This window comes from Ixodes scapularis, unplaced genomic scaffold (genome assembly GCF_016920785.2).
Source record: "Ixodes scapularis isolate PalLabHiFi unplaced genomic scaffold, ASM1692078v2 ptg000720l_1___fragment_3__unscaffolded, whole genome shotgun sequence".
Taxonomy (NCBI): Eukaryota; Metazoa; Arthropoda; class Arachnida; order Ixodida; family Ixodidae; genus Ixodes; species Ixodes scapularis.
Window position 1 is genome coordinate 82,693 of NW_024610028.1, and position 106,038 is coordinate 188,730.

The 106,038-nt window shown below is 45.1% G+C and overlaps 3 protein-coding genes across 3 annotated transcripts; all 3 read left to right on the top strand.

Annotated features, from left to right (window-relative positions):
• The first annotated feature begins 5,305 nt into the window (after positions 1-5,305).
• On the top strand, positions 5,306-28,372 carry LOC120841903. The gene is made up of 5 exons (XM_040212905.2): positions 5,306-5,454; positions 6,545-6,560; positions 15,126-15,267; positions 21,178-21,565; positions 28,043-28,372. Exons 1-5 carry the CDS (start codon positions 5,413-5,415, stop codon positions 28,310-28,312), a joined length of 858 nt encoding a protein of 285 aa, XP_040068839.1. The 5' UTR covers positions 5,306-5,412; the 3' UTR covers positions 28,313-28,372.
• Positions 28,373-38,532: 10,160 nt separating this feature from the next.
• Positions 38,533-54,941, top strand: LOC120841904. Its single transcript, XM_042287972.1, has 5 exons — positions 38,533-38,637; positions 43,205-43,220; positions 51,315-51,456; positions 53,243-53,624; positions 54,397-54,941. The coding sequence occupies exons 1-5, from the start codon at positions 38,587-38,589 to the stop codon at positions 54,673-54,675; spliced, it is 870 nt and encodes a 289-aa protein (XP_042143906.1). The 5' UTR covers positions 38,533-38,586; the 3' UTR covers positions 54,676-54,941.
• A 31,013-nt stretch (positions 54,942-85,954) lies between these two features.
• Positions 85,955-100,618, top strand: LOC120841905. The gene is made up of 5 exons (XM_040212907.1): positions 85,955-86,005; positions 87,932-87,947; positions 89,982-90,123; positions 93,100-93,481; positions 100,340-100,618. The coding sequence occupies exons 1-5, from the start codon at positions 85,955-85,957 to the stop codon at positions 100,616-100,618; spliced, it is 870 nt and encodes a 289-aa protein (XP_040068841.1).
• The last annotated feature ends 5,420 nt before the right edge of the window (positions 100,619-106,038 follow it).

Here is a 106,038-nt window from a genome sequence, read left to right on the forward strand (position 1 = left end):
CGAGATACGGTCGGTACAGGTGAGATCGGCTGTAATATGAATACCAAGGTATTTGTAGTGTTGCGATCGGCCTTGGCCGGGCCGCGTCTCTTCCTCCGGCCTCTCTTTGAGCCCGCCCGACCGTCTTGTTTAAATCGGAAACCATCCGTCTGAGCCGTTCTCGGTGCTGCTATGACCCGTCTCGATCTCCCTGTGTTTGTGAAAATCGACCTTGCATTCCGGTGCGGACGACGACCAAGCGAACGTCGAGACGGTTGGCGTGCGATCCGAACCCTTTTCGAGCGTTCGACCGAAACCGGAGAAGCGTTTCTCTTGGGCTCAAGGGCATCAGAACCGACGTTCCTGTCGGTGTGCTTTCTCTACGGCGCCTGCCTTGCGTATGCCTTCCCCGAGAACGTTGCCGTCGGTGTGTTCTGTCTACGGCGTCTGCATTCCACGGAGGCGTCTGCATTCTACGAGAACGCCAGGCAGAATCCGACCCTGAACAGATGGACAGTCTGTTGTGTCTACCATACGCGAGACCCTCCTAGTCGCCCTCAATTCGGAGAACAACGACCGAGCATCGGGGCCGAGAGGAGGAGGCTGACGTCGAGGCCAACTTTGGAATGCGGCACGAACCAAAAAATGGCACGGCAGCTCCAGAACACCAATTTAATTATATAAGGACCTGTTCGGCTGCCCATTCTGTGCTCTTCGACGATGTAGAAACTTCTGTATATATGTAATTAAACAGAGTTAATCGTGAGAGACCCTCCCGTCTCCTGCTGATGTTCCTGCCTGGAGTCAGTTTGCGATCCGTGTCTTCGCCTGGCCCTGCCTGAGGCTGCCCCGGGAACTCCTCGGTCGCAACAGTAAGAAGTGACGGAATCAAGGGCACGGTGATTTAGAAAGTAGGTGGGAAAACTATTCGCTTTTACTAGTGTACGTTGTTGGGCTACTTGGTTCATCTCAGTAGAACATATAAAATAGCGCAACAGAAAGAGAAGGACAAGAAGTATACAGCGCCTGTCCTGTATACTTCTTGTCCTTGTCTTTCTGTTGCGCTATTTTATGTTTTACTATTTGCTTTTCTAGATACCCGCATATATTTGCATTCATTAACGTTTAGATCCATATATCACGGTTTGCACCATTCAGAGATGGCATTAATGTCCGACTAAAGGTTAGTTATATCATCTTCGCAAGCTATTTCACGAAAAACCACGCAGTCATCGGCAAAGAAGAGAATCTTAGAAGAAACGCAAGAAGGTAGATCGTTTATGTAGATAAGGAAAAAGGACCAAGAACAGAATCCTGTGGCACACCGGAGGGAACACCAGTTGGCTGCGAGTTAGAGTTGTTAACTGAAACAAACTGTGAACGGTTCAGAAGAAAACATTCGATTCATGCGAGATGTTCGTGATCAAGGTTAAGTTGGTGTAGTTTATATAGTAAATGTTTGCGGCATACCTTGTCAAATGCTTTAGAGAAATCTAAAAAAATGCAATCGGCAAATGAGGAATGCTCAAGAATTAGGTTTAGTTTATGCCTAAAGGATACCAACTGAGTTTCAGAGGAGTAAGTTTTGCGGAAGCCATGCTGTGAAGGTGTGCAAAAGCAGTTTGATTCAAGAAATGTAACGAGATGCGAAAACAGAATGTGTTCAAGAAGTTTACAAGGAATGCTGGTTAGTAAAATGGGTCGGTAATTGGAAGGAGAAGACTTGCTACCTGATTTATGGAATGGAATCACCGTCCGACCTTCCATTCACCAAGAAGATAACCGTTGTCAAGCGACTGCTGAAAAATCTTAGAACATATAATAGAAGAATAGACACTTGCACTTTTCAAAAACATGGGATTAATTGAATCGCATCAAGGAGACGAAGAAGGTTTAAGTGACCTAATGAGGCTCTCTACACCAGTAGGTTCAATGAGTATGGGAGACATGACAAGGCAGTCAAAGCCATGAGTATCGGGTATCGGGACACCTGAAAGGGGCACTGACACATCAAAATCATATTTTTTTTATTATCGGAAGCGATTGAAAACGATGCCGGGACATTACCCTCAAAGTCTGAAATTTGGGAATTCAGTATTTGTGAAGTAAAAATCAATTTCCAAATGCCGAATTCAAAGTTCCCGCGCGATCCGCGCCGGTGCGTTGACGTCAAATATTGCGGACTCCTGAGAGTCCACTTTTTTTCACGACTCCCTGCTGTTGCCATGGCGACCCAAAGAAAGGAGGAAAGGAGCGAGCGCTGGCGTTGCGGCGGACCGGTTTTGAGCGGTGTCGCCTGTTTTCCGTGGGGGGATACAAATCCAGGAGATGGCACCACAACGAACTCCCGATTTTTGGTATTTCAAAAAGAAGGGCCGTAGTGCGTTCGCAATTGCGTTAAAAAACATGTTTTAGGATTGCCGTTATTAAATGTTATAGAGATGTCGCCTACAAAGCTTCTAAATTTCTTGATTTTTGACGTCACCGATCAAAAGAAGCGAGGAGGCGAGAGGCGGGAAAATCAAACGCCAAAAATAAAAAGGCGCGCGCGCGCGCGCGGGAAAATTTCTTTTCGCGATGCGGGTTTTTTTTTTGCGTGTCTATGACTGCAACTTGCATCGTTTTAGACAATAAAAAAAAATACGACCTTTGGGGTGTCTGTGCCTTTTGAAGTTACAGAAAAGTTGCATGAAAACATTTCATTCAGCACCACTGCACACTGGCTAGAAGGAACTACGTTTCCAGTGCTGTCAACTAAATTGATCGTATCCTCATCTGTTGGTTGTTTAACACACCAAATTTTTCTGATGCCGTTTATTAACATTGATCGCAAAGTGCTTTGGAAGAAATTCTTCCCTAGCATTTTTAGTGCAGCTACATATTCGTCGGAGGCATGCTTGTAAGGAGTCCAGTGGGCACCGTTACCAGATAGTTTAGCTTATCTATATAAGCGCTTCTTTTTGTTTGATAAACGTTTTAGGTTACGGCTATACCACGGAACATCACTATTAGATATGATGGTGAAAATGGGAATGTATTTATTCGTTAAATCATTCACTTTAGCCTCAAAAAATGGCCCAATTTCTTCGTACAGTGCGATTATCAAAACCATTCAAACGTTATCAAGAAAAATGGACAGTTCATAATTAATTGCTTCGAAATTTGCTTTTGTATAGTACAAATATTTTTTTAAGGTTCTTTGGTCGCGACAAGCAAATCTGGAAAGTAAGCAAACAGTGATCGCTTAAGCCAGGCCAGTAACTAGTCTCGGATGTCAAAACAAGATCAAGGGTGTTCGCGACAGATTGTGTTGTCCTTGTAGGTTGCTTAATAAGTTGTGTACAGGAAAATACAGAGCACAAGTTCAAGAATTTATTGGCTAAAGAGGAGACGGGGCCGTATACTGGGCGGTTCAGTGTTCCATGATATACGTGTTCGGAATGTTAAAATCGCCAAGCAGAGATAAAGGAAGCGTGGGGTATTGAGATGAAACTATATTAATTACATCATGAAGTTCATCTACAAAAATTGTTAGACTAATAGGACTAAAACAGAGTTGATCAAAACAAAAAATAGTAAAAATTAAACAAATGCAATGAATTTCAACTATATACGATTATATGTTTAAGAGATTGAAAAAACCTCTAAACCGTGAAAGACGAAAATAAGATTGAAACAATTATGTGATCGCCCATAGGTCGCCGATCAGTGCCTCGTACAGCCTATTGGCGACCTGAGTGATCGAGAGTGTCGCAGTGGTCGGCCTTCCACGATTGGCCGAATGCTGACTCTGACCTGGGCAAAGGATTTCTCATCGACAGAAATAAGAGCAATGTAAGAACTTCGATTTTCGACGGTGTTGTTTGTGTTGGTTTAAAGCGCATTGATTTCCAGCTTCCACCATGCTAATTACAAACACCACCAAACTTGTTGTTCAGAAGGTAATGACGTCACGAGAGGTAACCATGGGAGGGCAACACCCAAACATCTCGCCGCTAATAATCCATTTTACACCAAACAGGCACCACAGCGAAAGTCATAACGGCGCGAGCGCAAGGACCCACCCAGTGCCCCCCCCCCCCCCCCCCCCGCCACCTCACGCGCTCTCGTGCACACGTAATTGCGAAGATCGTCATGTATACTGATTCAGACTGAACGCTGCATAAATACGCGCACGTGACGTGCACTGCACTCGTCACGTGCGTTTCTTCTTCGTCCTCGTCTTTTTTTCGCGCCAACTCGCCCAGCTATCCATTCTTCTATGATAACTGGAAAGTTTGTCGCCATCTGTGAGCGCGTCGGCGTGACGCGTCGGCGTCGCCGTCGGCGTAACCTCATGGTGCATGATGGGAAACGTCCCATAACGCACCGCGGTCACGCGCCCGTTGCATTATGGGACGTTTCGCGTAATGCACCGCGCGGGAAGGGGGGGGGGGGGATAGGGGAGGAGTAGGATGGAGGAGTAAGTGAAATAGGGAGGAGGGGAGGACTAGCAGGGAGGATGAGGAGGGAGGAAGGGTATACCCTCCCCTCAGTACCCTTCTTTCCTCCTCCTCAAGAGCCGCGCTCTAATGCCGTGTTACAGAGTGTTGTAAACGTCTTTCATTTTTTCCTTTCATCTTTTGGTACCTGCTCTCCCCCTCTATAATGACTTCGGGCCCTGACGGTGTGTTCAATAAATAAATAAATAAATAAATAAGGGGTAATCACAGGCGGCCATAACTGAGCCGGTGGCTGCCAATCCCGAGTTGGCGGCGAGTTTTTCCTCTGATTTCGCAACGTGTATTCCACCCCGTCAAGATTGCCGGGCTTAGCAGCCTGTAAGTGTGACTTCTTTTGAAAGTGTGGTGTGAAGAGAATACTCAGTAGACCTCTCCAGAGAATCCCAGCAGACCTCGCGGCAAGGGGAATCGTAGGGCTGTTCCGATGCATGCATGTGCCTAGTGACACACGTCGTATTTCCTGGAAGCGGCAGGTTTTATTATCACTTGTCTTTAAAACCTCATAACCTACACAAGAAATAAAAAAATAAAGCGAACAGAAATGGCAATTATATACTCTGTCTTGCTTTCCTACTGCCTTCTCTGCGTTATAAAATCACGAAGGGTTAAACCAACGTCAACTTCGTCTTCGATTCCGGATAATCTTGCGTGCCGTACATCGGAATTTCACAATGTCTTAAGCAGACGGCGAGTGCGCCAGATGTTTTTTAAAGAAATGTATTGTGGCGTCTAGTTTAACATCTTCGTGTCGGAAGGAAGCTACAACCTTTTCTTATATAATACATTTCTTTGACGCCCTGTATCTTTTTTTATGTTCGCTGTTGTATATTTCAAAGCTTTTCCCGGCATAAAAGGTAGTTACATCGAAGCATGTAAGGTACCCAAAGGGAAGAAAGCACCCTCGAAGTCCATAATTTTGTGAACAAGCAACATGGCGCATAGCCTTCAGCTTCACCTCCTTCTTCTCGCGTTGGTGAGTGCAAAACTTAGTAAATAGTGTTCACCAGCTGCTGAAAAAAACGATTCTGCCACCTTTTGTGGAGAGTATCTTTTAACTGTCTTTGTTAAGAGGTTACGCGGCTTGACCATTTCTATACAGTGAGATTGCAGTTCTGAACAATCTGTTCTCGTTACAACGAACAGGATAATGGGGTAACAAAATGTACGAAATGCCGCCACAGCTATAACAGGAATTTGATATTTGTCTGACGCTTCCGGTAGCAAAGTGTGCTGCATGCCGCACACAACTGATGGTCATCACAGACATAGTCGTACCTATCAACTTTACAATTAAACAGTACTTACCAACTTCAAAATCGCAAGTGTTCATGCTCATGAAAAAACTAGTATCAGCTAAATTTTAGTGGTGTATTTTATGGTTTTAATTATAGATAATATTCTTCAAATACCTCTGAACAGAGAACCCTCGTTTCATAATCATGCGCGCTTCCCCGCCGCCAGATTTGAGGGTTCTGCACGAGTGGTGTAACTTTGGTGCATTTCCGAGTTTGCCACGCGCTTCGAGTCGTTCTAAAGTAAACTCATTTATTGGTTTTCGATGACGCCCATTGATATTTTAATTGTAACCATATGCTTAGTTACACTATCTTAAAATGGTAATTAACACATTTTAGGTCATCATCCGACTTGCATGGAAAATTAGAAGCCTAAATAATGCCTCCCCCCTGGCCGTGTAACACACCTGCACAAAGCCCCTTTGTGTTTATTTTACAATTTGATCTAATTAATCTGTTCGAAATAAATAAAACACCCTGTTTATCGAATAAAGCTAATATTCTGGCATGAAAGTGCGTCATGGAGTAACGCTAAAGCTCTGCGCCAGTTTACTATTTGATCTAAAAGCGTAGTGTTCAACATAAAAAAAACACTGCGCTCATTCTACCAAACCCACAGAGACACACAAATGTGACGATATATTTCTACTTCCGGCTTGAACTGCAAAAGTGATTAGCATATAGAATATGCTGTTTTGTTCTAAAATCAAGCGATGTCCCTGTCTGGCGTTCAAATTTTCACCTCAGCGTGCTTCCTCTTTTATACAGATCCCCATCCAACAATGTAAGTACACACTATTCAGACACGCACTTTACAGATATGTTATCATTCATTACTGCCACGAAACTGGTTTTCGAACTACCAATGTTTGTGAAGAGCTCTAACAAGAAATTTTTTGAAAGAGAAAAAGCTTACTGTGAATTGTTTTATGTTTATTTTTCTATATTTTAGTATTGTTCGCAGCTATTAAAAAACTTGATACATTACCTCCCCCATTCACTTGAGGATTTTGTTTTCGAGGTAAAATTCTATCAGTTGCTGATGATGAAGATTACTAAAACATATGACAACGAACAATTTAAGGCATCTGGATGAAGTAACAGAATATATCAGATCGTTGATGTATATTACAATTTTATAAAAAAGTAAGGTACCTAAAACACTTCCGTGTGGGACTCATAATTAAACTGGCAGAGGTAGAAAATCAGCATTGTTAATACTAAGAGATTTCTGACGATTCATTAGTAATGAAGGTATCCAGTCGATTATACTGTCTTCAATATTAAGTTGGGAAAGTTTCAGTAGTAAACGCTGATGAGGTACAGTGTCGAAAGCCTTGGAAACATCTATGAAAGTGGCACGGGTAGCAAGTGACTTGTTGAAAGTTTTATGGAGGTCAGATGCAAAAAAAAAAGTTGAAAGTTGCCTCAGGTTTTTTCGGAAACCATGCTGACTTGGATGGAGCAGGTTATTTTGAACTAGGCAGTTTATTACGGGAGAGTAAATAATATGTGCTTTACAATTTTACAAGGTATGCTGGTAAGGGATATATGTATGAAGTTCGATAGAAGATCTCGGCAAACATATTTTAGCAAATGTATGGCGTTCCCATGTTTCCAGTCAGAAGGAATATCAGAGGTTAAAGGAGATGCCTGGTATAAGCGAGCTAAAATTACGAAAACTATAGCAATTTCTTTGGTTACAGACAAAACCCTTGGTGATGATATGCCATCAAAGCAAGGGGCAGAGTTAAGGTTCAACATTTCAATAGATTTGTCGGGTATATATATATATATTTATACGCTAGCGGTTGCGGTAAGGCGCCCGCGCAATATTTCCGTCTTTTATCTAGCCCCAGCCTTGTACCTGCTCCACCAGTGGTAACTTTAGTGCACTACTACGCTTCTCACGTGCTCGAAGTCTTTCTGAAAATGACTGATTTAGTGGTTTTCGATGACGCTGAGAAAATTTCTAATTTGAACTATATGTATATTTTAACTAATTAAAAAGTTAATTAACGAATTTTAATTAATTAGCCGACTGATCGTTACGATTAGCCCCCTATACGTATTATGACCCCTGGCCATATAACTCTACTCCACAAGCGGCTATTTTTAAACAATTGTGTTAAGCATAAAAAAACACCCTATATACCGGGTGTTTCACGAAAAGTGGACAAACTCGATATTGCGAAAACTACGCGTCGCAACAAAAAAAGCTTATGTCGTTTTTGGTCGTGGGCCAGGTGCCTATTTAGGAAAATTATTGAAGTCCGGGATAATTAGATTGTTAAATATTTTCGCGTATTAAGGCTGCGGTCCCACGGCAGCCATCTTGAACAAGGCTTTAGTTCAACCAATAGATGGCGACACGCACCTGTGGGGTGGCCGAAACATTGGTTCACAGTGGGATGGCTCGAGCACCATCACGTTCCCCTCGTGGCCTTGCTCGCGCCGCTGCCAGCTGTGCTCAGCTAGCTCAAGTAGCGTGGCCCTGCAAACGGATGTATGCGGAGATGCGGTTCGGCGGTTGTAACGGGCTTTCGCAACAAATCTTACCAAGAAGGAATCAAATGTTGATTGACGTGTTAATATTGTATCAATGAAAATTTCTTCTGTAGGAATGCACGCTCAGTAGACCCAATCTTCCAAGACACCAGTGGAAGCGGACGTCAAGTCGCGATTTACGGTGCTTACCTCAGCATTTTAATGACGACCAAAAATAACGTCCCGAAATATTGTGTTTCACGGGGTACGGCAGATGTTGTAAAGGTTGTTACATTATAGGTTCCCAGAAAACAAACGCCGTTGCAATATTTTCGGAAGTACCGACACACATAATGTTGTAAGTACAGCTTAGGAGGAATATGATGAAAACCATCAGAAGAAATAGGAAGACGTTTATTTGCAATGATGACGCTATGAATGAACGGCGTTTAGCGACGGCAAGTTATGAGCGTTCGGGAATTTATAAGTTCACGTCATTGCTAACTATGGACATGCGTTTTTGTCGGGAGATGGTGTTGCGGTGATGGCCTGATATCGGACGACTCGTGGCAGACGAGCATGCAAGTTTCTTCTCAGCGAATGGTAAGTGTCCAGTGTCAAGCACAACACGTGGCTACCGACGTTGTCGACGTTTCGAACACTTACCGCTTTCGACAAAAGTCCTGGCACCTGGGCTAACTTTCTGGAAAGACTCGAAGTCTTCCTTGAGTCCAACGCCATCATGAACAGTAACTGAGAACTATCCACTATTCAGTCGGTGGGCGGCGAAACGTATCCGCATCTGCGGAGTCATGGACGATGCGTACTCTATGTGGTTGGAAGTTTACACGATGCCTTTCACGACGTCCAAACGCGTCATTGACGTTCTACGGTCTCTTTTACCTACTTTTGCCCTAACGAAAATACTTTTCTCTGATAACGCGCCAAATCTTGCTTCAAACAAAATAAACAAGTTTTTGAAGAAAAAAGAAAAACGGCATCAGGCATCACATTAGTGCGCCATACCATCCTGCAACTAACGGGCAAGCAGAACATATGGTGTGCGAAAAAAAAAAAGCCCTTCTGAAGCTTACGGAAGAAGCAGTTCAGTGAAGAATCGCCAGGTTCTTGTTCCGGCAGCACGCGACGGTCTCATCTTACACGGAAAAAAACCCGGCGAAGCGATATTCGGCGGACGAAGAGCCACACCCCTCCATCTCATGATACTATGGCCTACGAACAAAGAGCGAAAGATTCCCAGATCGGAAGTAATGGCAGTTTATTCGGTCGGACAACTCGTCTACGAGAGGAATTTCAGCGGAAGTCGGGCTTTCCATGTAAAACTTAAGTAGAAAAGGCTCTATGTTGGTTGACCAGGAGGTGTCATCTCTCTGAATACGTTGGATATCAATGCCCTTGAGTGTAAATATAACTAAATCACAAAACTCTCTTTGTGTATTGTGTAACTGCCCATGTATTTCATAGTAGAAGCTATGGTGGTGATTTGTACCTTTCGCACCAGGCTCCATTTTCTTATTTTTCGCCTCATACTCCTTTGCGGTTTAAGTATGCTTCAAGAATCTTTTGGAACGGGGACACTTTACGTCAACGAGGCCATTTGTTCCGAGTAGTCAATCAGGGAATTCTCCTAGAAATTCGTCCCTCCTTTTAACGAATAAGCAGCACTTCTGCACAGTGCAGTTGTAAAGCAGCATCCTCATTGATTCTACCATATTCTGTTGCGGGTGAAGAAAGTCTTTGGGTACACGATACTTGAAACAAGTCTGGCACTGTACGTTGTGGTTCGACACCCACTAATGTCGTCGTCCCCATAGAGCCTCATCATTTAATCATTACCTCATCGCCTCATATTGCTCTTCATCAACAGTAAGTACAATAGGCTATCGCCATATTACAATCCAAGAATTGAAAAATTGAGTTGTTCAGTCCTTCAACAAGTTTATTATTTGTATAATGTTCTTACGTTACATTACCTCGAGACGATCGACGTCCATCGTCGATCTTCAAAGGCTTATACCTGTATATAAATTAGACGCACCAGGCGGGGGGGGGGGTCGGTGGCTGAGTGCATGGTCTAGCGCACACCAGCTCGGAGCACTTGGAGCGAAAGCTCGCGCTGCAGAAGCCACCCCGCCCCTGCCCGTTTCGATCTGGGGTTCTAAACTCGTCAAACACAAAGTTGGGGCCGAAGTTGACGGAGCGCATTGATTGGATAATCGCGACAATGACTTAGCACTTTTGTCGCCGACGTCCAATCAGCGCGCTCCGCGAACTTTCGGCTCCAACTTTGTGTTTGACGAGTTTAGGGCCCCTGGAAGAGCAGCGTACCGGCGTGCGGTCGTGTGTATCAGTACTGCGTGGTGCACGTTAAAGACGCCAGGTTTGCGGTTGTACCGCACTGGCTAAACTGCTCATCTACAGCTGAGAGTCAGACACCCACTAAGGCGGACTAACCTCCGGCTGTGTAAACATACACACAACAATTTCCAATTAGACGCATAATAACAAAGAGCACAGCGTGCCGCCTCTTTCTTTGGATGCCTCTTTTTAAACCAGCGCAAGCTCGCGGGTTCTCTCTTTTGAGACGGTTAGTACGGTCGCACATAAAACCCACGTTTCACCTACCCGGCAGCTTCCTCCTCTCATTATGTGTAGTTGGTTATAACTAAATAAGCTACAATATTAGTGTATTATTCATATTTACTTTCAGTTTCAGTCAGAGAGAAGGAGTTTTGCGGGAACTAGAGCAAATAAATGAGCTGCGCTTGGAGTATCGGCACTCTCTTCCCCGTCAGTGTTGTGAACGCCGCCATTCTGGTGCTTGTGCAGTGCAGGCGCAACTGCCGATCGTCAAGATTTAAAAGTGCGACATCCTCAGCATTATATTTGGTGTTAGGAAGCTCACGTAATGTTGCTTTGCTTTGTCGCACACTGTTTAAAGTTGAGAACGGAAAAGCGCTTCTTGTGATTTCAGATAAAGCTTCAAATAACTGGCAAACATGATTTTAAGCCACAATATGGCCCAGTGTCGCTACTCTGACGCGTAGCTTATTTAATGACACTATTCATACTCTTGTTCAAGAGGCTTGTAATACCTGGAGGGGCCATGACGTAAGCCCCGTGGATTCCACAAGCCACTACCTTTTGACACCTGCCTCTTCCTCATTGTTCCCACTTGTGCCAGTAATACCCTTGTTATACGGGCGCACCTGACTGCAGTTACGCTAAGCCACAGTTAGCGCACAATACTGGCCGACAACATTCTTTGGTTATGCAGTCATAGCTATGGGCGAACGTGCGCTTGAGCATCTTGAGCACACATCGAATCTGTGCACGAGCGCTCTCCACTTCTTCTAAAATAGCTGTCCGAGAGTATAGTTAACTGCTGTTACGCGGCACCACAGTTACCGCACTATACTCTCGGACAGCTATTTCAGAAGGAGTGAAGAACGCGTGTGCACTGTTTTGATGGTTTCTCAGGATGCTCAAGCGCACGTTCTCACATAGCATTGACTGCATAGCCGCAGAATGTTGTCCGCAAATATTGTGCGCTAACTGTGGCTCTGTGTAACCGCAGTTAAGAGCGCCCGTGTAACAAGGGTATTTAACCACGGTTAAGGATGCTCGTGTAACGGGTATAAATTAGCCACGGTTCAGAGTAACGACACTTGGCTATATTGTGGCTTAAAATCATGGTTGCCAGTTACCTGAAGCTTTATCTAAAATCACAGGAAACGCTTTTCTGTACCCCACAAATGTTTAAACAACCCGCGAGAGAGCATTGCAATATTGCATCAGCTTCCTGGCACCGCAACTAATGCTGAGGAAGTCGTACTTTTGGATCATGACGATCGGCAGTTGCGTTTGCTCTGAACAAGACCCAAAATGGCGGCGCCCAAAACAATTTTGGGGAACGGAATGCCGATACTTTAAAGCTCATTTAGTGACTCTAGACATAAAGTGAACTCGGGTGCATTATATTCCTCTTCGTCTTTATTGTTTATTGATTTCAATCATATCGAATAATGAACACATTATATCACGCTACACTTGTGTAATTATTTTCTTAGATTTATTAATCGGACCCAGTACTTAAACCATTCATCTATCGATAGTAAATCTTCCAATATATTTTTTAAATGTAAAGGTAAAAAGACACGGAGATCGATGATGATACAAACGCCAACGCCGCCCTCGGAAATTTTTTGAACACTAGATATCAGCAGTTTGTCTGCCATCCGCCAGGTAGCGCGACAAAACACCCAAACAGTTTTTAATTGTTTTTAAAATTAGCTAAGCTCTACACCTATTAAGAAACCAAAGCAAGATCATTGTGCAAATTGAATACATCGCAATGTATATCTATTCCAAGCAATAAATGTTATTAGATGCCAATAAATCTGTTTGATGTCCAAAAAAGATATGCATCAAAAACAGGTAAGTTTGAAGGGCTCCTGGAGCGTTATGACTTTGAAAATGAAAAAAAGCCATCGTCCACCTCTTGGGCAACCATTGTAGCTCTAAATTTTATAAAAGATTTTGTCATAGCTAAATTATTTCCTCAGCGGCATTTGAAGTACCATGACTCGAAGCACTAAAAAGTGCTACGTTTGATATAAAATATCTAAACAAAAATATTTTACACAACATTAATCTTTTTTTTTTGCATATTGCCAATTATAAGCACTACATCTGTAGCTAATTTCATTGCCCTAGCGCTTGTCATTAAAAATATATTAGTGCTGAAAAATGTCAATTTTAGGGCAATATTTGGAGGGATGAAAAAAACAAAGTAGTGCAAATACCAAAAAAGTGTATCGTTAGATTCTGCTCCGACATCATCTTAACAAAACTGCTATATTGGAACCGTGCTATCTTTAATGGATCGTTCATGAAACATGAACTAGCGGAGCAAGTGAGGGTCCGCGCCATCATATTCTCAACGCTACAAACACGCATGAACAGTAAAAACCAAGACATACATAATATCAAATGAAAGAGGATTGCATTGCCTTTCGAATGACATTAATCGCAAAAAACAGTATTTAAAAGGAGATGAGTAATGACCTGCCAAAAAGTACCTAAACTGCCACATTCAGTGGGACCGTGGCCTTAAGGGCATGGTTTCAATTAGAAAATTGCTCAGCACCATCGAAAAACACTATATCAACAAATTGCAGAGCGATAGAAGGCACGCGAAGCATTTTACGGCTTTCTGAAGAACCGCACAAATTCGACGGGTTTTTAGGTTTCGGTTTGCAATCGCTTGTCAGCCCCGACGGCACCGCGCCCGGCAGAGAAATTGTGCAACCAAGCTCTGCTGTGCTTTTCTCGCGCAACGCGGCAGAGGCTGGTTGCATAGATATGAATATATGCAACCAGCAGATATATATATATATATATATATATATATATATATATATATATATATATATATATACAGAATTTCCTGGTATATATAGTGAAGATTGACAAGTGCAGCCGTAGTAATGTTGTTAACGCAGAGGGGAAAGAGTGATGATTTAATTTATTGCATTAATTTTAGGGGAAGCAAAGGGGAAAGAGAGCTGGCAAAAAATTGGGCCAGCAGTGGGGATAGAACCCGCAACCTCCGCCTATGCGGGGCGATGCGTTAACCAATTAGACCGTCCCGGCCACTGGCTTCGGCGGATGATTAGATCATTATCGCGTTCCGCCACTGCTAGCTTGGTACCCGCTTGACGAGTAGAAACTGTGGCGCGCCCCTGAGTTCCCCACGAGCCTCAAGTCGATCTAAAAAGAGCTGATATAGTGGTTTTCGATGACGCTCAGTAAGTTACCAATTGGAACCATATGTCTAGGCCATGGGCACTGAAGAAATCAATAGTAGGAGGCTAGTTGCGGAGAACTGCATGTTAAGGGGAAAGTTTTCAATTACCTTGACTTAAGAAGTAATAGAAGAAATTGTTATGTCTGATGTCCCTGTGCAGTCGCTGCTTATCTACGCAGCAAACTCAAACTTCGGTTTTTCGTGGCATCCTAAATTTTGCTGAAGCCAAATTTTTAACTTTTAAAAAAACCTTCTATGTTTGTTGTTTTTCAATTGCCGCTTTGAGGACTACGGGGCTTCTTTTCAGGTTCTAAAAAAATGGAAGACGTTTACAATCTCATGTAATGCCGAATTAGAGCGCAGCTCTTGAGGAGGAGGAGGGAAAGATACAAAGAGGGTATGCCCCTCCTCCTTACCTCCCATTTAGGGGAAAAGTATCCGCTAAATTTAGCGGGGAAAATCTTCCGCTAAGTTTGACGGGGAACATTTTCCACTAAATTTGGCGGGGAAATTTTTCACTAAATTTATCGGGGAATTTTGTCCGCTAAATTTGGCGGGGAATTGTGTCCCCTAAATTTGGCGGGTAATTTTTTCCGCTAATTTTAGCGGGGAATTTTGTTTGCTAAATTTAGCGGGGAATTTTTTCCGCTAGTTTTAGCGGGGAAATTTTTTCCGCTAAACTTCGCTGGAAAGTGTTTTCGCTTAATTTAGCGGAAAGACTTTCCCGTTAAATTTAGTGGTGAAAGTTTTTTTGCTAAATTTGGCAAGGAAAGTTTTCCGCTAAATTTAGCGGGAAATTTGTCAGCTATATTGAACGAGCAAATTTACCCATAATCCAGCGCGCGGTTACGCCGACGCCGACGGCGAAGGCGACGCCACTCAAGTTGGAAACGGGCGCCTAAGATTTGTACTCTAAAAAATTTATTGACCTTTTTACTTTGTTTTAAAAGTCGAACTTTCCGCACATTTAGCACCCTTCCCACTCTTGGGCCCTGGAAGTCTAAACGTGCAATATACTTCTTTTCTTTCTAGGCGGCGGCCGTCTCATTGATCTCGAAGATATCGTTTACAAATTCCTCCTGCTAAATTGCACTAACAATGAAAGGCTGGTAACTTATGATGTCTTTGGTGATAACAAAACACGAGGCCCCCATCCCGAACAAGACCTTTTTAAGTATGTTATATACTACATTTCTGGCTCGAATAACGAACGTCCAGTCATTAAATAATAAAATTATTGGCGTAACAAGATTCAACGGCAACCGCTTTTTATTACTGCTAAAAGAGAACAGCCGTGCAGAATTTCCCGGTATCAAAAATTTAATCGGCCCACGCAGTGACTGCATTCCCAGTTTATTTCGTCCAAGGCAATAGGCGTAAGCCACGAAACCCTGCAATTAATATTTGATTTCGCAAGTAAAAATACTTTGATCGAATAAAGTCAAGCGCAGTGTAAATCGCTCACCGCTAGCCGGAGGTCTTGGAGATACGACGTTGAAACCCACAAACAAACATTAACTTCCCAAATTCCTTCTAAGAAAGACTGCATCGGTTCTTCGCCGTTATTCAATTGACCGGTCGATTTGTGTCGTATTTTGGTGTCAAATTTTACATTATTCATTACTGATTGAATCTTGCAGTACACCACACTATTGCCTTGCTACCTAGCAGCTAATGTTTGTGTTTGCTTATAACTGAAGTCTACTTTTAAATTGTGGCTCTAATGTGTGTACTAGTCGAGGACACTGAGTTTGAGAGTAGCGCAAAGACCCTTACGTTCGCATTGAGTACGAGCACGCAAGCCCTCAGCGAAACGCTGCGGAGCGCGTCAAACCAGCGCTTTTAGTACAACGGAATGCAAACGCATAGGATGGATGGATGGATGAATACGCCTGAGCCCATTGGGTCGGGCGGTAGCTTACGCCACCTAGCCATTTTGTTTTACCATTGCATGCGGTGCATACGCAAGCACACGCAGCGCCATCTAGATGTTTCCATGCAAACTGCTGCAAGCAATCTGAAACCAGTATTTGGTCCAGCCAATCTAAGTCCCGCGCCGTCCCGCGTGCGATGATGCCAACGAGACGGGAACGCAAAGAATTGCTGCAAGCAACCATGGATAGTGAGCGTACGTATGTAAAGCTCGTGGCGTTGCGTGAGTATAAAGCAGGGGTGGCCAGAGTGGAATTAGGTTAAAACCGCGGATAAAACTACAAAAGTTTAGAGCCGACAAGAAAAAAACAAAAGGAGGGGTGTGTGTGTGTGTGGAGGGGCGGGGGGGGGGGGGGAAGGGGGCTTACTTTTAACAAGGAACAATATGGAGAGAGCAGTCCTTTTCAAAGAAGACAAGTATAATCGTCGACTACAACAAATAACACCAGGCATGCATAATGTTTCTCAACCGCTAGGCAAAAATAAATGTATGGTTCGTTATCCAGCCACTGTCTCCTGATGTCCGTTATGCGTATACGGTTCGAAATTCTTTCTCGAACAATAAAGGAAACATGGCCACCGGACACATCGGTGTGTCAAAAAGTTTGTGCAGCTGTATGTGCGTAGTGTAGTACAAAGCTGCAAAGACTGAGTTTTTCTTTCTATTTTAGAACTTTGTTTGCCCTAGGGACACAGGAAGGGAAGAAGGGCACTCTTACCAGGGAGCCGCGAGCCGCACTTAGTCCCACAAAGAGCCAGAGGCGGCTTACGAGCGACTGTTTGGCCACCCCTGGTATATAGTATGGGCAGTGTGGATCTTGCGACCCTAACGCAAACGCACAGCACTTGCTTTTTCTCATATACGCAGTGTAACAGCTCCGGGGTCGTCCTTGCTGTCGGGCTCCGCTGGAGCCAGGCGCCGACCAGGACATCAGGCAGAAGGAGCTCGGAAGCAGGGCCTCTTTTGACAACGGGTTTACTCTACATTTGTACAGGGTCGAAAAGCAGCATCAGAAGACAGGAGTCCCGAAGAAGTCCGCTTCTTTTAACGGGACGCGCTTCCCTACATTCCCCACGTAGGGATTTCAGCTAGCTATGTCAGCTCCTCCCCCACACACAGCGACACACCCTCGTGTCCGCCCACAGACGCCATCAACACCATGCAGATTAGCTGTCCCAAAGACGTGTCCGCTTGTCCCCCGAGGGGTCGGCGGGGTCGGCGCGGCGCGCATCCATGATTGCTGCTGCAGCGGCTTCCTCTTCCGAAGGGAAGGTAATTGGGTGCGGGGCGCCCGACGGGTGGGGTCCACCTGGGAAGGTCGGGAAAGGATGCATTGACCTCGTGGGCCATTGTGGGATTCCTGGAAGGCCGAGTGGCTGGTCTTCTTCCCACGTCGGCGGGCCTCTTGAAAGGACGCTGTCCAGCACCCCCGTCTCGCCGCCGCCGCTTGTCCTTGGGCTTTCGGGAGCCCAATGGGTTCTTGGAACGTAGTAATGCCTGGACGTTTTCCCACGTCTGCTGGCTTCTTGGAAGGTCGCTTGGACGCCTGTCGGTCTCCAAGACGGCGTTCGTTACAGCTCCTCCACGGACGGGAAGATCTCTGAAGGGGAGGAGTTTCCGCTGCTCTCCTGAAGAGATCAGCTTTGAGGTCGTCGAGAATGGCCAACACCCCAAAGAAACACAGACCGCAACACACAAATCCAGTAAGCGACGCCACCCTCTCCGCAATCACCAGGCCCGCAATCACAAAAATTAACTTGGCAAAGTACAGCACGTCCTCGTGGACAGGAAAGGTGACGTTTTTTCGCGCCACGCCATCCTTGCAAGTTTCCCAAAGCTTGGTCAGACTGGGATCGGCCCTCTGCTCTTCGATGAGCACTACCTTTGTTTCGGAGACGAGCTGTTCGAAGCCTTTTGAGGTAGGGGCTAATAGCACCCCATCTGTCTGCGTCAGCTGCTCGTCGGGGGTTTCCCTGTCTAACGCGGAGCTTTTCTCGCTTTCTAACCCTTTCCTCGTCTCTTTAGGGCTACTCTGCTCTAAAACCCTTACTGGAGAGTCTTTTAGATTTCCCGGGCTAGAATCGTCATAAGCAAGCCGCGTGGACACCTCGTGAGCTTTAGCTCTTATGACTGCCTGAACGAGACCCTCCCCGAGGCTTTTGCCCTGCTCTCTTAGAATCTTCTCTGTTCGGTTAGAAAACAGGTAACGGTACTGCGGCGGCAGTTTGTCCGAAACCGCCGCCTCAGTGCGAACCTCTCCGAACGGACCAGAAACGAGGACATCCGCCACGGGAAGACACACGCTCCCTTTGTCTAACACCGACTTGATCCAACTACACTTTCCATTGTAGTTGGCTTCGGTGACATAAGTAGGGTGAACAAGGTCAATGGTGGCTCCACTGTCGCGCAACACGCGGCATGCCCTCCCGTTTACCGTCATGTCGAACAGGTACGGGCTCAGGAGCTCATTATTCTCCGCGCACTGACTAGCGTAGGCGAAAACCACCCTTGGTTTAGTGCATCTTGCAGCCATGTGCCCCGTCTCATGGCAGTTGAAGCACGTTATAGGCTTCCTTGCCTCGAATGCTTTCTTCTTTTGCCTATCGTCCGCGTCACTGCCCTGGGATGCTTTCGTTTCCTCATCCCCCCGATTTTCCTCAGTATTCCTTCCCGTAGGCTCTCGCCCTTTCCATCCCTTTCCGCGTCGCTCGTCCCAGTTTGTCTTTTCGAAGGTTTTCCCCGTTCCTTCTTTGTTGTTTCTGCGCGAGCTATACTCGTCCGCGAAATCCGCGGCCTTGTAGACGGAGTCTACATCTGTTTTGTCTTGAATCCAAGTCCGCATGGGTTCACTTAGGGTCTTATAAAACTGTTCCAGCGCGACCACCTCCAGAATCCTTTCTTTGTCGTCATACGACTTGGCTACCTTCATCCATTCGATAAGATACGACCTCAGTTCGTACGCGAACTCCGCGTAGCTAGCCTCCGGCTTTTTGCTCACGCTTCGGAACTTCTGTCGGAACGCTTCCGCCGACAGGCGGTACTTTTTGAGCAAACAGCCCTTCACACACTCGTAATCGTCCGCCTCTTCCGCAGTTAGCCTGGCGATTACCCCGGCTGCCTCGCAGGGCAGTACACCCAGCAACCTTCTCGGCCAAGAGTCCCGGTTAAAACGGGCCCTTTCACATGCCCTCTCGAAGTTTACAAGGTAGAGACCCATGTCCTGTCCTACCTTAAAAGGTTGTATCAGCTTCGACATGTCATAGAGATTTCGGCTGCCTGCTACCTCCATCTCTGGTCCTCCGTTCGTCTTCCTCAGTTCCACCTCTAGACGAAGTTTTTCAAGTTCCAATTCTTTAAATTTTGCATCGTCTTCGTTTCGGTTTCTGATTCGTTTCCACATTACCTCAATTTCATCGTTGTCAAGACCCTCTTCCTGAATAGCCTTAACGAGCTCCATTTTTTTCATTGATGTGCCCGCCTCAACCCCAAGCTCTTCACACAAATCGAGCAACTCCGATTTCAGCAAGCGCTGCAGCTCCATGTCCGCGACCTATCTGGGCGGCAAACTCTGCTCCACTACCAAGAAGTACCAACTTCAAAACTTCCAAACTTTAAGGTAGTCCCCACGCCCCTGCAAAAATTCTCAACTCTATTTTACAGGCCTGGCGAAAGAGAAAGGATGCCGTCACTCACCGGACTCGGATCACGGTCCATGAAATCTTTCGGCGCCGCCGCTCACTGGTCGTTGAACTCGATCCCACCGGCTGCCATCCAGTTGTAACAGCTCCGGGGTCGTCCTTGCTGTCGGGCTCCGCTGGAGCCAGGCGCCGACCAGGACATCAGGCAGAAGGAGCTCGGAAGCAGGGCCTCTTTTGACAACGGGTTTACTCTACATTTGTACAGGGTCGAAAAGCAGCATCAGAAGACAGGAGTCCCGAAGAAGTCCGCTTCTTTTAACGGGACGCGCTTCCCTACATTCCCCACGTAGGGATTTCAGCTAGCTATGTCAGCTCCTCCCCCACACACAGCGACACACCCTCGTGTCCGCCCACAGACGCCATCAACACCATGCAGATTAGCTGTCCCAAAGACGTGTCCGCTTGTCCCCCGAGGGGTCGGCGGGGTCGGCGCGGCGCGCATCCATGATTGCTGCTGCAGCGGCTTCCTCTTCCGAAGGGAAGGTAATTGGGTGCGGGGCGCCCGACGGGTGGGGTCCACCTGGGAAGGTCGGGAAAGGATGCATTGACCTCGTGGGCCATTGTGGGATTCCTGGAAGGCCGAGTGGCTGGTCTTCTTCCCACGTCGGCGGGCCTCTTGAAAGGACGCTGTCCAGCACCCCCGTCTCGCCGCCGCCGCTTGTCCTTGGGCTTTCGGGAGCCCAATGGGTTCTTGGAACGTAGTAATGCCTGGACGTTTTCCCACGTCTGCTGGCTTCTTGGAAGGTCGCTTGGACGCCTGTCGGTCTCCAAGACGGCGTTCGTTACAGCAGTAATAAAACTTTCTACTGTCAGCTCATGTGTACGGTGCTTGCAACGCGTTCAAGCAAAGTCACAGGAAGCAGTATTGTAACTGACAGTATAAGAAACGCTGAGCGTAACGAGTTCGCAGCATCCCAATATCGCGCTACAGCCAATGAGATTTCAGCATTAGCCGATAAGAACGCCGAAGGGCCAATCACGAAGCAAGAATCGTGATCATAAACCACGGCCCGCGCTTCTCAAGCTGACAGTGAATGTAGGCTTTCACTGCATCGCTATGAGCTACAAACTAAAATTGTATGTCGGTATTAATCATCCCAAGATCTCAACCGCGATCACAATTGTGCTCTAAACAATATTTGGCTTCAGTTTTTGTAGCGCAGGCTGCGTGGCGATGAAAGCTTTAGGCGACAGCAGCAGAATAAACTGAAGGACGCAGTTTTTACCATGTAATCTGCATCGTAATGCGGGTGTTCTTTTCTGTTGCTTGAAAAAAATGTATGAATCCTTTTACGTCATAAAGGATAATATAGTCAATGCTAAATAATTTGGAATAATACTTAATATCTTTGACTTTGCTATAGAGATCAACCTTCACTAGAATAATAAAAAACTATAACCATGTCCCTAAAGGGATCAAGCTGCCGAGAAATGCGCCTATTCTTCAATGCAGGAACCCACCTGTGACGATTGAAGTCGGACCGGTGACTTACGGCAAGGCTCAAGTACAGTCGCTACAGATTTCTGCTGTTTATGTACAGATTTTTCACAACAACCAGACTGGTGAGGTAGGTAAGGCTCAGATATCAGAGCAAGTAGAGCACGAAGACGAGTACATCTGGACCGTAGACAAGGGACTAGAGTTCACTGCTAAACTCACGTTCAGTGTAAACGTTCCACTGGTATATCAATTCAGCTCAGAATTTTCAACATCAGTGAAGTCGAGTACTGGATCCACAACGGTCGAAACACGCACAACGAAGCAATGGATTAAACAAGAGGTAGAAATACCCCCTTTATCCACCATTGAAGCCAAGTGGTATGTCAACGAAGCAAAAGTGGTGCGTACAATTCGACATCTATAATGAACCAACCGTTTAAATGTTACAATGCGAACACGCTATAGGTCTAGCTGCATTGTTGGTTGGACCACCCTTCTAAGAAGTGATCGCTATAAAATTTGCACAACGGCATTTTTTCCGAATAAAAGCAAAGGAAAAAAAAAATGAGTTTTGGGGTAATTATGTCATAAGACGCCACGTTCGAACTTAATCCTCCTGGATGTATTATCGTATTTTACGTTACTGACCGGTTAATATTTTGTTTGTTTACGAAGCGTGTACAAGGGGCGAACTATATTGATTAACAATTTATAATTTGCTTTGCTGCAGATACCGGTCACTTACTGGTATGTGCCCAATAATATGTCCATCCTCTCGACAGACTTCCCCGTCTAGCCGCGATTTCTCTGGCTCCACCTCTGTGGCAGCCTTTCCACGCCCTGCCGGAGCCACGTTTTGGGAGCACCTGACACCCAGGCTCGAACAGCTGCTTCCATTTTATTAATGGCCAAAAATAGTGTCCTCGTAGGTAATTTTCTTTTATTACACCCAACAGATGATAGGCACTGGAGGCCCGATCAAGCCATATCTATGCGCGACCAAACGTTTGACTGGTCGTACAGCCTGCCAAGAAGACAGCGGAGTCCGATGAGACGCTGGCGGATCACGCCTTCACGCGAATGCGCACGACGCTGTGATTGACCGGCACCTGGTCGGGTTTGGCCGTCTTTGTCACACGTCGTGCGACCAGTCAGACCTTCGATCAGGCATGGGTATGGCCTGACCTGGCTCCCAGTGGTTATCACTTGTTGGGTGTCATTACAAATCCCATTCTAGGATGTTATTTTGCGGTCACTGATAAGCAGGAAGCAGCTGTCTAGGCGTGGGAATTAAACACTCCCAAAAAGTGGTTCCAGCAGACCATGAAGAGGCTGCCACACATGTCGTGCAAGGGCACTCGACTCCAAGAGGAGTCCGCCGAGAAGGATGACAGATATGCACAGATTTCTAAGTTACCGGTGTCTGCAGAAAAAAAAAATGTAAATAAATAGTTTACTTTCCTCTTACTATGGTTATCAAATACACAGCCAATCAGAGCACAAATGATTAACCTACGTGCAGAAAGCTTAAGAAAATTTGGAGAGATACAGTTTAACCATACTGGGTAGCTAAACTCAAGCATCGCACAACTCTCAACGTAAAAAAAAAAAAAGAAACGTTAGTCCAAAATTAGCATTATAAAAAAAAAAAAAGAAAAATTCGACTGAATGCGAATGCGCAGTGGGAATGCATTCAACGTGGATAATCTGTGGGTCCTATTCGCGTCACTAATATTTCCCGACATAATTGCTGGTTCTCGAGTGCAGAGGGACCACTGCCATGTTTCGGTGTGAAGTTACAGGTACGGGTGCAGAGCTAATGACTTAAGAACTGCATTTTAATTTGCTAAAGCCATGACTATCTGAAGGACGTGACTATTTCCGTGGCAATCATTATTCCCCGGGAATTGTGTTAACGTTCTCAGTGCGTCTTTTACTTCGCCAACATATTTCAGTTAATCGGAACTGAACTCAATCAGCCGTATTCACCATCGTGACTAACTAGCGCTGTTTAAAAGTTAATAGCGCATCTACGTAATCGCAAGCTAAGTGAAAAATCAGCCACTACGGAGCTACTAGACCCTGCGGTAGTCACGAGCAGGAAGCAGGCGAGTCATCCTTTTCGGAGGTACATTGGGGGATGGAGAAGGAGCCACCAAGATGGAGATCATAACTGGGATATATAAACAGAGAGTAGTGGCCCATAGTATGGTGCGGCAGCTTGAGAGACCGAGCCTAATTTGTCGTATCTTGGTACCTCTTATTAGTTTGATTTTTTGCTTCTTTTTGAGGTACAGCGCATTTGCATAAATCTCATTTTAAAAGAATTTATCTTCAAATCAAATACTTGCATCGGTCAAATTAAAAAGAGCCAGAGATTTCATATTACTCCTGGGGCTTTACTTCTCCTGTATGGTTCCATGCGTAATAGCACAGCCCGAAGGCTTCGTTTTGTGTGAGCGACTTTTGACGTAACAAGAGCAATGAGCGCTCACTGAAGCAAGGCAGCATTAAAAAAAAAAATGTTGATGCTTCTGAGGAGGAGCTCCTACGTCAAGGATCTGAAAAGGCAAGGTCTTAAAGGTTTTGTTTTTTCTGATTGCTTTCTTTTTGCATTTTAGATGGTCAAAAAGGCGTCGGGCTGTGTCCAGTTTTATTACGGAAAATAAATTATCATTCTACCAGCCGCTAAAGTTGTCAAATTTAAATATAAGGCCGAACTCTCTGAGCTTAATTTAAAAAAAAAAAATTCTTAGGGTTGGAAACTTTTTCCCCAAAATGAGCTATATGCGTGTACATTCCCTTTTTTATATGTTCATTATTTATTTATATTTTCTTCACGGTCACCGCGACAGTTAAATCCGCTAGTTCCAGATATCAACCAACATACCTTAACGCCTCTGCGGTTCTGGCTTGCGCACGCAACGAGGGAAATCATTTTGTGTAAGCCCCTAAGTTAGTCAGCCTATGTGGGCGTAGGTGTCTTAGTTGTAAAGAGAAATTTAGCTAGTACAGTACAACCGCTCGCCTCGAATTTTTAACATGCATCACGTAGTAGTGATTCACGACGGCTGCACAACATTACAGAGCACGACGCAAGAGCGCCGACATTAGAGCGCCACGACCTTAGCGAACGCGACACGAGAACGCAGCGAAATTATCTCGCGTGTCATTAGAGCGCCCGTCACGAGAGCGCACAACCAGCCCAGCGCGAGTGGCCCGACCCGACCGACCTCTTGTTCGGACATCGCGTGTTTTATGTGAAATTGGCGCGGATTTTCGCCGCGGCATTCAGGAAAGACATTGCGAAATGAGTCGACGAAATTTTTGCTTGTGGCAAACCAAGAAGTGTTGCAAAAAGCTGACAGCAGAAAAAAAAGAAGAAAACATGAATATTTGTTTTGCCCATGTCAGCAGAAAAAAAAAGCATTGCAGCCATCTAGCTTCATTAGTTCTTTGGTTTTAATTGATAAAGTTCACCACCGACCTCACGAATTTCATTTTAAATTATTTTAAAACGTTCAAAAGGAAAGAAGCATCGTAAATACTGCCAAGAATATACCAAATATATGCTTCCCCGTATTCTGGGGTTTTTAAGATCAATTTTGGGAAAGGAGCTCTCGTGCCAAGTGTCATATGTCAACCATTCATATTGTCACAAATGACAATATTAAGGTTTCTCTGTATCCGTCAAAAGCCTGGAAAGCTCGGCATCCAATAAAATTGCCCTCAATTTTCCTTCGATGTGTTTTTTGCTGAGTTTTTTAGCGGTGAGCTTTCTTCATTACAATCATGGACGTCACAATAGTATTTACAATTATGTAAGAGACGTCTAAATAGCCACCTAATAGATCGGAGCTTAAATACTGCCAAGAATAAACCAAATATAGCAAAAAGTAAACTATTTCTAGTATATTCGAGAGGCGCACCGCAGCACCGCGAAGAAATCTTAGACTCGCTGCTCCACCCAACTGGAGACATTCCCTGTACCCGTGTACGCCACCCCCACTCCTCGGCCCCTTCCTCTCTTCGATGTGAGTGAAGAATTGGTAAGAAAAAGTCGTACCTGATTTTTTTTTTTTTTTTATTAAAGACATATTTAATCCATCGATAATCCAAATCCTCCGATCCGAAAAGTCGCACAATTTTCTTCTGTCTGCATGTGCCACACATTTGTGCGGTGTTCGCTCAACTGGTTGTGCGCTCTCGTGTCGCGCGCTCAACTCATCGTGCGTTCTCGTGTCGCGCGCTCAACTGGCCGTGCGCTCCCATACACGACCTATCCAGATCAGAACTGGCAGGGCTGCGTTTGTGCCCAAAATACCCGAGTTTCGCAGCGCAAGCGTTAGTAAAATGGGGTTCAAATACCTGCTTGTTCAACTACAACAGCTAGAACTTCTACTACTACTACTACTACCACCATAACTACTAAGGATAGTATTACTACTAATAATAATAGTAATAATACAATACACATTTATTTTCGAGAGCTATATTCATCACGAAGCAGTCTGGTTCATCAAAGCCGAGAAAAGCTTGTGTGACTAAACCCATTTAGGTAGAATTCAGGCACCTAGCCAGCGGATTTTGTTTCGCGGGGGGGGGGGGGGGGGGGGGGGGGTGTTCGCCCATGACAAAATGCTGTATGAGGGGAAGGGGGGGGAGAGGAGGTCCCAGCAAAATGGAAGATTTCGGGGGGGGGGGGGGGCCCGGATGGGCCTCCCCCCTGGCTACGTGCCTGGTAGAATTAGTAACATAGTCGGTCAAGAAAGAAAAAGTTAAGATACTAGAAGACTACAGTAAATGTTCACTTCAGTAGTACTGATCAATATAAATCATTAGTAAAAATATCGTTAATGTCAAACGCACAGAGACAGGAGAAAAAAAGTTGAACTTGGTTAGTCCGTATGGTCACCGGACATAAAAAAATAATAATACTATTAATAATAATAATAGTACATTTATGGACACATCGGGACTGTTGAAGATGGATATGTCTAGAGGCATATCAAGGCCAGCGAAGGGCTTGTGTGATGACACCATAAAAAAGCGGAAATATCCGTACAAATGCTAGCTAAAAACAAATATGAGGCGCCCGTAAAGGGGGGCTTTTCGTCGTCTTTTTCAAATATCTGCTGCTCCAAGCCTTTCTAGATGTGTCCCCCGACGTTCCAAGACAGTAAGTGCTTCGTTAACGCTGGAGGTCAGCGTTGATAGGAGCCATGGAGAAAAATAACGCATTTTGATTTGATTTGATTTGATTTTTGAGCCTTAGCACTGAGCCGAGTCACACTCTCAACATCGGATAAACTACATCTATCCCCTAATAGCCCCTTCCTCTGGCAAATAGCGAGCGCTCGGCACGCACTTGCCGAGCGGATTCTTGTTTCCCTCGATGAGGGCAATCTCTCCACGTGCCGCTTGAAGATCTGGAGCCAGTGGGGCGCTCGCCGAGCAGCTCCAACCGCTCCGTGGAAAAATGGCGGAGCGCGTCGAGCGGTCCGAAGTAGTTCTCCGCGCAGCCTTTTTCGGAGGAGTACGATCTGTAGTCGTCACTCGCAACGTTTCAGTTTCGTTATCGACATTCCCGCGGGGGAGTGAAGGAGTTTCGCGGCTTTTTTGTTTCGATTGCTGGGTGGGCTGTCTTGCTGTGCTGGCTTTCGTTCCCCTCGTCATGACCGACTCGCCCGAGCAAACTGCGGCGATGACATCGTTGCAGTTAATTTCAGGAGGTGTAATAAAACGCAGTGACAGCGACGAAGATACCAGCTTAGCTCCAGCTCGAGTGACGACGAGGCAGCCGTTCTCGGCGAAGTGTTTGCCGAGTCGTTTGGCTGGCCAGCGAAGAGGCCCAAGATATCGCGTTACGTCGAAGGCGTTGTGCGCGCCTATTCGGATGAAGAGGTAGATAGGTATGTCGTTTGTTCGTTTTGTGGTCTCTGTAATGTAATTGGAATAATTAGAAGACAACACGCCAAATACTCCGCAGAAGGAAGTCGCTTTTGGAGATGACGATCGCTCGTACAAGTACTTCTAGTTGTCTTCATCGGGCCTATATAACTGTAAGGAAAAATAAATTCTGTCTTAATGTCGGGGTCACCGTTAATCAAGTAGTGAAAAATCAATTTTCTTTTTTTCTTTTTTTGTCAAAGCATAAAGTTCCGATCAGAACTTCATGCTTTCGGCAAGATAGCGATGGGAACCGAAACTGTTCGAAAGCGAGAGCAGACGCTCTGGAAGCGGTGGCGTTGGGAACGTTACGCTCGATTTGCTCCGCAGCGCGTGCCACTGGGATGGATCACGTGATTGATCCCTCACGGAGGCCGACCGCTCGACGACCGCTAGCGCGGAGCGCTCGGCATTTGCCAGGGGAAGGGGCTCTAAGTCATTTCAGTCGCCTTTTGAGTCTCTCGGGGTGACTAGGCCCTAAACATGATTGGTGAATACCGAGTGCTTACTTAGCTGTGATTACAACTTGCCACGTGATCATTCTAATCGAGGACGTTGGTAGTCAGCAGTTAAATAGGTGTAAGTCACGTCCGGTGAGTAAGGTTGATTGTCTTCGTTCGTTTTCTATACCCGACTAAACCAATCACGTACCGAAATTGTGCCGTGGTCCTCTCTTTTTTGTTTTTTGTGTGCGATTGATTTAGTCGGTGTTAGCGTACCTACAAAAACAACGAGCGCCGTGACGGTGCACTTTTGGCGGGGCGTGATTGGCCGCATCGGCTGCGTCCGGTTTTAGTTGAAATCGACCATATTTTAAGATCAAGCAAACATTTTGCGCCATGGTGGCTTGATCGGGGTTCTTAAACTGACGAGTCAGTCGAAATTATCCATATTGTTGTTTTCAATCTTTCTTTTTTTTACTTTTTAGGTGGTGCCGTGGGTATTAGACATCACCTTGAAGGGAAACGTTGCAGCGTTGTTTGAAAAGCCAGGCAATCAACTAACCTGGAAGTACATCCCCGTAAGCGGGATTGAACATGAACACATCACAAAGAACGGATCTTCCGTCTCTGTCCAAGCTTCAGGGCAGTTTACAGCAACCGTTGCTCAGAGCTATCACCTTTCTACCAGTGAGAAAAAACTAACGCAGCGCACTGCGAGATTGGCTAAATTTATTTTTGAGCAAGTGGATGAATGAACCGTAATAAAGAGGAATAATACAGTCCTTCAATGAATAAAGACCGAAAAAAAAACAGTTCCAATCTTTACTTTGGCCCAATAAACATTAAATATTCTCCATGCAGTACTTTCGGTATTTCGTTTATTGAAGCCAGGGGGACTAAAACCCCAAAGCAGATAAATAAACAAAATTCTAAATAACATGTGACTTTTTAATTTACCCAACATATAAGGAAATTCTGAAAAGCAAGAAAAAAAAAGTAAGAAAATAAAAGAGGTGTGCGAACATTATGGTTTTTGCTGTTGTTGTTTTACAGAAAGAGAGCAAAATTTATTGGGTACGTGGTGTGCAGAGCAGGTCAAATTACTATTTTTTGTAATTAAATTACATTACTAATTACTTTGTTTAAGAACTCTGAAATGTAATTCAATTGCATTACAAATTACTGCAACACAAAATTAATCAATTTTAATCGCAAATTACCGCAAAAAGTTATTAAATTCATTTCAAATTACTATTTTATATATTCACAATTTAATTTCTCACCAACTTTTATTAAAATGCTACTTACTGTCAAATAGAGCTGACTAGAACTCCCTGTTACAGGGAGTTCTAGTCTCTAGCTAGTAAGGAGCACTTGAGCTTCAAAACTTTTGTCGGAGAGAGATCCTCTTTTGAAGTAGGGTGTGTCTCTGGCCATGCTGAACAATCTCTCAGCGGGCGCCGACGACTGTAGTCGAGTGTTAAAACCGACGAAGAGTTATTTTATACTCGGAGAGCTCTCGAAAGCGGAGAAGTCTGCCGTCACGCTCTGCGTCCAACGCTGAAACTTTTCAGCCACAGGAAAACGGGCTTCTGACCACCTGATGTTCAAAATAGCGTCGACTGGATCCTGAACTTCCGAGTTTAGCTCGATTTCCTCGCGTTCTTGTGTGGGAAATGATGCATAATACGGCGCTGCACCAGTGTCTACTTTTTTAGCCTCCAGTTCCTTGTCTGCCCGCCATGTCAGCTTGAACTTCGAATGTGTCGCGGCCGCAATCATGTTGTCCGGTTCTTGAAGTTGTTTTGAGAAGCTGAAAGAATTTGTTTGATGATCGCCGTGGAAGACACACACACGAGGTGATTGCTCTCGCTGGCATTCAGCAAATGATGTGCATCTACTCACCACGACGTTAGTAGGCCACTCAATGCACACGCGATTCATTTCGGTTTTAGAATTATACCATTCTGAGCGTGTACAAAAACAGGCAGCATATTCAGTACAGTCACTTCGAGATACAAGCGAAGGGATCAGTCACATTGTAGATAAAAGGAAACATAGTTCTGAAGGTACCTTATTGCAACACCGGTTTTTAGACTATCAAGAAGGGCCGTGCAGAACTGCAGCTCCCACCTCTTATGTAGAGCACGTTGCAGCGACCTTAGCGTCGGGAGCAGAACGCCCATTTACGTATACTCTGCAGAATGTCCAGGGACTGTACCACTGGTTTCAAAATCTAAAACATATCATGGAAACGCAGTAAATTACCCAAGAACTAAACACACTCAATGAAGGAAATGGGCAACAAGAGTAGTAGCCAGCCTATACGATGATATTAATATATCAAATTTGACTTACCGACGTGAACTCTTAAACAAAGGCCAAGTCTTCAACGGCGATCCTTGGAAGGTTCAGGTCATCTAGAAGCGTGTTGATGCCGCTTCCTAGTCCTCGAATTTGCTCCAATTCTCGGTAGATGCAATTCCATCGTGTCGAATACGGTACAAGGAGAAACCGTCCAAGGTGGCTTTTCACTATATTAAGGAGATGCTGGAGTGATGCTATTTGTTCCACAACGCTTTGCATTTTACGATGACGCTCGTGCAGTCGCGTTTGTATTGTACGTCTTCGAGAGTATAATCTGCGTCGACTGTGGCCACCATGGTTGAGAGTGCGGGCAGCACAGCGGTCATACTTTGGAAGGCGTGCTTCACTTCCTTCAAGACAGGCGTCCGATTCCAGACGCGTTTGCAGAGTCAGGCCCAGGTTCACCATATCTACGTCGTCATCTTCGTGGGCTTCGGCTTGTCTAAATATACTGCAAAAAATCGACATGTTATGTGCAATCCAGCCCGAATTTCCGCAGTAGCACAATTAGGCAAATCCCGTACCTGAATGCCTTCCCGAAGTTAGTCGTATTGTCTGTGACCGACACTTTGTTGAGAATGGGTAGTCTGTGAAGACAGCGCGTATTGCCGCTGCAAGCAAGTCGTTCGTGTGATGACCGGTCAGGCGCATGCATGCCAACACCGCAGATCGTCTCTGCACCCATATTCTATCCAGTGGGCTGTTAGGCCAAGAAAACTTCTGAAATAAATATGCCTCATCAAATAAGTAACACGCTGATCCCATCAAGCCAGTCGACGAAATGACGAATTAGAGCAGAAGGGCCTACCGGCTAAACGAAGTCCAACAATCTGCAGTGCACCACGTAGTGCTGACGTCTAGCAGAAGAGATCATGGTTTTGTCTTCATACTTATGTACATAACACCGATCCTGTCTGCCACTGCCTTGCGGGAAAGTATTTTGACGCCTGGCTGCAATGTGTTTATAAATCCAACAAAGTCCTCATGCTCCACGAGTAAGAAACACTAGAACGAGCCCGATACAACCTTCGTGATCGCCAGATCAATATTTTGCTTAGAAGCGGATTTGTCTTTTCTCACGTAGCCGTCAAGCTTTGGCTGTTTCGCATTTGGAGAGTCAGTGGATGAACCGTTGTCCATATTCCTCTTTTCCCTCCGGCCCTCGTACTCGTTAAAGGCACCTTGATGTCTCTTCTAAAACAAAACGGCAACACAAATTATTCATGGCAAATGAACGTGAGGTGTTCGTACTGTGAAGAAACAGCAGGCACGAGATTGAACATTTATAGCGCGACCAGCGCGGTACAAATATTCGATTCCACCAGATTTTTGACAGCGTGAATGTTTCTGTGTTGACTTATGGAACATGAATAGTGTGTTTATACGATAGGGAAAAAGCACTTGCTAAGCGAAATTCCGTCAGTTCTATAAACAATGAAAGAACTTACCTACAAAGGTTTTCGAAGATCTGACGTTGCCTCGACATTGGCGGAAGGCGTTTTTGAATTAGAAGGCCAGAGTCTAGAGGCCACCGCGATGTTATCGCCATTCCTAGACTTGAAATCAAAGTTTGTTTCTAGATCGGGACGCGATAATTTTTCGCAGTTTAAAGCCCTTATTTCTAAAGGCAGCAGAGACGCGGGACAAAAACCGGACAGCACAACACCCTCTCAAAACAGAGCTGCAAAATAAATTTCTACATAGAGTCATTGTTTTACTGCGATACCCCAACAGACAACCTACCACCGTCAACGCTTCAACCAGCCAGGCGAACGCCTAGACCGTACGTATACAACCCTTTTTCCCGACCCAGACCCACAACCGGAACCGACTGACATTGGGAAGCTAAACAAAAAGAAGCAACGTACTCTGTATTTGCAAATCCAAAGCAACAGCCGTCAACCCTACACCCAGCCAGTGGGCAAAACACAAGAGAGATAAGGCGAACCAACATGCCCTCCGAACCGAAGGGAATGACTTTGGGTCTGTCTGTGTTGTGGGTTCGCGTTTTCCCGAAATACTTACTGCGTTTGCGGTTGATTCTGAATGCGCCTGATATCAGATTGCCTTGCTATAAAGTATTCCTGTGGGCTGTGTAAGGTGCTACCGACAGGATGCAGCCGCCTCAAGTCTCACGGTGTTTCGTGTCCGCCAGCGGGCGGATGCGCCGAAGTCAGAGTACGAGGCCTGATCGGAACGACTAATAATGATGTCATGTTCGAGAAAGATCGCGGCCTGCTGTCAGGCCCCCAGGTAGATATATTGAAGGCAGACGAATAAAGGAAGGGAGGCTTTTTGGTTGGTCTCTGCGATCTGAGCGTGCCTCTGTCTAGCGTCGTTGGCTCGCGCCGGTGCCCAACACGACACTGTCTTCGTTTTGTAAATTTCAGGGCAAGATAATCTTCAAAGGGGACAAAAGCCATGTCTCGGGAAGCCTATTTCTGGTCACAGCAACACGAACCCAGCAATATTTAGATGACATGACCTTCTAGTCTGACCATCACGCGAACCAGCTCCCACAAACGAAAACTATATGTGTCGTTTCTTTTTCGCTTTTTTTTTAGAAACTCTGCATTCTTTGTAAATGCAAGAACTGCAACTGCTTTTTTTGTGTGTCCATTTTCGTGAAAATAAAAACAAGCATGCTGAAAACCCAAGAAGTGTAGCGTTCGACTTCCGCCGTCCGCCGCAGGTGATCAATCAGACGACTCGTTCCGTGGGGTCAAGCGGGGTTTATTACCATGACTCGGGGATCCCGACCTGGCCAAGACTCGGGGCAGCAACTGCCGTCGGCCGCACAGGCCACCCCTTTTAAGCCCGTGGGTATGCCGTGGGCACCGGGAGCCGCCCCCCCCCCCCCCCCCCCCCCCCTCTGCTAGTCGCCGGTTTGGCCGCCGTGTGGCGGGCCGAGCGCCCCACACCTTTCCCCCTTAGAGGTCGAGGTCTAAGATGGCCTCCTCGTGGGCCGGGTCGCGGAGCAGATCCGGGCGGAGTTGGCGGAGCACCCGGATGGCCTCTGCGACTTCCAACGGGCGGGGGGCTGCCGGAGGTGCAGCAGGAGGTGGCGCGGCTCGGCGAGCCCAGTCCGCGGCGACGCGGGCTTGGTGCAAGGCGCCCGCCAGGTGGGTGGGGCGGTGCAGTTCCGGCACTCCGCAGACGGGGCACAGCAGGCCGCGCTCCGCCTCGTTGTATACAGCCGCGGGCTCGTGTGGGTGCCGGTCCTCCAGACTATTGCCCCGGAAGGGCTCGGGGACGGTCTCCGGGGGCGCTGTAACAATTGCGGTGCTATGCCTACGCTTCGCTTCCGATAAGATTAGTTGGTGCGGCGCGATACTGCATTTCTTTCTTTTTGTCCGTTCCTGATTGGATGCAGGATCCTTAAAAGCGAGCTTCCTTTTTGTAATAAAGACAGATCGTTCTTCTAGCAGAGAGAGAGTCTGTTCCTTCGGCAACCGTTCCGTCGCCGAACCGCCGGAAACGTAACAGCGCGCCGCGCTCGGGCCGGGGCTGTTCCCTCCAGCGTAGCGCTGACGCCCAGCCCACCGGTCGGTCCTCCACTAGCACGGTCCAGGTTGCGACGGAGACACTCTCGCGGCGCGGCGCGAAGCGTGCCGCCAAGCGCCTAAAATGGAGAGCGTGACGGGCCCGCTCTTGGTGGAAATGACGATCCTGCGTAAGAAATACAGAACGGGCACACGTAGAAAAAAGACGAATTAACGGGTCTGGTTGTGATACGTCAAACAAGTTCGGAGGCACTCGCGAACAAAACGATCCCTTTGTGAAAACAAAGGGCCGACCCGCGGGAAGGAGATGGATCCTGTCCCCCCCTCTCCGCGAAGAGACGCAGCCAGCCACAAAAGGATATGAATAGAACGGTTGTTGAGTCACCGAGGACGCAGGTTGTACCGCCTGGGTGTAGTTCCGTGGTCCAAGGGCTGGCTGGGAGCCGGGAAGTCCGGGACCTGCGAAATAACTGCTGTCTCGAAGTAGCGATTTAGTTCAGACACATGAATTGGGCCGTACTGCTGTGTACCATGCAGTCGTGCTAGGCGGTAGCTCAGCGGGGAAACTGTTTCCGTTATACGAAAGGGTCTATCCCAACGGTTGGCTAGGGATGCTGCGAAGCCTTTCGACGCATCGCTGAGGGGATGTGTCCGACGAAGTACCAGGTCTCCAATCTGAAAGTGCACGTTGCGGCGGCCCTTGTCGTACTGGGTGGCCTGTTGAAGACGAGCGATGTCGAGGTTCTCTCGTGCTTCAAGAACGGCCGACGAGAGTCGGTGATGGACGCCCTGGGCGAACTGCGCCTATGGGCGTCCATTCTGCGCAACATCTGTGTATAAAAAGGAATTTTCCATTGGGAAGGTTAGCTCCTTACCAAAGTTGAGACGAGCAGGCGTGAAACCAGTCGATCGGTTGACCGTGGTGCGCGTTGCAAATGCCATCTCATCGAGTTTGGCATCCCAGTCTTTGTGGCGGGCTGTGTGGGAAATCAACATCATTTTGAGGTTGCGGTTGATCCTCTCCGTGATGTTGGCTTGCGGATGATACGGCGAAGTCAGCTTGTGCCGCATCCCAAGCGCAGCGCAGGTGTCGACGAAGATCTTGCTTCGAAAGGGCGAAGCACCGTCCATGATGAGCTCTGCAGGAAAGCCGAATCTGGTGAAGACGGACAGAAGGCAGTCCCAGATCCGCTGCGAAAGAAGCTTCCGTAAGGGGAACAGTTCGACCCACTTGGTGAAGTGGTCAGTCACAACAGGTATGTAGGGATTTCCTCGAGGACTGCGTGGAACCGGTCCCATGACATCACATGCGACAATCTGCCAAGGCGACTGGTTAACGATTGGCTGCATTAATCGTGGTGGTTGGCCTCCGCGAGGTTTCGCCTTCTGACACACTGGACAACTGCGAGCATACTTCAGTACTTCCTGCCTGATTCCTGGCGAAGTCGCAACACGGCATAACTTATCGTAAGTCTTACTGCCGCTGTGTGACCCGCTAATGCTGAATCATGGAAGTACCTGATGAATGATTTGCGCAGCTTCCCAGGTATCACGATCCGGAAAGGCGATCCATCGCTGTCATCGTCTGCCTGGGGGATGTAGCGTAGAAGTCCGTCTTCGCTCAGCAGGTACGAGTCGTACTCGACGTCGCTTCCGGTGCCGCTTGCTCTTCGTGCCGCAAGCCTCTCGCACACGTGTAGACAAAGTCCATCTTCCTGCTGGGCCCCACAGAAGTAATTACGAATTTAATTCCAATTACCTCCAGTAGGGTAATGCATTACATTGCAAAATTTCCTGCATCAAAACGTAATGAGATACATTGCAAATTACTCTCAGATGTAATTTAATTACAGTAATTTCATTACTGCCACCTCTGCCGCTTGCACGCTTCGCGGTGTCGGCTAATGAACGAAATGCTATCGTATTTATTAATCACCGCTCCACACGCTTCCCCGTCGGCTGAATGGTTACGTGTCGGGCTCACAATCTTCACGTCGTGGGTTTCATTCCCCTTGGGGACGTTTAGAGAGTTTTGTTCTGTCTTTTCAATTTAAACGCTAACAACTCTCCCGCACATGCGTATTTTTTTTTCCTTTACTTGTTTAGCGGGTTTTTCCGCCCAGGGGGCAGAGATAAAGGCGTGAAATCTGACAGAGTCCCTGCCCCCCAACAGTTCAACAGTCAACAGTGCAATGAATTCATTCAGCAATAGGTATACTCAGTAAAAATATAAAAGAAGGCACAATGAAACGATTACTTCAACATTCAACAGTGTGAATTGTAAAATAAAATAAAATAAAACGGCACAATAAAGCAACTAGCAAAATCACATGTTACACAACAAGCATGATTCGAAGCGTAGAACAAATGTAACGTCGTATGACATAGAAGCATCATATCACTAATATAAACATAAAATAAAAAGTTTTTTCACGAAAAGAAAAAAAAAAAGAGAGAAGAAGGAGACAGCATAAAATAGGACTGATGGCCGCCATTTCATTTAGCAATGAAGAATGATCGAATATATGTCCAGAGCCACATTTGCAGTCAAATATATGTACATAATAAAAATAATAAGCCTACATATTACACAACTGAGAAGCTGATACCACTGCCCACGAGAAAGCTATGGCACTGTTTCTTGAAGGCATAAAATGTTTTATCATAATCTATAGTCATATCTGTTCTTCTTAGCAACTTGGTTATCTGAAAAGACCGAGTAGTGCGGCCATAATTGGGTTTCGCTTTGGGTCTCGCAGATGGTAAAAACCCAAACTCTCTTTTGGTGTGGAGTATATTTTGTGTATGTGAATCCATTGCAAGACTCTAAAATAGTATACTTCGTCTGCCTGAAGCATATTATATTTGACGAATAGTGTTTGGGTTCTTATGTTTCTAATATCTCCTTTATAATTTTCGCACATGCCAAGAATCCTCTCCTGCAAGGTGATAAGTTTGACATAGCTTGAATTGATCGTCGCCCCCCAAACTGAGATGCCGTAACTGATTTTAGAGTAGAACAAAAATTGTACAACGCCTGTTTTAGCCAAGTGGGCAGCAAGTTTCGTATCTGATATGTACTTCCCGTAACACGAGATAATTCACCTTTGAGTTTATTCACACGAGTGTTCCATGAAAGGTCCCCAGTAAACCATACACCGAGGAAGTTTTGTTCAGACACTTGCTCAAACACAGTGTCTTCAAATTTTAAGCTCATGGGGCTGCAGTCGAGTTTATTTATTGGCTTAAAAATAATATACTTAGTTTTGCTAGTATTTAGTTTTAAACAATTTTTTTTGTAACGTTTCAATAGGTAGACATTTGCACCACTTTCTAGGCATGTTTTCGTCCCCCCAGAGAAGAATACGTTGGTATCGTCTGCATACATTAATAGATCGGGGTAACCGGATATAGTCGTTATATTATTGACATATATAACAAAAACAAATGGACCTAAAATTGACCCCTGAGGAACCCCATGATGCATTTTTAAGTCTTTTTTTACGATTCGCCGTTTATTAGTACATATTGGTAACGATCTGCAAGATAGTTCCAATTAATTTTAGAGCTACTCCGCGTACATCGTAAATTTCAAGCTTTATAAGCGAAATATTGTGCTGCACAGTATCAAATGGTTTACTTAAATCTAAGAAGAGACCAAGAGTAAATAATTTGTTCTCAATATTTTCAACTATTTTATCCTTTATGTTAAGAACCGCTAGCTCCGCCGATTTTTTGCTCTTGACAGTAGTATTGGGACTGCGTTATTATACTATGCTTCTCGAAAAAAGGTGTTAATCTATCAGCAATCACACGCTCAAATATTTTAGAAAAAACTGGGAGAACTGAAAAAGGTCTGTAGTTATTAATGTTTGTCTTAACACCTCCTTTACACACTGGAGTAACCCTGGCTATTTTTAGCTCGTCAGGGAAATATTTACTGTATTCGATAGAACTGAACTATGGTCACAGTGTACTTCATAGGTAGGGTTATTATTTCATCTATTCCAGCGGCGGCGTCATTTTTTAGGTTTCTGATTATTTTATGAATTTCAAACGGTGTCGTTCGAGTAAGCATAATCGACCCAATTTGGTTTCCTGCGTCAATACAGTCACCTTTGAAGCCCTCCCAGTGTACGCACTCGAACTAATAAAATATATATTCATTTTATCGCCAAGTTTTTTCCCAGTGTCACGCTTATCATCTATTGGTATTTCTTTCAGATTACACCGGGCCTGCTCTCTGTTCGTGAGTTTGTTTACCGTGTCCCACACTTTTCTATGGTAATTGTGTATACCTAGAAGTTCTTTTTCATAGTATTCGCATTTCGCTTTTTTTAGGTCGGCATGCAGTTTGTTTCTGCATTTCTTGAAATCCATAAGCAGCCGCCGATCACGACGCCGAATAAAGGCATGATACTTGGCATTTTTCTGCCTTATTCTTCCATACAGGTCTCTAGTCATCCAAGGCTTTCTCATTTTTCTTTTTACATTTCACTCTACGTTCCTGAAGAGGAAAAGCTACATTATTGTACTGTCGGACTTTCATCGGGAATATTTTATAGGTATATCTAGGGTTGCACTCAGCGTAAACGACATCCCACGTTTCTTTTTCCATGAGGCAGACGAAAGTTCTTAGCGTTTCCTCATTAATGGTGCGATGCCAAAATGCATCTACGTCGTTGTTATTTTTTGAGCAGGCGAGGACTCTACGCAGAAGTATTCGTTTCGTATAAGAGAGCAGAATTACCCTGGAAGGACTGTCGAAAAGAATGTTTCGAAAAATAAATGTTAAAAGTTAAAATATCCGCTTCGGTTGTCTACGTCAGTGGTTTTTTCCTCTACATTAAAATATTTTATTGTAATCTTGAGAGCGCGAATTAAAGAAAAATACTAATAACTTTCGGCTCATGATTTATTGAGCAGGGGCAGATTTTAAGTGAGCTGAACTGAAATATGAAACTCTCTGTACGACGCATTTGGTGTTACGCAACGCTACGAGGGTGGGTCGAAGGATGATATTAAGCCTTACAATGTAAAATCTGAATTGTAGACAATGTCTCCAGTCTCTATAAATGTATTGTGGGTGCACCGATTCAGTTTCATTGCCGCTCCGGGGTTTCTGCCGTGGGTGTCAAGCTTTGACCGGACGCAGTACAATGATTGTCCAAATGCTGCTGTATGGCTTCATTCTCTTCACTGCAGCTTTCGTAAGTCGAATCAACAACTTTTATGCTGCATTCATAATGGTGTTCGAATCGCAACCGCGAAGCGGTTTCGCTGGTCGTCATCATCAAATGCACGTAAATTTGTACAGCTTCTTTAAGCAACCGGGTTCGCAGCCGCTTTGCGAATGCGGCTCAGTCGCCAGTGTGAATGCGGCCTTAAAGGCGCCTCAGTAGTTCATTGTAAAACCTTCGTGCGCGAAACGTGCTAGAAAAATTGTATTCGGTAGTCGGTCAGTAGTGCCCGGAAGATATGGAGTGTGAAGGGGAGTAGTGTTTTAATATTTTTTTTTAATGCCTAAGACGCTAGAGCGTTGTTATACTTTAATTATTGCGTTCATTCGGGTGCATATCATTTTGGGAAAAAAAAAAAGAAGTATTTGGTAATCCACAACTTCAGTGGCAGACATTCTAAAATAAAATTGCATTCTTAGAATGAAGATCGTGCTGGTAGGGGTAAAATATAAAGAAGGGAAGAACATACAACGTGTCGTCTCTGTCCTCGTTTTTTTATGTTCTTCCCTTATTTAAATAAAATTTTATTATTTTCGCACCGCTACTTGATTTGATTATAAACTTAAATATTCGCACAACCATAGGTTTCAATCATCTTGCCTAAGTGAATAAAATAGAACGACCGGCTTCCATTGAATCTTTCATAAGATTCTAGAATGAGACAAATATTAGACCATGAATACAATAAAGAAGACCATGCGAAGGAATGTTAAGGTATCGCGTTTTAATGTTTAATATAGGGCGACAATACGTCCATCATGCAGTGCGCAGGAAAGGGTCGTTTCTGGTCACGGACAACGGACACTTTTCAAAAGTGTAGCGTACTCGCGTAGCTGCTTCGCTAATTGGGTCATTCTTCCGAAAAGTCAGACATTGGTGTAACTGATCTTTGGCTTTAATAATTGTTCGCTGTGTTCATTTATTATTCATTGTTGGGACAACATGACGCTCTACGTTCATAAGAACAAATATTTTCGATTATTTTTAGTCGGCACATATTTGGAGCACATTGATTTTGGAATCTCTCCTATGGGTAATGACGGAAATTAGGCTGAATCTGTTAACTATCACACAAGTTTCAAAGCCTTCTAATTTAGTTCTAGCAAACTGATTTCTTAGCAACCTGATTTAAAAAAAAAGACGTAGAAATTGTGAGTCATCGTTTATGAAATGAGCACTTTGTTCAGTGTTGCCAAAGTATTTATGCTCTCATAATTAGTAACAAGAAACGGCTGCAAGCGACTAAAATATCAATGGTGTAACGACGATATAAATAATATAAGCGGCTTTGTCCACGGTATTCAGTACGTAACCAGGCCCACTATTGAACCTCCTTTCATGGCGGCCTTACCAAAACCGATGATCGCTTCAACCAAAAGGTTTCGATCTTATAGGTCAAAGACTAAGCAGGAAGAATTTCATACGCTTTTTTTTTAAGTTTCAGTGGTGTCGCACATAACTAATGTCCCACTTTCTTTAATTTATTGATATGAAACAAGGAGGATTGGCGAAATAAATATGCCTTCCTACAGTTTTAAAACTATTCAATTGCAGCGGAGAGTTCAGTTAAACATTTTTATTTTGCTCGAAATGTCAGTAGTGTCATAAGTCCGTCGAGTCACGAGTCAGTCGCTTCACGGGTCAGTCGTGTGACGGGTCAGCCACGATCAGTGGCACCTGCCGATGGCGCGCGCCGCCACTGCTGGTTTTAAACGACATAGTTCCGTGCGCGCTCGGAATCAATAAGCAAGGTCATATGAGAACGGTAAGTGCTAACTGTCTTTTAAAGTCCACTATGTAATACAGAGTTGCGCATATAATTAAACGATGGTGTAAACACTCGGGCATACTGCGCTCGGCTTTATTTCTAGAAAAAGATGCCGCTACAAATTTTTTGTATTTTTCTCCAAAATATTTTTTTATTTGGATTCAAAACAAAACAGAGACGAGCGAGAAGCTAAAAACATTAATAGGGTACTTTACAAGCCTTTAAATAAAGGCAGGAGTATTGTGATAAATTGAAACCTCTCAACTATAGTAAATGGTTCTAAATTGTTGCATTAAATACAAACAAGTGTGCTTTATGCTAAGCTATACCACGAAAACAACGCACACAATCATGCTTCCGTGCTTGTACATTTATCCCCACTTGCTACCGGCGCTCTGAAGCAAGACAGTATCAAACGACTCGTTAAAGCAGAGTGCATCAACCGGCACTCTGAAGCGAACAGTATTAACTAACGCTCTGAAGCAGACGGTATCAACTGACGCTTTGCACTTTCAAAAAAAGGGGGTGTACTATTTTCACACCTTGGTACCATATATCGCACCCCAAAAACTACTATTCGACGTTCAGTCCACTGACGTCGATCCCACCATACTAACTTTCACGAGCGGCTTCATAGTGGAGTGATTCAACTTATTAAAATAGCTAATGTACCCATTAAAGACTACAGAAAAACACTGCTGCAAACACTTTTGTTGACCCTGCTGCAAAAGCCCGGACTTTTTTTTGCCGTCTTTGTTACATGGATTAGCTGTTGGTAAGTTATATCACACATCTCTCAAGCCGCTCCTAAAAATTGGTATCGTCTCTTCTACGTCAGGGGACTGAACGTCAAAAAGGTAGCTTTTGTGCGTTATATGGGACAAGAGGTGTAAATACTACACCCTGCCCCCCCCCCCCCCCCCCCCCTCCCCCTATTTCCGAGTGTTAGGCAGACGGTATACAACCGAGGCTTGAAAGCAGAGGACATCAACCGGCGCTGTGAAGCAGAAGAGACCGACGCTCTAAAAAAAGGCATCAATCGGCGTTTTGACGCAGACAGCCTTACGCTTGGTTTGACCGTCTTCTCGGGTTGCTAGTGCACCTCCGTCTGGTTTTTGATAAATCCTTTCATCCGTCTGGTTTCTTCACAAGGTTTACGTTTTAGTGTTCATTTTTAGTGTGCGTGCACCAGTTAAGTTTTGGCCTCTCTCCTGTCAGTTTATTTATTTACTGTTTTTCACGCCTTACTATCTGTTTGCTTGTTTTATTGAATATTTAATATATTATTTTCCGTTTTGGCCATAGATAGGGCCCATCTGCTGTGTCCGTCTTTTTTGTTAACGGGGTTTGTCTTGTTCGACAGTTTTATACTTGGCTGACCTTTATAGGCCTGTAGCTCTACAGTTTGGAGGAGCGACCCTGGCAATCAAAATCAGATTTGTTAAAGCTGTTCTTACGTTGTGCGTCAGCACGCTCAGTCAAACGGTTATAAATATGAAACAAACGACCCAGAAGAAAAAAATGTTTAATAATAATATTAGCGCTTTGATGATCCCCAAGTGCAATTATTCAAGTTCTCCCCGCCGCCCACGTCAATAAAAAAAATTGTCGCAGGGTTTTATAGAGATTTAAAAGAATAGTGATTGTATATCTGCTCGGGCGCTATACTACCTTTTTTTAGTTTATGCAAATATATGTAACTGTGTAACATAAAGTGTATGTGCTAATAAAAAACACTTATTATTCTTAGTGATTACATTTCTTGGTTTTCAGACACAACATTTGGCACTTTTTTCATTTGTTTGCAAAATATCAGATCTCACCAAAATACTTCTTTGCCTCAAAACAAAACTGACTGTATATATTCAGAGCATGATATTGCAGATCTAAACCACTCCAAAATTTTCAATATTTATCTTGTCATAAGCGCGAGAGAAAAATAATATTTTACAATGCCGTTATTCATTTTAGTGGGGTACATTCTGCAATATACTGTTTATTAATAAAAAAAAATGAAACATCTGGAAGCACAGCCATGTTTTTTTATCAAGATTACAAATGGTTCACCTAATAATCAACAAAATATTAAAATCTAAAATAATGTCGGAGCATAATCCTTTTTTCGGACCCAAAGTTTGCTCGGGAGAATGACCCGATTCTTCGAGACAGCCATTATTTAGGCACGTATGCTGAGCACGTATTCAACATGATGGTTCCATTATCGTTTGGCGTTGACTCAGCTCTGGCCGTATCGAGAACGAGTGCTGGGTCAGTGTTTGGCGAAGACTCGGATTCAGTTCCATGTTTAGTGCCCAAGGAATGGCGACAGTCAATGTTGCCTGGTGGCCTCTTGAAAAAGGCTCTGTTTGGTGGAGGAAGTAAACAAAACAAACATGGAGAACCGACGCCTTGCAACATTCATTTCCCAACGGACATTCCTGGTCTTTCAAAACCATTATTTCACAAAATAGTTACAAAAACATTGATCAAATCGAATATTACAAATCGAATATGACAATATGACGAATATCTTAACATCAACTTGGCAAATACATTGCACATGTGTTACGGTAGGCAACATTTATTTAAAAAATAAAGCATTCCACATATTTTTGTTAAGTTTATTATCACAAAGAAAGCTTATATTCTGGATATATCACTTATATGGGCGCATTATTACTCGCAGAAACGTTAAATTTCTGCCATGCGTGTAAAATGTAATATATATTATTCAGTTGCCACTACACTATCTTTTTTTATCAATTTTAGGCTTGGAAAGGTGAAGGTGAGTTATTTTTTTTCAATATTATTATTATAAACTATTTACATATTGCCACGCGCGTCGCAGAGTGAGCGCGTGCGCTGCCGAATTTTTACCATGCTTGGCTATCGCGCTCAGGCGCAAGGTTCGATTCCAAGGAACGGACTCCTCTTTTATTTATTCTTTCAACTTGACGTTCTCGTAAGCTCGCAAACCTTGCGCTCGATCGTGCTACTCCGGCGACCTTCGACGCCTGCGACGGTATACCTCTTTGTATTTTTGTTTTCGGAACAAGTTCGCCAAATTAAAAGTTTAGTTTCTGTTCATTCGTCCCCTCATCATCTGTTATTCGTGACAGTTGATGAGGCGATGATTCCGCCGAGATAATGTTCAATCGCAATGAAACTGCGATTTTTTATGCGTGTAAAGAGTGGAAGCAATATACGTATATAACGACGCACCTTCGACTATTTTAATCAAGAAAAATAATGAAAATCTCGCGCAAACTTTATTATGCCGAAAATTTAACACGTTAGTCACTGACAGCCTAAACAACGCTGGGCGTGACCTCTTATGTTGACGCGTTTTGATACGTAATCCTTCCTCCATCGTTCTTATATTCTAATGCCGCAACCTTATGGGCTGCTGAGCAATTACAATACTCTAAGAACCCGCTACGCCCTTTGTTTCTTAAGCTGTCGGTAAGATATAGCTTGACTACTAGCTTTATCACACCCGAAGGAGTGTCATATATTTTTTTTTTGGAGGGGGGGGGGGGGGGTTAGAGTGAACGCGTATACCCAAAGACGATGGAAGTTCGCATCACCTTGCTGCTGTCGGAAAAGAGCTTCAAAGTTTCTTGGCGATTTTAAAATACCAAACAAGATTCTTTACAGCGAAGCTGTATATAACACGTTAATCGTTTCTTTTTTTTTTTTTGTGTGTTTTGACGGTATGGTTGGCAGAAAACCATCGCCCGCGTTTTATCACCGTTCTAGCGCTCCTTATCATCTATCATTGACACTTTTTTTCAATAAGCAAACCACAAAACAAGTGTGAAATGCACACGATAGATCATGAAGGCGCACGCGAACGATGACAAACACGTATCGCTTCCCGCATGCTTTTCTCGGGAAACAACGCGGTTGCATAAGCTTCCGTGGCAACGACAGAGGCCAAAGTCGGGGTGACGTCACTAGCCCCGCTAACAACGTTAAGTACGTAGTGCTCCCCACATACGCTTCTCGGTAAAAATTGCGGTTGCATAAGCTGCCGCGGTAACGGCAGCGTACCAAGTCTTTCACATATAAAAAAAAATGTTTTGGTGCAGTGCATTCACTTTTCTTTCTTCAGTCATTTGGTATAGACCCTTTTTCCGTTTAAAAACATGAACTGCCGCTTGCGTCCCAAGCGACTTCCGGTCGCGCCGTCTTTGCAAGCCTATTGAGCTTCCTTATGTCACCAGTGCTAAAAAGCATAGATAATACACGGACAACGAAGTTCGAGATTTAGCGAGGGCTTTCGACTATACAAGATTACATCTTGGAGGACGCAAGTTGTTTTACATGAATACCCGAAACATTTGAACAGATCTCGCACTCCTCTGGTACGTCAGAGACTGTAGCACCACCTGGTGGCGTTTGCCATAAAAAGGGTCTGCAGTGCAGTGGGCAATCGTTGCAGGGGATACCACAGCTTTGCTCTCCAACCATTTTCACAGCGTGTATTTGAGCCTAAACTTTTCTAATATTTTTTTTATTTAGATGAATCATGAATTCTTGTAAACATATTAAGATTCAGGTGGGTGTGACATTACGTTACTCAGCCCTGATTAATACATAACGTAATGTTAAACGAGCTTGCTTATATGGTACCCTTTGTTTCAGCGTATGTCAGAGCAAAGTCAAAGCACAGGTGATACAGATTTATTTATTTATTTACCCTAAAGGCCCAAACGGGCATTACGTAGGGGGGGGGGGGGGGAGCGATAGTACAAAGTTTAATACAATTGGGTAAGTGAAAATCAATAAACAATATAAATAACAAGAACACTAGATCAAAACATGACACAAACCAACACTATATGAGTTGGTCCGTATTACTTAAAAAACTAATGAACATATCGGGTGAAGTGATTAACGCGATTTCTGGGCAGGCTGTTCTATTCGGAGATGGCAAGAACCAGAGGGGAATTCTCGAACAAGTTAGTGCGGGCAAAGATGGGCGATACTTTAAAGTGTGATCAACGCGAGACGAAACACGATGAGCAGGTTCAATGAATGAGGTCCTATACAGAGATGATCCATGATAGAGCTTGTGGAAAAATGACATGCGAGCAATACATCTTCTGTACTGCAGTTGGGTTAGGTTGAGGTTACGTTTTATGTTAGCCACACTGGAAGTACGGGAGAAGTTGCGGGTTATAAATCTTGCAGCTTTATTTTGAAGTGCCGCAATATGGTTGGTTAAGTAAAGCTGATGAGGGTGCCATATGATGGATGAATATTCCAACTGTGACCTGACGAGGGTAGTATAGGCGAGGAGTTTAGTTTCTTTGTTAGCTTGAAATAAAGAGCGTTTAAGAAAACCAAGAGTTCTGGAAGCTTTGCGGATTACATATTCAATATGAAGGTTCCATGACAAGTTAGTTGTTGGGTGGACGCCGAGGTATTAAATCGATGTAACGTTTTCAATGCGGTCCTCTCCAATCATGTGCGCGTGATGAGTGGTTTGTAATTTCGTTGTAAAAGTGACAGCTTTAGTTTTGTTACTGTTTATTTGCACTAACCATGTGGTACACCATTGCTGGACAATGTCTAGGTCCCGTTGGAGTATGCGAAAATCCAAGGGGTTAGAAATGACCCGATAAATGACCCAATCGTCCGCGAAGAGACGTATGGTAGATTGAATGTTAGGGTGAAGGTCATATATATATAAAAGAAACACTACCGGACCGAGGACAGAGCCCTGAGGGACGCCAGACTTCACCGGCAAAGGGGAGGAGACACACTTGTTAATTAAAGCAGATTGAAAGCTGTTTGTTAAAAAAGCAGTTATCCATTGAATAAGGAAAGCGTTTATATTCATAGTTTCTGATTTGTATATTAGTCTGTTATGGGGAACCCGATGAAAATCTTTAGCAAAATCAATAAAAATAGCATCGGTATTACAAGAGGAGTGAACAGCAATGTGAAGGTCAGTAATCAATTCAAATAGTTGTGTTTCGCAGGAATGACCGCGTTGAAACCCATGATGATTTGAAAAAATAAGGCTGTTTGAAGATAAGTAGGTCATAATCTGTGATGAAAGTATATGTTCTAAGATTTTATATGAAACGGAAGTGAGCGATATGGGTCTGTAGTTATTGAAATTATTTTTTATCTCCGGCTTTGAAAATTGGAATGACATGAGCGAGTTTCCAGGCATCAGGTAGTTGACCACTGGAGAGGGATCGTTGGAACAGCCTGCGCAGTAGAACTCCAGATGTGTGTTTGGTTAATTTTAAAAGCTTAGTTGATATTCCGTTGGGACCTGGGCTAGAGTTAGTTGGCAAGCGAACAATGGCACACTCAACTCCGTAACTAGAAATGACAATATCGTTCACTATATTTTCGGTAAGTGAGGAAATAAAAGTAGGATGTGGAAACACGTTTTTCTCAGTAAAAACACTGCTAAAAAAGTATTAAAACCAACAGCTAATTGATGTGAAGTTTGTACTGATCCGTCGTCACAAATAATACAAGGTAATACTGGAGTTGGCTTTGGATTTACTACGTTCAAATGCTTTTTTTGCGCCAGATCGAAGCATGTTTGAGACAGCGTCATCGAAAAAACGTTGCTTGGCATTTTTTATTTTGTTTTTGTAGAATACTTAGTGAGCATGATAAATGGTCCAATTGTGCTGACTGTGTGAAAGCACGGCACAAATATACAGACGTTTCTTTTTTTTTTCTTTTTTTTTGTAGATAGCTTTTAATTCTCGTCGTAAACCACGGCTTGTGCAGGCTAGGGGCGATTTTTATAGTGGGTGCACATACAGCCTGAGCCTCCAGTTACTTATCCGAAAAGGATCCAATTGTCGTTTAGACACCGTTCATCAAACCCACTCAGGAATGTACGAGAAAATTCACTTAATACAGAATACAAATTTTCCGTGTCAACTCTCTTATAATCAAAAATTTCTTTGTTAATGTGGTCCCGTTTGTTTACAGTCAGGGCAAAAGCGCAGTGGATAATACAATGATAACTAATTTTGTCGATGACGCGTACAGATGCATGCACGGGATGGGTGGTGAAAATTAAATCTACAACTGCATCTTCAAGAGTAGGCGTGGTAATCATTTGCTGCATATTAAGGTAGTCTGCCATTTCCAACAATTTCCTACACTCACTTTTGGGGGGGCATTCATCGGACACTGTACATGCAGCTCAATCAATACCGGGGTAGTTAAAATCGCCAGCTTATATGAGAGGGCAGTGAGGGAATTTAGAATGAACTTCGTTCATAACTGTATTTATATTTTCAATAAAGTCGGCTGGAGGAGCTAGGGGGCCTGTAACACACCCCGATTAAACACGTCTGAAAAGATAGTTAAACGGTAATCCATAAAATTTCGAGAGAGCTATGAAAGGAAAGCAAAGAGGATGGAATGGTGTTTCTGACAGCTGCCATATCTCCGCCTCCCCTGGTACCAGTTCGATCTTTGCGATAAATAGTAAACGAGATAGCAAGAGACAGCTCTGATTTCGGAATATTCGAAGTAAGCCAGGTTTCCGTTCCCAAAACAACATCAACAAAACAAGAGTCAATACAAGCCATCAAGTCACCTTGCCTCGGCAATAGACTGCGGAAGTTGGCTACCAGGAAAGAGAGCGGGCCAATCTGCGTAGTGGGGCAAGAGTTTGTTTTATATTTATTTTGAGGTCATGGGCGGTGGTCTTATCTATTGCCTCGGGAAACTGAGATAACCTTATCACTGTTTGCATCGTAGGAGTAAACAACATCGTTCAATGTAAGCTCATCGTATGATAGTCGGAATCTATTTGTACCTCGGTTTTCTTTGCATAGTCACGAAGTTTTTTGCGGGCAAGCTGCACACTGAGCGAAAAATCCTCTTCAATCCCGACTTTAGGGGAAATCAGGTTTTTCAACCTGGGAGCATTGCTTAAGACCTTGCACTAGCATTTGTAACTCAGAAATTTTATAACTCTCGGCCTATTTGTCCCAGCCCTAGGCCGCCCAATCCGGTGCGCGCGCTCGATTTCACCGGAGGTGATGTTTAGATGGGCTGAGAAGAACATTTGAACGTTTTTCTCTGTGTCGTTCCAGGTTTTGTGTTCTTGTTCAGGTAGGCCTTTCATTATTATGTTATTTCTACGAAGACGATTACTCAAGCCGTAAACGACACCAATTACATGTTCCACTCTGTGCTGCCTGGTGGTGTTGTCTTTGATCTCTGTTTTAAGGTTAGAAACCGTCAGATTCAGAGATTTCACTTCCTCTTTTAAGTGAGTAACCTCGCGAAGAGATTCTTCAAGATACGACACATGCCGTGATATGTCTGTAATTCCTGCGTTAATGCCCGCTAGTGTAGCTGTAGTTTCTCTCTGGTTCTTTTCGTTCGAAGCAATGCCACCCTGAAAGGACTCTAGGACCAGATCCATCTTGTCAGATCCCGGATTAGCCTCGACATCTCCCGCGCAAAGCAACAGTTGCGCAATGCATAATGACAGAAGCGGGATTTTCGCGCTGGGACACACGGATTTGACGTTCAAAACATGGCGCTGCGAACTAAAGGGACGATTACTTTTTCGCGGAACAAAACATCCAATACCAACTCTGTACGTGCCCTAATCAACCCCCACGACAGTACAAAGGAATCACAGATATTCACACGGATTTGCAGGGATTTGCGGACACAAAAACTTGAAGAATATTTTGAAACAAAAGGAAGATTTAAGTTCTGTTCACTCAAAGGAACAAGCCAACATAGTAGGGTGTACACTTGGTCGCTAATCCCTCGTCTGTGATGGACGACAGTCCTTTTGAGCACTGAGACGTCTTGTCCACCAGATGTCACTTCTTGTGTGATTCTAAAGTCGACCAACCGGAGCCAGGCACGAGCCGAGCTTGACGGGTGGTGGAAAGGGCGACGGCACGAGCCAGATAAATATGAGTTGACTCTTTAACGAAGGAACAAGCCAGCTTAGTAGGGTGTACACTTGGCCGCCAAATCCCTACACATCCTTACCCTTCACAGAAGAGTAAGAAAAAGCACATGGTCAAGGCACATTGACGGCGCTTTATTAGTTTGGCGGGGATTAACATGTACCGATGTCACAGGTTCGGATGTTAAAGATTCCATTTAAACAAACAAATTTGGAATTTGACTTGGACCTGTGACAAACTGGCGTCCGCGCCAGTTTGTCACATCGAGGTTGTCAAATAGAGGTTGTCATACAGATTTTGGAGGGGGAGAGCCGAGTCAGCGTTCTAAGTCAATTTCCAAATTTGTTTGTTTACATGGGATCTTTAACATCCGAACCTGTGACAAACTGGCGTCCGCGACAGGACAAAAATAGTTATTGAATGCTGTGACAACCGACAAGAAAGACAAACACCGTGACATTGAGTTTTAGGTCCGTCTTGATTGGACTCGGTCTCGTAGTATCGGCTGCACTTTCACCTACGGCGAAATGCAGTGCAGTATTTAGAAATGTTCATACGCCAGGCGCGAATAAAAAAGTAAAAAAGAAAAAGAGACAGAACGAATTGTCCGCCTGACAACTCAAAGTTTATTTTGAAAAAAAGAGAGAGATACAAACACGGCACTTCTATTCCGGATGAGCGTGCACATTCGTAAGGTCCTTGTCAACGAACGCATGACTTGGCGAGTGCAGAACACGTTAACGTCGCTTTCCAACCAGTAAGATTTGCGACGCTAGCTGATAAGAACGCGGAAGGGCGAATCAAGGGGCAAGCAGTCACGCCGTGCGTTTTTTTAAGCTGTCGCCACGCTAACAAAATAAGCACCGGAAAAAAATGACAAAAAGAAATCAAAATGCAAAAAAAGAAAAAAATGCCAACTCGTTTTTTAGCAGAAGTATTGAAGGTTGGCTTACACAAAGGGACTTCTTCTATTTTTATACCGGGTGATATTTTTTTATTCCAAACAGTCTTTTTAAAAAAAAAAAAAAGAAAAAAAGAGGCGTATTTACTGCTAGGTTATTGGCGTCTTCACTATGTTTTGTAAGCTCGGCGGACGTTCGAGGGGCGAACAACCGTCACTGTCTGGAGAGTAATTAACTAAAATGCGTTAATTATCTTTTAATTAGTGCAAATATAGTTATGGTTTCGATTAGAAACTTTCTGAGCTCATCAAAAACCACTGAATCAACTCTTTTTAGAACGACTTGAAGCTCGTGGGAAAGTCGGGGGCGCGCCAATGTTACCACTCGTGAAGCAGGAGCAAAGCGAGCAGTGGCAGAACGCAGATGATTAGTTCGTTATAGCGTTCCGCCACTGCTTGCTTTGCCCCTGCTGCACGAGTGATAATTTTGGCGCGCCCCCGACTTTCCCACGAGCTTCAAGTCGTTTTAAAAAGAGTTGATTCCGTGGTTTTCAATAACGCTCATTAAGTTTGTAATTGGAACCATAAGTTTATTTGCACCAATTAAAAAGTAAATTAACGAGCTTAGTTAGTTACTCACCAACCTGTGACGGTTGTTCGCCCCTCGAGTATCCGCCAAGCTCAAGAAACCTATAGCGAAAACGGCATTCAGGTAGCAGTAAAGACGCTTTTTAAAAAAAAATCTGTTTCGAATAAAAAATATAGCCCGCTATAATATGCGTCAACTAGCCTTCTTGATGGTGGGTCTGTTTTAAATGCAGAGCCGAGTCGCTTGCTCCTGCCCTTTGGATCCCTTCGTCCTCGTTTCTGTTCGCGTTGTCTTTAGCAGGAGCGTTCACCAACCTGACCAACATTATTTTCTGGTGCGAATATTGAGTTTCATTTTTTTTTCTTTAGTTGATAATGGAGTTTTTATATTAAGACACATTTGTGAGCCATTTAAACCTGACCACCTCTACCTGCTTGCTCGCTTTGCTTCTCTTTGCAGAGAACACACTGGAGGTCTTCAATCTCGAGGATGCGTTGAAGAAGTTTGTTGACGTTTTTAAAAAAGTCTACAAAACTCCAGTGAGGTGGACTGATTTGTGGTCGAAGCGCCAGGAAATGAAAGATCTCTTCGCAACTCCAAAGTAACTGAAACTCAGGCTTAACTATCGCACAATTGGAAGTATATTACGACATTTTTATTCTACATAATGTATTTTTAATCCGAAAGCATTAACTGTTCTATGAAGCGAACCGACGTCATCAGCTTTGAAACCACGCCTAACGTTGGCCAAAAGGCACCTAAAATCCATTTTCCCGATTGAAGTCGATTTCTGACGGATTATGCTCCCATTGGCAGGCGCGCGTCATCAAGGAACGAGGCTCCCATTGGCTCTCGTGCGGCGTAAGTTTAAAAATAATCCACCAGAGAAGCCCTTTCTATTGCGGCGCAGCGCTCGCAGCGGCGCGGCCGCCGGTAAAGGGAGGCAGCGGTGGCGGCGGAGCCAGAGCCCGCCCGGGCAGACTCCGTAGAGGTCGCACGGCCGAGCTCTTCCAAAACGTGGCCATCTACGCCATTACGCCGCAGACGAACTAAGAGAGCGGAAGAATGACATTCACGCTTTCGAATTCACAGCTCATAACAAATTTATGCTTAGGTGTCCTCGAACCTTTTTCATTTTTTTTTATTCCGGTTTTGCAACACGGTGTTATCAACATAGCAAAACAGCAGTCGGGTTTTTCCTATAGATATTCACATCGAGTGATTCGGCCACAAAATAGAAGCACCTGATTTTTGTTTTCCACTGAAACCAACAACAAAAACAAATATGTTAAGGCTCCCTAATATGAGGCGAGATTACCTATTACCGGAAAAAAAAGATCCCTGGAATGGAGAAACTCCGCAGGAAGAGACAGATGTGTAACTCAGAGAACGCTTGATTGTTATAGACTTAAAAATGTAACATATACCGATAAAACAATTTGCGTGCCGATATTCCTACGGCGTAAGGAACACCAGTTTTGCCTTGCCTCCCCCCCCCCCCCCCCCCCCCCCGCGTATTGCCAGAGAGTGTGACATTGCCGTGCGCGCTTCCCTCTTGGCCAGCTAATCGCGCGATTACTGATCGACGGTTTATTAATTGCTGCGTTAGTTTAAAAATGTATATGGTCACCGACAAAGTGAAAATAGCAGGGCGCGTCTTCCGAATGTGCGCGGCCTCCAGTAAGCGCCTCACGCCTTTCACCGTGCTTTGACTGCGTGCGCGTGCTCGAGGTGCACGAAAATCCGAGGCATAGTCGAGGGTAGGAAGCTCGCACTGGAGGCGGGACAACTGAAGCTCTCTCTCCTACTCTAGCTAACGCAGTTCCTTAGGCCAAAGTTATGTTTTTGTCTGGACAACTTGGGCTTTACAAGCGCAAAGTAGTATAAGAAGAGCCAAACTTCATCTTTTCTGGCTAGAGTCTGGATTTCTTGGCCCTAAATCTCCAAACAAGCGCACAAGTTGGGCTTTACTGTCGGTAATTTGGCTGTCATCTGACATCTTTGGCTCTAAATCGCAAAAGAATTGGCAGGCATATAGGATTCACTTCTTGTTATTCGGTCTTTATCTGGCAACTTTGGGCCTAAATATTCAAACAAATGCTAGAATTTTGACTTCGGTTCATATGTGCACATTGTTTGGCTCAGGTCTGGTACTTGGGTAGCAATTATATGGCAAGCAAAAAAAAAAAGCCATAGAAACTTCAAAGGAAATTGGTCAGGCGTTAACTAACGCCTTCAACTAAAACCGTACAAGGCCGAAACTATAGGCCCCTAAGATTGCCACGCTTGTGCCAAGTTCTGCGTTTCTCTGAGGTGCTACATAGGGCCGTTTTTACCTTGTCAATGACTGTAATTGAATTATTTTAAATATGTCTTTTGTTTCAAAGATTTCAGGTAAATGTCCAAAGCGGCCCGATAACAATTGGTGAGCCAGAAGCAAAGGAGAAGATCAGCACTCTTCTCTACGCAAACCTCTATGACAATGAAGCGAATGCAAGTCAAACGTATACCGTCACGCATTCTACCAGTCGCAAAGAAAAATCATCTTACACGGTTAAACTAGGATTCAACCTCGGCCTTGTGTTGTCGGGAGGTCTGACATTCGAAGAAACACTAGGAGTGAGTGGCAGCGTCGGAATTAAGACCGAAAGAGAAACTGCCAAGACAGACTCTAAAACGACGCTCAAGACGTTTTCGGTCGCCACAGGTGTCACCGTTCCTCCTAACAGGACCGTTCAAGTGGAGTGGTACGCCACCACCACCCAAAAAGTACGTGATTTGCGATTTCTATCCATGGTGCCACTGCCAACTTTCTATTTTCGGGGAAAGTAGAAATGCACGTTCTGCCTCATAAATGTTGACGATATCAATTAGTTGCACTAAACATTCTGAGTTGTTTTGTAGGTTGTTGTTTTGTTTCATCATAGCCGCTTTGTTTTACCCCTCTTATATGTTTGTCTGATCAACTTTGTTCAGCCCCTTATTATCAGTTTTCCCTTTGTGATACTTTCCTGTATAGAAGTCTGATATGTTTTAATCAAAGCGAATAATTGTTGTTGACGCTATCTGTGCGAAACGCGATTTAGCTGCTCTGGGTAATATTTCACAATAAAAATTTGTTTCCACTTGTTTGTAAGAGAGGTAACGCGTGATCAATATGAATGTTGTGAGGCAAGTGTTTGAAGCAGTTTTAATTGAAAAACTAATATTTCGAAATAGGTAAGCTCTTGTTTGCTATGTCTTGGAAAAAAATGTAACGATATTATCACTGCGTGTGTTGCTATGCCATTGCATATTTTGACTAAGACTGGAAGACCTCCAGTACACCAAGTATTTTTATAAAATTAAGAAGCTCATATTTGATGTACCTCTCTTTTACGGGAAAAACCTCCTTGAGCATTACTGTAACACCCAACGCCGGTTGAAAATGGCCAGGTTCTTTTCGAGATACAGACGTATTTTGTAATGACGCGACCAACTGATTATTCATGCTTTATTGACTGCTCTTGTTATTTTGTTACGCTGCTCTTGTTATTTTCAGGATTATGTGTGGCGCCGCAAAGTGACCATCAGTGGATATTTTGCTATGGGGCTCGCGACCCCCTTGAAAGACACCACCGTGTTTGTCATTCCAGTGACTTACCTCGCCCTTGTCAACCCCGCGATGACAGTAGTAGGCGACAGGCACGTGCAATTTGAGGCTTATGGCATATTAAGAAAAATCACCGTGCCGGAATCTGACATCTACACAACGGATGTGACGGGCACTTTAAAGGACAAAATAACGACGATTTCTGAAAGGTCTCGCATTGTTGGGTAAATGTTAGAAGCAGGCGGGCGCTTTCGACATATTAAAGCGATGCTCCCAAGTCCGCAACGACAATACTGGTGGCTTCTGTGCTCAACATCGCGACGAAGATATGCCGTTTAGGCGTGTGTCAAGATTCTTACTTTTCTTTACTTTTTTTCCAATAAAAAAAAATGTGTGTGTGTGCGCATAATGCAATATTTATCTCGCAAAATGTAGCTTGCAAAAAAGAAAACATAAAGTGTAAGTTTGGGAATTATTAAAATCATGGTTCTACGCAATCTTGGCTTCTGAAGTTTTTTTTTCAATCAAGTGGCATTCTCCATTTGTAGAAGGAAGAAGGAAATGTTTAATTTTGTGTTCACATCTTCTCTTTCAAATTGGTGCATGCATATTTTGCCATATTTATTGAAAAAGTGTTTTTTTATGAAAAGGCAAAGTGTTGTAACTCGTGTTTCGCGTGGTAACTCAGCAACAAAGTTATAAAACAGATTCCGGTAGACCTAAAAGTTCAACAAAAACTAAAACCAGAAGCGCAATGCCAGGCGCTAGTTCATAAAAAGTATGTTTGTACAATAAAAAATATTAGAATTCGCATTTCACGAGATATACGTTAATTTCTAGTTTAAACGATAAAACTATTTTATGTTTTAAATATTTTATGGAGTACCAAGTTGTTCGGTGTTATGAAAACCTGCGTTCGGGTTAAAGTAAAAAGTTATCTCCGGGCGATTATTAAATAATGTTTCCATCAATCTCCATTTGCATAAGGACTCAAGTGGGATTCATTCGATTAAGTATCTTCCTTTTCCACAAGAGTCGGATGAGTGCATCTTTGATTTCAAAATAAAGCGAACCTATCGTTGAGCGTGAAATTGAAGCTCGCGTGGCAGAGACGGTTCGCGCTCGAGAGCCGCGGCTCGCTACATCTTTTATTTCGCGGAGATCTGCCCTAGCAAACTTGCCCAGTCAATTGCGAAGCATTACGGCACTTCAGGAAGCCAGTGGAAGAGGAAACGTATTGAAAGATACGATACGATACGATACGAGTTTATTTTTCACCACAGATACATGCGGTGAATGGGAGGCCGGAGAAAAAAAAAAAAAAAGCTGCAGAAATGCAGCTAGACTAAGCACCGGTCCCCCCTTCAGCAGCTACGACAGAGCACAGGAAAATCTATATACAAAGTGTGTGAGCATTACATATAATGGACAACGTGCAACGCTAAATGAACAGTTCAAGGATAGTGTTTTTGGATAGATGTAAAACATCAATATTTCTATCAAAGTAGCTATTGAATAAAACAGGCGAAGTGAAACTTATTCTCTGGTTACCCTAATTGGTACTACACTTCAGATTCTGCCAAGGCTGGTGACGTCTACATGAATAAAAGTCAGATTTCTTTTTTAAATCAGAAAGTTTAAGAACAATATCTGAGAACCCAAAAGCCGCATATGTATACGCCATAATTAATCGACAATCATAGACCTGTTGCATATTCAGAATTTTGTATGATTTAAACAATGACTGTGTTGGGTGTATGTAGGGGACATTTGCAATTATTCTAATCACCTTTTTCTGCAGTAAATGTAATGTGTTTCAATTCGAGAAAAATGTATTTCCCCAGACAAGATTACAATAACACATATGATAATAAAGTAACGAAATATATAAAGCCTCTTTACATTTGTTGGAAAAATATGTCTGTGTTTATTAATAATTCCTACGATTTTTTCCAGTTTAGCGCAGAGATATTTAACATGATTAATCCAAAGCACCGTGGTCCAAAGCATATTTTCCGAAAAAACAATTGCAGAACACACGTAACATAGAGGTTGTGTTGCCCTTTAAAAGCATGCAAACGACACCCGAACCGGAAGTGTTCTCGGCTCCCTGTCATGGCGGCCCGAAGTGGCCCGAATAGAGTGTATACTTTATTTTCCCCTCTTATGTCCTAGCGTATCCTGCAATGCGAGCCGAGGGGCCAAAAAACCAGCGCCAAACGTGCATCGTCTCGGCGGTCGTCGTCTCTCCGCGAACGGTATCTCCGTTTTAAATAATCATGAGCAGAAAAGAAGGCAGGACCACGGTGCATTTACTGCGCGTCTTTGGTTTAGCCGCTGACAGCAAACTTTAAAAAAATGACGGGCGCCGTGACCATGCATTTGTGGCATTGCTTGATTGGCTACATTAGATCGCAGCGACGGCTGTGCTCGGACTTAGTGTGAAAAGGAGAATATCGAACTTTCCTTCTTTTCAATGCCCACGGTCACGAACCTGTAACATTGTGTAATTCGTTCACTTTAATTTGCGAAGGACGAAAGTCAAGGCTTTTGACTGCATTCAAGTTGATCGAAAAGCGATTTCTCTGCCCGTGAAGCATCACTTCCAGCTGAGTGAATATCCGCTCTAGAGAGAGCAATTCAAGACCGCAATAGCAGCCCTGCGCGAACAGCACAAATAGAAAAAACAAACACTACAATAGAAACACAGGCTACGACGCGCCGTGCGGGGAAACAAACTCATGGCTTCGAACCGCATTGGAGCGGCTTGATTCATTGGCTTTCAAATAATTACGGCATGATCGAGTGTTTACTTTTTAATTGGAGATTCATCTCCTGAGCCATTCAAAATACTCTCAGAGGTACGACATTGCTGGAAAAAAATCAACATGCTGGGAATATTTTTTATTGCTTAGCCAGTCACCGAGAAATTCCGAGCGTTCAAAACGACCAGTATCAAAGACGGAAACGCGAAGCACGTCTGTAGTTGTCGAGTTAGTGTGCCGTTGCATCCATGTTTTTATGTGCCATGTATGTGTATGCGCTCAATGTATGTTCACCTGATGCTTGTAGTATGCGTAATGTGTCTACATGCGTTTATAAGAGGATCCCGAAGTGCAATGGTGGCGGAAGAAAATTAAATAATTTTTGTAGTACATGAATTGGGCGGTACCTAGCGCCACCTAGCCTAGCTACTTGCAATTACTCTGCTTGAGTTGAGCTGCTTAGAGTTTGTTCTTTTGAGAGCGGCTTTTTGTTTCGCGGATTGGTTTTCCATTCCTCCGTGATATGCGGTCGACGATGGAATTTTGACTCGAGGAACAGCAAAGGTAAGACGTAAAGGGCGCGAAGTAACTGGGTATCGGTTGTCTCCGTTTAACATCGTAGTGCTGACGACGAGAAGACTGTGTAACTGCCTTCGAAACGCAAGTTTCTGTACCTGCGAGGGGAATCTGGCTTCGGAAATAAACACAGTTCGCGGAAAGCTCGTGTTACGCTTTTATTTGCTGCTCCTCTCGTCCCTTACAAGAGACGTAGCGTCCTCGTTAAGCCTTCTTGAGCTCGATTTGCTCGATTCAGGGCCGCCATAGTGAGCTGCACGCGACGGAGGAACTATTTGCTCCCCTGCTTCAGGGGCGAAAGTTTCTCCCTTTCTAAAGGAACATAGGTTACAAGACCGTTCCTCCACTTAGGGAGGACTATCGATACCCTTTTTATGTGTACCTCATTACATCCTGCCCGATGCCTGGCCACGTTGCAATTTGGCATAGCTTTTCGTGAGGTTTCCTCCCACTGCTCTGGCCTGCCAAGGAGGGATCATGCATATATAATAAATGACTTTCGTAGTTTACGAAATATTACAGTCCGGAATGGCGGGCCGCAGGATCCATCGTCCGCCTCTTGTATGTGCCGCTGCAGGATACCGTCGCTGCTCCACTTGTATGAGTCCAAGTATCTGGGACTCCCGGCGGCGGGAGCGCTTTCTAGTGCCAGCTGGTGCATCACGTTTTGACAAAGTGCACTGGGCAGCTGGACCGCCCGGAGCCCTTCTCTGCTCTCCAGGGTTCCCCATCACGAATTTGGTGTGAGAAGCGCAGCATAGGCCAGTGCCACAAAGTCGGGATCCACTGGCATTTTATGACTGAGAAGTGGAGCACAAGACAACGCATCTGCAACATGGTTAGCCACTCCGCGCTTGTACTCGATTGTGTACTTGTAGCGCTGGACCGAAAGGGCCCATGGAACGAGTCGTCCTGCTGGTTTTTGAGGCCCTTTGAGCCACGGGAGAGCCATGCGGTCTATTTTAATGTAAAACGAAACGCAGTCAAGGTACATCTCAAACTTCTAACGCGCGAAAATAGTCGACAGACACTCTTTTCTGGTTGTTGATTAGTTTCACTCCGCTCCGGATAGCGTATGACTAGAGACCAGTACGGCACGAAGAACGCTGTCATGTTCCTGCAGAAGAACTGCTCCTAGTCCGTAATCGCTTGCGCCGGTCTGCAAGATGAACGGACAATTCAAGTCGGGCAGATTTAAACACGCCTATCAGTCGGAGCCCTTGAAAGACACGCAAATGCGGTTTGCTTCTGTTGACCCCAACAACACTTCGTTTTTTGTTGTTGTTGTTGTTTTTTGTCTTCTTTTCTTTTTTTTTTTTTTTTTTTGCAAAGAAATTGCTTTAAATGTTTCGTTATCCCGGCGCATTGCAGAAAAAAATCTCTATAGAACGCATTCCATCCCGAGATATCTCAGTAGACTTGACGTCGTGAAGGGATGGGTACCCCGTTATAGCGAGCAACTTATCTTTATTCGGGCGCAGCGTGCCGTTTTCTACATCTTATGCTCTTCATGGCTCGCGTAAGAACAACGTACCGTGGAGCAGTGAACCATTTTTACCGCGAATATAGCACGGCTACCACGTTTAGAAGGGCTCTTGATGCAGCTGAACGAACTACGACCGGCACCGGAAGAAATGGAAGCGTCAAGTCACGTGACGCTTCGTTTCAGATGACGAAACTCCAGAAGGAAGCGAGAAAGGCTACGCCAAGGCGTCCGTTGCTTGCAATGGGAGGCGAGAGGAGGAAAGGCGCATGGGGCTGCAGGGTTGCAACAGAGCAGGCGTCTACACTCGTGCAGGCAACACTGGCTCTTATCCTTTCCCAATCCTCTTCCTCAGGCGCCGCCATTAAATTGCAAACGCTCTCCGAGATGTGAGTTGGGCCCACCCTAACTACAGCCTCCCTACATCTGGTTCCGACCTCTACCGGGGCCGCCTTTGGCGAAAAATTAGGGTTCGGCGATGCGTAGTTTATTTTTGCGGTGGAAAAAACCCTGTAATTGTTTTCTCGGAACATCCCGTAGATCGATATGTTTTTCTGGACCAAATGGTGCCAAGAAAAAGCAACGCTTCTCATTCCATTTGGCCTCCGTGGCGATAATTATGTGGCCCCACCTTACGGTCCAGTGGAAACTTGTGTACACGTGAGGCCACGTCTCACACCCGTTTTTCGTGCACCGAAGAGCGGGTGTGAGAACAGCATCGCTTTGTCGACTGCGCGGTGTCGCCGTGAGTGTTCGAGCTGGTCAAAGCAAAACTGCTCTACGCCTGTCGGACGTGGTTGAAGGAGGGTGCGAAGGATTGTGCCACTCGTGCTCGATCATGCCCCGTGAAAAGCGAGCGGTGCGTTTTCGACGAGCAGTAAAGTAACCGTTATTGGAACAAAGCCGTCGCAGTGTGTAGTACGCTTGCGCCGCTCGTTTCCCATAAAAATCAAGCGGCACGTTTTCGTCGACGAGTGGATCTATTGTGATTGTGACAACGTCGACCAACCGCAGCGATCCCGCGAACCATATTCAAGTGAATACAGGTGCAGACGAGGACGTTAAAGGCAATTTTAGATTCTATAGAACTCAGGCGATAAGGTAAGAAAACTAGTTTCGCGTCCCACTTTTCACGATCAGGCGACACTCCTGGGGAAATATCGCATTTGTTCGAACTGTTCTGTGTGGGCAGACACAGGCAAGTGCTGTTGTGTTTGACGACTTGGGTAAAATAAAATCGAAACGATGGTGCTCATGCTGCTTCACGTTTTGCTTTATTTGTGTCACGCACAAACGCTTTATTACGTCGTTAAAAAGTAAACTGCTCTCGAACTTCGAAACTTTACCAGTTTGAAATTACAATGGAGCCGTACCCCAGGTTCGGTTCCATGCAAGAAGATCCCTCCCATTGTGAAATCCTCCGCTGACACAAACTCTCAAAATTTACGTTTCTTTTTTTTTTTTTGCAGTTTGTTCGTGAGGTTTTGTTTGAGTTTGTTCAGGACTCCCACATAAACCGTCTGTCCACAAGCTCGCATGCGCACGAAAATTAACGTCATCAAAAGATTCTGCTCCTAGATTTTAAAAAACAACTATAAAAGCTACTATTTTATGTGCTAAATATTTTAAGCAGTACCAAGTTCGTTTGTGTTATGAAAACCTACGTTGAGGCTAAAATAAAAAGTTATATCTGGGCGAATATTAATTTAAATTTCATTCAATATGCATTTGCATAAGAACTCAAGTGTGATTCGTTCGATTAAGTATCTTCGTTGTCCGGAAGAGTCGAAGGTGTGCATCTTTGATTTTAAAACAAAGCGATCCTAGCGTTGAGCGTGAAATCGAAGCTCGCGTGGCAGAGGCTGTTCGCATTCGACGTCCGCGGCTCGCTGCATTCTTTATTTTGCGGAGGTCTGCTGCACCAAAGTTGCCCAGTCAATTGCGATGCATTACGGCACTTCAAGCCAGCGAAAGCGGAAACGTAACAAAAGACTCCCTATCATGGCGGCCGGAAGTGGCCCGAATACAACGTATACTAAGACTGCGAGTTGGGTTACTTATGTATGGTGGTAAATGCGGCACAAAAAAGAACAGGGACGGAGAGCGAAGTATATAAGACGAGGCGTAACTTGCAACTGAACTTTACTGGAGGAAACATATAAAAAGAAGAATAAAACCGCACATGCGCAAAGAGGATGGACTTTCATTGACCACCTAGGAAGCCTGCCGTCACTCTTGAGTGAGCGTTGCTTGACCGATAAAAGCCTGCTCCTTATTGGAGGGGGTGTGAGGCAAGCGTGATTCCACCAAGTTTCGGCAATGTGCCTTAGGGGTTACCTACGAGGTCCCCCTGTCTTGCTGTAGGATTTTTGTTGCCAGGCGAAGAGGTGCATTAATGATAGAATCAGAGAACACTCCGTCGCCACCAGGCAATCCCTGTCTGGCCACTTAGCTGCATATTGTGATATGTGTGAGTACCAGGCCGAGTTCAATAGCACCAAGATTGTGAGAAAATTCAAATTAAAAATTGGAACGCGAGACACATGAGGCATTCATGGTAAGTGCCCATGCACGAATGTGTGTATCAGTGCTCCTTCTGTTGCCCTATCCGTTAAGGAGCAGGCTTTTATCGGACAAGCTACGCTCACCCAACAGTGACGGCAGGCTTTCCAAGTGTTCAATGAAAGTTAATCATCTTGGCGCCAGTGCGGTTTTATTCTTATTTTTATATATTTCCTTCAGTAAACTTACTTACGCATCGTCCTGTGTACTTCGTTCTCTGTCCCTGTGTTTTCCTGGCGTATTTAGCACCATACGAGGTATACACATCTTTTTTTCCTAACGTATCCTATGATGCGAGCCAAGGGGCCAATAAAGCAGCGCCAAAATCGCATCGTCACGGCGGTCGTCGTCTCTCCGCGAAAGTTAACGCCGGTTAAACTAATCATGAACAGAATAGAGCACAGGATCACGGAGCATTCACTGTGCGTGCTTAGTTTAGCCGCTGGAAGCAAACTTAAAAACAACGGACGCCCTGACCATACATTTTTGGCACTGCTTGATTGGACTTATTAGATCGCAGTAACGGCTCTGCCAGGACTTAGTGTGAAATGGAGAATAGCGAGCTTTCCTTTTTTTTCAATGCTCATGGTCACGAGCGTATAATATAGTGTAATTCGTTCACTTGAATTTGCGAACGGCGAAAGGGTCGAGAACTTTCAGTATAGGCAGAATACAAACTCGCCCAACAATCAGAACTTGTAGTAAAGGCTTCGTTTCTAGGAGAAGTCAGATTGAAATATATTAATTTTATTCCGTTAGATTCGATCGACCGACATTTTCATGTTCTTAGCCAAATCCAAAAAAGGGCCTGGCAATCTGCAGCTGTTCCAAGTCATTCTTCATAACGCCTAGCCCCTGGAATTAATTCTCTTTTTTTCGCGTTGTGTTAAACGCATTTCCTAAACGTACATGCCTAAAATTGAGAGCGCAAACTGAGATTCTCGAAGAGTCTATTTTTCAGAACTCAACCCGCAGGTGGTGAAATACAAACATGGAGCGAAAACGGCGGCCTTGCCTATGCTATCCAAGTGTTCGTCGTGTGCGCACTGGTTTGCGAGCTTGCTTCCAGCTGGTCACCGTTCTTATTTTTTTTATTCTAACTTAACGCGATTATCCTGCCCTTCGTCAGCCTCTCTACTACGGCGTTATAATTTTTTTTACCTTCAGCAAGCCACTGGAGGTGTTCATTGTTCCGCGTAATGTCACTCAGGAACATATGCATGCATCGAGATTGCCGCCCCAAGCCCCAAGACTGCCTTTGTTAGGCGGCTTCCACGTGTGTGAGTGCTTCCGCAAGCCGAGCGTGAAGAAAGCAGTTACTTTCAGGCGTAAATGTCAAGGTTCCATTCTGCGGAGCATAAAGAATTTGAAAACATGCTTCACTTCGCGCTGACACTTCAATTGACTTCCAAGTCATTAAACGTCGGTCTGAAAACGAACACCACGACAACGGCTTTGAAAAACCCAGAAGACACTACGAGATTGGATTTCAAGACGCGAGTTCATAATGGATAGACAACTACAAACATATCAAGCCTGGTGTTCATCAATAGCTTTGTTAAAAAAGGCAACCCAAAACTGATTTTTAAATAATGCCTCGGATCCTGCCAACCTCCTGCGAACCGAGTGTCCGTTGAACGATGTCCAGGTGTCCCCTAACAACGTGGCTTCACGTCACATGGTAAATGTTCCCGCTAAATTTAGTGGGGAATAGTTAACGTCCCTCACGTCAGACAGATCTCTAAGTGAGGTTACGTCTCTCTTTAGACACACCCGCACGGGTGTAACCATTTTGTGAAATGAAGTGTTCTGTATAATATTTAATAAAGGAAAATTAATGGTTTAAAATTAAAAACAGGGTTAGGTGGTCGACTGGGCCAGCGCACACCAGCTCGGAGCACGTGGAGCGAAAGCTCCCGCTGCAGAACTAAGGGATCCTGGGTTGAAGCCCTATTCCTGACCGTTCCTATCTGGATGAACATCTTACCGGCAGGATTTCGTGCATCACTACAGCGTGGTGCATGTTAAAGACTCTAAGTTAGCGGTTGTACTGCACTGCCTAAACTAGTCAGCTACAGTTGAGAGTGAAGTCACCCGTTGAAGCAAACTAACTTCAGGCTCTCTAAAGATACACACAACACAATTCGTTTTTTAATCTCACACCCGAACCAAAAAATAAAAAAACGTATATGTGGCGTTTACGGATAAGGACCACGCGTAGAACAAAACCAGTAAGTAAAAATACTGTCGGTTGACTGCGATGAAGAGCAACGTAGCTTATGTGTACTTAGTTTATTATTAGCAGTGGTTCTCTTCATTAAAAAGAAGCTCACGCAATTTGTTTTATTTGACATTTCATCTTGCTCGTGATTGCAAACAATCATTAAGATGTAAAGACACTCCTTCTGCTATGGGAGCATATCATTACGAGGTATCGTGAATTAAAAAAAAAAAGGAACTGTAAATCGTTATATTTTCGACAAATATTGATCGTTTTAATGCACTGTCTTTAGCTTGGTTTGATCTGTGCTTCTACTGCAATACGAGTTTGTGTGTTGGTTTTATCTTCGATGAAGGAACGTTAGTTTTATATCTGAGCTCATTTCTTACCTGCAATTTAAGGAAACAGAAATGTTCATACAGTTACAAAATATTAAGGTAATAAACAAGTTCTGAGAATCAAATTGAAAAAGAAAGGGACGAGAATTAATAATTGCGCACTACGACAAATATTACGTCGGCTCCAAAAATGAGGATTACATGCTGACCATCGGCGAGTACAGTGGGTATCTGAGCTGTCGCCATTACACTCGCGCTGCCTACAGCGCTCCGTTCGTGGGTGGTTGCCGGGACATTTGCAGGACGCTGTTTATAAGTTATAAATAATATCTAGAAATTAAATACTCCCATCAGTGTCTGGTGACCCTCCCCACGGTTATTTGTGATCGACCCGAGCGTGCACCCTACTCACCCTGGTGTGAACCAGCGTTACTAAACCAAAGAAGAACGTTGGCTTGAATCGTGTCTGTCACGTGCCAGAGAGAAACTAAAGTAGCAACTTTTGAAACTGTATCGGTCACGATAAATCCAACATTCTTCTTAAACGGAAAAACAAAATAGTTTTATTTCATTTTCGTAATTTCACAACACACATCAAGTTTTCGGCTTCCGATAGCTGATGGTCAACGGTACTGAGACCAAAACTATGTTACTGAAATGGTAACCAAAAACATAGTTCCAAAGGCAGTGGCGAATAAAACATGGCGCGTAAACAAAAATCTGACTGATGATGCGATAGAAAAATAAAGTCAGAAATAAAACATATGTCCCCTTAGCTCATACCGCGTTTAAGTGCAGTGGATCGAGCCATGCGACCGTGGTCGGTTTCGCTTCGATACCATCCTGCAATCACTGACAAGCATCTCATTGTCACTCCGCAGCCACTGAGATTGCAGCATATCAGACGGTAAGAACGCTGTACAAAGACTCCCGAAGCAAAAGGCCTGAGTAATGGGCTCATCCTGACACCAAAAGTGTAGTTTTGGTGGATGATTTTACCAAGGAATATTATTTATTTATTTATTTATTCATTTATTTTTTTCAGAAGCCCTAAAGGACCAAGGGCCATTGCACAGGAGGTATTGCTGAAAAATCAGTCAAACAGGAAATCCAACACAAAACAACAATAAAATACAACTGTCAAAACACTCTATGACCATCACCGAACATATTCAGAAACAAAAAAAGTCAGTTGAAAAGAGAGGTACTTTGATACATTCAAAGAAACAGAAAGGCGGCGTACTTCTGCTCCTGAAAAAGTAGAAAAAGAGAACAACCTCCACAATTTCGCCCCCACCCCCTCCCCTTCCCCAATGCAGACTGCAAACGTAACTGAGAATTGTGCTGGTGGTGCCATCTCCCAATACTCACAGCAAGCACTCAAGTCGAAACCCGACGACGCCGTCGTCTGCTTCTTGAACCTCTCTAGAGATGGAGACCCAATCGCCCCTCTACCTCTGCCCTCTACTAAAGCACTGGATATAATGTATTCTACCAAGTACCGCCATTGATTGATCGTGCCGCGCGCGTTCCGATTGGCCACAGCCGACACGCCGCCATTTCTGGCTCAGAAAACATTGTAGCAGACGACGCTCCGCTCTGGCTCAAGGCTGGCTTCGGGGCACTTGGGCGGAGTGTCGTCGCCAAGGAAAATAACGAGTTCAACAGAGCAACTATAAAGCGTTATATGATATTCAGTACTCCACTAAAATGAAAATATGACTGCACTCTGAACTTCTGAAACTTGTTTAGCTACGCACCCTTTGAATTATTTAAGACATTCCGATCGACATTGATTTCACTGCATCACTTGGCGCGCTTTTGTGGCGCGCTTCCTCGGCGCGAAGTCGAGATCACTGTGGTCGCGATGCCGAGCTGCTGCGCTATAGGGTGCACGACTCGCCCTGGACGTGGCAAGACACTGTTCTTGATTCCCACCGGGACAAGGAACAAAACACGACGGAAGGAATGGCTCCACAAGATAAGCAGGGTTGGATTTGCGCCGACGCCAAATTCGAGGCTTTGCGAAGTATGATTACAGTTGAATGCGGGTTTATTTAACGTTGCAGTGTTGAGTGAGATCGGCACCGCGTACTACGATAAAAAGTGGCAGCCTCCTAAACATAACATTAATCCACCAAGTTGTAATCACCACCTTAATGCTCTGAATATAAGGAAAGTGCCAAATTAAATGACGTGGTAGCCGCGCTCAAAATGCTTCCTGGGGTGTCGGGACTGACAGGCCCGTGAGGTTTGTCGTAATTATTCACCTTATCACCAAGAACATGCTGTACAAGCCACCGAATGTGTTTGTTTCAATAATGCTAACAGTAAAACTGCTACATTTGCTTATATTCAAACATTAAAAAAAAACTCCCTCTTTAATCAATGATTCATGAATGAAATGCAGGCACATAATATTGCATCCACTGAAAATTATATTTCACAACTGTGTGATAACTGATTCCAATAGGTGCAATATTTACAAAAAAAAAAATAGTCGTGTATATCAGCATGCATTGGGGCTGCTAATATTTTTTAACCTTGTCATGTCCTGTGCGTTTATTTTTCAATTCTCTATATGTAGGCCCCGAGGCTATATTTAGCCTAGATGGGCCTACAAGGGCCCCCGAGGCTAAATATATATTAATTTTTGCTTACGCTCTTGCTTTGTGCCAATGATTGTCTTCATAGAACCACTTCACGAGCGACCAGTTCGAGCAGCACAGAGCTGACGGTAGCAAAATGATTTGTTGGCCAAGTTGGTTAAACATTACGAAAATTAAAAAGCGCAAAAGGCAAGGACAAGAGGGAGACAACACAGGACAAGCGCTTACTCGCAACTGACGTTTTAATTCGGAAGATGAGGAAGATGAAGAACCCTAACTTTAAATGCTAGAAATATTTATGAGAAAGGAGTGAAAAGGTTTGAAAAGACTGAGAATTGAAAAAGAAAAAAAGAAAAAAGGAAATTAGTAAAAACAATAGGAAATGGTGGGCATGATTAAAGTAACAGTGAAAGAAATGACAGTGAATATATTAAGAAAGAGGAAAGAGGAAGATAAAGCAAATTAAGAGTGTCTATGGAAAATATTTCATGTACTCTAATTCTTTTGATGACAAAGTCACCGAAGGAGCACTGATGTAGGCGTCTCCTTTGGTCGCAATCACTTCAGCCTCAAGGATTTCTCGAGTTCGCTTATCTGGGCACCTCTTCAGGATCCTTGTGCTGGACAGTAGCGGGGCGCATCTACAGTCCCTCACATGTAGAGCGAGATGCCCCGACGGAGAGGATTTTAGAGATAGCGCATGTTCTTTGAGCCTTACGTTGATGCATCTTCCCGACTGTCCCACATATACCTTCCCACAGGTGAACGGGATCAGATACACTACCCCGCTGCAACAGTTGTCGTATTTGTTGCCGTGCCTAACACTGCATTTGCCAGGCTTTGTGCGTGGGGTGTTGACATTGGGGCAGAGCTTTTTAAGCTTGTCGGGGCCAGAAAACACAACCGGCACTTCGTATTTAGAGGCAATTCTCTTGAAGTTGTGAGAGATGCGGTGTATATAAGGGTCGACCGCCGGTCGACTTCTTCTTTCTCCACTTCTCTTGCTTGTTCTGTTTGGTTTTATCATGCATTCAACAACGTCAGACAGGATGGAGGTGGGGTAGCCTAACGCCTTGAGCCTTGATACTTGCGCGTCAAAGCTTTTCCTTGCTGAATGAATGCAAGACTTTTTCAGGGCAGCGCTCAAACAACTAGACACAATGCTCCTTTTGACAAGTTTTGAGTGTGCAGATTCATATTGGAGTATTCGTTTCTTGGATCTGGGTGAATACATCCAACGGACGTGGTCATTTCGAAACGTGAGTCGCGTATCTAGAAACTGGAGGTTGTTGTTAGTCGGTGTCTCGTGGGTGAAGTTCAATCCTTGGGCCTGACCTAGGAATATGTTCTTGATGATGGTGATGTCGTTTGCGTCAGGGATTTTTCTCATGAGCACAAGATAGTCGTCAACGTATCTGAATATGCGTGCGACCGGATAGGACGTCAAACCCTGGAATACGCCCCTGTCACACTTTGAAAGAAAAATGTCACACAAAATGGGAGCTACGCATGACCCGATGCATATTCGTTTTTTCTGTATGTAAGTTTCTCCTGAAAAAGTGACAAACGTCGAGCACAAATAAAACTTCAAAAGCTTTAGGAAAGACGCAACTGGTATGCCTCAGGCGTTTTGAAAACCTAGGGCTCCATTGGAGTCGATGCATTCGCTGACGGTGTCAAACAATTCTTTGTGAGGTATTGAATAAAATAAGTCTTCAACATCTAGGGAGAAGGGATCTTGGCAGGGTGAAATGTCGCGGTACCTTCTGCGTCATTTGTCTGTCCTCCAACCCATTCTTGATTTCCAACTCAGAAGTAATGATTCAATACCTGAAAGACAACTCGACCCAAACACGATATGGGTTCCTGCGGTACATCACAAGCGTGAAACGGAGCGGACAGAGATGACAAAAATCAGCACATTGACACTTTAGGCCCACATTCTCAATAAAATGGAACATGCTCATGCTCGAATCTAAAAACATGTCTGTCGTGTAAGGTACATCACCATATTAGGCACAGGAGAAAATCAGCCCTCAGCATTAGGTCCTCATTTCGAACCCTTTGGTGTAAGACAAGGTCCCCTTTCGCCCGAAAGGGAGAAAGGGCACTTTGTCTTACACCGTATATGTTGGGAGATCATCATCATCACCACCGCCGCCGGGTGACCCTGGACTCTGCCCACCGCTTCCGAGCGAGGACCCTCTCTACCAGATCACGACCAGACATGGCACGACTCACACCTGTATTGCTATACTAGAATAAACCTACGCGGTTGAACCAATCTTGTTTTAACCGCGACAGTATCCTTCTGCACAATAAGGTCTGACCATGGCAACAAAAAGCTGGCTGAATGGACGCATTGAGCAGCCCAACGTCTGAAGCCTGCAATTGATGATGCCATTTCTCCATCTGCCGTCTGCTAAGAGCAAGGTGGCGCTTTTAGCAGACGACACCTTGGCTGGAAGCAGTTGCCTCGGCTGCCGGTGTCTAGTTTGTCTTCCCTTGATACGGTAGCCTAGCTCCGACAAGGCTGGGCACAAGCTGAAGCCTGGTATTAGACACTTCCTAAGCAAAACGACGAGTGTCCATTTGTTGTGCGGTCTGTTATCGAATTGAATACATCTGAACCAAGAGCAATCGCAATTGTAAGCGATTACTGTATTCGTGTAAATCGTACAAGGCTGAGCATCGAAAACAAATGCTCATGTTCTTGTCTCCTGTGTTGTTGCGCGTACCTTTTTGAGTTCTGAAGGTATCGCGGGCTTTCAGCGTTCCTTTTACCCTGCAGCGACGTACGCCTTACGCGTAACCGTTTTACAAAGCTTCCGGCAACTTTAGGACGACCGGTGTTAAGACAGTATCGCAAGAGGCCAGTTGGACAGCGCCGGCGCCCCAGGGCCCCTTTCGCTATAGTAAAAACTGCGAGAAAGGAACGTGGACTTCCTCGAGAGTGAACAGTGGACACTGGGAGATGAGTTCATGAAACGGTGGGCACACCAGTTTAATTATTTTGGGCGAACATGCGTCCAAGCACATTTTTTTTTAGATAACTAAGATGTAAAGAGTCTCTGTGTGGCCTGTGTGCCACGACTCCTAAATGTTTGTATACGCATGTAGATTTGTAAATAAATATTCTCTCTCCTGCAAACAATGGGAAATATTTCTCTCTCCTGCAAACTACTGCAAACCTGGCTGAACTGCAGGGAGCTCTGGTTTTGGTGCCCGTGTGAATGGGCCTTTATCCTTGAACCCAGTTTTTCAGAAGGTGGCGCCAGTTCCACCGGAAATGACTTATTCTTGTTTTGTGAAAGCTGCAGTGCGGCGCTTCCATCGGTACTGGCACAGCGGGAGTCGTCTTCTCAAAATGAAGGATTGTCATGCTCGTGGCTTCCAGAAAATGAGACAACATAATTGACAAAAATGTATTGCTATTCCGCTTTTTTGTTTTTGAGAGTAGTGAAATGGCATGACGGTAAATCCCCATCACGATCTAGGGTTTGCTGCAGCTGCGCCATAAAGCTAGAAAAGTTATCTGTACTGAGTGGCTGCTGAAAGAGGCCACTGACACTTCTAGAATCCATATTTTTTTATTGTCTAAGACGTCTTAGGACGGCGCCGCATAACCAAGAAACAAAATCAATGGGAGACTCCTTTTCAAGTTGCCGATGGCGCATTCTTCATCCGTATATGTAATCACCTCCGGACTGAAGAACCGCCTAAAGAAACCTCTACGCTTCGGAAGTTACGCTTCGGATATACTTACTAGTCAAATGTGTGAACGTGTTTCACAGCTCCTTGGAATACACTACCTCGCTTTTATCAAAATATTATGAGAGCATTAAAAATATTATTTGATGAGGAATAATGGGGGCTTGGAGCTGCGAGATCATGGTCCGCCAGTTGAAGGCGCACGAAATTCGCCCAATCGCCTCCGCTTCGCTGTTTTTTTCACACTTCTTCGGGGGTGGGGGGGGGGGGGGGGGGGTTAAAGGGCCGATCCACTTGCCTCGACATGTTCACTCGTGGGGTCTGTTGAAAGAATTTTTTACGTCATACATAAAAATAATCACGTGACTTCGTGTGGCGACCTCAACGAGGTGCTACTGGTGGTACTTCGTAAATTGTAGAAGAGAGATGGCGGAAAAGGCGAAACGGGAAAAAGTAGTTCTGAAGCAGTTTTACATATTTACCGGACTTGCGAAGCGGGGTAGCGAAAATGTATTCGTTCCCAACGTCATCAGATGATTCCTCGTGAGTCTGTGTGTGACGGAGTTGTTGCTGCAGCTGATATCGTAGAGTTTGGAAGCGTGCAAGTTGTCGAGCATGCCTCGCGAGTCAGATCACCTCTGAGTGTAGCACACTTGAAATTCACGAATAGATGGCAACATGGTATTGTAGTCAACATACCGAGGGTCGTTGGAAAATGTTGGGAAGTGTATTAACCTCCACGACCCGTAGGAGTGTTAAAAGGGCGATGTAATCAAGAATTGTGAGAAGGGTTGCAGCGAAAGATCGTTGACCATCAGCTGAAGGTGCACTCAGTTCGCACTTTCGCCTCTGCTTCGTCATCTTCTCCCTAGCAATATAAGCAAAAAAGAGTTAGAGTTGTAACTCAACCTATTTATGAAACCGTCACAGGCGAATTGAATTCTACTAGAAACACAGCTTATGTACAAGTACAATATTCGTTTTCCTGACACGGGCCGCCGCATATTTTTGAAACGTCGCTTCGTCGCTCTTTCTTTCCCATGTTTTTTGCGATGACACGAAATTGCGCGGTAGTTTAGCAGCTGGTCCAGCTGGGCCAAATCTCTCACCTTGCACGTTGCTAGGCTACGGCCGACGCCCACGGATGCTCAAGAAATCTGAGGTAGCCTTGGAAATGATGCAATTCTGCCATAAAACGCAGCTACTAAGTTAGATCCAAGAATTTCGGTACTAGTTGTTTAGCCTAAAAAGAGACGGTAGCAAAGTGGTGTGCGCTCAACTGTTGAAGACAGGAAACTTCAAGTCTCATTATGCTAAAGTACGTCATTCTATGAACATCTTGAGCTGCTCCACATGAGGGCGAAGAGGAGGGCGACATAAAAATGCAAAGTAAATTTATTAGGTAAATAACAGGATACCTCTGACTAAGGTGCGTTCGCTGTACGCCAACGCACAAGCTTGTCGAAGGCAAAGCGCAAGCTTTTGGCCTTTTCTATTTCTGAATGGTTTCAGTGATGATGGCAACTGTACAAAAGCATGCGGAAGACCATGACGGTGCGCTTTTCGAGCTTCCTGATTGGTTCCATCAGCTCGTGAGGTCGGCTGCGTCTGGTCTTAAGATAAACCGAAGTACAGCTTTATAACTACTTACCAATCATTCCAATCAGAGGTAAAAACTTTTTTTTTGAGCGGTTTCAATGTGAATTAAATTGCCTCTCTCTTAGCATCAGCCATCGTAAATGGTGACTTCCTCGCTTCCTCAATTGCACACGCATACTTCTGCGGTCACTCCACTACTTCCATTCGCTTCAGACCTTTGGCATACGTGCCAAAGTTTAATATTAAAAAATTCGAACACCAACCAAGCCCTTCTGTAGGGACCCAACGTTTCAAGGCCAATTCGGCCTCTTCTTCAGGGGCGACTACGGCTATGGCCGTTGAGGAGCAGTGTCCTTTTCTTTTTCTTCTACGGCGTGTGTCTGGTCTTCTTCTTCTACGGCTCTGCCTTTTTCAATAATGTGACGAAGCCCATTCACATAGGCAGATGGTAAAGCCCCTAGAGATCTGTTGATGTTCTGTGGCGTTGTTTGAATGTGCCATGATTCTAGGAACAGTCTTTTTCGAGGATTTGTCTCAACGTCAACGATGCATGCGTTGTCGAAGTCAATGCGATGGTCCTGGACGTCGCAGTGCTCAGCAACCGCGCTACGCTCGTGATCGAACTTGCGCACGTCGTTTTTATGTTGACGGATTCTCTCTCTAAAGTTCTTCGTTTCTCCGATGTATGAGGCCGCGCAAACCCCGCACGGAATCTTATATACAACGCCTTGGGCCCTTTCTTTACCAGGGCGATCTTTTGGGCGTGGCATGAGTCGTCCAAGGGTAGACACAGGTTTGTGCGCTAGTTGGATACCCTCTTTCGCAAGCACACGTGCCAGTGCCTCGCTTGTTCCGTTGATGTAGGGAACGCTGATGCGGGAGGTTGGGCGGAAATTCGCACTTAACTGTTGCTGCACGTGTCGTTGGTTTCGGCCTACACGGCGGGCAACGCGATGGATGAAGCTGCTCGTGTAGCCGTTTTTCTTAAGGTCAGCAATGACGGTTCGTTCCTCCTTTCTTTTGTCCTCTTCTGATGAGCAGATGGTCTTTGCCCTGGTTAAGAGTGTCCTGACCACCGACGCCTTATGATAGGCTGGGTGGTTGGATTGAAACTGGAGGTAGCGTCCAGTGTGCGTCGGTTTTCGGTATGCAGAGAATTTTAGCTGTTCCTTTTGCCGTTTTACTAGCACGTCCAGGAAAGGTAAGGTGCCGTCCTTTTCGCGCTCCACAGTGAACTGGATGGCAGGCTCGATGATGTTGAGATGCGCCTGGAATTTGTCCATTTCAGATTTTGCCAGGACGCAGAAGCAGTCATCTACATACCGCAAGAAAATCTTGGGTGGTGTAGATAATGACTGCAGTGCCTTCTGTTCAATAGCTTCCATGCAGAGGTTTGCCGAGGTGACGGAGATGGAAGCACCCATCGCGGTTACACTGGTCTGCTTGAAGAACTCCCCCCTAAAGCTGAAATATGTACTGTCGAGGCAGAGCTCAAGGAGGCGGCACAGTTCATCCACGCTGAGGTTCGTTCTGTCGCTGAGGTTTTTGTCTTTTTCTAAAGCGTTCCTAGCCGTGGGGACTGCCAGGGGAACAGGAACACTTGTAAAAAGCGAGATGACGTCGAACGATACCATGGTGTCCTCAGCGCTCAACTTTAATAGTGCAGCCTTCTCTACGAAATCGCTGGAATTGCGCACATAGGTCGTCGTATTTCCCACAAGAGGAGAAAAGGTGCGATGAAGATAGTTGGAAAGAGCACGAAGTGGCGAGGTGGTAAAATCTACAATAGGCCGAAGAGGAACGCTAGGCTTGTGAATCTTCGGAAGACCATACAAGCCTGGAGCAGATCCATTCCTACAGAGAAGTCGCAGGTGGAGGCTTCTTGAATCAGGGTGCTTCTTGAAGATGTCCGCTAGAACTTTGTTCATTCTTGCCTGGACTTGTGATGTAGGGTCCTTTGGCAGCTTTTTATAAGCGGAAGTATCAAGAAGATCTTGAACCTTTTTCTCGTAGTCATCCCGGTCCAAGACGACAGTCGAGTTGCCCTTGTCGGCTGGAAGGAGCACAATCTTGTCATCATCTCGAAGCGCTCGAAGTGCTTTTACTTCTTCCTTTGGCAGGTTGTGTCGCTGATGTTGCGGTATCTTAGACAAGATGCCGATCACCTTTTGTCGGGTTCGTTCGCGAGAGCTTGGATTCATGTGCGCAATGCCGTCTTCAAGAGCTGCGACCATTTTTGGCAAAGGCGGCCTCGTTGTGGTCATGTTAAACCCATGGCCCTTGGCTAATACATTAATCTCAGAAGGGGAGAGTAACCTGGACGAGAGGTTCGTGACAAAACTAGCGGTGTTGGTGCTGCGTTGTGTTGTTTGTCCGTTTTGCAGTCTCGAAAACTTTTTGCCTTGAGATACTTGCTGTTTTTCAGCAGCAGTGGAGGCGACACTTTCGGCGAAAGACTGTAGAGATGGGAATACGTCTGGAATGCAGTATTCTAGCTGCCGTCGAGTGAAAAAAAGGTCCAGTTTCTTTTTCTTTAAAGTGGCGTGGCATTCGTGGATGCCGGCTTTAATGAGACGGCGCTCAGCCTGCTCGAGGATCTTGTGTCCTTCCGGCGTATGAACGAGGCGCTTAATGCGAAGGCTTTGGGGAACCACATGGGAGTCCCGGCAGGCAACCGTAAAGTGCAGGTGAGTCTTGAAAATAGAGATGCTCCGAGCAATATTCACATACCGTTTAGCGAGCTGCGCTGTCTCCTCTCCGAAGTCAATGCGTAAAGATTTAAAAGTAAACATTTGACAGAGATCTGTCTGGTTGGGAGTAATTAATATTAAAAAATTCGAACACCAACCAAGCCCTTCTGTAGGGACCCAACGTTTCAAGGCCAATTCGGCCTCTTCTTCAGGGGCGAATACGGCTATGGCCGTTGAGGAGCAGTGTCCTTTTCTTTTTCTTCTACGGCGTGTGTCTGGTCTTCTTCTTCTACGGCTCTGCCTTTTTCAATAATGTGACGAAGCCCATTCACATAGGCGGATGGTAAAGCCTCTAGAGATCTGTTGATGTTCTGTGGCGTTGTTTGAATGTGCCATGATTCTAGGAACAGTCTTTTTCGAGGATTTGTCTCAACGTCAACGATGCATGCGTTGTCGAAGTCAATGCGATGGTCCTGGACGTCGCAGTGCTCAGCAACCGCGCTACGCTCGTGATCGAACTTGCGCACGTCGTTTTTATGTTGACGGATTCTCTCTCTAAAGTTCTTCGTTTCGCCGATGTATGAGGCCGCGCAAACCCCGCACGGAATCTTATATACAACGCCTTGGACCCTTTCTTTACCAGAGCGATCTTTTGGGCGTGGCATGAGTCGTCCAAGGGTAGACACAGGTTTGTGCGCTAGTTGGATACCCTCTTTCGCAAGCACACGTGCCAGTGCCTCGCTTGTTCCGTTGATGTAGGGAACGCTGATGCGGGAGGTTGAGCGGAAATTCGCACTTAACTGTTGCTGCACGTGTCGTTGGTTTCGGCCTACACGGCGGGCAACGCGATGGATGAAGCTGCTCGTGTAGCCGTTTTTCTTAAGGTCAGCAATGACGGTTCGTTCCTCCTTTCTTTTGTCCTCTTCTGATGAGCAGATGGTCTTTGCCCTGGTTAAGAGTGTCCTGACCACCGACGCCTTATGATTGGCTGGGTGGTTGGATTGAAACTGGAGGTAGCGTCCAGTGTGCGTCGGTTTTCGGTATACAGAGAATTTTAGCTGTTCCTTTTGCCGTTTTACTAGCACGTCCAGGAAAGGTAACGTGCCGTCCTTTCCGCGCTCCACAGTGAACTGGATGGCAGGCTCGATGATGTTGAGATGCGCCAGGAATTTGTCCACTTCAGATTTTGCCAGGACGCAGAAGCAGTCATCTACATACCGCAAGAAAATCTTGGGTGGTGTAGATAATGACTGCAGTGCCTTCTGTTCAATAGCTTCCATGCAGAGGTTTGCCGTGGTGACGGAGATGGAAGCACCCATCGCGGTTCCACTGGTCTGCTTGAAGAACTCCCCCCTAAAGCTGAAATATGTACTGTCGAGGCAGAGCTCAAGGAGGCGGCACAGTTCATCCACGCTGAGGTTCGTTCTGTCGCTGAGGTTTTTGTCTTTTTCTAAAGCGTTCCTAGCCGTGGCGACTGCCAGGGGAACAGGAACACTTGTAAAAAGCGAGATGACGTCGAACGATACCATGGTGTCCTCAGCGCTCAACTTTAATAGTGCAACCTTCTCTACGAAATCGCTTAAATTGCGCACATAGGTCGTCGTATTTTCCACAAGAGGAGAAAAGGTGCGATGAAGATTGTTGGAAAGAGCACGAAGTGGCGAGGTGGTAAAATCTACAATAGGCCGAAGAGGAACGCTAGGCTTGTGAATCTTCGGAAGACCATACAAGCCTGGAGCAGATTCATTCCTACAGAGAAGTCGCAGGTGGAGGCTTCTTGAATCAGGGTGCTTCTTGAAGATGTCCGCTAGAACTTTGTTCATTCTTGCCTGGACTTGTGATGTAGGGTCCTTTGGCAGCTTTTTATAAGCGGAAGTATCAAGAAGATCTTGAACCTTTTTCTCGTAGTCTTCACGGTCCAAGACGACAGTCGAGTTGCCCTTGTCGGCTGGAAGGAGCACAATCTTGTCATCATCTCTTGTCATCATTAAAGCCCGCATCCACGAATGCCACGCCACTTTAAAGAAAAAGAAACTGGACCTTTTTTTCACTCGACGGCAGCTAGAATACTGCATTCCAGACGTATTCCCATCTCTACAGTCTTTCGCCGAAAGTGTCGCCTCCACTGCTGCTGAAAAACAGCAAGTATCTCAAGGCAAAAAGTTTTCGAGACTGCAAAACGGACAAACAACACAACGCAGCACCAACACCGCTAGTTTTGTGACGAACCTCTCGTCCAGGTTACTCTCCCCTTCTGAGATTAATGTATTAGCCAAGGGCCATGGGTTTAACATGACCACAATGAGGCCGCCTTTGCCACAAATGGTCGCAGCTCTTGAAGACGGCATCGCGCACATGAATCCAAGCTCTCGCGAACGAACCCGACAAAAGGTGATCGGCATCTTGTCTAAGATACCGCAACATCAGCGACACAACCTGCCAAAAGAAGAAGTAAAAGCACTTCGAGCGCTTCGAGATGATGACAAGATTGTGCTCCTTCCAGCCGACAAGGGCAACTCGACTGTCGTCTTGGACCGTGATGACTACGAGAAAAAGGTTCAAGATCTTCTTGATACTTCCGCTTATAAAAAAGCTGCCGAAGGACCCTACATCACAAGTCCAGGCAAGAATGAACAAAGTTCTAGCGGACATCTTCAAGAAGCACCCTGATTCAAGAAGCCTCCACCTGCGACTTCTCTGTAGGAATGGATCTGCTCCAGGCTTGTATGGTCTTCCGAAGATTCACAACCCTAGCGTTCCTCTTCGGCCTATTGTAGATTTTACCACCTCGCCACTTCGTGCTCCTTCCAACTATCTTCATCGCACCTTTTCTCCTCTTGTGGGAGATACGACGACCTATGTGCGCAATTCCAGCGATTTCGTAGAGAAGGTTGCACTATTAAAGTTGAGCGCTGAGGACACCATGGTATCGTTCGACGTCATCTCGCTTTTTACAAGTGTTCCTGTTCCCCTGGCAGTCGCCACGGCTAGGAACGCTTTAGAAAAAGACAAAAACCTCAGCGACAGAACGAACCTCAGCGTGGATGAACTGTGCCGCCTCCTTGAGCTCTGCCTCGACAGTACATATTTCAGCTTTAGGGGGGAGTTCTTCAAGCAGACCAGTGGAACCGCGATGGGTGCTTCCATCTCCGTCACCACGGCAAACCTCTGCATGGAAGCTATTGAACAGAAGGCACTGCAGTCATTATCTACACCACCCAAGATTTTCTTGCGGTATGTAGATGACTGCTTCTGCGTCCTGGCAAAATCTGAAGTGGACAAATTCCTGGCGCATCTCAACATCATCGAGCCTGCCATCCAGTTCACTGTGGAGCGCGAAAAGGACGGCACCTTACCTTTCCTGGACGTGCTAGTAAAACGGCAAAAGGAACAGCTAAAATTCTCTGTATACCGAAAACCGACGCACACTGGACGCTACCTCCGGTTTCAATCCAACCACCCAGCCAATCATAAGGCGTCGGTGGTCAGGACACTCTTAACCAGGGCAAAGACCATCTGCTCATCAGAAGAGGACAAAAGAAAGGAGGAACGAACCGTCATTGCTGACCTTAAGAAAAACGGCTACACGAGCAGCTTCATCCATCGCGTTGCCCGCCGTGTAGGCCGAAACCAACGACACGTGCAGCAACAGTTAAGTGCGAATTTGCGCCCAACCTCCCGCATCAGCGTTCCCTACATCAACGGAACAAGCGAGGCACTGGCACGTGTGCTTGCGAAAGAGGGTATCCAACTTGCGCACAAACCTGTGTTTACCCTTGGACGACTCATGCCACGCCCAAAAGATCGCCCTGGTAAAGAAAGGGCCCAAGGCGTTGTATATAAGATTCCGTGCGGGGTTTGCGCGGCCTCATACATCGGAGAAACGAAGAACTTTAGAGAGAGAATCCGTCAACATAAAAACGACGTGCGCAAGTTCGATCACGAGCGTAGCGCGGTTGCTGAGCACTGCGACGTCCAGGACCATCGCATTGACTTCGACAACGCATGCATCGTTGACGTTGAGACAAATCCTCGAAAAAGACTGTTCCTAGAATCATGGCACATTCAAACAACGCCACAGAACATCAACAGATCTCTAGGGGCTTTACCATCCGCCTATGTGAATGGGCTTCGTCACAATATTGAAAAAGGCAGAGCCGTAGAAGAAGAAGACCAGACACACGCCGTAGAAGAAAAAGAAAAGGACACTGCTCCTCAACGGCCATAGCCGTAGTCGCCCCTGAAGAAGAGGCCGAATTGGCCTTGAAACGTTGGGTCCCTACAGAAGGGCTTGGTTGGTGTTCGAATTTTTTAATATTAATTACTCCCAACCAGACAGATCTCTGTCAAATGTTTACTTTTAAATCCTTACGCATTGACTTCGGAGAGGAGACAGCGCAGCTCGCTAAACGGTATGTGAATATTGCTCGGAGCATCTCTATTTTCAAGACTCACCTGGACTTTACGGTTGCCTGCCGGGACTCCCATGTGGTTCCCCAAAGCCTTCGCATTAAGCGCCTCGTTCATACGCCGGAAGGACACAAGATCCTCGAGCAGGCTGAGCGCCGTCTCATTAAAGCCCGCATCCACGAATGCCACGCCACTTTAAAGAAAAAGAAACTGGACCTTTTTTTTACTCGACGGCAGCTAGAATACTGCATTCCAGACGTATTCCCATCTCTACAGTCTTTCGCCGAAAGTGTCGCCTCCACTGCTGCTGAAAAACAGCAAGTATCTCAAGGCAAAAAGTTTTCGAGACTGCAAAACGGACAAACAACACAACGCAGCACCAACACCGCTAGTTTTGTCACGAACCTCTCGTCCAGGTTACTCTCCCCTTCTGAGATTAATGTATTAGCCAAGGGCCATGGGTTTAACATGACCACAACGAGGCCGCCTTTGCCAAAAATGGTCGCAGCTCTTGAAGACGGCATCGCGCACATGAATCCAAGCTCTCGCGAACGAACCCGACAAAAGGTGATCGGCATCTTGTCTAAGATACCGCAACATCAGCGACACAACCTGCCAAAAGAAGAAGTAAAAGCACTTCGAGCGCTTCGAGATGATGACAAGATTGTGCTCCTTCCAGCCGACAAGGGCAACTCGACTCTCGTCTTGGACCGTGATGACTACGAGAAAAAGGTTCAAGATCTTCTTGATACTTCCGCTTATAAAAAGCTGCCAAAGGACCCTACATCAGAAGTCCAGGCAAGAATGAACAAAGTTCTAGCGGACATCTTCAAGAAGCACCCTGATTCAAGAAGCCTCCACCTGCGACTTCTCTGTAGGAATGGATCTGCTCCAGGCTTGTATGGTCTTCCGAAGATTCACAAGCCTAGCGTTCCTCTTCGGCCTATTGTAGATTTTACCACCTCGCCACTTCGTGCTCTTTCCAACTATCTTCATCGCACCTTTTCTCCTCTTGTGGGAAATACGACGACCTATGTGCGCAATTCCAGCGATTTCGTAGAGAAGGTTGCACTATTAAAGTTGAGCGCTGAGGACACCATGGTATCGTTCGACGTCATCTCGCTTTTTACAAGTGTTCCTGTTCCCCTGGCAGTCGCCACGGCTAGGAACGCTTTAGAAAAAGACAAAAACCTCAGCGACAGAACGAACCTCAGCGTGGATGAACTGTGCCGCCTCCTTGAGCTCTGCCTCGACAGTACATATTTCAGCTTTAGGGGGGAGTTCTTCAAGCAGACCAGTGGAACCGCGATGGGTGCTTCCATCTCCGTCACCACGGCAAACCTCTGCATGGAAGCTATTGAACAGAAGGCACTGCAGTCATTATCTACACCACCCAAGATTTTCTTGCGGTATGTAGATGACTGCTTCTGCGTCCTGGCAAAATCTGAAGTGGACAAATTCCTGGCGCATCTCAACATCATCGAGCCTGCCATCCAGTTCACTGTGGAGCGCGAAAAGGACGGCACCTTACCTTTCCTGGACGTGCTAGTAAAACGGCAAAAGGAACAGCTAAAATTTTCTGTATACCGAAAACCGACGCACACTGGACGCTACCTCCGGTTTCAATCCAACCACCCAGCCAATCATAAGGCGTCGGTGGTCAGGACACTCTTAACCAGGGCAAAGACCATCTGCTCATCAGAAGAGGACAAAAGAAAGGAGGAACGAACCGTCATTGCTGACCTTAAGAAAAACGGCTACACGAGCAGCTTCATCCATCGCGTTGCCCGCCGTGTAGGCCGAAACCAACGACACGTGCAGCAACAGTTAAGTGCGCATTTCCGCCCAACCTCCCGCATCAGCGTTCCCTACATCAACGGAACAAGCGAGGCACTGGCACGTGTGCTTGCGAAAGAGGGTATCCAACTAGCGCACAAACCTGTGTCTACCCTTGGACGACTCATGCCACGCCCAAAAGATCGCCCTGGTAAAGAAAGGGCCCAAGGCGTTGTATATAAGATTCCGTGCGGGGTTTGCGCGGCCTCATACATCCGCGAAAGGAAGAACTTTAGAGAGAGAATCCGTCAACATAAAAACGACGTGCGCAAGTTCGATCACGAGCGTAGCGCGGTTGCTGAGCACTGCGACGTCCAGGACCATCGCATTGACTTCGACAACGCATGCATCGTTGACGTTGAGACAAATCCTCGAAAAAGACTGTTCCTAGAATCATGGCACATTCAAACAACGCCACAGAACATCAACAGATCTCTAGGGGCTTTACCATCCGCCTATGTGAATGGGCTTCGTCACATTATTGAAAAAGGCAGAGCCGTAGAAGAAGAAGACCAGACACACGCCGTAGAAGAAAAAGAAAAGAACACTGCTCCTCAACGGCCATAGCCGTAGTCGCCCCTGAAGAAGAGGCCGAATTGGCCTTGAAACGTTGGGTCCCTACAGAAGGGCTTGGTTGGTGTTCGAATTTTTTAATATTAATTACTCCCAACCAGACAGATCTCTGTCAAATGTTTACTTTTAAATTTTTAAGTGCCAAAGTTTCAGTCGCAAGTTGAAAATCGATGTACACGAGCGGAAAACACGTGAACGACAGAAATTTGAAATGAAGTAGTTAGGATTACACAGAACGAAAAAATGAAAGACGTTTACGATTTCGTGTAATGCCGAATTAGAGCGCACCACTTGAGGAGGAGAAGGGGAGGGTGCGGAGAGGTGGGTGTCCTCCTCCTCCTCCGTACCTTCTCCTCCTCCCCTCTCTCCCTCCTCTCGCCGAGAGATGGCGCCACAGGTATAACCTTTGCGCAGTACCGCGTTTTTAGCAGGCGGTTAAGCGCGTCTGCCGATGTGCTTACTTTTAACGTTTTCTAGTACCGCGGCACTCGTAGACGTTAAAATAAGTATTTGGATGCTGTTGAGGTGCGACATTAGCAGATGTGATAAATAAACAGACGTTCCGAAACAACTTGCGCTTGCACTCGTCTTTATCCGACGTATGCGTAGAACTGGAGTCCGAGCACTGATTTAGCAGACGCTTTCGCAGAACTTGTGCAGACTTCCTTCTCTTCAAGCGACTTTAACGTTTGTCTGTCCGTTCTGTTCGTTCAACATTCTTCAATTGATAATGGAGTGTGAATCAGGCAGTGGCGTGTATATCGAAAGTGAGAACCCTCAAGTGTCAAAGCCCGAGACGAAGGGCTGCAAACGCTGCCGAAACGCACGCCGGTGGGAACGAATTGTGAGTGGAAAGAAGCGAAATGAGGTAAATGATGCATGAATTGAGAAGACAGCGATTTGATATAAAATGGGATGTTAATACACGAGCCCCGTCGCCGGGAAGTCTATTCACTTCACAAATGTACGAGGTGATGACATTGTGCTGCAAAAAGAAGTGTCATTTGAAAGTGCCCTGCGAAAAGCAGAGAAACCAGTTTGATACGTTATAAAAGCTAGGAAATTTCCGCAAGCTAACCATTCAATTTCAAGGTAGAATGAATAATTATAATTCTGAAAATTAGACGAACAATCGCAGATCAAGATAAGAGATGTACGTGGATTTACCAAGACACCTCTGACCAAATCAAGCAGGATAGACTCAGCAAACAATTCTTTTTGGGCTTTACGGTATCGCGAATAGAATAGTGCAGAAAGTGCAAGGTAAACTACTGGAAGGTTGTGCGCTCTGTGATGGCAGAGGAAAACACGCGTTGCAGACAATAAAGCTATCTGAAGACGTAAAAGACCTGATAATCACTTTTTTTGCAAGAGCCTTCCACATAAACGATCTCGCTACAGCCGTCGCGATTCCGATTTGTTCTACTTCGAAAACCCTGAGCTCAATCTGGCAGGATTATACTCACTTGTTGGTAATTATTTCCAGAGCGCCACCGGAGAAGAGCTTTCCCTTGAGCGCTCTACGTTCTGTGACTATTTTACTCTCAAGGTTTCTTTCACGTTTCGCCCAACTCGTAGTGATGTACGCGATCTCTGCTTTGAGCATCAGATCCAAGAAAGTGGCGGTTCAGTGGAGTACGAGATCCACAAGAATACGGTAGAGGAACACAAAGAACAGAAGCGCCCTCTAAGCGATGATGAGACTGCCCTGGTTCTCGAATTAGACTTCGGCCAAAATCTCCCATTTCCAAAACTACCGGTAGCGGATCACTTTTACTCCCGCCTGCTTTGGTTGGACCTCTGCAACGTTTATGTGCATGAAACTGACACTTCATTCATCTTCTACATGAAAGGCGTGGTCGCAAAAAAGTCAGCAGCGTTTGTGCCTTCTTGAAGTACGGAATCGAGCCCTGCTTCGGCAAGCACAAACACAAGGAACTCGTTTTGCTTATTGATGCTTGCGGTGGTCAAAATCGCAATTACACAGTTTTTAGATCGCAGCTCTTTACCACCCATTTCTGGCTTGAGCGACGTCGCCGTCGCCGTCCGCGTATCGCGCATTGCATTATGGGACTTTTTCAATAATTACGTCACACGTGACGTCACGTGTGACGTCCCGAGGGTCGCGAGGGTCACGAGTGACGTCACGAATGTCACTAGGGTCACGAGTGCCTTCACGAGGGTCACTAGGGTCACAAGTGACGTCACGAGGGCCACTAGTGACGTGACGAGTGACGTCACGAGGGAGGGGGAGGAGGGGGGAGGAAGAGGAGGGGAAAACGGGTTGTCTCTGTCACGCTACTCTGCAGACTACCCGAAATGCGATGAAATTTCGAAGTTTCTTCTATGAAGGTCATGCTCGGCTGATTAAATTGACACGAACCTCTCGTTCCCTCACAGAGCCCTTGGTTTTAGCGGAACGAGCCCTCTTGGCCTACCTGTCCCTCGCTAAGCGCTGTCCCTTGTTTCCTGGCGTCTCAGTTTAATGTGTGCAACAAATTTGGCAATTGACCGTACGACGGCTAGACATTCCCTTTCTAAAATTGTGTTGTTGCGCTCCGCCGAGGAAAACAGCCTGCTGGCATAGGCTATGGTGTGCTCTTGGTTGGGTTGGTACTGCGCAAAGACGACTGAACGCCGTGGCCACTGTCGTCCGCGCGAATTTCTGTAGATGCTGAGTCATCAAAATGGTCGAGGATGGGACATAACGCAAGTTCAGCCTTCAAGTGTGGAAAAGATATTCATTGTGCGCCATAGAAAACGGTTTGCTTTGTTTTGTTTTTATTGAAGAGCAGGATTAGCGGTTGAGCGATCTGGGTCAAATTGTCCAATGAAGCGTCGACAATATGAAGAGAGACACTGGATACTTGCCAAAAGTACTTCTTTAGAAAGTACGTTCTCTGTTGAAATCGATATGTAATCCCTGCACAATTGCAGGCACAAGTCAGAGCTAGCGTCCGATTGCGCCTCGGCTTCACGAGCCCTCGCACACCGGGTGTCGGAACCAGCCGCTGGCGCCTCTTTCACGCTCCGCGGTGCCCGTCGGTGAATCCAATGTTATCGTACTTGTTAACTACCTCTCCACACGCTTTGGAGTCGGCTGTATGACTGAGTGTCTAGCTCACAATCTTCAGGTCGCGGGTTTGATACCCTGGGGGACATTCGGAGTTTAGTTCTGCCTTCTCAATTTACACACTTACTACTCTCTCGCGTTTGCGAATTCATTTTGTGTGACTGAGCAGAATTTTCTCGGAGGGGTCGCCGAAAGAAATGTTTAAAAAAAAGAAACGTTACAAGTTAAAATATCCGCTTTAATTTAATCGCGCTGAACGAAAGCGGCTGCGTCGGTTGACTGCGCCCATTTCCTTTTTCTCTACAATAAAACTTGCGTAATCTTAAGAGCACAAAAACACAAAAGTCGAATAACTCTCGGCTCACGATTCATTGAACCGGGGCAGATTTCAAGTGAGGTGAACGGAAATACGACTCTCCCTACGGCGCATTTGCTGTTACCTAAGAGTGCGCGGGTGGGTCGCAGGGTGATATTAAAACCTAAAGCGTCACATCTTCATACCATGATGGAACTTAACCCGAGACTGGGGTAGAAACAAAAACTTAGAAGTAGAAGGGACAGAGACAAGTGAAGAAGAGAACGTCTCAAACGCAGCTAAAAGATTTATTTAGTCCCACATCCTTATATACTCACAACCACAAGGTCACCCAAACAAAGGGGGCGTCCCTTGGCATTGTTGTCTTTGTTTTTTTGTTTTTTTTTTCTTCTCCTGGTGTGTTGTGTCTTTGAAAGAGGCATGTTGAGTGTTTGGGTGACCTTGTGGTTGTGAGTATATAAGGATGTGGGACTAAATAAATCTTTTAGCTGCGTTTGAGACGTTCTCTTCTTCACTTGTCTCTGTCCCTTCTACTTTTAAGTTTCTGTTTCTACCCCAGTCTCGGGTTAAGTTGCATCATGGTAAATATCCACCAGCTCGCCTGCACTTTAACCGTTTTTTACATCTTCATAGTCGACGTTGTCTCGATACTCTATAAATATATTGTAGGTGCACCGATCGAGTTCCATTGGTGCATCGGGGTTTCTACCTTGGGTGTCCAACTTTGTCCGGACTCAGTACAACCATGACTGTCCAAACACTGCTGTGTGGCCTCATTCTGTTTACTGCAGCTTTCGTAAGTCGAATCGACTACTTTTATGCTGAATTCATAACGCGGCGCTTGAATTTCACCGTGGAGCGGATCCGCTCGTCTTCATCGTCAAATGTGCGTGAATTTGTACTGCTTTTTTAAGCAACCGCGTTCGCAACCGCTTTGCGAATACGGTTCAGCCGCCAGTGTTAGTACGGCGTTAAAGCAGCATATAAACATAATCGCAGTAATTCATAGTAAGCACTTCGTGCGCGAAACGTGCTAAAAAAATTTTACTCGGTAGGATCGGCTGCGCGCGGATGATATGGAGTGTCAGTGAAGTAGCCTAGTAATATCTTCGAATGCTTCAAAATTAACGTTATCAGACGTCCCGTTATGGCCGGGACAGTCCTGTTTCTTGAAGTCCGCTTTTTGCCGTCCCGTCTTGTCCCAATAAAGAATCATGTTTCATTTTCGCAGGAGTGCATAGTTTCGAAATCGGCACCATGCAAGTTGAAGCAAACCGAAACTCGCTTTGAAACCAAATGAATGCATGCAACTGCATTGTGAGTGTGACTGTTCCCTAGGCCATAGGGCTAGGGAACAGTCACAGTCAGTCATTTTGAAGTAAGAGCGGTCATTTCATTAAATTGTTTCGCTGAATCTCAAGAAAATAAATGGTTATTTGCACTTGTTATTCCCAGCATTTCCTTTTTTTCTTTTTTTTTTTCAAACCTATCACAGTGCGATTCCCCGGCCCGGATTGCTGATTTGATCTCATCGTGCGGAATTCTATGACGGGGCGCGGTGTAGTGGACGACAGTGCTCTACTCCAGCGAGCGTTGGCTTTGCCGACGCCGAAGTATAAACAGTCCAGGTCCATTCGTAACGCCGATCATGGTCGGGGTCTGAAGTTACGACAATGCAAGGGGCTTTAGGCGACCATGCGAACACGTCCTCGGCGTGGCAGCCATGAGCCTAACCCGCAACCATTTGGACAGCTGCCTCGCTCCAAACCTCCAATCACCTAGTTTTCCCAACTGCGTTACCGACCAAAATATTTTTTGCTTTTTTCTTGTAGTTGCAATTCGCTCATAACTCCCAATATAGTTCGAATTCCTAGAAAGACATTTCTCCTCCATGTTCCTACGTTCAATGAGGTCCGTTTCCGCGAAAACATCAAGCCAGTTCGCAGTGGCCCTCCAGTTTTAAAGGGCCACTTCAACATCTAAAGGAATTTCATACAAAAATTACTGAACGTATGCAAACTTTATTTAAAACAAGAAGCCATCTACACTTTGTAAGTTTGTTATTAGAATACAAAACTTATATTCTGGACATGACACTTATATATGCGAAGTATTAATCTCATAAACATTAAGTTTCTGTCATATCCTTAAAATTGTATATATAATATTCAGTTCTTAATGTAAAAGGAAAAACTCTAACCACAACAAATAAGACGAAACCCGTCGTTTCAAGGCCAGTTCGGCCCCTTGTTGGCGGGTGACTGTTTTCGTCCTTGTCGTCTTTTTGCAAATTGCCCAATGTTGTTGGCTCCTTTAAAGCGGCCGTTGTTTCTGCACGTGTTTGATGGTTCGTAGCGCCTCGCGTGACGCACCGGAAACCGGACACATAGGCGCTTGGAAGTGTCCGAGCTGACCGGTTAACGTTATTTTCGGTGTTCTGAATGTACCAGGACTCTAATAAAAGGCGTCTTCGCCAGTTTCTTTCCGTGGCAAGAATAAAACAGTTGAATCCGATTGTATGGCCCTCTTTCAGGACGTGTTCTGCCAGCGCGCTACCCTGCACGCTATTCTTTTTGACGTCATAGTGATGCTGGCGTAGACGCGGGCTCCGTATTATTTTTTGGTTATTTTCTCTTTCATAATAATTGTTATTTCGAACTACCGAAGTGTTTACTTTTAAATATTCAGTTGCCACAAAAATATGTATGTTTATCAATTTCAGGCTTCGAAAGTTGAAGGTGAGTCGAGGCTTCTTTTCATTTTTCATTCGCATACTATTTCAACGAAATAAAGTTCATAACTCAATTCAACTTTTATTTTTGCCTTTAATAAGTGGCACAAATCTACTTAATGATGCACCTTCAACTATTGCAATCAAGAAGTATCATGAAAAATTTTACAGTACAGTAACAGACAGCCCAAGAAAACACTAGGCGTGACCGATTATCTTCAAGCTTCTTGATTCGTGGTTTGTCGTCCAACACTCTTGTATTTTTATGCCGCAACCTCATTGGCCTCTGGGCAATAACAACACTCCCAGAACTTGCTACGCCTTATGTTTCTTAAGATGTCAGTGACGTACTTGACAACTATTTTCATCGTGCCCTACGGAGTGTTATATGTGAACACCCACACGAAGTGGCTGTACTCTCGCAGCACCCTGCTGGTGTCCGCAAGGAGCTTGGAAGTTCTTTGACAAATTTGCGAATCACAAGCAAGATTGTTTTTTCTTCGGAAAGTTTTTTTTTTTATTTCATCAAGGTTAATTGTGAAGTTCTGTAAACATGTTAGGATTTAGGCGGCTGTACCGTTACGTTACGCAGCCCTATTGGATACTTAACGTGATGTTAAACGGGCTTGCTTATATTTTATGCTTTGTTTTAGCATCGGTGAGGGAACAGTCAAAGCATACGTGATACCATAGCCTCCTCTATACTCACAAAGCCTGTCAGTTCGATGACGGAGCCACAGAGTGCCCGGTCGCAGATTTGGAGCGCGCAAAGGATTTAGTAGCACAGAGCATTTCTCAGAGTCTGGTATCTAGCGCACAGCTTTTGCAGCGGCGAGGACCCGAAATATGGTTTTCAAACCCAACGAGAAAAGAAGCGGTAGCCCTAGGAACGCGAGAAGCAGGAGCGGACATTCCGTCGCTCGGGACAAGTGTGTTCCGGCGTCTCGCCGCAGCGGGGCGCCCGTTACGTGAATCTTGTCTGCCGCTCTACCTTTTCACTTTCGGCGGCCGCGTCTCGTGACGATCTGCCAGGCTTTGCAGTATAGAGGAGGCTATTGTGATAGACATGACCACACGAGTAAGAAAAAGCGCATCGTCACGGCATATCCACCACGCTTTACTGGTTTAGCGGGGAGTGACATACGCAGAGAAGAAAGACAAACGCCGTGACGTTGCGTTTTAGATCTTTCTTCATTGTACTCTGTCTCGTAGCGCTCGCATCTAGGGTTAAGCGCAGTGTAGTATTCGAAAATATTCATAAACGCTCCGCGAATAAAAAAAAAGTAAAAAAAAAATAATAAAGGACAGAACTATGTTCTGACAACTGAAGTTTATTCAGAAAATAAAATAAATACGCACACATCACTTCTAATACAAATAAGCGTTACACATTCCTAAGGTCATTGTCAACCTCAGGAACGCAGGACGTGTCGAGTGCAGAACATGTCCACATCGCTTCGCAAGCAATGACATTGTGACGTTACCTGATAACAACTCCAAAAGACAAATCACGACGCCGTAAACATAATATAACACGTCCTACATTTCTTAACCTGTCGCTGACTATAGTACATGGTATAATGACATTATTATTTAATTCTCATTTCCGAGCTCGAGACCCCACTAGCAAAACGAACACCGGAAAAAAAAAATGACAAAGAATGTCAAAATGTATTTTAAAGAATGTCACCTCGGTTTTTAGCGGAACTATAGAAGTTTGGCTTACACAAGGGGATTCCTTCTTTGTTATATAATATGCGTCAACTAGCTTTCTTGATGATGGGTTTCTGTTTTAAATGTAGATCCATGTCGCTTGCTCATGCCATCTCTCTACCTTTGTCCTAGTTTCTATTCGGGTTGCTTTTACCATGAACGGTCAGCAACCGGCCCAACATTACTTTCTGGTATGAATGATGAATTTAATTTAATTTCATTTTCCCTTCTCTCCTGGATAAAGGTATTCTATATTAGGAAACATTTGTGAGTTTTATGAATAAGAACACTTCGGCCTGCTTAAATGCTTTGATTCTCTCTTCTGCAGAGGACACAGCGAAGGTCTTTACTCTCGAGGAAGCAATGAATAAGTTTGTTGATGTGTTTCAAAAAGTCTACGGTGTCGGTGTGTCGTGGACTGATATGAAGTCGGAGCATCAAGAAATGAAAAAACTCTTCTCTACTAAAAAGTAACTAAAACTCAGCCTTAACTCTCACGGAATTTGAAGTACATTAGTGCATTTTTCTTCTACGTCAAGTCTTTTTTTAGAACTTGTTTTTGCAACACGGTGTTATCCATATAGTGTAAGAACAGGTCGTTTTGCTCCTATCCGATATTCACATTGGGGGATTCGGCCGCAAAATCCAGGCATACAATTTTTGTACCTTATGGGGTATCCACACGAAGGAGAAATCCGCTCCTTTCCTCCGCGGAGCGCGCATCACGTGAGACATACGCCATCCCTTTTTGACGCCTCGCGACGCCGTTCTCCCGTTCTCCTCCGTGGCCGAGCCGCGGAGGCTTCGTACTTTTAGCATGAGAGCTCCGCAGGTGCGCGCGGCGGAGCCGGGGACGGAGTTTCCCGGGTTGTTGACGTCACGACATCCGACCGCGGAGTTCTCCTTCGTGTGAATACCCCTTTACTGGAGCAACAAGATATATATATATATGTAAAGTCGCAGCTTTTAATACCTGGCTTACACAAAAATAAATATTTCACGCTCTATATCAAAACAATGAGCGCGCCACAGAACCGAGCACAGCGAGCCCGAGTTGTTCGTGCAGACTCTCGCTCTGGCTCGGTCCGTGGATCTCGGGAGGAGGTGCGACAAAAATAAAAAGAAGACGAGATGCCTTTCGCCTAAGCTCCGGGCCGGACGTCTCAAATTCGTTTCTGGCAACTTCGAACACCGCCCGACATATATATATATATATACATACTAGAGCTCCCTAGAATGGAGAGAGATAATAGATTACGGGAAAGAATCATTCGGCTGGACTAAAGAAAGGCGGCAGAAAGAGCTTAAAGACTGAGAGACGTGCACCTCAGAACACGCTGTGTTGCTACAGACCGCTGAAAAAAGAGATTAAGCAGTTACTGATTAGAAAACTATAACCTGCCGATATTCCCACGGTGAAACGCACCCCAGGTTGCTCTTGCCCAACACTGTATTGCTAGCGAGAGTATGATACCTGCACGTACATTGATCAACGGTTTATTAATTCCTTCCTTAGTTCGAAAATGTATATAGTTTCTGACAAAGTGAAAATAGCAAGCGTGTCTCTTCCGAATATCCGGCCTCCTGTACGGGCTTCGGGACTTCAACCGTGCTTTGGCTACGTGCGCCTGCTCGAGGTGCACGAAATGCCGAAGCATAGTCGGGGGTAAGGAGCTCGCACAGGAAGCGGGACAACTGAAGCTCCTCCCTACCCTAGGTAGCACAGTTCTTTGGTCCGAAATTTGTTTTTGTCCCGACCACTTAGGCCTTAAAGCCCTAAAGAAAAGGTAGAGCTAAAATGACCTTCTTTGGCCGGAGTCTGCGTTTCTTGACATCAATTCTCCAAACAAGTGCACGAGTGAAGACCCGTTGACACACTTGCAACGGAGTACGACCGAGAGGGACGAGAGCTGTTGAAACCTCTTAAAATTGCTTAGGACGAGAGGACACACTGGCATACTGGCGCCGTCTATCCGGTGACCCTGGAACCGCATTTCACAAGAGAAAAGGTTTTGCGGAATTCCCGAGATAAAATGTGCGTAATACCTATAAGAAAGGATCGTTTATGACGTTGACAAGTTTTTCGAGCCAAGAAAGAAAGGATAATGCGCGAGAGATATAGAAAACATGCCAGACCGCCCAGTTTTTACTGCTACCCAATAGATGGCGCCAGTGTGTCCTCTCGTCGTAAGAGGTATTAAAAGGTTACAAGGCACTCGGTTCCAAGAGGTCGCAAGTGTGAACGGGCCTTTAGATTTCATTGTCGGTAGTTCGGCTGTCATCTGGCATCTTTGGCCCTACATCGACAACAAGTGGCAGGGGCTTAACTTCTGGTGTTTTGTTTTAGAACGCAGCTCCTAGGCGCCCGTTTCCGGCTTGAGCGGCGTCGCCGTCGTCGTCGGCGTCGGCGTAACCCCGCGCGTTGCATTATGGGAATAATGCAAGCGGGCGTAACCGCGCTTTGCATTATGTGAAAATTTCCTTGCTAAGTGGGAGGGGAGCAGGATACAAAGAGTGAAGGGTACGGAGGGGAAGGGGGGCATACCCCTCCCCGTACCTTCCCCTTATCCTCCTTAAGAGCTGCTCTCTAATTCGGCATTACAGAAAATTGTAAACGTCTTTAATTTTTTTTTTGAACTTTGGGCCTAGAATGCCATATCATGAGTGCCAGATGTTGGCTTCACCGCTGGTTTTTCGGTTTATATGTGGCGACTTCTGGTTCAAGTCTGGCATTTGGGCCGCAGTTATGTGGCGAGCCAGAAAAAAGCCATGTAAACTCCGAAGAAAAAAAAAAAGAAAAACGTTTACAACACCCTGTAAAGCCGAATTAGAGCGCAGCTCTTGAGGAGAAGGAGGGGAGGGTACGGAGAGGAGGGTATGCACCTCCTCCTCCTCCGTACCCTCTCCTCCTCCCCTCCTCCTCCTCTATTCCTGCTTCTCCCCTCCCCTTCTTCTTCCCTCCTCCTCCCTTCCTCCCCTCCTCAATGTTCCTTCTCATTCTCCTCCCTCCACCTCCTCCTCCCTCGTGACGTCACTCGTAAAGACGCCGTGAAGATCGTGACCTTCGCGTGACCTTCACTGTGAGGATCGTGACCTTCCTTGTGACCTTTACGAGTCACCTTCGTGACGTCACTCGCAACCCTCATGACGTAACACGTGACGTCACGTGTGACGTTATTATCGGAAACGTCTCATAATGCAACGCGCGGTTACGCCGACGGCGACGGCGACGTCGTTGAAGCCGGAAACGGGCGCCTAAGAGCTGCGCTCTAAAATGGTCTCGCGTTAACATCGCCTTTGACCAAAGCCGTACAAGGCCCAAGCGAGGCCCCTGAGATTGCCAAGCTTGTGCTAAATTTGGCGTTTTCTGACGTGCTACAGGATGCCGTTTTTACCTTGTGAATGACTGCAATTGGATCATTTTAATCGTGCCTTTTCTTTCAAAGATTTCAGGTAAAAATCGAAAGGGGCCCTATAAAGATTGGTGAAACAAAAACAAGCAGCAGTACACGCACTCTTCTGTACGCCAATCTCTATGACAATCAAGCGGATGCAAGTCAAACGTATACCGTCACACATTCTACTATTCGCAAAGAAAAATCGTCTTACACGGTGAAACAAGGATTCAGCCTTGGCTTTGAGGTGTCGGGAGGTGTGACATTCAAAGAAACCCTCGGGCTGAGTGGCAGCGTCGGACTTAAGTACGACAAAGAAACTGCCAAAACAGACACTGAGACGAAACTCAAGACGTTCACCGTCGCCACAGGTGTCAGCGTCCCTCCTAATAGGACCGTTCAAGTGGAATGGTACGCCACAACCACTAAGAAGGTACGTATTTCGCTATTTGCCTTCACAGTAACACTGTCCCCTATATATTGTCGGAGAGAGTAGAAATTCATGTCTGACTTTGCATTATATTTTTTTTTGTCGTGGCCACTTTGTTTTCCTTTTCTTATATAGTAGTATGGTGCCATGGAGTGCGTCTCCGACCGGTATGTTTAGCGTCCTATGCTACCCATACATCAAAAGTGGTACCGAAGTGGTAACAAATGACGTGGAGAAATGTATCATGAGGTGAACGGGCGTCCGATGGGAAGCCCGGTTATTAATGCGAATGCATTAACATAGAACATAGAACATAGCTTTATTGATAGAACAATCATTTTTCAATACACAATAGCGAGCCGGAATAAGCCTCAAGGGCTTGTGTACCTGGCTCGGCAGGTGACGACATCATACAGATTAGATAAAGAAGAACATTAATTGACAAGCAATTTACACTCTCGTTCTCGTTCTTTTGAAACCTCAGTGCGCCTTAACACAAACCAAAAAGATATACACACCCAACAAACACCTTGCACACATTGCAACCGCAATGTTAAAAGAAAAAAAAAAAATGAACGGGAAAAAAAAAAGCATTGCACTTTGAAATTTGACTTTATTCCTCTAAGTTGCGTAATGCATTCCTAAGTTTTTTTCGGGACGTTATAAGGAGCATTGATTCTGGTAGGCGGTTAAATACATGCGGCACATAATACTCTCTCACACGCTCGCCATAGCGAGTTCGAATACGCGGTACCTCAAAACGAAGAGATGGCCTCAATGGCCGCTGTTGAACATACGGGGCTTTGAAATTGGAGCTCCATAAATGACGCAACACGACGGTTTCCCTAAAAAGCCCTTCAAAAGACGACATGTGAAGTTCCTGAAATATTTCTGCACTTGAAACGTCTTCCATGTCAAACGCGACACTTTTCAAAATACTTTTCAATAACGAATTAACTCTTGCGCGCCAGAACAACGAACATCCCATAAAAAGTGTTATGCCGTACCGTAAATAACTATATCCCAAAGCCTGTGCTATCATTTTCCTAACAGAGAAAGGCAGAAACATTTTATATTGTATAGTAAGCACGAAACACTTCTTAACTTTTTGCACAAATACGTGAGGTGTGTACACCAAGATAAATCGCTATCGAAGTATATTCCAAGCTATTTTACAGATTTGACACATTCAATAATTTCACAATCATAAGATATGCAGCGGGAAGTATGTAGCGCTACAGGAAGTGGGAGTTCAACCCGTTTAAGTGGATTTAAAACAAACCAGTTTTGTCTTTGACGCATTCACCTTAATCAGGTTCGAAGTAAACCAATTCATTGTGCAAGTAATATCATTTTGAAGATGTTGATTGGCGATAAGGTAATCTGCATGACATGACACTAACACCGTGTCGTCCGCGTACTGAAATACTTTACATTGTGAAACAGCACTAGGGAGATCATTTATATATAAATTAAAAAGTAAAGGAGACAACACTGAACCTTGTGGCACTCCAGCCGTTAAAACAGTTCTACTACTCTTTTTATTTTTAAAAACCACAACCTGGGAACGTCCTGAAACGTAATCTTCGAGGAGTGAAAAAAAAAAAAAAAAAACTGTCTCATGGAGCGAGCTCACGTCATAAGTTTGAAGCGCGATAACGGAACCTAGTTTCCCTCGGTTCCATTGGCTGGCGCGCTTCGACGCGGCCCCCATTGGCCGCTGCGCTTGTCAGTTTCCACGACCGCTCAACCTATGGCGCTGCGTGTCCATCAGCGCGGCGTTAACACGGAGCGCCTAAGGTCACCAGGGGAGCACACGCTATGACCGGAGACGAAAAATACGCAGCAGACGAAAAAGGGGCGGACGAGCGGCTTGCATGCTTTCGCATTCACAACTCATAAGGAATGCTATAGGTGTACCTCGATCTTTTTGTCAGTGTTGCCAATCTTGTTATGGAGCATATTGAAGTGAAAGAACTAAAAAAGAGTTGCGTTTTCTGTCAAATTTTACCGCTGACACGTGGGTGACACTTTCGTCATTTTAGATAGAGCTCGTGCTAGCTATTTTCACCGAGAGTTAAACAGTGTTCGCTCCGCGATACAGTATACGTCCGAGGCAGAACAGCATGGGAATTTGCCCTTTCTGCATGTATGCGTAGTGAGGACAGGCGAATCGAACCACAGGATTGAAACGAGTGCGTACCGCAAACCATGTAAAACAGTTAATTATTTTTCTTTTTTGTCCCATCACCCAGGGCAAAACGAGAAATCTGTAATGCGATCGTTTGCAGTCAGACCAATTATTTTGCCATCTAACGGTCTTCATGGCGAAAATGAGATGGCTCATTTACAACAAGCTTCGAAGAATCGGCACTACCCAAAGAGGTTTGTTGACGAGGTCAACGACCAAATGAAACAAAAGCGAGTTTTAGAATAACGTAGGCAGTTTCAGCGCGCGCTACCGCTAAATTTAGCGCTCTCGTTAGCGCACGCTACGCAACAGAGTTTTAGAATAGCGTTTCTCCGCCACGAAGCAAAAGCCCAAACATCTCGCGCTTGCAACGCCACCAAGATACAATCACAAGCTCTAGTTCACACACGAAATGCTGTAACTTGAGACAAAGTAACATTTTAGATTTGCCTAAATATGAGAATGCGACGGGAGCGGTCGACTGGTCGTGCCCACTTGCGTCACCTCGGCAAGAGAGGTCTCGTGTACTGACTTTCGCACATACCGTGCCTTAGCCGATAAATTTTCGCGTGTCGCAAGCATCAAGTTGCCGGTGATCATTTCCAAACCAAGTGTATTGTCGTCCTGTATTGAAAATTGCAGTCGTCGGCAGCGAGGAAGCTGCCGACGTGGCGCTCACGAAGCCGCCAAAGCTGCTTCGGACATAGTCTTGGGAGTTGCCATTTCTTAACTGTGCTCGTCTTGGCCAACTCCTTACCACGGATCCACCTTGGAGGAGCGCAAAGTCTCTTTGCGTATGCACGCAATTTCCGAAAAAATAGCGCACGCTAAAATAGCGGACGCAAAGCGCAAAACGGGGTTATCGTTCGGCGTATGCGCAGTGGCGACAACGAAATTTGTTTGCATACGCAAAGCTTAAACGTGCGCTATTCTAAACCTCCGTCAAATTTGCAACCGTACGAAAGAGAAAGAGAGAAGGATAAATGTGCATCCCCTTTACAGGAGTCTCCGAAGCTCTGAGCCGCGCTTTGAGGCAGCTTGGCATTCGAACTGTTCACAAACCATACCGATTTACTGGGAATTCCGCTTCCAAACCAAAGGACCCAACCCCGCGAACGTCCAGAGAGGCGTTATCTAAAAGACTCCCCGCAGTGACCGCCGGCGTCCTACATTGGTGAAACCGGACGGAGGAGAAAGACCAGACTCAAAGAACACAAGCATGACGTCACGTACGCATCCCACGCGGCGCGACTGAAGACTAAACGTGTGGACCATGCGTGGACAATAGGTCATTCTTTTGACTCTGTGGCCGCCAAGACATTGGCGATTGAGGATAGAAGGGGACCCCGTGAACTGCTATAAGTGTTCATACCTGTAGTCCATACCTGTAGCTATGGACTAAAGCCAAATCCTACAGGCCGGCGTGTCCAATAACGAGCCTGTTAGAAACCACGGGGTATATTTGCTCCGTCGTACGTATTAGTGCGCCAAGTCCCGCCATGCGGAGGCGAGTTTTTTTGCTGCACATCGAGCCCTCGCGGCTCCGTCTGCTTGCCATTACTGAAGACTACTGAAGGGATTAAATTCCGTCTGGAAGGGATGTGGCGAACAGAACCCGGTATCAGAGCTAGTGTCTCTTAAAAAATGAAGATGAGTCGAATCGAGGGTTCGACACGGGGGCATATTTATGGACCGCGTGCGGAAAGGAGGTACGGGTCCAGATACGTTTTACGTACACAAAGATTGAATTGATTTGGATTGTTATGGCTAAGGCGAAACGACTTTATGTCAATGTTGCCTGCGCGCCCTTCAACTTCTCCAAACAGTTGACTTATTTACGAAATGTGTCATGAATCATTATGAAGCTAAATACCATGTACACATCGCGACACTGTTAGCGTGAACACGACATCGGCGTATTTCGCATTTTACTTCTAAATAGTATTAGCGAGCACGAAATTTTATCGCTTACATTATAGAACTAATTTAGCTCTTTCCGTAGCTATAATAACTTGGATGACATTTTCTCTTCGAAACCACGGTTTCGAAGAGAAAAAACTGGAAAAACCGGCGATTGCTCGTTTGCGCTAACAGTTTCGCGCTCTCTACCTTTACTTCACCAATGTAAGATAGCGTACTATAACATCAGGAAAGCACTTGCGTAAGATTAGTGCTCTTCGTACTCGGCGTATCGGAATTTCTCTCGCGCACTCTTTCGCAATCCGGATGCAAGCTTTTCTGGGGGAGTGCTCTGCCCGCCAGCCTTCGGGCCCTAGTCCATCCTAGGGTGAGGCGGAGTATAGAACCGTGGTTCGTCCACAGGGACAAATCCGTGTGCGTCAAAACCGTGGCCCTCTCCAGGAAGCTTATACGAACGTTCCTGATAAATAGGGTTGACTTAAGTTGAACCCTGCATTTGCTTTGTAACTATACTGAAGATGACTCCCACGAATCTCAGAAATAAGCTCACCGACCAAAAGCTCAACGGACAGAGCTCACCGAACAGAAGCTTACCGGATAAAAGCTCACCTATTTTTTTTCACAGACCGAGACATCAGCTCGCCAGACGAAAATTTTATGTTGGTCTTAATTAACAGGAGCGCGGACAACATAGGTGCATGCGTCCGACAATAAAATGCAACACTAAATTTAATGTGACACGCACACAGTTTGTTGTCTAGAGTAGAAACGAGTTTATTTATCGGTTGGTTAATAGCGAAGGCAGTTCCCTACTGCCTCCAGCAGTCTTGGTAGATTTCGGTGCACCTCGAACCCCTCGTAAATAATTTCCAGACGGTTCCGGCATACCTTGAGTCACCCAAGCTTGATCTTACCAGCTCCACTCAGTTTCGGTGACCTAAATATGGGTCCCAAATCGTAGCTTCTTTGCCTGTCCACACCGTACATTGGATGGGGCACCGGTTCTAAAATTGGTACAATGTTCATCGAGTCCGCACTCCGCACTTTAGCCCAACCAGTGTTTCGCCCGGGTCGCAAAAAAAAAAAAAGAAAAAAAACAGGAGGTGAGTTTTGGTCCAAGTTTTTGAAAGGCTTTTGTAGGCTTTTGTCTGATGAGCTTATGTCCGGTGAGATTTTGTCCGTGAGCTTTGGCCGGTGAGCGCCTCCCGCATGGGAGGCGAAACGTCGAATGAAATTGTTTTGTAGCGCAGCTCTTAGGCGCCAGTTTCCGGGTTGAGAGGCGTTGGCGTCGGCGGAAGTTTTCGCAGATCATTTTCGCCGTCCCGCACAGTCAAGGCCATCGGCGCGCAGGCTCAATAGCGGCTTCTTCGTTGCGGAGGGCTGAACGGAGGGGGAAACGCGGTCCACGAAAACTCCCTATTATGAAGTATTTTTACCTCGAAATTTAGTGGGGAAATTTTTTCGCTAATTTTTGCGGTGTATTTCCCCACTATAGTTAGCAGGAAACGTTTCCCGCTATAGTTAGCATTGAAATTGACTTCAGGTGACCTCAACACCAATTAAGCTTCCCCGCTAACTTTAGCAGGAAACGTTTCGCTAAATTTCCCCGCTATATTTGGCAGAAACATTCTCTCAGTAAATTTAGCGGGGAACTTTGAGGCTAAAGTTCGCAGGAAAATTTCCCCGGTGTATTTAGCAGAAATATTAGCGAGCTTTAGTAGACCGTGTTTCCCCCTCCGCTACCCGGAACTCTACAGCCAAGGCCATCGGCGCGCAGGCGCAGTAGCGGTGTCTTCGTAGCGGAGGGCTAGCGGAGGGGGAAACACGGTCTACTAAAACTCCCTATTACCCCGCTAAACTTTGCGGTAAAATTTCTCTGCTGAATCTCGCGGGAAACGTTTTCCGCTAAATTTAGGATGGAAATTTTTCCGCTAAATTTACCGGGGAAATTGAATTGGCGTTGCGTTGCGCTCACGAGACGTTGATTTCCCCACTAATTATACCGGTAGGCGTTTTCCGGTAATTTTAGCGGGTAGATTTTTTATAAATTTCCCTCAAGTTTGGCGGGCATATTTTTGCTATATTTCCCGCTAAATTTAGCGGGAAAATTTTCCCTAAATTTACTGATATATTTAGCGCGAACATTTTCCTGCTAAATTTAGCGGAGAAATTTTCGCCGAATTTAGCGGAAAAAAGCGAAGAGGAGGGTAGGGGGAGGAGGGGCATACCCTCCCCTCCTCCTCCTCAAGAGCTGCGCTCTAATTCGGTGTTACGAAGAATTGTAAACGTCTTTAATTTTTTTACGCTGTGTCAAGTCGGTGCTCTTGTTTTAATTTATGGAGAGACTGACGAATGGCGACTACCTCTGATAAAATCCAAGATTGAAATGATCCTGCTTTTTATTCCCACGCGATCGTCTTCTTTCTCCAACAGTGACTATCGACACAAATTATTCTTTGAAAGTGGGTAAGCTATAGATTATTATGTCTTGAACACAGAAAACAAATGTAACAATATTATCACTGCGTGTGTTGCTATGCCACTGCATATTTTAACTATGACTGGAAAACCTCCAGTAGACCAAGTACTTCTAAAAATCAACAAACAAACACTCCTTTCGCATTAATGTCATAGCGTGTACGGGTAGGGAAAAGGTCATGCGTTTTTAATGATTCAGACATCTCTCAATGGCGCATCAAATAGCTTATCTAAGCCTTATTGACTCTTCGAATGCTGCTCTGTCTTTTCAGGATTTCATTTGGACCTGCAATGTGACCATCAGTGGTTACTTTGCTATGGGGCTCAAAACGCCGTTGGAAAACACCTACGTGCTCATCATTCCAGCGTATTACCTCGCTTTTGCTAACAAGGAACTTCAAATAGTAGGCCCCAGGCACGCACGCTTTGAGGCTTCTGGTGTATTCACAGCAATCACCGTCCCGGAATCCGACATCTACACAACTGACGTGACGAACACTTTGAAGGACAAAATAACGATGATTTCTGGAAGGTCTCACATTGTTGGGTAAACGTTAGAAGCAGGCGGGCGCTTTTGACATATTAAAGCGGTGGTCCAACGTCCGCAACGATAGTACTAGTGGCGTCTGTGCTCAGCATCGCGATACAAATAAGCAGTCTAGGCGAGTGTCAAGATTTTTGTTTTGCACTGAAAAGCTTTTTTGTGTGTGTGCAGACTGCAATATGGATCTCTCAAAAATTAGCTCGCAATAAAGAAAACATAAAGTGCAAGTTTGATATTATTAAAGACATGCTTCCACGCAACCTTGGTTCTTGGATTTGTTATACAAACCAGTGGCATTCGCGATTTATTTTAAAGTAGAAGAAAGAAACATTCAGGTTTTTTGTTGACGTCTTTTCTTTCGAAGTTCTGTATGTATAGTTTGCCATATTTATTTGAAAAATGATTTTTTAATGAGAATTCAAAGTCCTGTAACTCATGCTGAACATGGTGACTCACCAACAAAGTTTTAATACAGATTCCCGGTAGAAATAAAAGCTCAACAAAAAATAACGTAAAAAGCGCAACGCATGCCGCTTCTTCGTAAAAAAGTATGTTAGTACAATAAAGGTTTAAAAATGCTTATTCTACGAGATTTGCAATGTTGTTCTCTTTTTTTTCAGACGGCTGTCGACCAGTTAGTTTTGCTTTTGTCTTGACTGTATGCTAGAGTAACTAGGTTGGCTTTCTAAGGAACATTTACATTGGTATTTAAACCTTTTTAAATATGCTGACATAATCCAAATATTGTGAAGCTTAACTCTGAACGTGGAAAACGCGTTCCCGAGAGAAACAGAGTTATGAAGAAAGGGGTATTGTCATGAGAGCTGTAACAGTTGTTGGGCTGGCAGCGTAGAACGATGGGAACGCCCTCCTTACCCTTGTACTTATACTCGAGTTTTTGCGTCAACTCGTCGCTTCGCTCCCACGCGCTGGTCTTGTTGCGTCCTTGCTAGTATTCCTAGGTTTCAGAGAGTTTCCAACTGCTGTACAAGGGTCACGTGGTGTATGGGCCGCGTTTACAATACGAGGTGCGAGGAGGGGCCGGAAGCGTTAATCGTCTGCAAACGTCTCCGCCTTTTCACATGATTTTCCTCCTCGCTAAGCGACAACGCAGCGCATGCGCATTAGGAACCAACCTGAGCAGGAGGCGTTAGCCATTAAATTGCAAACGCTCTCCATGACTTGACTTGCTCTCTCGCTCAAGCCTAGGCTCTCCTCATCCTTGCTCGTTACGTGGTGTCCAAAGTGAAGGAAGGATGGCCGAGTCGTAAGCGCTTCTGAGGCAGCCTCGGTCATAAAGGGGTTGAAAGCACCAGAGCCGCTCTTCTTTATAGGGAACACTCTTGAAAAATGTAAGCCTTTTGAAGGCCGAGTGAAACTATCGGCGTAACAGCAACGGAACCAGCCACCAAATGAGAGGACGGACAGAAGATTACGATGCTGTTGCTGTAGCACGTCGCCGGAGAACAATCTTTGGAGTTCACGCGTATGTCAACCTGAATGAAGAGCAAACATAGCCAGCCGTCCTAGGGAATTTTCAAACATATCGCTTTCCCGAGAAGAAGGAAAGTTTTGAGCGTTCCGTATTCGGAATGCGGGAGCAAGCATAAAAGTAAGCCGCTTGAGCAATGGCCCTCCTCCAAGGAGAGTTTTGCGCATGCTCGTGTTCACGGCAAACAGTGGTGACATTCTTATTCATACTCCGTTTCACATTAGGTCCGACCGTAGCGAACGCTATGGACCGGTGGGGCTGATTAAGCAGCGCCAAGCGTGTATGCACCTTTTCTACAAGGGCGCAGCCTTCTTGAATGTCGTTACTTCTGTTATGCGGTAAAACATGCTTTTGATCTCTCCACGCCGCTGGAAGGCGTTTACGAAAAATGCATTATTGTCACAAACTCTTGTTTGGCCTCACCCTTTCCGCATTTCCGCAATGGCAGATTCACCTTTACCGTACTAATGGCGGAAATGAACCTGTAGCCTCCAGAATTGTATCGGGCGTCGTCACTTTCGTAAGTCAACGGCAAACTAGAATGTGCTCTTCAGTGTACAGTTCATTCTCGATCTCTATTTGCGTCGATGTCCACAATAATGGGACCAGTCAAAACGAAGTGCCAACCCACACATACATCTTGAAAAAGCGTTTTAAATCAAGGGACTTTGAAGCCGATTGTGTGCTACTAACAGATTGACCAGTCTCGAGTTAGAAATGAACGCTTACTCAGCTCTTGCATTCAATTCCTGCTCCGCAAAGTGCTAACGTCTCGAATCAATAGGCCTCGAATTATCAGCTTAGGAGCATTCTCAACTTCTTCCGTCATAAGTAAACAGAAGGCCGCCATTAGTACGGCACATATATCATTTCTCAGAGGATGATAGTGATCAAAGTGCCCAGATTGAATTTCGGAGAACGTCTATAGCAGACGGACGAAGGCGAAAATGGACGCCGACGCACAGCTTTCATGTCCGCGTCTGGGCATTGCAGACGACTATACCCATTTTCCCCTCAAGCAAAAAGCAAGTTTTGCGCATTGTCCATACGCGGCGCGAAGTAGTTCTAACAAGATTTGGTTGTCAGAGGGAGAAGTCATGCTTTTGGTGTTTGAAATGTGTAGGTCTTGTTAAGACAACATATATCTAATCTAAAATGCACCTACATATATCTCAGTCCTCCACATAAATGGGAAATTAGCAATGCTCCGCGTGGGGCCGGACTTTTTTTATTATGGTTCTTGAGGTGAAAATAAGTATAGAGCCCCGTATATCCGCGGATTACCCGCAGATCATCCGCGGATATGGGCAGTCAACTGGCGGATGCGGATAAAAGTGATTGAGAATTGGCGGATTGCGAATCGGATGCGTATGCCAGGTGCTGCGGATGCGAATCGAATGCGGATATCCTATCGTCCAGCTTTACATTTTTGCCGAGGTGGCCCGAAAGCCTCTGTAACCGCAGAGTGTAGAGTAAACAAGTGAATGAAACTATGATGTGCATCACTAAATGTTTTGCGGGAGCTTAATACTCTCCTATAAAAAGGTGCCAATCAAATTGAAAATTGTTCTTTGGGCCAAAAAATACCTGGCTCTCACCACAGGTCCCCTTAGAGCGTTCTATCTCGCCAAAAATGCTGTTCATGGACAAAGTAAGGAATGCAACAGTCGTCGCGGGAAAGCGTTTTCTTGGTTGGCAGGGAAAGAGCAGAAGACGTTCTTCGGGCATAATAAACCCAAAACGTACAAGTCACAAGAAAGAATAATCCTTCTACCGCGAGAGCGAGGAGTTCCTGTACCTCACTGCTGTTACGCAGTTCGTGGATACCACCCCAGCATCAAGTGCACCAGCGGAGAGAAACTTCTCATGAGCGGGCTTTATAATTCAAGAGAGGGGATATTGTAGGAATTCGTCCATCCTTGACGATTTTCTGTTTTTACACAGCAACCTCTACAGGTGAAACGTAGCATGTGTATGCGTTTTCTTTCCTTTACAGTTGTCAAGTTTCTGTTAAGTATAATGTTCAGAGCACGAAATTTCGGGTTCATTTTTAAAGCTAAAAATAATACGTGTTGACATTATTGAATATTTTGATATTTTGCAAGTGGTGTGCTCGCGTCATACCATGTAATTTGCTGCGGTGAGTAACCGATTTTCACAATTAACTTTTTCATCGTTTTACCTGAATAAAATTACAGAGTGTAATTAGTGAGTTTTTGTAACGCTTCATGCTTGTAAAATACCGGTATTCCTAACATGGGTGCTACAAAGGAAAAAAAGAATGCTTTTTAGCGCATTTTCCGGGCAGTGTGTCGCAGACTTTCCAGACATTTCATAACTGCGATCATATTTCCAGCAACGCGAACTGTCTCTGGAACACATGTGGCAGAAATGCAATTACTGTAATTTAATTACTGTAAATAAATTACTTCCTAGAATAATTTCTAATGTATCTCGTTACTCTCTGATGTAGATAATTTTTGTAATGTAATGAATTACCCTAGTGGCGGTAATCTTAATTAAATTCGCAATTAATATTTGGGTTTTCAGGCATATGTTTTTTTGTTTGCCCGGAACTGGTTACAAGAAGAAGCAGTTCTTGCACGTGCACAAAAAATAAGGAGTCTTTAAGAAATAACGAACAGAAACGACAAATGTGGTTTTCGTCTCTGGGCGCTGGTTCGTGTGATGGTCGGACTAGAGGGTCGTGCCACATAAATCCTCCTGGGTTTATGTTGCTTTGACCAGGAATAGGCTTCCCCGAGCTTGGCTTTTGTCCCCCTTGAAGATTACCTTGCCCCAAAATTGACACAAAGAAAACAGTGTCGCGTTGGGCCCCGGTGCGAGCTGACGACGCTAGGCAGAGTCACGCTAAGGCCTCGGAAACCAACCAAAAAGCCTCCCTTCCTTTATTCGTCTTCCTTCAAAATATTCACATGGGGGCCTGACAACAGGCCGCGATCTTTCTCGAACACGACGCCATAGTTAGTCGTTCCGATCAGGCCTCGTACTCTGACTTCGGCACCCGCCCGCTGGCGGACACGAAACACCGTGAGACTTGAGGCGGCTGCATCCTGTCGGTAACACCACACACAGCCCACAGGAACACTCAATAGCAAGGCAATCCTATATCAGGCGCATCCAGGATCAACCGCAAGCGTAGTAAGTATTTCGGAAAGACGTGAACCCACAAAACTGACAGACAAGGTCAAGTCCGTTTGGTTAGGGCGGGCATGTTGGTATCTCTCTTTGGTTTTGCCCACTGGCAAGGTGTAGAGTTGACGGCTGTTACTTTGCAAATGTAGAGTAAGTTCCTTCGTTCGGTTCAGCTTCCGTTTTAACACTGGACTACCGTCGTTGGCGGCCGCTGAGAGATTGTTCAGCATGGCTATAGACACGTTTTCCTTCAAAAGAGGATCTCTCTCCGGCGAAAGTTTCGAAGCTCAGCTGGTCCCAAGATGTAACAAGAAGTTCTAGTTGGCTCTCCTTGATAGTAACTAACGTTTGATTAAATGTTTGTATGATATTGAATTTTGTATACCTTTTCTTTAAAGATTATGAAAGAGTAATTTGAAAGTATTTTAGTTACTTTTTGCGGTAACTTGTAGTTGTAATTCATTACTTTTGTGTTGTAGTAATTTGCAATTGTAATTCATTACTTTTGTGTTGTGGTAATTTGTAATATCATTTAGATACTTTTCAGCCGGCTTGAGCAAAGTAATTATTAATGTAAAGAATTAACGCTTATAATATAAATACGATAAAATAAAATAAAATGGCTTTCATTGTATTCTGACTTTTGTTATCTTTTTTGTTTAAAAAGATATGCAAACGGCATAAAATGTACCATCCAGATGCCTTTTTCTTTTTTTTTTTTTTAAGGCGAAAGCCTTATACGTCTCATCGTTCAGTCAACCTTTAAAGTCCTTGAGCGA

Excerpts from the sequence above, each read along its gene's own strand:
- LOC120841903 (XM_040212905.2), top strand. The coding sequence starts at position 5,413 with ATGGCGCATAGCCTTCAGCTTCACCTCCTTCTTCTCGCGTTG. Across the intron at positions 15,268-21,177 it reads CCCGAACAAGACCTTTTTAA|GAACCCACCTGTGACGATTG; the intron begins GTATGTTATATA and ends TCTTCAATGCAG. Across the intron at positions 21,566-28,042 it reads ATGTCAACGAAGCAAAAGTG|GTGGTGCCGTGGGTATTAGA; the intron begins GTGCGTACAATT and ends TTTACTTTTTAG.
- LOC120841904 (XM_042287972.1), top strand. The coding sequence starts at position 38,587 with ATGATTGTCCAAATGCTGCTGTATGGCTTCATTCTCTTCACTGCAGCT. Across the intron at positions 51,457-53,242 it reads GATCTCTTCGCAACTCCAAA|ATTTCAGGTAAATGTCCAAA; the intron begins GTAACTGAAACT and ends TTTGTTTCAAAG. Across the intron at positions 53,625-54,396 it reads ACGCCACCACCACCCAAAAA|GATTATGTGTGGCGCCGCAA; the intron begins GTACGTGATTTG and ends TGTTATTTTCAG.
- LOC120841905 (XM_040212907.1), top strand. The coding sequence starts at position 85,955 with ATGACTGTCCAAACACTGCTGTGTGGCCTCATTCTGTTTACTGCAGCT. Across the intron at positions 90,124-93,099 it reads AAACTCTTCTCTACTAAAAA|ATTTCAGGTAAAAATCGAAA; the intron begins GTAACTAAAACT and ends TTTCTTTCAAAG. Across the intron at positions 93,482-100,339 it reads ACGCCACAACCACTAAGAAG|GATTTCATTTGGACCTGCAA; the intron begins GTACGTATTTCG and ends CTGTCTTTTCAG.